General features: G+C 38.9%; 1 protein-coding gene and 1 long non-coding RNA gene across 7 annotated transcripts; both read right to left on the bottom strand.

Annotated features, from left to right (window-relative positions):
* Window positions 1-46892: 46892 nt before the first annotated feature.
* On the bottom strand, window positions 46893-52081 carry LOC148125779 (uncharacterized). The gene is made up of 2 exons (XR_015743436.1): window positions 52001-52081; window positions 46893-47796 (listed from the first exon to the last, which is right to left on the bottom strand). It is a non-coding gene; the product is annotated as an uncharacterized LOC148125779 (long non-coding RNA).
* An 8154-nt stretch (window positions 52082-60235) lies between these two features.
* Window positions 60236-101272, bottom strand: PCGF5 (polycomb group ring finger 5). 6 transcript variants are annotated; one of them, XM_026710614.2, is made up of 10 exons: window positions 101157-101272; window positions 75001-75306; window positions 73907-74003; window positions 71104-71159; window positions 70941-71000; window positions 70330-70478; window positions 69105-69203; window positions 67960-68049; window positions 64070-64129; window positions 60236-61646 (listed from the first exon to the last, which is right to left on the bottom strand). In XM_026710614.2, exons 2-10 carry the CDS (start codon window positions 75110-75112, stop codon window positions 61599-61601), a joined length of 771 nt encoding a protein of 256 aa, XP_026566399.1. In that variant the 5' UTR covers window positions 75113-75306; window positions 101157-101272; the 3' UTR covers window positions 60236-61598. The 6 variants fall into 6 exon arrangements, with proteins under 6 accessions (XP_026566399.1, XP_026566398.1, XP_026566397.1 ...); XM_026710613.2 differs by lacking the exon at window positions 101157-101272 and adding an exon at window positions 100903-101037; XM_026710612.2 differs by lacking the exon at window positions 101157-101272 and adding an exon at window positions 100232-100347.
* Window positions 101273-124203: the final 22931 nt, after the last annotated feature.

Genomic DNA, 124203 nt, shown 5'->3' with positions numbered 1-124203 from the left:
CGAGACGTGGCAGCGGCGGCGAGCGCCTGCCGCCCTCCCTCATCGCTTCCCCACCGGGCTGTCAGGAAGGAGGACCCGCCAGTCGAATTGCCAGACTGCGGCGGTTCCTCTCGCCCGCGACCTCCTTCCGTCCGCGCTTCCCCCCACCCTTTCCCGCTTCACCAGGCTTCCCCATCCCAGCCCGCCATGTTGTTCTGGGAGGCAAGCCTGCCTACTGGAAGGGTCGGGTGTGTGGGAGAAAGAGTCTCTCGCCCCCGGTTACGAAAACTCCGTATTGTCGGGGAGGCTTCCCGAGTAGGAGTGAGAGAAGGGAGTTCTCATTACGTAACTGCCGCAATTCAGAGAAATTTTTTTTAAAAAATTATTATTTTGAATAGCACTGTTTGACGTCACGCATAGCGAAGGCGGACGACAGGTTGCTAGTTCGAGCGGGGAGGATGCGCGGTTCCTTAGCAGGGTGAAGCCTAAAGGTCGCCGGTTGTCCTTCTGCCTTTCTCTTCGTCTTTTTTTCTCCGCTCCCTTTAAGGTTTTAGTAGGGACCTGTTTTGGCTTTGCACGCACGAGGGCTGCGAAAATCCGGACGGCCACTAGATGACAGCAACGAATTTAGAAGAGTTTTGTGCATGGCTTTGCGGTCTCCTGGATGGATCCCCTTCGGATCTGATTCTGACCGTCCCATTGAACATGGTTTACTGGAGCGATCCCGGGTTTTTTTTAAGGCTAGCGAATGTACTTTTATTTATATATAATTTATATAAAAGATATGTACTGCATATTATTTATATTTATATATATATATATATATATATATATATATATATATATATATATATATATATATATATATATATATATATATATATATATATATATATATATATATAAATAATATGCAGTACATATCTTTGAGGCCCCTTATGAAAGTATATAAATATTTTAATTGGGTTTTATGGGGTTCACTTTTTACAAAACGGAAGATGCTTAAAATGGCAAATACTGTGTAGCACGTTTTAAATGTTAGCACATCTTTAACAGTTACCAAAGGGAATGCAAGTTGAAAACTGCAGTTTCACCTCACATCCAATAGCTGTGCTGTGCAGTTAATAGAAGTAAACTTTTATTTTCTTAATAACTTAGACTTTTTATGCTATAAAGATTTTTAAAAAATCAAGATAAGAGAAAGAAAAAAGGTTAAGGAAGAATGAAGCCAAAAATGCAGAAAGAAGTAAAAATATAAAGAAAATATTTCCAGTTTCCTGTTACAAGTTGTATGCATACATTTAAATTGACTTCTTATTCTAAGATTACAACATTGCTTTTTTTTCCAATTTACTATTTTCTAATCATCAAAGTCATTTATCAAATTCACTCAGCCTCAAAGCAACATATGTGGCTTCTGTTGAATATTAATCTTGAAGTTCTTCTGAATTAAATCCCAAAGGTGCTTTTTAAAGAGGCAACTGGACTTTATGGTTTTTTCTTTGAAGGCATTTTGCTTCTTAACTAAGAAGCTTCTTCAGCTCTGACTGAATGGGGGGTGGATGGAAAAAGTACTGTTACATTTTGTAACAGTGCTTTGTAAACCAATACAGAGTAGGTTAGATTCTTCAACATCCAATCAGAGCTGAAGAAGCTTCTTGGATAAGAAGCGAAACATCTTCAAAGTAAAACCAGAAAGTCCAGTTGCCTCTTGAAAAAGCACTTTTGAGACAACCATGACCTGGATGCCTGAGAATCTCCATAGACACTTCTGAATTAAAATATGTATTTAAATCCAAAATGTTTTAACTTTCATACATATCCACCAAACACAAAAGGTTCCCTCTTGTTCCCAGTATTCCTTCCTCTTTTACTGCTTAGGGTGTCAAAGGACTTGTTTACATTTGAAGTGATTATGATGATACAATGATGTCCAATCTATGGGCTACCTAACTATATAGTTTCAGATCTTGTATGGCTTCTTTCAGTTGTTTCATGCTGACTGGTGTCGGCTTTGAAATTCAAAGTATCTTTATGCCCTAGGCAATTTTTCCTGGGGGAAATAACAATACATAACTTTATAAAAGTTCTATTTAGGATTATAACAATGTGAATTTCATTCTTTCATCCAAATATCTCCTATTGTTCCATTTGTACATTACAATCAAAATTTCAGCCCATTTTATCATACATAAAAATTTTATACATTTTAGCAATAATGTGTACATCATTTATACATAGTTCTGTTTCAAGTCCATTTTACAATATTCAAGATAAAGTCCTTTTATCTACTTGAAATCTTTCTAATATATATAATAAAACCATTGACATGTATATGAAATATAATCTCATTTTTATTCTGAAATCAGAAAATTTCAGTGTCACCATAAATTAACCATTTATATTTAATTATCGTTTCTATAATATGTTTTTGTGAATAAGAAAACCCATAAGAAAAAGGTATTCAGTAAAAAATATTGCAGTAAAAAGCACAGTGAAAACTTATTTAAAATGCCTCTGTTATATAATGCTGGATATCTGTAAGACTTGCTCTCATTCTGCTTATATCAAGTTAGGGTGGCAAAGAACATTCCAGATTAAATGAAAACTGTCCAGATAGATAAACTGTTAGTCATTTCAACCCCAAAAAAGCATGAATAAGTTTTGGATATAATTAGAAATTACAGATTTCACATTTTTTAGTTCAGAACAAAGCATCCCATGTTCCAGACTTTTGCACTAACATGGGGACAAAATGGAATGTTTTGTTTCAGTTATTTTAAGCACTGGTGCTTCATGAAGTAGGTAGTTTTCTACCTACTTTTTCAGAGGATCTTTGGTTTTGAGATCTTGGCTAGCATTTTTGCAAGTTGTAGACATCTGTTCCATATTTACACAATAGTTCAGCTTCTGTTCTTGCCAGGACAATACACTATAATTCAAGAAGCTTGTTTTGGTTCCAGCTGTTACCATGAAACATTTAAGTTCCACAGAAACACAATTAGGGGAATCTGCAGCAATAGTCATTGGCTTCAGAATGATGATTATTACCGAACAATAGAAAATAAAAGTAAAGGAGTCCCTATGGATTTTAATTCCACTAGTCATTGACGACTATAGCAGGGGTGAGTTTCTACCGGTTCTGTCCACCTCTGTAGAACCGGTAGCTCTGAAGAGCAGCCCACCCACCCACCCACCCGGGCTCTTACCTGATCTTTATTTCCTGATTTTTCAACTTCAGCTGCCGTGCGAGGCACAGCTGCAGTTAAAAAAGCAGGAAAAAAGGGCTTTTTGAAAGGCTGCTTCTCTGCAAGCAGCATGCGGATGACAATTTACAGACGCGCGTTGGCAGCGTACAGGGAAGCACATCGTAAATCACCCAACCTCGTAAATGACCAAACTGGTAGTTAACCCTGTCGGATCCCACCCCTGGACTATAGGGTGCTCATCTCTGTTTCAAGGTCATTGAGCCACCCTCCAAAGACATTTCTACCAACCTGTGGCCAGCATGACATCATGGAGCACTGTTACCTTCCCACCAAAGTGGTACCTACTTATCTACTTGCATTTTTGTGCTTTCAAACTGCTAGGTTGGCAGGAGCTGGGCTGAGGACAGGAGCTCACCCTGTCATATGGTGCTCAGGTCTCAAACCTGGGCTGCCGGCTTTCCAGCTTAACTGCTGAGCAGACAATAGAAGCCATGCGCCTTTTTACATGCATGCACGGCATGTGACACATTAAAAAGAAGCAGGGCTTTGACTACCAACTTGTATCTGTTATTTTGAAGTCAGTGATCATCATTGCCACTGCCAGTACCAGAAGTTCTGATGGATTATATATTTACACGGTCTTAGTATGGCCACACTTGGAATACTGCGTCCAGTTTTGATCACCACAATATAGAAAAGATATTGAGACTTTGGAAAGAGTGCAGAGAAGAGCAGCGAAGATGATTAAGGAGCTGGAGGTTAAAACATGTGAAGAACTGTTGCAGGAACTGGGTATACCTAATCTAGTGAAAAGAAGATACGATAGCAGTATTTGAGGAGCTGCTACAAAGATGAGGGGGGCGAACTATTCTCCAAAGCACCAGAAGGCAAAACAAGAACCAATGAATGGAGACTAATAAAGGAGAGAAGCAACCTAGAACTAAGGAGAAACTTCCTATGATGAGAACAATCAACCAGTGCCTTGCATCAGAAATTGTGGATGCCCCATCACTGGGAGCTTTCAAGAACAGATTGGACAGTCATTTGTCTGAAATGGTATAGATCTCAGGTGTCAAACTCGCCGCATCCAATTTGCCATCACATGATGGTATCAAAATGGGTTTTTTCCCCTTTCACTGGCCTGCGTGTGATGCATCCAGCCCGTGGGCCTCCAGAGTGACCCCTGGTACAGACTTTCCTCCTTGAGCAGGGGATTCAACTAGGTGACCTCCAATCTCCCTTCCAACTCTGTTATTCTGTGTTCTATATTTTATGTTCAACCTGCCCCACCTTGACTGTTCAACATTCCTCATAAAAATCCTGACATAATTCTTTATATCATGCTTTGCCTAAATGACATTATAATATTCTAAAATGGTAGTTATATATTGTATGAGGTAATAGCTTTCGCTTTGTGGATTTGGATTGACCAATACCATCCATATAATTAATTCAAGACAGGTGGTCTTCATTGAGCTATCTTTAGTGATAGGATGACACAGCCAAATTACAGTAACTATTGTGATATAGGGTTTTTCTATGACCCTGGTTCAGTGAGTAATAAATGGTATAAGTGATCTGCCAGCACCTTCCACTCATACTTGGAATACCGTTTAACCATTAAACATAGATTGTTATGTAGATTTTTATGTTTTAGAAAAAATTGCAGGAACTATATACATATTAATAAAATGCAAGAAAAAATGCAGCAACACAAACAGAAATAGACAGAAAAGACATAATAATAGGTACCGTCATAGATGTACATGAAACAAACATCCCAGTTTTTAAACCAGGTAAAATCTTGACTGCACACTAACGTTGACTAAATTATGTCACTACAATGATAAAATAATAATTTATAAGTATACATTGAAGGCATGTTTTCAATCTAGGATGTGAAATTGTGTATGTGGCTTTCCATCATAATAAAACCATATTTCAGTCATAGACCATGCCCATCCAGAATTTTTATACTTCGACAGATTCTGATTTCTTCAGTGTATAATTTAAACATACATTGGTATTTTTAACTCATATTTCTCTTCTCTGTTTGGCCATATTGATAATATTGAAACAAAATTGTGCAGTCATAGAAAGGATGTCAAACATATGAGAGAGAAAATCAGGTTCTTCTACCTGCTGCTGATCATCCTCTTCTCTTCTCTTCTATCTATCTCAGCATTATACACTTTTCTAAAGATTTATGGTCTTCCCACAATTATCGTTTGTTTGTTTTCTTGGCCATTCATGATATTTTCAGTAGTCTTTTCCAATATCAACATTCAAAAAAACATTCATTTATCCTGCTGCTTCAAAGTTCAACTTTGGCTTCCATACGGTTTCACATAGCTTGTGGGATTGTGATGTTTGCAAGTTGAAGTCACTGGCAAAGACACATGTCACTGCATTGATGTATCTTTTCCAAAGCCTTTACTGCTATCTATTAAGTAACAGCGTTCCGTGCACCTTCGGCCTTTAGTCATGCCGGCCACATGACCACGGAGACGTCTTCGGACAGCGCTGGCTCTTCGGTTTTGTAACGGAGATGAGCACGGCCCTCTAGAGTTGGAAACAACTAGCACGTATGTGCGAGGGGAACCTTTACCTTTATTAAGTGGGAATATTTTTTAATTGTTGACTCCTTTAATATTGATAATTGATACTAAAAGGGAGAAACTGTCCCCAACTTCAATATCTTCACTGTCAGTTCTAAAGTTGGTTGCTATACCTGTTGGTCTTCTTTATATTTAATTTTAGTCCTATTTTTTTCACTGTGCTCCGTAACCATCATTACTAATGCTTGCAGATTATTTGCATTTTTAACTAACAGAGGAATGTTATCAACAAAGCATGGGACATCAATGTTTCTTTCCCAAAATTTTAAAACAATGTTGATCTTCTAATCTTGCCTTCCTAAATTTATTCAGCCTGTTGGTTGAATAAATAAAGGAGGGTCTACAGCCTTTCCCTACTTCTGTTGATGAAACTAGAGCTTCACTATATTCTCCCAGATTGTGGTTTTCTTATACATAAGTTTTGCATGAGGATAATAAGAGGTTCTGGTATTCCCATTTTCCTAAAGATATTTCATGACTTGATCTCGTCAATACAGGTAGTCCTTGACTTACAACAGTTTGCTTAATGACCGTTTGAAGTTACGACGACACTGAAAAAAGTGACTTATGACCCTTTTTTACAGTTCAGTCTTTGCAGCAACCCCATGATCATGTGATCACAATTCAGATGCTTGGCAACTGACTCATAGTTATGACCGTTGATGTGTCCCAAGGTCCTGTGATCCTCTTTTGCGACCATCTGACAAGCAAAATCAATGGGGAAGCCAGATTCACTTAACAACCAGGTTACTAAGTAATCAACTACGGTTATTCACTTAACAACTGTGGCAAACAAATGGGGGAAACTCGCTTAACAAATGTCTCACTTAACAAAGAAACGTTGCGCTCAATTGTGGTCGTAAGTCAAGGACTACCTAAACAATTGAAGGCCTTTCTATAACCAACGGAGCATATTTATTTCTTTTTGTAATTGTTTGACTTTCTCAATGATCTAGTATTAAACAGCCATAACACGACGATGATGATGACAGTGATAATTCCAGCATCTTCCTAGATTGTTACTGCCTGATGTGTGTGCCTGCTTGCTTTAACTAGGCAGTTGGAATGACATTTGTGCCTTGGGTATATGCTGTTCAGTCTCCCCTCCTTTGAGCCTCCCCGCCCCATAATGTTGAGGTTACATAGCAGGCTATGAAACCTTGCCTATCGGTTTATTATTATTTGTTCAAGTTTCTGGCTAGCTTCCTATATCTGTCTTAACAAATACCTTTCAATTGTTTATTGTAAATTTGGGAACTTTCAAATCCATCCCTAGTAATATTAATAATTTAGGAGTTCAGCTCCAAGCTGAACCAATTATTGAATCAACTAGTTTTAGGAAATCCAAATCATTTTTGCTACTCATCAGATATTTCAAAGGATTGATTGACAAGAGGCAGATCCAAAATATCAACACCAGTTTTTGCTCGGAGAGTTCAGAAGGAAAATCTCCCAACAAAGTTAAGACTGGGATGCCTGAAAGACTCATTATGAAAAGACTTAATTGAACCCTTAATTGGTTAGGATTGTCGTTATCAGAAGAAATCAAAACACCAGGTGAAACAGTTTTTAAAAAATGATCTTTAATGATGTAAATATTTCCTGGGAAGAGAGGGACATTTTCTCTCTGTCTCTCTGTCTCTGTCTCTGTCTCTGTTTCTCTCTCTCTCTCTCTCTCTCTCTCTGTGTGTGTGTGAGAGAGAGAGAGAGAGAGAGAGAGAGAGAGAGAGAATATGCAAATACTGATCCAAAACTTTTTTTACATATTACTTTGGTTTATTTTTTACATGGCAAAGATGTCTAAATCCAAATACTTTGTATGAATTTAAAAAAGAAAAGAAAATGTGAATTAATGAAACTCTGCAACTTCTTAAAAGAATCACAGATGGATATATTTAATTTTGTATGGTTTTGGAAAAAAAGGTGAAGCACAGAACTAACACTTCAGGTAACAGGATTCTATTCTTCTTCATGCCATCAAGTGGCAGTCATAGACTACAGTTTGCTGGAAGTGTGCTACAGAAACTCCACTCACGTCACTGGGTGACAGAAAATGCATTTTTCAACAAATGTGTCTAGAGGGCTACTCTTGTAAATGTGACATAAAACTGTGATCAAGGTTATAAGCAATTTTTTTTTTTGCTGAGGGTTGAGGACTGCATGCATCTAACTTGTGGATAGGACTTTCCTGAACCATATAACCATCTATTTGTGCTGTGTTTTGTTTCACATCCCTATTTCTTTAAAAACAAACAAACTTTGTCTCTTTCTTTCAAGCAACTTCTCTGCCTTCTCTGAATCTTCGCACGGGTTCAGTGGCTCTTCCACTAACATGATTGTACATAAGACTACAATCTCTGCAATTTGAGATCACAATCAGGCAATATTCAGCAGGATTCTTCCCCCCACCCCCCCGCCCCAAGTTGCTATGTGTGAAGTGGTTATGTCATTGCTATTCAATGTGAGTTTAAAAGTTCTATTTATAACAACTTTTCAAATAGCTTGTGGCTATGGTTATAAGCAACACTTACGGCCTGCAACGTTTAGAGCTGCAGAAGACACATACCCTCCTTATACATCCAAATACCATTAGTTTTTAAAATGCTTTTTTGGCACTGAAAGGTTAAGTTTAAGGTTTGCATGTCACCCAAGTGTGATTGTATAAGTGGAATATAAATTTTTTGTCACCATACAAAAGTATTTATCCCCAAACCAAATATTGGAGTTGGAAGGTACCTTGGAGGTCTTCTAGTCCAACCCCTGGCTCAGGCAGGAAACCCTATAGCATTTCAGACAAATGGTTGTCCAACATCTTTTTAAAAACTTCCAGTATTGGAGCATTCCCAGCTTCTGGAGGCAAGTTGTTCCACTGAACAATTGTTCTAGCTGTCGGGAATTTTCTCCTTAGTTCTAGGTTGCTTCTCTCCTTGATTAGTCTCCACCCATTGCTTCTTGTCCTGCCCTCAGGTTCTTTGGAGAATAGCTTGACTCCCTCTTCTTTGTGGCAGCCCCTGAGATATTGGAACACTGCTATCATGTCACCCCTAGTCCTTCTTTTCATCAAACTAGACATGTCCAATTCCTGCAACCGTTCTTCATATGTTTTAGCCTCCAGCCCCCTAATCATCTTTGTTGCTCTTCTCTGCGCAATAAACCTACAACATATGTGTAGATATTTTTTTTAATTGCAGCAGCCCTGATTATACCCTGCCCCCCCAAAAAAATCTTAAATGCTAGATCTCAGTGGTTCTCAACTTGTGGTCCATGGATTCCTGGGGGTGGGGGGTGGGGCAATGTCATTACAAGAGATCATTGAAGCTTTGAACAAATGTTATGGTTTAAATCTTGAATTAAGTCTTGGTGGTCCGTGGCCATATCTGTGACCACAAAAGGTATTTAAATGGGGTGGATGGTGAAGCAAAGGTTGAGAACCAGTGCTCTAACTCATTACTTGACAGATATTTGTTCTCATTCAGGAATATGGAGTAAACAATATGATAATAATATATTTGCTGTTCCTCTTTGCTCCTCTTTCTATTATTTCCTTTGGTCCTTTTCATTTAACTGCACTTCTCTCCACCTTCGATTCCATTCCTCAGTTTTTCTCTTCTAGGTTTCCTTAGAACGGCACCCCTTCTTCCTCTCATTTTCTGCTGTCAGTGACTCTCTTGCCTTCTCATATCCGTCATTTCCATAATTCCTTCCTCTCTTCCCACTCTCAGAGCATCTGGTTCCTCTAAAGTGGGCTGCTGCACGGTTAACATCCTGCCAAAGCTTTGCCGTTAAGCATTTCCTTCGAACTTCCTACTCACAAATCCATCCTATTAGTTCTGATGCAGTACAAGAAAAATCTGTAATCGCAGCCAATAGACCTGCAAGTTCAAGATGAGTAAAACCAGTAAAATAAATAGAAGTTATATTAGGTATTGGCCTATTTGCTTCCAGAAATAATCAAAACATTTGCAGCAAAGGGTTATATAAACAATGAAGATGGTACTTTAATGAGGAGTCTTCTGGGCTAGCTGCCACATTAGTTAGTATTTAATTAATATGAAGATCAGTAAGCATTTCGTAGATAAATTTGTAGACTTCAGTAAAGCATGAGAAATTTCCAGAAGAGAGGAATTTGTGTCCTCTAGAGATTGTTAGAATACATCTCCCGTTTGCTTTAGGCAACAAAATCAATGACATAATGAAAAGAATTCATTTTATTTATTATTTATTTTTAAGATGTATTTGCTGCCTATCTCCCCATAGGGCTACTCTAGGTAGCTTACAACAACAAACAGGAAGAAACGAAAAGAGTGTGAACAGAAGGAAAATAAAGAACAATAAAATAAACAATGAAAAAGAACACACAAAGAATATATCAATATGATATCAAAAAGAGGGGATGATTGGGGGAGGAGTGGGGAATCTGCCATCAACCCAGCAGCCACCTCCAGTTGTAACTCCCTATCTGGTCCTCAGTCCAACCAGCAGAGCCATGTCTTCAGGCTCTTGCAGAAGGATAGGAGGGTAGGGGAGAATCTTATTTTAATGGGTAGGATGCTCCAAAGAGCAAGCGCTGTAGGAGAAAGGGCTCTTCTTCTGGATCCTGAAAGTTGGAATCCTTTGACCTCCAAGATCCAAAGTAGGCCCTGCCTGCCAACATAAGTAGGACAGACTTATCCTAGTGGGATGAAATGGTTCATCAGGTAGCCTGAACCTATGGCATTGAGGGCTTTAAAAGTCATGATCCACACCTTGAACCACACTCGAAGCAAACCTGTAGCCAGTGAAGTTCATGGAGCAGAGGTGCAATATCGACCATCCTAGGGGCTTCAAAGACTGCCCTCGCCACTTTGGACTGAAGCCTCTGAATGGTGCGTTTCTGTAGCCCAGACAAGAGATGACCATGGCTTGAGCAATTGAGTGCAGGGAGTCATGATCCCAGGAAAGGTCATAGCTGTTGTACAAGCTGTGTGTCATGCCCCCGTCGGAGCCTGAATCTGCGGAGGAAGACGAGCTGGAACTGGAGCCGATGGAGATCGAGGAGGTGTGTCATTGGCTGTGGAGGAAGGTGGGGAAGAGCAGGCCCGGTCAGGCCAGGCCCTTCCAGAATTGGGACGGCTTGTGGGCAGGGAGGAAGAGGAGCAGGATGACCAAGAGATGCTAAGCAGTGAACATGAGAGACAGAGCTCAGGCGATGAGCGAGGACACATCCTCCTGATCCTCGAGCAAGGAGAGTAGAGAGAAGGCGAGAACAGCGCAGACTGACCCAACGACTTGGGAGGAGAGCGCCCTCTTCACAAGAAACTTAAGAGGACGCTGTGGGGAGAGGGATTTGTCAGGAACAAACGCTGAATTCGTGGAGTGTTGAGTGCCGTTGACGACATTTGAACGTTTCTGGATTCCTTGCATTTTTTCCTCATCTGATTGCCTTGCTTCTTTGTTTCCTGGTCTCCTTGACTTGCCCTGCTGGATTTCTTGCTTTGCAGTCATTATGCTCACAGTGGTGTGCTGGAGTTGTGTGTGTGTGTGTGTGTGTGTGTGCGTGTATGTCTATGTGTATGATCACTTTGCTCTAGGACTTGCTGAAAATGTGGGAGCGTTTGGGGAAATTTGGAGCAATAAAGGGGTGATTTGAACTGCCAGCTGCCTGGCTGCCTTGGATCAACACACTGTGAAAGAGCTCTCCTAGTCTCTCTCAGCAGGAGATGTGAGTCCAGGAGGACCCCTAGGTTGCAAACTGAGTCTGAATGGGTAATGCAACCCCGTTCACAAGTAAGGATGACAAACACTTGGATCTTGAGGCTCCATGCATCCCAAAGCTACTCAGCCTTTCCAGGATTAAAACTGAAGTCTATTGTCCCTCATCCAGATTCCTACAGCCTCCAGGCACTGCAAGATAGCAGGGTCCACTTCACTCACCTTGTGCAGAGGGGTTGAACCGAATATCATCCTTATATTGATGATTTCTCAACCCATGGTGACAGATTATTATTTATTTAGTTGAGAGAGTGATGGTATTCACCCATTCCCTTCCACAATGTTACAGCATTATTCTCGGTGCCCTGTGAAGGATGCAAAACAGTAATCAGGCTGTGAGAGCAACCACCTCTTACAATTAAGGGGGAAAAGGAGGAAAACATGAAGAGGGGAAAAAAAAAACTCCATTCTGTTGGAAAATGTCAGATAATTTCTCCCTATCTTGGAAATATTAAGAAACGTCCCCTTCTTTCAATTACTCTGCTAGACAATTAAGTAGGCTGTTTTACCAGGCTGTTTATACACTGTCCTACCTAAAGTTCTCTCTTACTTGGATTCTTGAAATTAAAATCCCCCCCCTCCCGATGTTCGTTTGTCTACCCACTTTTCCTTTCTGAAGTTTACTTCCCGATTCTGGCATGTATTACAGTCCAAATCCCTAAAATAGATGATCAGCTATTAAAAGACCATCTAGGCTTAGCTTCTATCAGATGCTCGACTACTTACCAGCAAATCAACTGAAGAAAGTGGGAGTTGTGAGCGTGGGTGTGCATCTATAAGAGCAAGTTAATGAGACATTTTCCCACTCAAGGCATTTGCCTCAACAATTGAGGAATGTGGCCCCTTTGCTCACCTTGGAAACCATCTGTAGAAAACGAAGGTTGTCATCATGGTTCGGTTTGTTCAGCTGAGTGAACTTGTTCATCAGAGTCATCAGTTGATTGTCAGTTTTGACTGGAGGTAGGCAGGTGACTTCTCTGCATCGTTTATTTCCTTTAAATTTCCATGTTGCTTTTCTCTTCAGAAAAGCCCAAAGTATTTTGCATAAGAGGTGAAGTAGAAAATGACAGAATTAAGCTAGCATTCTGAGTTTTTTAAAGCTATATTTTAATATGATAGGACAGAGATGATAAAAGCAGGCTTAATTCTCAGGGAGATGTCAGCAGGAGTAGATGTGTGCTTATTTGTTTAGACTAAATTAGATTAGAACAATGTTCTTCAAACTACTATAATACTAATAAAGGAGAATATTCGTAGGTCAGGGTTGAAACGGGGGGTCCTTGGTGCTCTCTGAGCTTGTTTGTTTCCTTGCAGACGTTTCATTACCCAAACTAGGTGACACCAAGGACTCTGTACTACAATATTGTCATCTTAGTGCAATCATTGATCATACAGGTCAGAGGTGGGTATTCAGCAGGTTCTGACCAGTTCTGGAAAACTTTTGAGTAGTTCGGAGAACCGGCAAATCCCCACCTCTGACTGGAGATTTTACAGTATCCTTCCCCTGCCAGGCCCACCAAGCCACGCCCACAGAACTGGTAGTAAAAAAAAATTGAATCTCACCACTGCTGTGACAAGTCATAAGTCAAGGACTATCCGCACTGTTTGTATATGACAAAGCTCTTATCCAATGTTCTCTAGGGCATCCAATTAAGCTAAGTCACTCAGTGAATTATCCACCTGTACAAAATACAGTTCAAGGAAGAAGAAAAATGTAAACATTAGATAAAACAATTGAATTGATGAAGAGGCTAGGACAAAAAAAAAAAAAAAAGACTTTAGCTGAAATAAGAAGGTATCACTCACGCTTGGCATTAGGTGAATCTCCTTAGGAAAAATCAAACTCATATGCTCTTAAAAACCACAAAGATGTTTTTACTTCCTTAGAGACATGCCATTGTTCCTGAGATACATTTTAATTTTCTACAATTGTATTGATAATGACGATTTAGAGATAGTATGAGTGGTGAAATGTTAGATTAGACCAGGGGTTCCCAAACGTGGCAGCTTTAAGACTTGTGGACTTCAACTCCCAGAATGCCAGCTATGGGAGTTGAAGTCCACAAGTCTTAAAGTTGCCAAGTTTGGGAACCCCTGGTTTAGACTCAGGGATACTCAGGGATACTCAGGTTCAAGTCTTCCCTCAGCCATGAAAATTCATTGAATGGGGTAGTTGCTATTTTTCAAACGTACCCACCTCTCAGAATTATTGCTTTAGGGAGAGATTAAAAAGAGAAGTACAATGTTTGCTTTGAAGAAAGGCAGACTGTACCTGCAGAACTCGAAAATCAACAGACTAATTCATTTGTCCATGTAATTAAGGCTTTCTTGATTAAAGCAAGCATCTTAGTTGGCCTCATTTAATTGAAGAGGTGTTGTCCCTCCCTGTACAGAAAATAGATCAATGTACAGTACTTGGAAAGGTTGAACAACGGGCAGAACGGCTCTCAGGGTCTTATAATTATTCTTGATTTATTATAATTAGTCTTGGCTTCCTCAGTGATGAGGGAGGAGCGGTTGGCAGGTTCAGTGACATGAGAGAGCCACAGAAGTTTATTGATACAGACAAAGCAAAATATGGCCTTTATACCAAATAGTCCAATCATAAAAATACAGAAGTTGGAGTGGTGCAGTGACCTAGAGGTGGAACTCTCACCTCACAATCAGTAGGCCGTGAGTTCGATCCTAGATCGAGACAGATATTCCTCTCTCTGGGCACAATGAGGAAATGCCGAACAAAATTCCACATTGGTGACAGGAAGGGCATCCGGTCATTAAACACTCTGCTAACTCCATTCAGTTGCCCAGACTCCACCCAGGAAAGGATTATGGGGTCATTAAAAGATGTCCAAAATTTGGCATTTTCCTAATCCTCCAATTCCTCATCAAAGTTCACTCTTTTGCTGTGAGAGATCAAAATGAGGCAGCTTGTCTATTTGGCAGTGGGGATGGTGAATGATATGGTTAGATTAGTGAATGAAAGTATAGGATGAAGTCAGAATTTCCAATCATCATTCATTCTCTTGATCCACTTATCAAACATTAGTATTCAGGCATATCTCAAAGATATTGGAATTGTTTCCAGACCACTGCAATATAGGTGAATGTCAAAATTAAGCAAGTCATATGAATGCTTTGGTTTTCCAGTGTATCTAAAAGTTATGTTTACACTATATAGTAATCTACTAAGCATGTGATAGCATTATTATTAGTTGTTAACCTAATCTTACGTAGCTTTTTCTCTGGTAATATTACACTAACTATTGCTAGACCAATACTCAAATACAGCTCATCAGTCTGGAACCCACATTATGTATCTGATATTAACACAGTTGAGAAAGTCCAGAAATATTTCACAAGAAGAGTTCTCCACTCCTCTACTCATTGCAGAATACCTTATGCCACCAGACTTGAAATTTTAGACCTAGAAAATCTAGAACTACGTCACCTTTGGTCCGATCTAAGTATAGTATATAAAATCATAAATTGCAATGTCCTACCTGTCAGTGAATACTTCAGCTTCAACCATAACAATACAAGAGCACACAATAGATACAAACTAAAGGTGAACCGTACCAAACTTGATTGCAGGAAATACGACTTCAGCAACAGAGTGGTCTGGAATACTCTACCTGACTCTGTGGTTTCTTCCCCAAATCCCAAAAACTTTAACCTTAGACTGTCTACTATTGACCTCACCCCTTTCCTAAGAGGTCTGTAGGGGGTGTGCATAAGCACACCAACGTACCTACAGTCCCTGTCCTATTGTTTCTTTTATTTTTCTTATATGTATCCATGTATTCATAACTATGTTTTTACTTATACCTATTATCTTGTAAGCAAGTGACAAACCCAATAAAATAAAATAAATAAAAATAAAATAAAACTATGTCTAAAAAAAATATCCAGTACATGCACTTTAATTTAAAAAAATACTTGATTGCTAAAAATGCTAACCATCATCTGAGCCTTCATCGAGTCATAATCTTTTTGCTGGTGGAGAGTGTTGTAAAAAAAAAAATGCAGTATTTGTGACATGTGATAAAAATGAAGCCCAATAAAATGAGATATACCAGTGTTCCATAATACTTTGTAGTAAAAAGACTTGGATTCATCTGAGTCACCGGCAAAATCTCTATTTCCCAGACTGATATCCTTTTTTTAGTTGAAGTGTCCAAGGAATTTAAGCTTATTATCTGGGCCAATATGTTTATGGATGGATTAGATTTGTATCCCCTTTTGTTCAATCTTCTCATTCCTGCTTTAACATCTTAACCGTTATGCCACATTGGCTCTCTGTTTAGCTTACCAGACAGTTTAATATGTGCAGCTGGTTTCTCAGTATTTAACACAGCAGTCATATGTTTAAAAGAGATGTGTATAATCCTGCCATATGCTCCATGCGGTTACTTAACAAGACATGTTGAGAAAACCATAAGAAGAAAGTGGTATTCCAGATGTCTTTAACAAGCAAGGGGAATCACGTGGCTTGCATTTATTTTTAATAATCAAAAAGTAGGAATATACATTTCAGAAATATGCACACACTCAGATACATATGAAATGACATAGCAGAATGGCTCAGAGATTCAGATTCAGTGAAATAGAGTCCCTGGTTTGAATCAGGTCTCAAAGCAGTGTTCTGGGGCCCATATGACAACTGCTCACAGGAATAAAAACGTCAGTGGTCAACAAAATTAAACATATATTTGCATAATATATGTATAATATACTGTATTTATATGATACAAGGTGCATTGAAGGGTTAACGGACACAGATTAGTATGGGGCCCCTATGCTCGTGGGGCCCACAGGCAAGTGCCCATCAGGCCCGTGCATTAAGGCAGCCCTGGTTAGAATATCATCTCTGCTGTAAATTCACTCATTGTCTTTAAGCATGCAATTTTTTTTCCCTCAGTATTGTTCCCAGACTCTGAGAATAAGAAAACTGACTCAGGGTCAGTCCAAGATATTTTGCTACTTAGCGCAAACATGATGCTTTCCTTTTTGTTGTTGTTGTTGAAACCACATAATCAGCTCATTGCACACACCCAAACTGAAGCTTTCTCACAATGTCTCTTTGGTCTCTGGTTAAACTGGTGGAAAATGACCTGTTCCCTTCTCTAGATAATTTATTCCACCCCTAGACTGGTATAACCAGTTTGCAAGGTTTTCCTAATATTCAACCAATGTTTGTCTTATTCTGATTTATATTATTCTATGTCTCCTTTCTGGGAAAATAGGCAACAGGCGAATGTGCTCTTTGGTGTGATGGTTGTTTAGAGTGTTGCCCTTTTCCACTTCCATCTCTTCTTCTGAAGGTGAATCCTGACTAGATCCCACATCTCACTTTGTAAAACTTGGTTTTCTAGCTCCTGATATGTTTATTACCTAACTATTCCAGTTTATTAGAAACTGGACGTGGAGCCAAACTTAGTGACCAGAGGAATGCTGTGGATATAATTTACTTGGACTTCAGTAAGGCATTTGATAAAGCAGACTACAACCTATTACTTGATAAGATAGAAAAATGTGGGTTAGACAGCATCTCCACCAGATGGATTCATAACTGGCTGACCAACTGCACTCAAGGTGTAGCCCTCAATGGAACTGCATCTACATGAAGGGAATATGCAGTGGGGTACCCCAAGGCTGTTTTAGGCTCAGTACTCTTCAACATCTTCATCAATGATTTGGATGAGGGGATAGATGGAGGATTCATCACATTTGCAGACAACACCAAGCTGCCAGGAGTAGCCAACACTCCAGAAAATAGGCTTAATATACAGAAGAAACTTGACAGACGTGAACATTGGGCGCAATCTAACAAATTGAAATTGAATGATGAAAATAGTAAGGTTCTACGTTTGGGCAAGAAAAATTAAATGCACAGGTACAGTATATAGGTGGTACCTCGCTCAATAGCAGTAAGTGTCACAGGGATCTTGGAGTCCTAGTGGACAATCACTTAAATATGAGCCACTAAGTGTGTTGCAGCTGACAAAAAAGCCAACACAGTTGTAGGCTGCATTAATAGAGGGATAGAATCAAGATCACGTGAAGTGTTAATACCACTTATAATGCCTTGGTAATGTTGGAAGAAATATCCTTCTGGGTTCAGTTCCAAGTGGGAAAAAGACACTGGAAACATGGAGGCTATTTGGAAGGTTTAATGGCGGACAGGACCACATGGCCTGGAGCTCCAGAGTGAAAAGGAAGGATGATCACATGCTTCAAGGTGAAGGAAGAGATCAAGAAAGGGCTGAGGTGCTGAGAGTGCCTGGGTTTTATAACCTTTGTTGGGATTTGAATTGGAGCTTGTATTCTGATTGGTTGTCAGACTCCCATGGGGCCATGCAGGGGCAACTCTGTAGTCTGTCATGAGTTCCAGGCCTGGTTGAGCCTCACTGGATGATGATGCACTGAAAAGGGCTTTTGGCAATTGTATAGCTTTACCTGGAGATCTTTGTTATGTAAGGTATTCTGGCCCAGGCCTTAATGGCCCACCCATTAACAAAGGTGGGGAAGAGTTTCTGCTTCTAAGGTGAGTTTCTGCTTCTGAATTTCTACTCTTTTTAGAGGAAATATTCTGCCTTTTTAATATTTCCTAGGATATTTCAATTTTCTAGGAGAGGTGTGGGTGCCAACTTCCTACAGTAAGACCACACTTGGAATACTGCATCCAGTTTTGGTCACCATGATGTAAAAAAGATGTTGAGACTCTGTAAAGAGTGCAGAGAAAAGCAACAAAGATGATTAGGGGACTGGCAGCTAAAACATATGAAGAACAGTTGCAGGAACTGGGTATGTCTAGTCTCTTGAAAAGAAGGACTAGGGGGGACACGATAGCAGTCTTCCAATATCTCAGGGGCTGCCACAAAGGAGTCAAGCGATTCTCCAAAGCACCTGAGGGCAGGAGAAGAAAAAATGGGTGGAAACTAATCAAGGAGAGAAGCAACCTAGAACTAAGGAGAAATTTCCTGACAGTTAAGAACAATTATTCGGTGGAAGAATTTGCCTCCAGAAGTTGTGAATGCTCCAACATGGGAAGTTTTAAAGAAGAGATTGGACAACCATTTGTCTGAAATAATATAGGGTTTCTTGCCCAAACAGTGGTTTGGACTAGAAGACCTTCAAGGTTTCTCCCAACTCTGTTATATTATTCTAATTTCATACAAAATCCAGACATGCTACTTGGAATAGGGCTTTGACCATTTCAAGATTAAAGTGGGCCATTTCATCCCATGCTTTAGAAACTAGGTGTCTGTTGATGTAACTGAAAGTCTCCATCCTTGTTTGGCCTTTGTATCTCACCCTGCTCCCTTTTAATGAATAAAACCCATCAGATGGTCAGCGGAATCTTTTGCATTAAAGAGAATACTTTGCTGCATTCGACAACCTGTGCTTAGCTTGAGAGATAAAGGCAATGACACACAGCATGTCAATATCTCTGCTTTCATGCCCAGCTTTTATTGACTGAGGTTTTGCCTCATCCAACCTAATGTACATAGAGACAACCTATAGCAGACTTCTCTAGTCTGGTGTCTTCCAGAGGTTCTGGGACTACATTTCCCAGAATTCTCAGGCAGGTTCTGTGTGATTGCAACATACTTGGAAATACTTTTGTAAGGATTACACAGGAGACCATGCTTTTGGAATGCCTTGAATATTTATTGTTATTCGTGATCTGAATATCTTACCAGATTTCCAGCCTTCTTGGGACTGAACAACCGCTGCAATTAATGGACTCAGTCTGGAAACTGAGACCCTGTGAATCTCGAGCTAGCTAGGCTTACTTCCAACAGTTGTGGGGGGCATCAGAAAGTTTTTAAGAAAAGATTGGCCAAACCCTTTGTCTGAAATGATATAGAGTTTCCTGCTTGAGCAGAGGATTGGACTAGAAGAAGAGTCGCCAACCTTTTGGACCTCAGAGACCATCAAACTCATAATTTTAAATCCCGCAGGCCGGAAACCCTGGGAAAATCCCCAAAAAAGTCTGCAGGAAAATTCCCCACTCCGTTTTCCTATTGATCGATCATTCTTTATTTGGGATCGCAGGATACTGTCTCCAGCTCAGTTCTTCGGAGGAGAGAGAGAAAGAAAGAAAGAAAGAGAGAGAGAGAGAGAGAGAGAGAGAGAGAGAAAGAGAGACTTTTGGCTTCATGCAAGGAAAGCAGCAGAAGCCGCAGAAGTCTTTCTTTCTCTCCCTCAAACTCTGCCAGAAATGAGTCTTACTTGTTGCACCGATGCAGCCTCTTGGAGCAGGATGCCTTGCAGGGTCCCAAAGACTCATTTCTGGTGGAGTTTGGGGGAGAGAAAGAAACTTTTGTGGCTTTCCTGGCGTGCAGCCAAAAGCAGAAGAAGAAAGAAGTGGAAAGAAGCAGCCCGGTGGCCGGGTGAGACATGTCGGGCAAGTGGGGCAAGTTCCCCCCCCCCTCTGCCCTTTCCCCCCTCCCCTCACTACCTTGGCGTTGTTCGCAATGCAAGCGACACTGGGCAGCGCAGCCTTGTGTTCCCGCGCAACCTGGATTAATAGCTTTGGGGGTGGCATTTTTTCTGTGGACCACCAAATTTTTTTTCTCGTGGACCACCAGTGGTCCCCAGCCCGCTATTTGGCTACCATTGGACTGGAAGACCTCCAAGGTCCTTTCCAACTCTGTTGTTCTGTTATTCTCATTCTGTTATTTTGATCTGCGCCACTTTTCCTATTTGGTTCAGAGAGCTCCCGAGAGCTAAATGGTGAGTAATAACATTTAATCTCTGACTCTTTTAGGGAAAAATAGACCAGGCAGTTCCCAGGACAAAAAGACCCGATGCAGTTAAAGCAAAACAATGGCTTTCTGTTGTAACCAAGGGGATAAATTTAGAAAGAAAAGAAAAGCATCCATTGGATTTTGACAGAGCTCTTGGGTAGCTTTTGTTAATCTGATAAGTGATAGGCTGATACCTGCCTGTCCAGAAAAATACAGTTGTGTGCTGAAAAGGAAAACAGTTGCGGTATACATTTTGAGCCTATTACTGTTGAATTGTGCATGATTAATCAGGCTTACTTTCACGAGCAGCATTTCTGCCTTCATATTTGTCAAAGAAAATCGAAAGGGCATAATATAAATGCAATTGGATGTGAATAGTTAGACACAATACTTCCAGAATGAGCTATTACCTACTTCTGATTCCCATCTGAGGAGTGTAAATGTGTGTGGCTAAAAATACTTCGTGTAGGGGTGTGTTGAAATAAGGAATGCTGTCCCATGCAGTGCAGAAAGACCAGGGGGCAGTGGCTGCAGGAGAAGAGTAAGCATTGACAACTTAGATTTGAAAATTTAAAGGCGAGCAAAGGGTGCCAAACCTTGGCTTAAATTCTTTGCCTTCCTTTCTCTAATGAAAAGCGATCTATATTTAGGAATGAGTCACAGGTACTATGTGTTAACATCATCACCATATAAAGGTCTATTTTTACTGCAATACATAATGCATGTTTATTTGTGAATTATAAATAGTTTAAATGTATTTAATCGAGAATGACTGCGAGCTACTGACCTGCGTTTAAGTAAATAACATCGATGAAGCAGGCAAAAATGTCAATTTGAAGAACAAATCCTACAAACTCTCTAACCGGATTTAAGATCGAGTTTACTTATTATTACAAGCTATGCTTTGGTTAAGCACAAAAAGCTGGTTTGAACGACAATTTCATATAACATCCTAAGCCATTAACCATGTAATGTTTCAAATAAATATTTGAACCAGGCCTAGGATTAGCTTCCCACAATACATTCAAACAAGGGAGGGCACATTTCTATGGTCTTATTAAAGTTGCCGCTTGGATTACCAGAGACCCCTTTTCATTGCCCTCAGGGTCCCCTCTGATTACAATTATTGAAAAGTGCAAGTTATTGGTAGGTATTGTGGGAAGCCACCCTCCCAGAAGAATGAAATATTTTGGGAAATATTAAAAAGGCAGAATATTGAATTTCCCTAAGGAGAAATGGAGAAACATGTTTTTAGAAGCAGGAAGCAGTGCCCAAGTCTTTTTTTAATAGCCAGCATTTAATAGAAAGAGGAAGACAGGTATCTAGATAGCTCTATTCATAAGCAAAGCAAATACCGCAGGCAGAAATCCATTCAAGACAGGATATTTTGAAACTCCTTGGCACAACGGTAGGATTAGAAAGCAGCCTTCATCCAAGATCCAACACAAGACGAACACAAGTCCATCCATTGCATCCCTCCCCGAATAGCTAAAACCTCAAAGTCACAGAAACCGATAAAAATCCATCACTCAACCATTTTGTTCAGCTGACCCAGAACTGTCTTTGTGGTTCTGTTCAATAAACCATCTTTCCAATCAGCCTCCATGTTGTTTCCAGTGTTTTTCCCCCAGCTTGGAATTTGAACGAGACGGATATTTCTTCCAACAGTATAAAATGAAGAAAACTTATAAACCGCACCCAAACACACAGGTGTAATTAGGTTCTATACTGTATAATAGATAAGTTGACAGTTTTCCCATCAGAAAGAGCCCTTGCATTAATGGAAATGTAACATTTCAGGCCATTCTTGCTTTCTTTGCTTTGCTTCCTTTTTTGGAAATATTTTTTTTCTTGCGCCACTAGATGGAGTTGCAAAAGAGGAAGGAGAATCACATCTTTTCCAAAAACCTGACTGAAAAGCTAACAAAATTCTATAGAACAAAAAGAATAGGATGGATAGTTTTATATATTTAGGCTTCATTATCACAGGCTGATTATTTTTGAATGGTAGATTGTTGTGGCAATTGCAGCTTGTAATAAAACTGTGCTGTTCAGAATGCTGATTTTAATAATTGTTAAGATTCCTGGGAAAGACCACAGATGTCAACATTTCTTTTGATTTAAACTGGTAAAGGAAATACTTGCTTATTTTTGTGCTTTGGGTCTTATCCATTCAGAATTATTTATTTAAGATGGGCAACCATTATGAATGTTCTAGATAAATAAAAAATAACTGGACTTCCCACACTATGAATACATACCCAGTGAGAATTTTGTGTGTGAGTGTGTAGTTTGCCATTGTCTTCTTCTTATGCTTGAGAGAGAGAGTGTGACCGCCTCAACAGTACTTGTCTGGTTTTGTGCCGAAGACAAAATTAAACATATGGTTTCTGCCCTAATGCCTCAGCCACTATGCCTTAGCCACATCTAGCCCCATTCAGGATTAAAACCTTTTAATTCCAGTTCAGTCAATCTGGTGACATCTCGCAGAGCCTCTTCTAACTATGACTGCTGAAAGCTCTTTTGAGTTGAACGAAGCTATAATATAAGACCTATAATATCACAATGGTATTAACGTGACTTTGTTCTGTTGGAAGAAATATCCTTCTGGGTTCAGTTCCAAGTGGGGAAAAAGACACTGGATTCATGGAAGTTGCTTGGAAAGAAGGTTTATTGATGAACAGGATCACATGCCTTGCAGCTCTTGGGTGAAGAAAAAGGGCAGAAATGCTGGGTTTTATGTCCTCTGTTGGGATTTGAATTTGAGCTTGTTTTCTGATTGGTTGTCAGACTCCCACAGAGCCATGCAGGGGCAACTCTGTAAGCCAGGGATCGCCAACCTTTTGGACCTCAGGGACCACCAAACACATAATTTTAAATCCTGCGGACCAGAGACCCTGGGAAAATCCCAAAAAAAGTCTGCAGGAAAATTCCCCAACCTGTTTTCCTACTGATCAATCATTCTTTATTTGGGATCGCAGGATGCAATCTCCAGCTCCGTTCTCAGGGGAAAAGAGAGAGAAAGAGAGAGACTGACTTTTGGCTTCATGCAAGGAAAGCAGCAGAAGCAGCAGAAGTCTTTCTTTCTCTCCCTCAAACTCCGGCAGAAATGAGTCCTTGTGAGACGTTGCACTGGCACAGCCTCCTGGAGCAGGATGCGTTGCAGGGTCTCAAAGACTCATTTCTGGCGGAGTTTGGGGGAGAAAAAGACAGACTTTTGCTGCTTTCCTTGTGTGCAGGCAAAAGCAGAAGAAGAAAGAAGAAGAAAGAAGCAGCCCGGTGGCCAGGCGAGTGGAGCAAGTCCCCCCCCCTGTCCTTCCCCCCCCTCCCCTCACTACTTCATATTGTTTGCAATTCAAGCAACACAAGCCTTGTGTTCCCAGGGGCCATGTGGACAGCGCAACCTTGTGTTCCGTGCAGCCTGGATTAATTGCTTTGGGAGGGGGGTTGCTTTCTCTGAGGACCACCAATTTTTTCTCACTGACCATCAGTGGTCCCTGGCCCACCAGTTGGCAACCACCGCTGTAGGCCGTCCTGGGTCCCAGGCTTGGTTGAGCCTTGCTGGATGATGATGTAATGAAAGGGCTTTGGACAATTCCTATTGTGGCTGGAGCAGATAGATCTTAAGTTAGGTAGAATAGACTGGCTCAGGCCTTAATGGCCCATTGACAAAGGTGGGTGGGGGGCTGAGTTTCTGCCTCTCTGAGTTTCTACTTCTCTTTTAGAGGAAATATCCTGCCTTTTTTAATATATCCTAAAGAATTTCATTTTCCTAGGAGAGGGGTGTGTTTTAACTTCTGTAGGAAGTATATATCCTAGGAAATATTAAAAAGGCAGAATATTTCCTCTTAAAAAAGTAGAAACTCAGAAGCAGAAACTCACCTCAGAAGCAGAAACTCATCCCCAGCTTTGTTAATGGGTGGGCCATTAAGGCCTGGGCCAAAATACCTTACATAACAAAGATCTCCAGGTAAAGCTATAGCAATTGCCAAAAGCCCTTTTCAGTGCATCATCATCCATCAAGGCTCAACCAAGCCTGGAACTCAGAACAGCCAACAGAGTTGCCCCTGCATGGCCCCATGGGAGTCTGACAACCAATCAGAATACAAGCTCCAATTCAAATCCCAACAAAGGTTATAAAACCCAGGCACTCTCAGCACCTCAGCCCTTTCTTGATCTCTTCCTTCACCTTGAAGCATGTGATCATCCTTCCTTTTCCCTCTGGAGCTTCAAGCCATGTGGTCCTCCTGTCCACCATTAAACCTTCTAAACAGCCTCCATGTTTCCAGTATCTTTTTTCCCACTTGGAACTGACCCCAGAAGGATTTTTCTTTCAACAGTTATAACTTCCAACAGTTCAAATTAATGACTCAGCCCCCATCCGTCAAAAGTCAAGCCCAAGCACATACTGTATGCATGAGATGACTCTTCCCACTTAAATTCCCCCTCCATCCATCTCCACTCTCTCCAAAGGTCACTCATTGCTCTTGGCTGTCGAAACATGGCCCATGTCCTCACTCCAGTATTTGAGGCAGCCTCTCAAATCCTGGAATACTGCTGTCATGTCACCCTTGTCCTTCTTTTCACTAGACTGGACATACCCAATAACTTTTGTTGTTCTTCACTATACTAGGACATTTTGAAAGTCTACACAGCCTACACAGTCTACACAGCAGACTTGGTCATGACAGTGTCCACTAATGTCTTCTCAAAGAACTGAAATATGAATTTATTCATTTGCTTGCAAAAAAATGTGCCATTTTCCTCACAAATGATAAGAATGCAAGAAAGCTGGGAAGCAATAAGTGCGATAGCACTTTCTGAATCCGGTGGTAGAGTTAGAAAATTAGTAGAAAGATAGGCTTCAATCCTATGGAGAACAAAGCTTGGCTCCTTCATAATCTATGTGGTTATTTTCAAGATCTAGACTCCTGTCACCTAGGAATGAAATCTGCTTATTCTGAAGTAGACAAATATAAAATTGTACTTGGTCCTTTTTCTTGTTTATGATAATGGATTGGCTAAGACTCTAATCTAAATTTTGGAAGTCTGTTTTGAAAAGAAGAGTTTAAATTAATGGAATATGCAGAAGGTTTGAGTGTCCTTGTGTTCTTCAGCCTCCTGCTGTTCTGAAATAGATAAATGCTGTTTATTTAATCTAGTAACAGAATAAGCTCTTGTGCCACCCAAGCCATATCTTGTTGAAAATGATTTCAAAGAAGGAGAAAAAAGATACAAACATATGGAAATTTAGACACACAATACAAAATATGGCATTTACTCAATTGGTATCAGCTTTTTTAAAAAAAATACAAATAGGGTTTAACAAAACCTTTTCAAAACTAAAGAAACATTTCGTTTGTTACCACACATTCAGTTCTCACCCTGAAACATGGTCCCCTTGCTTTTTTAAATTACAATTATTTGTTTGTTTTGCTATGCATGGCAATTTTTGTCCTTTGCAACACTGACTTTAAACTGACATTAATTTTTGACAAGATTGTGTTGTGTACCAATTATAAAAAAAAGTGGTTTGAAGAGACCAAAGTAAGGTAGCCTAACGTAACGCAAGATCAAGAGAGGTGCTAATACCACTCTATAAAGCCTTAGTAAGACCACACCTAGAGTACTGCATCCAGTTTTGTTCACCACATTATAAAAAAAATGTTGACACTCTAGAAAAAGTACAGAGAAGAGCAACCAGGATGATTAGGGGACTGGAGGCTAAAACATACAATGAACGGTTGCAGGAACTGGGCTTGGCTAGTCTAGTAAAGAGAAGGACCAGGGGAGACATGACAGAGGTCTTCCAATATTTGAGGGGCTGCCACAGGGAGGAAGGGGTCAAGCTATTTTCTAAAGTGCCTGTAGGCCAGACAAGGAATAATGGATGGAAACTGAACAAGGAGTGATTTAACCTGGAAACAAGGAGAAACTTTCTGACAGTGAGAACAATCAAGCAATGGAACAGCTTTGCCTTCGGAAGTTGTGGGAGCGCCATCACTTGAGACCTTCAAGAAGAGATTGGACTGCCATTTGTCAGAAATGGTGTAGGGTCTCCTGCTTGGGTGGGGGGTTGGGCTAGATGAACTATAAGGTCCCTTCCAACTCTGATTATCTGTTATCTGTTAAAGTTGATGCTGAAGGGTTTGTATAACAATTTGGGCAAAGTTGTGCAGAGACAAAGAATGGCTGGACCCTGATGCTTCAGCAAGAAATTGCCTATACTGTACGGTGTTAGATTTCAAGTCTCCCTGAATTGAATTTGAGTCTTGGTGACGTTATGCTCGTGTTCATGCCATTTACTTTGGCAAAGTGCAGAATTAGTACACTAGTGCTTTCTTCCGGAATGATCCTTTGCTTCCCAGGCCAGCCCACAACCTTGGGATTTCTTGAAGATTTGGACAACAGTGTTTTCAAAACTTTTGCTTCCTGAAAAACTTTTGCCCGTTATGACAGACCTCTTCAAACTGAGCACAAATATAATTTCAGAATGGCTGTATTATGAAGGAATACATTGAAAACATGAAATCAACTTTTACTGACTACAATATATCTAATGGCAGAATGTTTCTGAAATGCTACATGAGTGCAAGAGGGCTAAATTGTTTTGCTGCTGACTTTCAAAACCCTACTCTTACTTTACATGTGCTGTGGTACATGTAGAATAATTCTGGGGCTTTCTTAAAATTCGACGGTGGGCAGGGTCTCCGATTTATAGGATAATGATTCTTCCCACAGCAAATATGTAAAGTGTGAATGACAGGTGCATACGTTTAAACACTTGAGTGTATGCACTGGAGAATTGTAATTCTATCAGGATTTCTAGATACATCAAGATAATTGCTTAGGGAAATAGAGCTGTCACTCACTCTTTGTATGTTTCTGTAAAAGCGTTGATGAAATAAATTAAGCTCTGATTGGGAAATATAAGCCAGGTACCGGCCTGAATGCTGTTTTATTGCTATCGGGGGGGGGGGGGATCAGAAAGGCATGCAGAAAAAGAGCGGATCTTCAGTCATGCATTTACAGATACCTTCTTGAAATTTTTCGATTCCATGCTCTGTTGGCGCCTCTGTTGGTGTCTCTGGCTCCTGTACCTTGGTTGAGGGAGAACTCTGGAAAGGATGAAACCAGGCCCAGGCGAGTTATTCTGATGATATATCTACATTCTTTTCTAAAATTCATTTCATTGTAAAATCACATGGCGTGGGTTGTCCATCAGATGCTACTCATTCATGCTGGGTTCAGTGATAAAGAACACAAATATAAATGAAAATGCATGTACATTCTTATCCGTAGAAATGCATCCATATGTATTTATACAGATGTGGATATCCACTTCCATATGAAATGGAAATGGAATTTTTTATTTCATCAGTGCTTTTACAGAAACATACAATGATGAAATACATCATCTGCAATTTGATTTTATACAATAAGATTATTTTCAGATTGTAAACCTCATTTTTTCCCCTTTTGTAAAAAAATAATAAAAATATTTACAAAACTCTCTCTCCCTCTCCATTAAATACACTGGCTTCAACTGCAATCCAGATGAGTAGGCATTTTCCAATAGCGATTTATAGCATATTCATAGCATCACCTCACACTGTCCTTAATATTAATTTTTTATCCCATTTTTATCACTTTATAAAGTAAGAACATTTTACTCCTTTTTCCTATTTTTCCTGCAACAACAACCCTGTGAGGTGGATTAGGCTGAGAGAGAGTGACTGGCCCAACGCCACTCAGCCAGTATTTATACCTAAGCCAGGACTAGAACTCACAATCTGCTGGTTTTTAGATCAGCATCTTAACCACTACACTAAGCTGGTTCTCCAATTGCTATTATTTTGGCACATAATTGATTGATCTAAATGGACAAATGGCCTTTTGTAAAAAGTTTGGTTTATCTCTTGGACCACGGGCATCAAAGTCGCAGAGTCACGTTGCCGTCACATGACATTTCGCTACATTTTTCCCATTTGCGGAGCTGGGGTGGGTTTGGCCTGTGCATGATGCATCTAGCCCACGGGCCACCACTTTGACACCTCTGTCTTAGATTAAGGCTGGCTGTTACCCTAAGAGGAACTGTGATTTGCAGGGGTTGTAGGTTTGTCTAACCTGCAGGAGCCTTTCTTGATTTAAAATTCACTTTTGGACATCCTTGTTGATTTATTAGTTTTGTAACATAATCTGAAAATAATACATCACTGAAGTCTCCAGTCTAAGAACCCTGCCACGAACCTACTGATTGAAATATGAATATTTATTCCAAGACATGTAAGCTTGCTAGTTAAAAAAAAGGATTTAAAAGTGGTTTAGAAATATTCCTGCTCTTGAGAGTACACTTTAAAAGATACAATAAATAAATGAAAAAGGATGAGGCAAGAAGGACAAATCAAGTAAGAATAGATTTCCATCGTGTTACAATTAGAGTCATGATCAGCTAGCATCACAAAGTTCTTACACAGTATTAGGAAATAGTTGGAGGACAACCCAGGAAATTGTGGTGCCAAATCTGGAGTTCAAGGTATAGGACAGAGGTCCCCAAACTTGGCAACTTTAAGTCTTGTGGACTTTAATTCCCAGAATTCTTCAGTCAGCATAGTCTTAAAGTTGCCAAGTTTGGGGACCCCTGGCGTAGGACATCATGTTGGAAGCAACAAGAATTGGAAGCAACAAGGTTCTTCCAGGTTGAAGGATTAATTGGTGATATCACTGTTGCCTGAGGGACATCCAGTTGGGGGTTCCTTTCACATCCCCATTTTTGAGTCCACCAAAATGTATTTATTTATCTACTTGTATTTGCATGCTTTTGAACTGCTAGTTCAGCAGGAGCTGGAGCAAATGACGGGCGCTTACCCTGTCTCATTGCAGCACTTGGGTCTCAAACATAGGCTTGCAGATTGTGACAATCCATTCTAAACCACAGGAGCCATTGCACCCCTGGTGTATACATTATTTATATACTTTAGTTCCTCTCCATTCTCACTGTGGGTTCCATACTGTTAATTGTCTAATACTCTGGAATACCTCTTTAGGTTTCAAGTGATTAGCCAGCCTGAGCCCATCAATCATCACTTCTCTAGGGGATGTCGCCATCAAAACCACACTGACATTTCCTATGATGCTTTGGGTTTACATCTCACTTACTTATATGTTCCATTCCCTTAGGCAACCATCAAGCTTCTCCGCTTTGTTCTTTAAGTAAACCAAATGCATAAAGTTTAAGAGCACACTCGGTTAAGCACGCACACTCGGTTAAGCACGTTACTTATCTAAATAAGAGTCTATAAAACTGAGCATTTGAAGTTTGGTAAGTGATTACAATGCTCGCATCTGTATCTAAAGAAAGAGAAAGGGGGAAAAATGAGAAGGGGAGAGGGAAGTGGAGCTTGGGAAAACTTTAAATATGTTTCTTAGGTGGAAAGATATTTTTTCTGTAATCTGAGGTTAACCTTTTACCAGTATTTCTAACTGGTTTATCCAAGTTGACTGTAGCGACTTTATTGGGGATTCTGTATATGTGATTGTTGACCTCTCTTCTTTTCTTGGGAATTTTAAAAGATCTTTAGAATTGTTTTCATTAGCTTTATATGGGATTTTGAAATTAAAATCTTCCCCATGTATAAAATGGCACAGTTATATTTGATATCTCTTATGTATTGAGACTGACTCAAACCTTGTTAAGCTCTGAGGGAAGTTCTGAAGCAGCCTTTTTTCTCTTTCCTTCTATCTTCTACTTTCTTCCTGATATCTTGAAGAAGGTATGAGTGGAGGGACCAAAGATCATTTACTGGAAATTAGAAGGATTACAACTTTGTTAGAGCATTTAGCCTGACTAATAGCAGTCTAGCTTTTGCTGGTAATCCAGGGTATAGAAGGGTCAGCTAGGAAAGTTTTTCTATTGTTCTATTTTTGTTTTATGATAAAACTCTCCTTCTACTCTGAAGCACAATAGAATAGCCTCTAAAATACAGATATAAAGCTGTTCATTTTAAAACAGGGGTGTCCGAACTTGTCCGATTTTAAGACTTCCTGGATTGCTTGGCTGGGGAAATTCTGGGAGCTGAAATCCACAGGTCTTAAAGTCACTATGTTTGGACACTCCTTTTCTTAAGTTCTCAAGTGTAAATTAGACATTGATTGAAATAATTATGAGCATTTTTTTCGTTGTTATTTTGGCTTGGTGCAATTTTTTTACAAAAAAGATTGGCAGCATTTCCCAAGCACTACACAAAATATCGTTTCTAAATGTGCTTGCAATTTGGCCACAGCTTTGTCTCTAGGTTCATCCCTTCCAGAAGGTATTATGATGAATTCAGAGAAGCTTCTTGCCTCATTCAAAAGAAGAAAAAAAGAAGCATTAGCTCGATGTTCATAAATTACCATGAAAGGGCGAAGGTTTGAGGATTTATTATTAGTTCTCATGATGTGAGTTCATAAGACCCGGCACTATCCAATGTTAGGTATCTGAATCATCTTCAGACCCCTTTCCCACAAAAGGTGGCATCATATATGCATTTCATGTCCTGCAAACTGCTATTTTTAAACATGCCCTGAAGTTGTTTGCACAAGCGCTGACAACTTGGCAATCAGCTTTCAGTTCGGTGAGATCTGAAACTTTCAACAGATAAACATTGGACAAGGCTGTCACTTGGGAGATCATTAGTCATCTCTTGTGACAAGCATGCTGTTGACGGTATGCGTACACTGACCTGCCATCACTCAGGCTTTCTACCATTTTATTTAATGTATATATTTATTGGATTGGATTTGTGTGCTGCTCAACTTCGAGGCAACTCTTGTTTATTAAAAGAATAACTAGGAAGCCCATATGTGCCCCATCTGAGGGAGCCCTTTCCCTCCCCACTCTAGTTTTGTTGGCATTGTGAGCTCCAGCATTTCCAGTGGCGACAAAGGACTAGAAATTCTGGGAGTTAGTCATTCCAGCAGGTCTGGAAGGCATCAGGTTGGAGAAGAGTGATTTAAGTCCCATTCCTGGCTGTGCTGGAGATGATTCCATATATAAACATTGGGCAATACAGACAAAAATACAAACATGACTTATCAAATTGAATTAAATTGAATTCTTTATTGTCCAAGTGTGGTTGGACACACAGGGAATTTGTCTCGGTGCAAATACTCTCAGTACATAAAAGAAAAGATACATTCGTCAAGAATCATTAAGGTACAACACTTAATAATAGTCATAGGGTACAATAAGCAATCAATTCATACTAGGAAACACTCAGTCTAAATCATAAGGATACAAGCGACAAAGTTATAGTCATACAGTCACAAGTGGAAGGGGATGGGTGATAAGGAGTGATGTGAAGATTAATAGTAATAGTAGTGCAGACTTTGTAAATAGTTGGACAATGTTGAGGGAATTATTTATTTAGCAGAGTGATGGCGTTCGGGGAAAAGCTATTCTTGTGTCTAATCCAACCCAACATTTTGTTTTGTGCAGGTTCACTGTTCAGTCACTTCCCGTTTCTTTCCCCCCACTATCTCTGTTTTACGAACAGACACTCTTAGGAGATAAAATGCCTGCGGACATACTGGATAACTTTGTGGATTCAGTTAGAGAACTCGTATCTGGCCTTGGTCTTGTTAGGGTAATAAATAAAGGAAAGAAATAAAAAAATGTTATATATATAGAGAGAGTAGAGAGTTACTCTATAAGCATGTCTTATCTTGATGTTACGCAGTTGTTTTCCTATGTATATAGAAGTACTTATCTCTATAGGCATTTCTTATCTTGCTGTTGTGGAAAATATTTCTCTAACCTTTGTGTTGTAAAACTAGCCTGCAATTAGTTACATCTCTCTCATATGAAGATACATGATTATCCTATCTAAATCAATCTGAATGGTATGTACTCCCTGGGAACGTAATGCCCTACATCTGGAGCAATATACACCTTTTGAAGTATGCTGTTAATAGCCCTCTTAAATGGTCAGTTGTGATCGATTAACAGACAATAGGAGAAAGGATACTGAAAGATAAACAAGCGCCAGGAGGACATTTGTCTTTTTGCAGGAAAGATGTAAATCTAACTCAGAGTGTTTTACAATGCAATTACTCTACTTCTAAAAGAATCTTAAGGTATAAGAAGAGTTACTTTCACCTATATGCTTCGTAACTTTCCTCACATAAGAGAAGAGGTCTTACCCTTTTATTGATCAATAAAAGTTATATTTTGTTCTTCAAAGCCTCTGCTTAAGTTCATTTTTGCCACATCGTGATCTTAAGTTTATAGCTGAACCTTACAGCCTGATACCTGAGTGAGCAATCCCAGTTCAAATACTGGTAGTGTGGGGGTGAGGATGGAAAAACCCGTCAAAGTTGTGATTATTTGAGGGTGGGATTTCTGTAGGCTGTCTTCTCCTTACTCTGTTTGTAACACAGACCCTCCCTGGGGGAGGTTATTCATTGTTTTTGGATAAGCTGTCATTAGGATGCCTGGAATTATCACCCCAGGCTGTGCCAAAGATGCCGTGGAAATCCTATGTCTGGAAGCTGCCAAAGTTTGGAAGGGTAGAAAAGATCAGATTAAATCTTTCAAAGGCTGGGTTACCTGTCTTTAATAAACACCAGGGTAAATCCAGTAACATGAATTCCTGGCCCTTACTCTGAATGGCCTCTTCCAAGGATTCGGTGACTTAGCAGTCTTCTTGCACCTGTGCAAGCAGCAAATGGAAGTCGTGGTCAGGGTTGCCGAAGTCCCGTTAGCATGCAATGCCACAATGCCTTGGCAATGGTGACTGTTACAAGGCACTTCTGCTTTTGAAATTTGGAAGCTACATCTGGTCCAGAATTGTGGGCCAGACTGTTGGCTGGATCATCCCACACTTAGAGATTCTGAGATTCTGCCCTGGTCTCTTCAGGGTTTCAGGCTTAATTTGAAGTTTATTACCTTTGAAGTCCTTGAGGGTGTTGTGTAAGGACCTGCCTCCCTCAAACTCAAGAAAATAAGAACACTTGAAACTCAGTATTTCAGAAGGAACCTTTTATTGAGCAGAAGTGAAAACAGGTCAAAGGCAAAGCAGACTTAGAATTAAGACATTAGAAAGCCCTCCCTCCAGTCCGATGTGGATTCAGCCAATCCTCAGGTGTGAAGATGTTATTGCAACAGCCCGTCCTGAGAACCAGGTAAGCAGGCATTCCCAGGGTCATCTTCTTCCTGTCTTTCAGGGTAAAACAACCCACATGGCCCTCCCCCCTAATACATTCCCCCAAAGGTGAGAAAATCTCAGGGCGCTCAGGAGCTAGAATAAAGGTGATAAAATAGCAGTTGTCAGAGGTAATAAGAAAGAATAACATTCGAGGTCCCCCCTTCTCCCAATTGAATGGCAGTATCACCTTAGGGATCTGACCGGTGCAATGCATTTAAGGCACTCCTCTGGTGAGAATTGAATCTGCCCATCAGTTAAAGCATTTAGAGAAAGTATGCTGGCAAACTCTGGAGAAGTGGCTGGGCTGGGGTAGGTGGGTGGGCTAGGAGTAGCCCTTCTCCATCTTCTCCTCCATACCCTGCAAGAAAGTCCACCTGCAGGTCCATTCACCTCCTCCCTTCTTGCATTCCAGATGGTATTTAAAACCATATTATTATTCCAACATACATTCAACTTGAATCATTTGTTTGTGTGCCACCTTCTTTTGCAATAATTATTTCTATTTTGCTGGGTTTGATTCCCATTGATTGGAGTGGTGTAGCAACATGTAGATAAATACATTCTAAAAGAAGTAGGATTCCTTTGTATACATACATAGCATATAACATTCATTATATTCATAATATTTTCAGTACAATTCTAAAGTCTAAGCCTGTAAATATTGCTTCATTCCCTCTTTCCCTCTAGAAGATAGATAGAAGATAGAATTCTTTATTGGCCAAGTGTGATTGGACACACAATGAATTTGTCTTGGTGCATATGCTGTCAGTGTACATAAAAGAAAAGAATCATCAGGTACAACACTTAACGATAGTCATAGGGAACAATAAGCAATCGAATCATACTAGGAAACAGTCAATATAAATTGTAAGGATACACAAAGTTACAGTCATACAGTCACAAATGGAAGGGGATGGGTGATAAGGAGTGATGAGAAGATTAATAGTAATAGTAGTGCAGACTTTGTAATAGTTGAACAGTGTTGATGGAATTATTTGTTTAGCAGAGTGATGGCGTTTGGGGAAAAATGTCCTTATGTTTAGTTGTTCTGGTGCGCATTGCTCCATAGCATTGTTTTGAGGGTAGGAATTGAAACAGTTTATATCCAGGATGTAAAGGGTTTGTAAATATTTTCACAGCCCTCTTTTTGACTTGTGCGGTATACAGGTCCTCAATGGAAGGCAGGTTGGTAGTAATTGTTCTTTCTGCAGTCCTAATTACTCTCTGAAGTCTGTGTTTGTCTTTTTGGGTTGCAGAACCAAACCAGATAGTTATAGAAGTGCAGATAGTTATAGAAGTCATAGCATGTGTGGATGTGATTTATGGGTCAGGAACAGGGAACTCTACTTGGAAGAAGGAGAGAGAGATGCTTTCTGCATATTTGTCAGTTAAGACAAATTAATCAGCTTCTGCTTAGTGCCATAATGCAATGGATTCATTTTTTTGGTCTGCCTTTGACCATGTCTTCTTTCTGATCAAAGTAAACATGTCTTTAATTGTGTGGAACTAAATTACTGCCACCATAAATAGCAGCCTTATACACCTGGAGAGTCAAACACTTCTCCTTTTTTTCCTAATAAAAGTCGGAACAGTCATAACGGGATAGTGTCTTGAATTAGAGTCTTTTTTATATTAAATTACAGCTAGGGTGATAAGGCTGGGTCACATCAAACTAAGGCATAAACAAATGTTACTTTCGGATCCTGTGATATTTCCTTCATCTTAGAAGGTTTTGGACTTGAGGTCAACCCTGGTTGATGAATTTGAAAACTGGTTGCATGTGTTTGCCGGTGTACATACATGGACATATTTTCATTTATTCCTCTCCCTCCCACCACTGTTTTTCATCCACACAAAGATGCTGTTTCTCTGTGGAACTGAGAAGATCAAGGACCTGGGTAGATAGAAGGCAGGACTTATTATAGAGTTATGGCTGGTATCAGAGGTGTGTATTTAGCAGGTTCTGGCCAGTTCTGGAGAACCGGTAGTGGAAATTTTGAGTAGTTCAGAGAACCGGCAAATACCACCTCTGAGTGGCCCCGCCCCCATCTATTCTCTGCCTCCCGAGTCCCAGCTGACCAGCTGGATCTTCTTTTGTTGCCCTGCACAGGAGAACGGAGCTGGAAAGCAGGTTGGAGGGGTGGGGAGGGAATGGGAATTTTGCAGTAGCCTTCCCCTGCCATGCCCACCAAGCCATGCCACGCCTACCAAACCATGCCCACAGAACCAGTAGTAAAAAAAATTGAATCCCACCACTGGCCTGGTGTGTTTCTGCAACTGGATCTTTGCTTGGTGTGGAGCAGGGATGTCTGTTAGGAGGAGGTTCAAAAAAATCCAAAGGTGACCACAAACATGTGATTGATTGCAGGACCATGGCTGCCATCTTGACTTTTTTGAACACTGTCTTGTGAACAGAGTGCATGGTTGTAGCCACCATCTTAACAGCTCTGAGGAAGAGTCTTAATGGCAACAAGTAAGCAGTGACCCATTTGTTGTGGGCCAACTGATTAGTTGGCAAGCGGAAACAGTATGCAGGTTGCCCATTCATGTTCTCTTTGTTGTATCTCCTTTGCATTGTTCTGTAGAAGGAGCCATTGGCAACATAGATCTTGGGAAGAACTTCCCCACCTTTCTTTGGGACCTTCACGTGTAGCTGTCTCAGTTTAACAGTCCTGGCATGTGGATTTTTCATACCAGTAAGAATCCCAAATCCAGTGGGTCGCAACGCCTCTTATTCTAGGAGTGCTGGCTGGTGGATAGCTGGCTGAGAATGATCAACAGCTTTCCTGCCAACTTTCACGGCTTAAAGTCTAATTTATGGGGTGTTTATTCTGTTTTTTTTAAGGGCCAGAGATTTTATGTGTTTTACTGGTCATTTATGTATTTATTCATACATTTCATAGACTTTCCAACTCTCAACAACTATAGACAGCTCAAAAGTAAACAACACAAGGCATTCGTGACATTCGTGTACAGACATGTACAGACATTCGTGAACAGATCTCCAAAAACATAACCAGAGAAAACTCATCCAGCAGGGGTTCAACCTTCATCCTGCCCCAGAGTCTGGGAAAATAGCCAGGTCTTGAATAGTTACCTGAATGTCATCAGAGCAGGGAGGTAAAATAGTATACTCCTGAATATTAAGTGCTGATTATAAACAACAGAGGAACAGCAAGGATTGGTGCAGGGGAGATTTCATGAACACCAGATCGGAAAGGGATGTGTTAGGTTACTTTTAAAGATGCTACTTTCCTACAAACTATACATGAGATATTTGATGTACAACTTTATGTGCTATAGAAGTCAAGACAATATGGTTGCACAGGCTCTTTGGACTGGAAGTTCTATGACTGGTTGACCCAAATGTGTTATGCACCTAAACTGGAATTTCAGTGCTGATGCATCAGATTGGAAATGAGATTCACAAGTTGGCTGGTCATGAATAAATTCTTGTACACGACCCAACTTGATAAGAGAGTATCTTAGGAGGTGTTTTCCAGCCAGTGTGTAAGCATGCTTTGGCCAGAACACAGCTCGGGATAAAGGTTGATAGTGAGGACCACATGAGTGTGTGTAAACAGGAACATGATTTTATTTTTTAAATAATGTCCTTCAAGAGGAAAGGAAGAAGGAGAGGAAGAGAACCTGATGGCAGAATTAGGATTTTTTCAATGTTCAGCACTTTTAGATAAGTCGCTTACAGCCCAGGGCATGCCTCATGTATCTCCAAGCACTTTTTTTGTGAGTTTCTGAGGCATTTGGAAAGTATGCTGTTACAACAGTGATGTATCGGCTATGGTCATGGTGTGGTCTGTCGGCCACTGGCCCCTTCAGCAGCAGAGGAAGAGGGAATGGAGCTGGGATAGAGAGAGGGAGGAAGGAAGGGAGGGAGGGACAGAGGTGGATCCTGGGCCATCCATCAGCCCTCAGATGAAGGGCGCTCAGGTCTGGAGGTGGTTGATGAAGAAGAGGAGGAACAGTTGGGTCCAGTGCCTGACGCAGAAGGCAAAGAAGAGGAGAGCAGTGGAAAGCTCTGGACCGATCCTGAGGAAGAAAGAGCCACCGCTGCTAGCTAGGCCCCATTCTAGCTCTGGGGATAAAAGGCAGGGGGCAGAGATGAATAGATGTGGCAGACAACTATTCATCTTCCAGCGGGCCAGACTTGTTAGCCTGCAAGAGAAACTTTTTGCTGGGGCTGCTGGCCTTCCTAATAAAGGAATCTTTTGAGTTTACCTCAGACGGTTTGTCGTATTTGGGAAGCTGGGTCAGAACAGGTCATCTGAAAGTAAAATAGGTTTGCTGAGGCTTATATATAGGCTTAATATACCTAGGAATTGAAAATAGCCTCTCCCTGTGAGGAAAAAAGTCTATGTTCAAAGATGGAAAAATAATGAATTATCTATAATAAAGGTTCAATTATAAACTTTACAGAATTGGCTAAGCTGACCAGTTTGATCAGAGAGAGAGAGAAAAAAGGATTTTTTTTAAAAAAAAGGCTGGAAGCCTTATATGGACTTGTTGTTGAAAGAAGACTGAACTGACTTATGAATTTGGAGAGTAGAAAGGGTTAAAGTGGGAGATGAAAGAGTAAGATGGCAATTGCTCAATAGAAGGAAATTTGTTTCCTTGTTTATTAGATTAGCATCCTGCCTTTATCACTTTATAAGTAACTCAATGTGGTGAAGATTCAAAACACGCCTTACTCTTCCCATTTTACCCACTGCAACACCACTGTTGGGTTGGGTGAAAGAGAGTGACTGGCCCAGACACCCAGCCAACTTTCTGCCTAAGCAGGACTAGAACTCACATTCTCCTGAACCACTATACCAAATTACAATTTCTTTCTTGTTTTTTCATCTTTTTCTGTTTTATATTTTTATACTATCGTATTCAAAATAGTCCATAATTCTGCTTTTCATCACATTACTGCTATAATCACCGGTTTCAGGTACCAGAATAAATGTTGTTTTGCAGCTTCTGGATGCCAAAAATGCTGACCATCCTTTTACTGATGAATTTCATGAGCGGTAGATGCAGTTCTTTCTTACTGAATGGCTCAATATGGGAAAAAAAAAAAGAATAGATAGAAACAATTACAGCAGGGACCTAGATATGCTAAACATGCAAACTATTGCTTTCTCTTTTGCCATTGTTAGAGGAAATGATGGGTGTAACTTCTTTGCCGTGTGGTTTAAAATGCTCAATGAAGGAGAAATTGTGGCATGCCCTTCCGGAAAGAAAACTTTACAAAGTCAGAAAAGGACTGTACAGAAAGCAAATCCCAGAATCGCAACTGTTTCCTGCTTGAGTAATACATTTCCAAATTTGGTGGGAGTTTTATGGTTGATTTTTTAAAAATTCTATTTAAGGAGGATTCAGAAAAAAAAATATTCTTGCAGAAAACCTGGCTCCAAAAGAAGGATGAGCTATTATTAGTTCAAGATTAGTCCAACACTTCCCAGAAATGGGTGTGTGCTAAAAATGAAAATGTGGAGAAACGAATGCAAGTTCTGTTTTACAAACAAATGCTATTCCCTGAACATCCAAGTTCTTTTTAGATAAACTGGTCTGTGACAAAGTCATAATTTGATTTTGCATCACCAGTGGGGATCAATTCCCAATACTGATCTGACTACATATTTCAAATTAGAAATGTGTGTTATTTGCAGTTTATTGTCCTAATAAAAGAACACACAGATGAGTGTGTTGATTTTCCAAGCAATTGCTGAACTACTATTTAACAAATCCCCAACCACCATGACTGATGGTGAGAAATGCTATAATTCAGCAACATTTGGTATGGATGTTGGTTCCCCACAATAGGTACAATCACAGTGGTGAAATTTTCCCTGTAACAGAGACTAAATTCTTGTAATCAAGCTACATATAATAGAATAATAGAACAGGCTGTAGCTTTGGTATTGCAGCATAAATGGATATCGCAGATAAGCAGATAAAAATCAACTTCCAGAAAGACATCCTGATCCAGTATTACGGAGGGAGGAGATGTACAATTGAGTTTGGTGTTGAGGGACCAAGGCATACTGGACCAAGGAGCGTCCTTTCTCTCCCAGGACAAATAGCAGTAGCAATAGGATTTAGGCTTAAATACCACCCCATAGTGCTTTACAGCACTCTCTGAGTAGTTTACAATGTCAGCATATTGCCCTCGACAATCTGGATCTTCATTTCACCAATCTCCAAAGGATAGAAGGCTGAGTCAACCTTGAGTCCCATCAGGATCAAACTCCAGGCTGTGGGCAGAGTTTGCCTGCAATGCTGCCCTTTAATTATTCTGCCACCAAGGCTCCAACGGCAGGCAGCTTGCTTCAGTCTTCCCTGAAGACTGAATCGGTCAGCTCCTACTTGCCTACCCCATCTCTACCCATTGGCTAAAGGTACAAGAACTACAATTGGCCATTCAAATAAGAGCTCTGAATTGGGAAGACTGGTTCCAGTCGAACTGTAGAATCATGGGAGTGGAAATGCCAGAATGATTGGTCATCCTTAATCATTTGCCTGGTTGAATAGTCTCAATTCTCTCCCAGTATGGTAGTTCTGGAGATTGCGAACCCCAAAATAGAACCATTTCATTCGTTGGGATTGATGTGTGGCACTTTGTGAGATACTTGCCTTTAGAGAGGAAACAAATAAGCACATCAGTAAATAATGTATCATAAACATGTGGGACAAACCCATTTCTTATTAGGGAAATGTTGTTGGTAAGAATGAGAGGAGGGCAGGAGGATCATTGGCTGCAAAGATGGTTTTCAATCTTAACTCTTTCTCTGCATAAACCTTGAAGGCCATTGTAATCATATACAGGTGACACAAAGCTCCCTTACATACATGGAGGATTCCTTAACCAAGGATCAGTTTTGACATCCTCCCATCTCTCCCAGGTTCTTAATGTTGTCTTCAGCAGCTGAAAACATTAGTTTATGGCTCAGCTGCAGCTTCAGAGTGAGTGCAGCACAGATAGCCGTGGTGTTTTGTAACTGTCCCCCATTCTTTCCAGTTGTCAGCATGGAAAGGATTCCAGGAATGATCTTTATTGGTTTAGAAGGTAGATCAATAGAATCTAAAGGGTTTTTCTCTTCTCTGTTTTATGCCAAATAACATCAAGACATGTTGAGTTTGAGTTTCTTCCTCATGCTTTTCTAGGACTAATATTTCCCAAAAGGTCGTCCTTATTCATTCTTTCCCATTCTCAAGGTCAGATCCTTCACATCAATGGATCTGAGCAGTGGCAATGCCATTGCTTCCCATAATCGCTGTCCATGGTGCCATTTTTGCATTTCTGGATATTCATGGGGCACGATGAGTGATATTGTGTATGGTTTAGAGCAGAATACATTATTTGAAATTTTTTTTATTGGTTACAACTTTGAACTGGAGCAATTATTAATTCTCTATTAATTCTCTACTGAACCAAAAAGTGGCTGAGATAGCATAGCTAAAGAAAAGTCTGTTTTTGGTCTAAATGTCTATGGAGATTCTCCGTCATCCAGATCATAGTTGTCCCAAAGGTGTTTTTTTCTAGAGACAACTGGACTTTCTGGTTTTTCTTTGAAGACATTTCGCTTCTCATCCAGGAAGCTCTCGGATGAGGAGCAAAACATCTTCAAAGAAAAACCAGAAAGTCCAGTTGCCTGTTGAAAAAACACCTTTGAGTCTGTTTTGGTCTGTTTTTCAGAGAGGAAGTATGTGGCCAAGGGGAGAAAAAGGAAGCTGGGAAATCAGAGAGGATGACAAGGAAGGACTTCTGACTTCATTTTCTCTTCCCACTGCACTTACTTGATATGATTGCTTCTAGGTGCTAAACTGCTGATCTGGCAATAATTTTGATAATGGCAAGATCAAATTTGCTGGCCACATATGTCTAGGTGCATGTAGCTTCATTAGTAAAATCAACAGATAAGAATTTTGCCTGTGTCAAAGCATCTTGTTAATGTTTGTATCTTTCCACTTTGTCTCTTTAAAACATTGAGCAAATCCCAGCATGTTTCTCTCCCATCCACCCAAAGTACCCAAACTTGAGCTTATAGAGTGTTGGCCAGGAAGAGACTCTTGTACAAATGCATTGCTGGAAGAGGCAGCTCCTAATAGCAAGAATGTGATTTATAAGATGTTTAGCAATAGTGCAAAATTCAAAGTTTACATTGTCAGAAAGCAGAAGGAATTTGGGTTGGGATTTCTTTTACCTTTTTAAAAAAATATCCCAAAACATCATTTTTGTCCCTAGAAGGATAAACCATAGCGCTATGAAAAGATTTGAAAACTGTTAGTGCAAAACAAACTATTAGAGGTGCTGGAACAGATTCTTGTACATGTACAGCGATGCATAGAAGGATCTTCTGGCTCATAGGCCTGAAACAAAAGGAAATTGAACCAATATGAAATTGGGGCTGTGTTGTATAAGTCTAGAGATCACAACAGACTGGATACTTCTAGATGACGAACTCTCAACCAGCCGATTCTACTGTAAAATCCATCCAAGATTGACCTGGGCCGTTTTGACTATTTGCAGCTCTGTTCTTTTTCTTTTCTTACTTCCTGCCATGCATAGTCCAAATGAAATGATCTGGGGTGAAACTGACCTAGTTAACTAACAATAGACCCAACTGTCTGTCCAAGCTGTTTCCAGTTTCAATTTTTCATGGCTGGTCAGTTTCAAGGGAGAGCAAACAGCTTTGAAACAGAAGTTTTCCATTCATGGAAACAATGAGGATATACTGAGGTTTAGAACAAGTCTAACATTGTTTAAGAGGGCTCATCGTGTTTCAAAACATGAACAGCATCTTCATCTAGTAACCCTCTTTGTTAAGGGATGAAATTACTGCTACAAAGTTACACCAAGTATTGTATTTACTGATAGCTTAAGAACCAGCAAGGGCCTCTCTCCCTGACTTTAAGATAGCTGTTCTTGAACAAAGGAGCTACCGAAGCAGATTTAATGATGAAACAGTTGAATTACAGTAGATCAGAGGTGTCAAACTCGCAGCCCATGGGCCGGATGTGTCATGCACTGGCCATTCCCACTCCCGGTTTAGCGAAGGGGAAAAAAGTCATGATATGTCATGTGATGACGAGTTTGACACCCCTGCAGTCAGAGGTGGTATTCAGCAGGTTCTGACTAGTTTTGGAGAACCGGTAGCGGAAAGTTTGAGTAGTTCGGAGAACCTGTGAATCCCACCTCTGACTGGCCCTGCCCCCCTCTATTCTCTGCCTCCCAAGTCCCAGCTGATCGGCTGGGTCTTCTTTTGTTGCCCTGCACAGGAGAATGGAGCTGGAAAGCAAGCTAGTGGGGTGGGGAGCAGTGGTAGGATTCAAATCTTTTACTACCGGTTCTGTAGGCATGGCTTGGTGGGCATGGCGGGGGAGGATACTGTAAAATCTCCAGGGGTGGTATTTGCTGGTTCTCTGAGCTACTCAAAATTCCTGCTACCGGTTCTCCAGAACTGGTCAGAACCTGTTGAATACCACCCCTGGTGGGGAAGGAATGGGAGTAGGGAGGGAATGGAGATCCTTCCCCTGCCACACCCACCAAGCCACCCCATGCCCACAAACCACACCCACAGAATCGGTAGTAAAATATTTGAATCTCACCACTGTCTGCAGTAGTTGAATAGGTTAATTTTTGTTTGTTGTGGTTTGAATAGGAACAAAGTTTACAAAATCACACTATGGCCTTAATCTTCCGATCTATAGCACTGAGGCCAGTTCATTTTTAAGAACTGGTCCTCATGATGATTCATTCGTATGATTCATCTTCACTCGTGAAGATAACAGGAAGTTGGATTTATTCTTCTGCTGCTGAAATAGAATTTTCTTCTTTCATTAGGCAAGATTTAGATCAGGATAACAATCTACCTCAAGATTTAGATCGGGATAACAATCTACCTCAAGATTTTAATTGGGATAACAATCTTCCTCAAGATTTAGATCGGGATAACAATCTACCTCAAGATTTTAATTGGGATAACAATCTTCCTCAAGATTTAGATCGGGATAACAATCTACCTCAATGTCTGGAATACTCTACCTGACTCTGTAGTTTCTTCCCCAAACCCCAAAAACTTTAACCTTAGACTGTCTACTATTGACCTCACCCCCTTTCTAAGAAGGGGTGAGCTTTGCAGAGCTGGAGTGGACATGGCTGGTGTGTGATGCATCTGGCCCATGGGCCACCAGTTTGACACCGCTGTGGTAGGTGTATAAAGTGATAGTATGTACAGGTGAAACTCGAAAAATTAGAATATCGTGCAAAAGTTCATTTATTTTAGTAATGCAACTTAAAATGTGAAACTAATATATGGGATAGACTCATTACATGCAAAGCAAGATAGTTCAAGCCATGATGTGTCATAATTGAGATGATTATGGCTTACAGCTCATGAAAACCCCAAATCCACAATCTCAGAAAATTAGAATATTGTGAAAAGATTCAATATTCTAAGCTCAAAGTGTCCCACTTTAATCAGCTAATTAAGCCATAACACCTGCAAAGGGTTCCTGAGCCTTTAAATGGTCTCTCAGTCTGGTTCAGTAGGAATCACAATCATGGGAAAGACTGCTGACCTGACAGTTGTGCAGAAAACCATCATTGATACCCTCCATAAGGAGGGAAAGCCTCAAACAGTAATTGCAAAAGAAATTGGATGCTTCCAAAGTGCTGTATCAAAGCACATTAATAGAAAGTTATGTGGAAGGGAAAAGTGTGGAAGAAAAAGGTGCACAAGCAGCAGGGATGACCGCAGCCTGGAGAGGATTGTCAGGAAAAGGCCATTCAAAAGTGTTGGGGACTTTCACAAGGAGTGGACTGAGGCTGGAGTCAGTCAGGCATCAAGAGCCACCACACACAGATGGATCCTGGACATGGACTTCAAATGTTGTATTCCTCTTGTCAAGCTGCTCCTGAACAACAAACAACATCAGAAGCATCTTACCTGGGCCAAAGAAAAACAGAACTGGTCTGTTGCTCAGTGGTCCAAGGTCCTCTTTTCTGATGAGAGCAACTTTTGCATCTCATTTGGAAACCAAGGACCCAGAGTCTGAAGGAAGAATGGAGAGGCACACATTGCAAGATGCTTGAAGTCCAGTGTGAAGTTTCCACAGTCTGTGTTGATTTGGGGAGCCATGTCATCTGCTGGTGTTGGTCCACTGTGCTTCATTAAGTCCAGGGTCAACGCAGCCGTCTACCAGGAGATTTTGGAGCACTTCATGCTTCCTTCCGCAGACGAGCTTTATGGGAATGCTGACTTCATTTTCCACAGGACTTGGCACCTGCCCACACTGCCAAAAGCACCAAAACCTGGTTCAATGACTGTGGGATTACTGTGCTTGATTGGCCAGCAAACTCGCCTGACCTGAACCCCATAGAGAATCTATAGGGCATTGCCAAGAGAAAGGTGAGAGACATGAGACCGAACAATGCAGAAGAGCTGAAGGCCGCTATAGAAGCATCCTGGTCTTCCATAACACCTCAGCAGTGCCACAGGCTGATAGCTTCCATGCCACACCGCATTGAGGCAGTAATTGCTGCAAAAGGGGCCCAAGCCAAGTACTGAGTACATCTGCATGCTTATACTTTTCAGAGGTCCGATATTGTTCTATGGACAATCCTTGTTTTATTGATGTAATATTCTAATTTTCTGAGATTGTGGATTTGGGGTTTTCATGAGCTATAAGCCATAATCATCTCAATTATAACAAATCATGGCTTGGACTATCTTGCTTTGCATTGTAATGAGTGTATCTCATATATTAGTTTCACCTTTTAAGTTGCATTACTGAAATAAATGAACTTTTGCACGACATTCTAATTTTTTGAATTTCACCTGTATGTTTAAATGCTCAGATTCAGGAAAACATTGCATATAATTCATGGTAGCAGAGTGTGATATTTTGTTATTATTTATTAATTAAATTTATTGGCCGCCCATCTTACCACAAGGTAACTCTGGGCAGCTTACAATTATTAAAAAGATAAAACTGTATAAAAACTACAAAACTAGGGATGATCCTACTGCAGGTCACAAGAGAAAAGCCAAAAAGCGCAGTTTAGATATCGAATAAAGATGGAACCTTGTTGTATAATCTGATGCTAGAGCTTGTCAGTTTTGCATGCAAAAAGCATGAAAATGTTACATGAAAAACCAATAAACAAATGGAAAGTTATTGGTATCAATAAAAAGAAAAATGTATAGTGGTTGGTGTGGCACCATTCACATTGCGATATCACATTTTGCAGAAAAGTTATGGAATATCATTGTAATTTCGAATTATTTGGATGCAATTTTGATCTGAAGCTGCCTCTTGGAAACGGAAGCCAATTAATCCTCAGAACTTAATTTTATTACTGACCCAATTCTGGTAAAATTAAGTTTCTTTCATTTCTGAGGCTTTCTCCTAGTAGACCAGTGTAATCCCATGCTTCCTTGATTTGGTTTCTAACTTCAGGTTTAAAAAACAACAATAACCCTTCAGCCATTTCCACATAGGGAAGAGGAATGAAGAACTAATCAGCAATTGAATGTTGAAGAAGGCTGAAGAATAAATTTAGCCAGATGCAGACAGATTGTGCATCAGAGCGATGCAAAAATCCCTCACTGTCACTGTGGAGCCACTGTTCCACGACATGAAACATTTCTGGTAAACAATGAGCTATATCCATTTAATGCTATTATTCTTAGGTGTAAATCTTCCAGCTTCACAAAGCAGTTTAAAAAAAGAGGGGAGATGTGAGGCTCCCAATCTGGTTGGAAACTGGAAAACCAGAGCTGGATAAGTCTGTTTTATCCTAATAAGCCTAATATCAGTTACATAGTCTGAATAACTTCTGTATGAAGTAATGTGGATCAAGAACTGCATTAGCACAATAGGGGAACAGGATCAGCTTTCCATTTGCAATTAATCATGAAAATCTTTGGAGAATTACTCAAACCTGAATCCTTGGCAATCCTTTCCTTGAGAAGTTTCTCCCATAACAAAGAATTTGAATAAGGAACCTACCAGCTAAAGTAGGGGTGTGAAACTCAAGGCCCGTGGTGGGGTGCTGAGAACTGGCCTGCAGTGACTCTGCTAGTTAAAAGGAGCTGGGGGGGGGGGTCCGTGTGTGCTGGCAGAGGGCTGCAGAAGGCCATCCAGGCTGAAAACGGGGTTTGGGGGGCCTGCCTGTCCCCACCTGGACTCCATTTTCACTAGCAGGAGGCCGTCCACACCAAAACTGTAGCTAATTCAGAATCTAGATCTTTTCAATAGCTAGTGTACATCAGTATAAAGAAAAGTAATATTGAGTTAGACAAGCATTACATTTTTATCAAACGAATGCTGTTTATTAGGTTTTGCATTCAACATTTCAGCCACACAATAGTTTTTTTAAAAAAAAATAAAATATATTCATTATACCGGTAGAAGAATATCCTTTCAATAAAGCCTTTGTAATTTGAATAATAGGTTTGTCCTTGACCATTCATTTTACAAGGGTTGATATTAAAACACTCCAGATTTGAATAGGTGAGATTAACTATGTCAACTGTTAAGGCTGTTTCTCAGTAGATTTTGAATGAATTTTTCATTACATAATATTTTACGTAATCATACGTTTTCTGAGATTTGAGTCCAATATTTGTGTCTTGTCTTTAAGATTTCTCAAGGTTTCATAGAGAGGATGTATAGCTTTTCATCCTACACAGGTATTATTTAATAGTAATCATCCTCTCACCTTGTTAAAACTCCCTCCTTCCCTCATCCCTTCCTTCCTGGAATGCTGGAGATTATAACAAAGCAACATGTAGACATCCATAACCTCAAACCTAGAATAGAAATCTGTGTGCAAATGACCATTATATTTAAACCAGGCAGATGTCCATTGTTACTGGTCTCCAGGATTTTGGATAGAAAAACAAATCGTACCGTTCATCCATCTTTTGAAATGCTGTTGGAGGTGAGACCTGCTCCAACCTCTTGGTCTTCTCAAACCTGGGTCTTCTGATTGGCTTGGAGCCCTGATGTTCTACATTGGAGGTGGCTGGCAGACTAAGATAGAAGGTGCCATTTCTGTACTACTTGGGTTCCTAGTTTTATCCCTGTTAAGTCTTATGTTTTTGTTTTATATTCTTGCTTTCATGGTCTTATAACCCACCAGAATTCACTTTGATAGTGGGATGGGTGGCATATAAATTTAATAAAGAAATATTAGAAAATCATTATCTTAGATGGTGGCATTTGGGGGATATGAAGTTGAAGAAGCTTCATCACAACAAAGTCATCACAGTAGCTTTCTGATTGATATCTGGAGTTAAAATGGAAGACAAAAAAATAATGTTTTTTAAAAATTATTCTTTAGGATAGCCTTTCCCAAGGTGGAACTTTTCCAGTGTAGTGTATTAAATTTTAAATAAGAAGTTTAAGAATTTTAAATAAGAAAATGCACTGATGTGGAATGGTTCAAATGAATGATCAATGGCTGATTTTGGCCAGTCACTCTGGGTCCCTGTACTTTACAGAGTTGTTGTTGGGATAGAGGTGAAAAGATACCTTTGCACAAGCTGCTTTGAGCTTTTGGAGAAAAGTGTGTGTGTGTGTGGGGGGTATATAAAATAATAACTCCATATCTTATGGGATTGCTGGCTGGAACTTATGGGAATTGGTTTCAAACAACAGCAGGACCTGGGTTTGTGGAAATCTACTCTAGGATATCTGTTTGACTGATCCCAATATCATGCAGATTCATTAATTCCAAATAGGTTATTTGCATTACAAATGTTGTTTCTGTTTTAATAATTTAATGTCATAACACAGACGTTTTAAAGCATTTTCATGATGCGTTTGGATGTTTTATCTTGTTATATCAAACCTAGCCCACCTGCCCCCCAAAATCACAAAAAAGCATTTAAATAACAACCAGTCATTTCATTTCACTGTTATTTCAAATTATACAGCAAATTTATCCTCTCAAAGTGGCTAAAACTGGGGGAACTGATAGCAGCAACAAAATCAATGCTTTATTTCTTATAATCACATCTTGTAACAGACCAGTTTATTAAATGCGGGCAAATGTCATGTATCAGGGGGATGAAACTAGGACAATTATGGAGTTGCACTCTTTAGGATTAACAGAATATTAGGGCTCAGGTGTGGATCAGAGCCCTTTTGACTTTTTGCTGACAAAATTTGCTTAAAGGGACTGTGAAATGTTCAGATTTGATCCCAGGTGTTTTGAGATACACGGACACACATGAAGTATCTATGTGCAATTCTGTAAGTGGCTGTTCTAAAGAATTGCAGCTGAGTGCTAGATTTTGTGCCCCATCTGCTCCGAAGCAAATTTTGCAATCAAATCAGAAACATTATATATATAGTATAATGTAGAATAAAAAAGGACCATAGTAATGTGTGTTGATTATCAATACAGATTTCAAATGGCTTTTCAATAATTAATCACTTGCATCATTTAGTAGATAACTGCAAACAATTTTGCATTGTTTTCCTATCTCTGCCAAACGGTTCTGACACCCATCCCCCCACAGGGAGCAATGATGGACATTACTTCATGTATCAGCAGCAGAACAGAGGCCTTCAGATTTACAGCTCCCGTAATGTGCATATGCCTCTCCATATGTTCTCCACTATTCTGTGATTATGGGTGTTGGACTGAAGTGTGGAGACTGACAAGTGGAACTTCAGCAATTTTTTTCCTCTATAAATCTGCTATTCTATAATATACTGCTGCTCTTTGGAATTTATGTGTGAAATACCTCAACAATGCTTCCTTAAAGCAGCTGAGGTACGATGGGCTTCTGCTTTTTAAAATTTAGAACTTCAGTTCAGGCATTGGTTCATAGTTATTTTTATTTGCCTTTTCAATGTTCTCAAAAGAAATATTAGCCAGGTTTATGGTTTCCAAGAAGCTGTGTTTTAATCATGGCTTCCTTAGCTAGTCATAGTTCGTAAGTAATCATAAGACATAACCATGGTTCAGAAACCACAATGGTAGAATTCATGATTTAGCTAAACCAGGAATTATTTTAACCATGGCTTGAAAAATAAATTACAATAATTTGGTTCTCACATCCCAAGCCGAATCCAAATGAATTGCTTTATGGATTAGTATGACATACAGCTCCTGCCATGGAATGAGTGGGACTTTTCTGAAGGAAATAATTCCATGCGCTTTCCTGGAAACCATCCTATTTAATAAAAAGCCGCATTTCTTCATATACTGGTTAATTTAGAAGAAGCAACAAGCAACACTACCTCTACTTGCTGGAAGACCTGGCAACCTGAGAACACAGAAGCTAAGCATCGATTTGTTAATTCCTGTTGGAATTTGGAGAATAGAGGTCCAACCTTGGCAACTTTAAAACTTGTGGGCTTCAGCTCTCAGAATCCCCTAGACAGCAGGGGCCTCAGCAAGTATCGGACAACGGGAGTTATAGTCCAAAAATATCAGGGTATCTGACTATAGGTCCCAGAGCAATTGATAGGACTGTAAACCTTGTATTCCAAATTGAAGATCCAAGATTTATTTCTTGCATATTCAGTTAAGAGATGATAGCAGTTGATGAGAAAGCTCCCAAAAGATGTAATTGTTTTTACTATTTCCCCAAATATTCTCTTTTTAAAAAGCACAAACTTTTTATGCAGTCTTTTATTTATTTTCTCTTTTCTGTTATGAATAAATGGTAATATTGGTCTGAGCAGTAGCTGTATACTTTCTGTTCTGGCACGGAATGTTCCTTTTTATGGAAAAAAAATATGATTTCATAATTTCACTTTGACTTATACATGTGCTGGCATGCTGTGTTATGAATGCCTCATTGTAATGGCAAGCTTTCAGTGATGTCATTTGGAAAGGATCCTTCTGCACTCATAATTCATAAAAAGGTTGGTACCAGTCCCATTAAAATAACAGAGGAAATAGCCTAATATACAAAAATGTTTGTCCTCAGCTTTTCAGATTTATACAAGAGGGCTCTTATTCTCTCAATTAAAACATGTAATAACAATGTGTAAAGTTAGAGCTGTGGGGGGAAGAATGACCAGTAAGCTTTAAAAGAAACTACATACCCAGTGACCCATTGCATCATTATTTTAAGAGATATTTCCTTACCTAAACAGAGAAGCAGAATGACCACAGGCAAAAAATATCAGTGGAAGCAGGAGTAACTTCTGAGGTCCTTTTAGCTTCCCTATTGAGTATCCTCATGAGAAGCTGGTAGTGAATGTTAGAATCCTTCCTTCCTTTCTCCTCCTCAGTAGCAGCATAGCAGTGCTGAACCAGCAAAAAAATTGTCCAAATCTCATTTCCCTGGGAGTAATGGATCCTGGTCAGGGGTGGGATTCAATTTTTTTAACAACTGATTCTGTGGGTGTGGCTTAGTTGGTGGGCATGGCTTGCTAGTCATGTAACTGGGTGGGTGTGGCCAACTCGTTACTCACATCAAGGGGCGCTTCTCGCCTGGTCTCTCATGACAGTGGGGATTCTGCAACGGTCGTAAGTGTGAAAAATGGTCATGTCACTTTTTTCAGTGCCATTGTAACTTTGAATGGTCACCAGTTTAGACCAAAACTCAAAAAGGGTATGTAAACTCACGTTTGAATGTCAATTTTCTAGCTAGCCAAGAAGCCTTGCTGAATGTCACTCATCTTGGTTTCTTGTCATTAAAAGCTTCTTTCTGGCAGCTCTGCTTCATTATTCAATTATTTCTTCAAAGTGCTAACTCCAACGGGAGTATTTCCTCCCAACAGCAGTGTAAAAAGCTTAAAACAACCCTTCCCCTTTAAGAAAGTACCAGCAAAGGGAAAAAACCTCCTTCTGAGACAGTAAGTCTAGGCATACTGCCAAGAATGTAAGAAGCGTGGAAAAAGACAAAAGGAGATTTCTTCCAACAACCGGTTCTCCGAAATGCTTAGAAAGTTCACAACCAGTTCTAGTGAATAGGTGAGAACCTGTAGAATCCCACCCCGATCCTTGTATTTTGTAAGTTAGTCCATTTGAACTATCTCTGTTGATAGGGTTTTGCCCTATGATACAGTAGTTTGCCTAATTGAAGCTTACAAAGCACCAAATGAACAAGAGTTTTAGAAATATATAGATATGTGGGAGAACTACTTATGATTCTCATATGTTTTGTCCAATGCTGAATTATCACTAACTGGAAGCTAAGTAGAAACAGGCAAGCCCTGTTTCACATGGAAAAGAAGGGCCCTCTATATTTTCCAGACTTAACAATTGGGTGGCTTATCTAAGCAAGGTGGCAATACATTTATTTTTTCTTGAATTAATGTTAGGACAAATAAAAGGAAATATGAACCTGTTGTGGAACACAGAATTATTGTACAAATTAGACTTGTAGACACACACACATATATGCATAGCTTTATTAATAAATGCACAGGGTTCATACCAAGAAGTTTTCCAGAACATAGATTTCCAATCTTTGGCACTCAAACCATATTTAAATGAATGTGGAATTCTTCAGATCTACCCTTACCTTTCAAACTGTTATAACTTGGCAGCATTCTTCCCTCATTCCTCCTGGAATGGCTGGTTGTAAAAATGTTGGTGAATTTCCCTAGATAGGATAGTTAATGACATGCAGTAAACTTGAGGTGATATGGCTGTGAACATGCTGGAATGTAAATCTTCAATCAAAAGCTTTTCCACATGGCAGGTGTGCCCCTATTGTGGGTAAATATGCACTCAAAATCCTCCTCCAGTAGTCCCTTCATGCTGACAGGAGGGTAGGCCTACATCCTAAGCAAAATGGACGGACAAGGTGAAAACTTGTGTGCAAATGGATACATCATAAAATGGGAAATTCCAAATCCTGAATCTTGTGCATATCTATACGTGCATGTAAATTTCAGGTACTGTACAAGCCCTGCTTTCAGAATAAACTAAAACAGTGAAGCTGAGCTTGAGAATCAAAAGACAGATGTTGTCAGAAGCTATCCCCACAGGAAACAGAACAACACCATGGGCTGCAAAAGCCCTGCAGTGATTTCTTCAAGGTCCACCCTCAAAAATATTAAAGAACAAACTTTCCTTCTGTAGAGATTACATCAAGACAGAACCAAAAAATGAGTGAAACCTCAATAAATTGGCCAGTAGATGGAGCATTTTGCCTAAAAGGGCTTGGTTTCTTCATGATACATTATTTGGTAGATGTTACAGCCAAGACCAATCAACCGGGCAAATCAAGAATGTTTATGAAAATGCAGGAAAGAAAACTGATTCCACTGACTTTGTGACATGATTTGGAAAACCGTTAATGCTCATTAAGAAAATGCTGGAGAGCCAGTGTGGTGTTAAGACTGAAAGAGCAAACTTCTACTCCAGCCTCGATCACAGAAGATCCTTGGGTAGATTTTATGTCACTCACACTCTCCCAACCCATCATATCTCGCAGGGTTATTGTTGGAAAAAACAGGAAGGTACCCTGTGCTCTATTTTGGGCTCCTGAATGAAGGACATAAATCAGATAACAATAATCTGTGAATCAGAGCCAATACATGTTTGAATGTTCTTCATATAAGCATGTACTTACTGTACACTGCTACAGTGAATTGCAGTATTCTATATTTTAGGCTTAAAAGCTTCCTGGAAATGTCCATAAAATCACCAGATGTTGAGCTTAATTAACAGTAGCTTCCCTTTTTCATGAACTCTTCACTAAGTTCAGTGGTTATGAACTATATCCACTTCTGTTAGCTTAATTGGTTGTCTCATATGTTCACGTTTACAAATACATCTCTTTGCATCGCTAAATCAAAGTGTGTTTTGTCTAATGGCTCATTTCCCAATTCTTCAACATCTTCTGTTTCTCCTTTCTGTTTTTAGATTTAAGCCTCAACATCTGCATTTCTAAAATAACAGAATTCCATATCTGTACCAAAAAATTACTTACTAAGTTATTCAATGCATCACATAAAATAGACTAGGAGACTCATCAAACAATCACACATAACTCCTTGGCTTGGTGGTAGTCCTTGCATTTGTATTCTCTTGTTTGCAATGTTTCTAACCCTCAGTCGGAACATAGCCTCCAGGGCTCTGTAGTAGGAAGTTCTGAAAAGCCCATGTGGTCTTTTGCATTTAGACCTAGATATTCAACTTCAGAAAAAATAAGAATGGGCAAAGATTAAATGAAATCGAACTGAATTATAATCAGTGTTGCATGAAAAATTACAATTCTGATACTGAAGTCTTTTTGAGTTTCTACGGTTCATATGAAGATCTCTTAGTATACCTGTTCCCAACATATATATTCCTTTAAAGCCATTACAAATGAGTATTTTTTCACATGATTTAAATAATTTTTACAGCACAAAATATACAGAAAATAAAAGGGCCAGAAAAACGTTTGTCATAGGTTGCAGGTTAGGTGTCAATGCATATATTCTTTCAAAAAGTAGCACTCTGATGCTAAATAGCAAATTATGTTTACAATTTGCCTGATTTAATTTTTATAAATTTTATCCAATGAGCTAGAAGCATGTTGCCCCATATAAGATATAAGGGGTGGGGTTTCTATAGCTTATGCTATAGATATTCTTGATATTAGCAATCAGTGCAGTCTGAAGAACAGAAGGTTTACAATCAGTATATAATGAATATAATATAATTGGCAAGAACTTGACAGGTAGACAAAAATGCCAAATTCAGTCTGAATATCTGGCTGACTATGCAATCAACCATAATAGCAGACTTATGAATGAATGTATGGGCAATGGATCGACCATGCTGAGTATCTTTTTTAAAAATTCTGCTCTATCATGTCATATCAAATATCTTTATTGCAATATCTGACCAGCTTTTACAATAAAAGAGTACAGTAAAAAGAGAAATAGTTTAATACAGCAATTAGTTACGAGGGAAGGGGGGAAAGAGGGCAATAAACAGCACAACTAATTAAAATTTTTGCAAAGTGTCTGGGAATAAGGGGTCCCATGCAATCTTCTCTCCAGTAGAGCTGAAGGCATGGAATTGGGCTCTAGAAAAGGCCACCTATATTTGCTTAGTGTTCAGTTGTAAAAGTACCCCACAATAGAGGGCTTGTGATAGAATTCGGGGCACTGGTGATAACATTTTGGTGATCAATCTCCTTAATTTTCTCTTTTTGCCATGCCTGTTCTAAGTCCTTCTTCTGGACCTTCACTTCTAGTGTTTTTCATTTCAAAATCTGACAGCCCTTTTAGAGTCTGCACAACTGAAAATATCCTTTGCTGCGATTATTCTGGATTGCAGCTCTCGTAATGAACTTGTTATGTCACAATGACAAAAATAGAAATTATAAGACACCACCAAGCTAATATAGAAGATGAACACACGGCACCAATATATATTCTGCCTTCAGGTGAATTTAATGAGAAACTCTTGTGGCATGCTCAAGACATATTTGGGTTAAGTCCATATATAAAATGCATCTAGCTCAGCTGTAACTATTTAGACAGAAACAGAATGAATTTGTCATTAATAACAAAGCAATACCATTTCTAGGTAATTGCCTAAGCAGCAACATTTTTCCCCAAAACAAAACATAGGTTGATTGAATATTTACAAGTGCATTTCTTTTATAAAAATACATATATTTTAACAAGTAGGAGACACCAAGTCATTAATAATGACCCTTTTTCACCTCAATTTGAATATTCAAAATCTAACCTTTAGAACCACAAAAAGGTTTCTTAAGGTATTACTAATCTTGACCAAAAAAAACCCCTCTGTAAAATATTTCCAACTTTAAAAAAAAAGAGATAGCAATGGAATATTGTGCATTAAGATGTAAATATTGGAAGTTTTTATAGTGATAATCAAAGAAGTACAAAGATAATTATTACATGTGTCATACTTTTTGTCATTTTTTTGGAACTTATAAAGACAGTCTTAGGTATGTTTTTAACCCCACGAAGTTATGCATATCCTTTTTCCAATTTTATTTTCCAGAAGTTATCTGGATTATTTTTTTTAAAGCATAGCATCATTTCTTCATTTTTAAATGGATGATTGTTAAAAACTAAAAAGGCCTATTGATATTTTATGGTTCTCAAATCTAGCAAAGTATACTTTTTAGATACTTTTAGAAGGAAATATTAAAAGCTGTGTTCTTAAAGGTTTTCCATTAAATTACTTTGGGAAAAAATTAGTACCCAACATTGCATCAGTTTTAAGATAACACATAGTAAAAATTTGCAAAACAAATGCTAATATTTTATCACTTATGCTAAGTAGGTTATCATGAAACCATAATTATTTTAAAAGGCTAATAATTTGCTCAGTTTTGTGCTTTGTAGAGTAAGAACGTATTGGATTTTTGGTTCAGTGGCTAAATAAATTGCAACCAACAGCAATAAAAACAGAAATCTGAAATTTGTACTTCCTGTTTCCTGAGCTGAGGGGGCGGGGTGTTACTCAGAATTACTTTGAAAATGGGTTCTCTGCACCCCCCTCCCCCAAGCTAGAAAACGTCACTGAGAACCAGATTATTAATCAGCCTTCTCCAATCTGGTGTTTTCATGATATTATGGGTCATAATTCCAGTATTTATAACTAGCATGCTTTGGAGCTTAGGAAGATTCTAACAGAGCATTTACTTTCAATTCATATAAATATTTTAATAAAAATATAAGTTATTTCTATAAAGTTAGACCTTAAAAAAAATTAGCAAGATCAATTCTAAGGAAACTCAAATTTCAAACCAACAATTCAGAAAATAAAAATGTGAAAGAAAGAAAAAGAGAAAGAAAGTGAGAAAGACAGAGAGAGTAAGAGAGAACGAGAAAAAAAAGAAGGAAGGAAGGAAGGAAGGAAAGGAAGGAAGGAAAGAAGGAAGGAAGGAAAAATATTTTTGAAGCAAGTAACTTTTGGTAATTTTTTAAAAGAACATTAGACATTTTGCAAATTTTTCTTTTATATTATTACAATCTGCTTATCACACATACAAAATCAGTGGATCCCCCTGCATATTCGATCTACTTTGTTTTAGCAACTCAAAAATAATCAGAATATTTTTCTTCCCGTAAAGCCTTCATAGTACATTCCATGTAAATAATGGCAAGCATCAACTTTCTCTTGGAGAACTGAATATTTTAATACTCTATAGATTTCCATAATTTATTTAAAATAATTGCACCATGTCAGAATTTGAGATGAGCTTCCATTAAAAATGGCAGATCACTTGTAAAGGTAACTGGAAAGTGTATTACAGCTAACTAGCTAGCTAAACTATCATTAACAAAAGAAAAAAAAAGTATTACCTTTGTGTTTGTGCAGACAGATAAAACTGAACCGTAACATTTAAATAAAGCCATTTGCTTCAATATAGCAAACACATTCTCTTTCAAAGTACTGTATATTAAAATGTTTTACAGTAGTACTATCAGTACTATCTAACTCAGTACTATCTCCACATACTGTAGGGAATTATCTATACTTCCAAATACAACTCATTATTTAGCTGAAGATGCCAATTATTTTGAGACTTTTCTACCTAAAAAGATTTAGCCTCTCTCCTGAACTACAGTATTTCGTAGCAGCAGTGTACATTATGAGTCACAGTGACATCTAAACATCACTGGATAAATGATGTGGTCATACAACTTTTATCAATGGCCTCATGGCATTTGATGTTAGTAGGTAAAGTCACCTCATGATTATGTCATCATGCCACACAAGCCACTGACACCCTGTAGACCAGGGGTGTCAAACTCAAGGCCCACGGGCTAGATCTGGCCTGCAGGGTGGTTAGATCTGGCCTGTCGGGCTATCCTGGAAACAGCAAAGGACTGACTTGCAGAACCTCTGCCAGCGAAAATGGAGTTCAGGACAGCCTTCTGAGCTCCATTTTTGCTGGCAGAGACGTTGAGCTGGCTTGCTGCAGGACGTTGAGCTGGCCACGCTCACCTGTTGGGCTCTGAGTTCGCTATGGAGCCCTTCAGCTCCGAACACACCTCGCAGCAAGTCAGCTGGCAGTGGAGAATATTACCTTAGCTTTGCTGACGCCGGATCTGTATTGCTGCTTGTGTGCTAGCTGATGATGTTGAAGGTTGCTGTAGAATGAGTCAGCAGAGCTGTGAGCTGCAGGATGGATTCTGAAGCAACTGCGGGGCTGGGAATGGTTTCTTTCATGTATTGATGTGGTGTATATTGTTAGAGGGGGTTGGGGCACATATAGGTGGTAATTAAGCATTAAGTTAAGACATGGTGAAAGTGGAACCAGGTGGGGATCAGTTAGTGAGGATCAGAATAGGTTAGGGATGTAGACATGTTATAGGGTTAATAGCATTTAGATATAGTAAGTTAGGCGTGGCCAGAACTATAACTGTGTATAGGCCTGGGTGTGGTGGGGTGTGTCTCAATACTCAAGGACTGGCTCAGAGAAGGTTAGCTTTGGGTTTGAGTTGGCCACGCCCACCCAGCCCCCGAGGTCAAACACAATCTAATGTAGCCCTTAATGAAATCGAGTTTGACACCCCTGCTGTAGACCTCCTGCAGTTTCCTCTTGTTCAGAGAAAAGGACGTATTTTGAAATAAGCCTGAGTACACATGCCACATTCACAAGCATCTAAAGTGAATAGGATACTGATGAAAAGGGAACCTACTCCCCAACTAAATTTTGTTTTATTGCTTTCAATGGATAATTTCATTTCCTTTGTGTCGCTTTGTGAAAAATTACTGTAAAGTAAAAGCGTATTAGGGATTTTTGGTTCAGTGGCTAAATAAAAGCCTCTCTTCATGTTTACAAGGAAATGCTCAGATTCTCTATCACTATATTAACATGATGTGAATTTTGACAAAAAGCATCTACAGTGTAGAGGTACAATGCACCTGTATCAGAAATGCAAATTTTTAGGCCACAAGGAGGTTAGATGTGCAAGAAATATTTTAAGGCTTTTACTTTCACAGCTGAGAAGTCATATCTTGGACTTTTATATGCTTTCCCCCCCCAACTCAATTGGAAATTTTTTTACCAATCATGGCTAAATAATATTACAACAATGAAATAATGAAATAAGCTGGTTCTGAAATCTGAAAATTCATTGAATTGTTGTTGAAAGTTTTTCTTTTTACCTCAGAGCACAAACATTTGTTTTCATACGGTCTTTTTGTATAGCAAAAGGCAAAATCCCTGCTAGGTACAGCAGAAAATATTTTGGCAGATTAGGACAAAACGCTTCAGTCCTCTACAGTATAATAAGAAATAGGAGATTGGAAATGTAACACAGATCAGTTGGAATTAACCCATGGAATATTACATTTCTTCTAATGAGACAAGATAAAGCAATAATTACTCATTCTGCAGAGGAAACCTGAAACAGAGATTGTGCACATACTTAATTGTAAAATCAAGAATGCTTTTACAGTTGCATGAATGTTTAATTTTAACAATGCTCTGACTGATAGAGTGCTGACATGAGAAAAAGACTAGATGCTTCCTCTTAGTATTGGGACAGATAAGTCTCACTGCTGATGAGTTAGCTATGTTTGCTCAGCAATAGTGGAAGATCTTTCAATTAATTGCAAAAAATACCAGAAAAAAAGTGATAAAGGCATTATGTAGGACTGATCTATATTGATAAGATGTCCCAGGAGCAGGCAAATTTAGATTCCCGCAAAAACCCTGAAAATTTGAACTATGCGTCCATTTCCTAGGGTTTAGGATAAAGTAGAAAGTAATGCCCTATGTATCTTCTCCATCGGGAGACATACATACTTCTAGGTTCATAGTCATTTGTCCCAGGAATATGGGAATTGCAGCGTTGGGTGTTATTCAGAATTATGGAACAAAACCCACAAATCACACACACACACACACATATATTTACCCCCTTGCTTGAAGGGAATATTCAAAGCCATTCTTAAGACACTGAATGCATTAAGAAATCTGTTGTCATTATATACATATTAAACTGAAGACTGAAAGAGCTTTATGTACAACTTTATGTAATCAGGTCCCCAACTAGATCTGACTTCTTCGGTGTTATGGCATGATTGATTTATTGGATAAATCATAACTGGCTGGGTTAATATGTCATCAAAGCCATCAATCATAGTTTGCAAACCACATGGGTTCACAGCATAAGCTAAGCCAAAACCCAACAAACTTTGTGATGACAAAGCACAATGGGTAAACCCAATCAGAATATACAAAATTCTGACAAAGATTCACAGAATGAGTTCCATGGGCCCAAAGTTTTGTATATTTAAAAGTAGCTTCGAAAGCAATGTATCAGCTGCTTTGAAAATGGAAGGGAACAGCAAAAATATTGTTTTGGTATGCCATAGGGCACATTTAACTATTTAAAAAAGAAAAAAAATCTCCTAGGCAGGAGCTGAAACTGGCATTTGGATCCAACCTATTGCATCTAACAAAAAAAGCATGTACAAATGATACTTTTTCAATGAGCTGAGAACATTTAACAGATGATTTAACATTTATCTGAGAATTCTCTATATTTGTCAGAAAGTACTGGCCCCAGGCATAACAAGCATTGCACAGTATTTTAATCTATGTACAGCTGATTACTCTGGACTAGAGCTTTAGAACCAGGTCTATTAGTGTGGGATTTGACCTGGTGCAAATAGAATGTTTTCCCCCTAGAAATAATGATCTATTTTATATGCTTTTACTTACAAGACCGCTGTATTACAAGGAAGGCATACAGAATTCGAGCTTAGTTTCCAAAACTAGTTTTCTAGAGTGAATTACTTGTCTTATGGTATGTAATTTACTATATAAAGAATGATGTTTATTAAAAATTATACAAATAGTTAAATTTGACTGTTACCTTTGTTTTTAACTGCAAAAAAGTAATGGAAGACGAGGAAAAAACAGTATACAATACATTGTGATTTCTGCAGTAATATCCATAGCACAACATTATTGAACAAGAATTCACATATAATACCTAAGGCAACCATTTAATATTTTTGAACACTACTGTTATGAAAAAAACCAAACACCCTGAACATCCAGTAGTTTTGGTCAGATAGCTTTGTAACCATTCAAATTTACTTGAATTTCACACTTGATAACCCATTTCATAACAACAGTAAGATTCCTGGTAAACCTAGACTGGGCTGTGATGCAATTAACCGGCTCATTTTATAATGTACTGATGCATATTACTGAATATGTTTAAAGAATACCGAAGCAAATGCCATTTCAGTGGATGTAATCCAACACATTTAAGACCACCAATTTCAACCCACAACTTTCTAGTATTATTACCAAATTTCAAAGGGAAAGCAGCAATTAAAAATATAAGCCACACTTTGAGAATAAAGTTTTCACGATAGTTTTTCTTTTTAGTTAAATTACAATAAAATTTAAATATATCTCTTATTTTAAAAACTCTTATTTTACCTGCTGCACATGTAACAATGTGCTATTAGTCCAAATCAAAACTTTAAGTTTTGTGTATTATTGAAGGAGACCATTTGATATTGTACTAGTCAAGTTCAATTCAGTCTAGATGTTTTTAACTCCTTTGATACAAAATCTAACTCTTCAGATACTGCTAAATGATCACTGTATATTAATGAGTGAACTACATCAGATTCTATGAGAATCTGAACGAGTAAAATAACCACGTTTCTGAAACATGTATTATATACAAAATATTTAAAGGTATAGTTTTTAACCTTTCATACAGTACTTTTAAACAACTTTTTCTTCAGTAAAACAGTACATGTGGGGAAAAAACCAATGATACCACAAGAGAAATAGAAGACAGCTATTTTTTCTAATGTAATCGGTGTTATGGAACCATTTAAGTTTTCTATCAGGCAAAGCAAATATTCGAGAGATTCTGACTCTGGACTATACATTTAATGATTTGGCTATAATTTACAGTCTTTGATGCCACAAATATATCATGAATGTTTCAGTTGTAGAATGGCACTTGGTTTACTCTAACAGCAGGGACAAAGTAATTGATCAGCTGAAGAGAAGTCCATATTCGCAGGTTGAAATTCGAGTGGTTTCCCCCCCTCCCCCCCCAATCCAGGCACATCCATTCATTGTGCAATCTGTCGATGGGTAAACAACATAGTGCAGGTTTAATCTCAGTAGAATCTGGCCCTTTGGTTTAACTGAAGTCAATTCTGGGTCGATACTGGAGTACCATGGGATAAGACTAAAACCACAATGAAAACAGAACAGAAACAATAATAGCAGGTAGAACATAAATAAACAAGCAGTGTAATGACTTAACGATTCAACAGCAGTTAGTCAGTAAGTCCTTCCTCATCAATGTTAAGAAGAACAAAATAATACAAGGGTAAGAGCTGTATAAGTTAAACTCTCCTGTCCACCTGGCTCATCAATAAACCAATCAATATTCTCAAAATGAAAAATAAATTGGCCATGTTCTCAACAATCTGAATTCACCAGCACTTTTCTTCCTAAGTACTTCTTCATTATCCTCAGAAGAATTGCTGGACTGGATAAAGAAAGCAATCGCCATCTATAAGGGGCGGGGGGGAGTTGTCCCCAAACCTGTTGTTTTCAGTATTGAAGTGATTCTAATTCTCTCTATGGATACATAGAGTACCATCATTAAATAGGAAGAAACTAGCTATTTTAAAAATTAAACAAAAGAATATACACAAGATAGCTAAGAAGTGGTATCCAGGACTGTAATAATTTACTACTGCTAATAATTGTCCTCACAGTAACAGTATGCTGGGCACTGAGGTTAGTGTTATACTCTGTTCATAAAAAAAACAAGCAATCTTCACTAGTTGTTCTGATTGGGCCTAATCTTCATTTAAGAGTATTCTCTTTAAAATTCCCAAACAGACCATACTTCACCTGTTATACACTGTGATGATGCAAAGATAATGTCAGGAACCATCATGATAACAAACCCCAGTCTCCCATACTTGTACCTCAGCATCAGACACAAGCATGTAAAGTATGTGTGACATTTCTTTGATCTACCTTCCCTTGCAGATGCCTATGACACATCAGAACATCTTCTATGGCAGTGTTTTTCAACCTTGGGCGCTTGAAAATGTGTGGACTTCAACTCTTGCTGGCTGTGGAATTCTGGGAGTTAAAATCCACACATCTTCAAGCAGCCAAGTTTGAAAAACACTGCCATAGAAGATGTTCTGAACGGTGTTTGTTAACCGTGTACTAGGGCCTGATCTTTTTCATCCTAATTATCAAGTATGTGTAACTTGTTGCTAAAGTCCAATTCTGGTCATTTCCAGCCACTGTTCACAATGTTGAGGGATGATGAGAAATGTTCTGTAACAACATTTGCACAGTCATACCTCCCTTATGACAATCCTTAGGGATATAATCTGAAAATACAGGGACATTTCAAAGCAGCGATATGCATTTTCCCCAACGTAACTGTCCGTTTACGTGAATTATGGCTGTACTTCCTGCACCTAAGTGCAAAGAACTCTATTATTTCTTCTACTAGAAAACACTCACGTGACTAGCTCAGATGGCAATGTGTAATAGACCTTGCTCAAACAAATTTATTCTAATGCTGGATATAACACTGCATTTTACAATCTCACCATAAAGAGATCATAATGCTTTTTCAATTTCCCCCATGGAAGGGTGACTTATTATATATACACACCTGGTTATATAAAATAGAGGAGCAAAGTAAAATGGAGCTCTGTAAAGGAGGGGCAGGATAAAATTGAAGCACACTAGGAATGCTTAAGGGTGGAGACCCATTATGACAAAGGTGGCCTTGTGGACTAACTCTCCTTCTTTGAAAGTACAATTATTATACAGAACATAATATTTTGCAGTACAATTCTAATATTTCATAAAAATAACTTTAAAATCCTAAGCTTCCTATCCCTTGAAGCCCCAAACTATGAAACCAAATATTCAACTAAGATAGTGTAACCATAATGGTTACCAATTTTCTATCATATTCATTTCCCAAAATATCTATAGCACTATTCATGAATCCTAATGTCCCATGCTTGTAGACACAAAATAATTTCAGTGATTATTCTATTATTGCATTATGATGTCATGATAATATAAATGGAGTTGCAAAGAATATTGCTAAAGTTAGCAAAGTTTCAAAGAAGGAAATAATTGATAGCATTAAGCCTGATTAGTTTACAAAAAATAAGACCGTCAACTTGCAATTAACCATAATTTTACCTGAGTTAATATTCATGTACATGGTATCCTATCATACCTTACTGTAAGGCTACAATTAATCAACAGCATAGAAAATCTGAACTAAATCATTGTAATATTACAACATACCATACTTATCTTTATTTCAAACTTATTTACAAAATTGTTTTTTATAATTTGGAGCCCATAAAGAGCCTATAGTATGCTACACAAGATATAAATAAATAAATATAGCTTGCCCCATGCAATTTTTTAAAAAAAAATCTAGGTAAACATTCGGACAAAAACCCAAGGCTTCAATCTTTATAATTAAATTTAGTCTAAAGAACTTAGTCCAGCAGAAAATGAAAGACATATTCAGCTCCCACCTAAACTGAATTTGAAAGGATATTGTCTTAATGACTACAATGTGTACAGTCGGGGAGTGCCTCTTACCTGATAAAAAGAGCCATCCTGTGAGCAGACTTGTGATGAGGAGCAGTTCTGACACCGAAACTGCGAAGGAGATGATTTTCTGATCAGATAAGAGGCATCCACAACTGAACATTGATCATCAGTCAATTTAAAAATAGTTGCATATTCAAGAATGTAATTTTCTAACCAGTAAGACATGAACTATGCGGCTGCCAGAATTTTTTTAAAGAATCTATTTTTAATGACCCTGTAATTCCTTACTTTGGGGTGGACTCGGGGCAACTGAATGGAGCTTAGTGTATACTGGCCAGATGCCCTTCTTGTTGCCATATATATCCACCTCCATCTCTTCAGTGTGTAGCTTTCTTGTTCTCCCAATTCTGGCTACAAAAAAAACCCATGGATCCTCTAAAACAGTGGTTGCCAACCAATGGGCCGGGGACCACTGGTGGCCCACTAGAAAATTTTGCTGGTCCGTAGAGAAATGTCACCCCCAAATCACCCCCCAAAACAATTAATCCAGGCTGTGCTGCCCACATGGCCCATGGGAACACAAGGCTTGCATCACTTGCATTGCAAACAACATGAGGTAGTGAGGGGAGGGGGAAAAGGGCGGAGGGGGGAACTTGCCCCACTCGACCTACGTGCCTTGCCTGGCCACCGGGCTGCTTCTTTCTTCTGCTTTTGACTGCATGCAAGGAAAGCAGCAAAAGTCCTTCTTTCTCTCCCCCAAACTCCGCCAGAAATGAGTCTTTGGGACCCTGCAAGCATACTGCTCCAAGAGGCTGTACTGGTGCAACAAATCTCACAAAGACTCATTTCTGGCAGAGTTTGGGCAAGAGAAAGAAAGACTTCTCTGCTTCTGCTGCTTCCCTCGCATGAAGCCAAAAGTCTCTCTCTCTCTCTCTCTCTCTCTCTCTCTCTCTCTCTCTCTCTCTCTCTCTCTCTCCCCTCCCCTGAGAACAGAGGTGGAGACAGTATCCTGTGATCCCAAATAATGATCGAAGGAAAACAGGTAGGAAAACGGGGTGGGGAATTTTCTTGAAGACTTTTTTGGGGATTTTCCCAGGGTCTCTGATCTGTGGGATTTAAAATTATGAGTTTGGTGGTCCCTGAGGTCCAAAAGGCTGGCAACCCCTGCTCTAAATAAAATTATCTTCTAGATATAATTGGAGGTGGATGGCTGGGTGGATATTGGAAATTTTCCCCCTCATTTGAATTAAAGTATCCCTGACTTATAAGAATGACTTAAGGCAGCAAAGTATTAAAGTATTAGATTTAAGGCAGCAAAGTATTTTATTAAAGCTTAATAAAAATAAGAATAGCAGTGAGGCAAAGGGAGACAGAAAGAGGTTAACAATAAGATTTGCAAAAAAAAATCTGAATCTTTATATTGCCAGGAATTTTGTAGGAAAAACTATGTAAACAAATTTAATTAACATTAACATTAATTACACCAATTGTGAATTCAGTAAAAGAATAGGTCTCATAAAAATGGTAATTGTTTATTTCTAGCTAATTTGTAACAATTGTTAAAATGCAGAATTATGCAACTTTTAAACAGATGTATTTTTAAATGGTTTTCAGTAATAACAATATTTGGAGTTCCAAAGAGTACTCCTATTCCATGTTAGATAATGGGAATTATTATTTTGTAGACTGTCCAACTTTCTTTGATTCATTAAATATTCAAAAGCATGGATAAAATGTAAATAGTTATTAAGCATACAAAATGCATTGAAGAGAGTTAAACTATAGTTTAACTAAAAGAGAAAATAAATTAGCAGATATAGAAATATGTAACTGTCCTATATATATCCATATTATAGAACTGCTGTCATGAAACACTAAACTAGACAATAAATTTTGTATACCCGAGTATTTTATCTTTCTAGTCACAATTGTTCTGACATCTATATTTAAGATGACATTTTCAGAAATCTGAGAAGTTGTTTTTTGTGCTCCAAAGTAAATTTGATTCTTGTTATTTAATTTTTTTCAATTTATCTGGGTCATTTTCCAAAACAATATGTGGAGTTTCTTCATATTACATGCCAATGTGCTATCTACAATTCATATTTTTGAAACAGTACATTTGTAAATTTCATGCACTTGGATGCTATCTAAAGAAGTAGGTTTTTGGAAAAATAAATGTTATTTAGTAGAGATATGCCCCACATTTCAAATTCAGATTGTTTTGAGCTGAAAACAGTCATTACAACTTCACCATGAGTTTTCTTATACTGTTCTGCTTCTGTCCTTCTCTGTTCTTATCTTCAGATGACCTCATTTCAAGCTTGAAATGGCAGTTTTCCTCTCAAAAATTGAGGTTTTTCAGAATACTTCCAGTGAGGAAGGACAATGTGGTTGGAACAGCCACAAGGAATTTGAAATAGTTCCTTCTCTCTTTTAGCACATCTCCCCCTCCAATTGTTTTTCCAGTTTTTGGTTCTGTAAAAGCTTAGCATCAGACTTTTTTATTGCCTTCTTGCTATTCAAAGGAGCATCATTCCGAGGCTTCAAGGTTGAGGATTTCTTTGTAACTCTCACTGCCTTAGGAAAATTCTGGCATTTACTGACTCCTTCTGTCTATCTGAACTGGTATCAGGCAGAACAGTTACCCATCAAAGTCTTGAAAAGCAAAAATCCTCAACAGGATTTCATTTTTGTCTTCTTTTTCAGCAAGAAATAACAATTACAATATGACACCAATGGCTTCTGTGTCTATGCAAGCATGATGGTTTGAATTAACTATCACATATTATATACCATGACGGTATAGCAGGTTAGAAGTCATGCACTTTAGCTATTGGAAATCAGCAGTGCATATCAAAATATGTAACATTTCCCACTGGTCTTGGAGGAAAGATAAAATTAAAAACTAACAAAACTAAATTATCGGTCAGTTAGACTGGCATTGCCTCTTTTATCAGTTCTCCTGAGTTTCACTACTTGCTCTCTGACCTTTAACTGGAGGTATCATTAAGGTTGGTGCTCTTCCTGTAAGTCCTTTTATATTTATATTAAACCTGCTAAGAATATTATATGCTTTACCCATCTGTTTAAGGTAAAGATTTTCCTGATTTCAAATAACAGAGACACAACAAATCCTAGCCTTGTCTGACTTATAGATCTCTGAATTTGATGGAATAGTTGTTCCATTTTCTACCTAATTTTAGTTATGTATCAGCCAACTTCCCTTTATGAAAATAGACTAAGTTGTTTGACAAGAAGATTACCTCTTTCTTCTTAATTCTCACCACCCTAGGAAAATTCTGGCAATTACTAACTCCACTTCTTCTATCTATCTCAACTGTTGCCCGCTGATAATGGGAAGAACAGTTACCCATCAGTTTTGAAAAGCCAAAAAAGACAAAAAGTAAAGAAAGCTTGCCAAACACGGTGCTTTTTCGTGATCCGTTTCTGCGATCCCAGTGGTGGAAGAAGCACTCAGAGCCGTGATTCCTAAGCTTGGAGAGTGGCTCCAGCAGAACCTAGTACCATCAGAGCTCTGTGTCCAAAAGACTGTGATGCTAGAAAGACACGGGCACTTCTCCCTCCCCACCCCTCTTTCTCTCTCACACACAGCTTTTTATGAGCTTTTAGTGGCGCAGTGGTAAGAATGCAGTACTGCAGGGCTAACTCACTGCTCACTCCAGGAGTTCGATTCTGACCGGCTCAAGGTTGACTCAGCCTTCTAATCTTTCCAAGGTCAGTAAAATGAAGACCCAGATTGTTGGGGGCAATATGACTCTGTAAACCGCTTAGACAGGGCTGTAAAGCACTGTGAATCAGTATATGAGTCTGTTGCTATTGCTATTTAAAAGGAATATGATTAATAATATATAGCTAACAGCCCTATAATATAGATACCATATAAACTAAAAGCAATAAAAACTTATTTCATTTACATTTTCGCCTCGTAGTCTCCATCTTGTCATGTAGATGAATTCCATAGTATGATCCTTCCCCATGATTTCCCCATTGCATAGTACATCCAGCTTTAAAACAAAAAACAGTTACTTATAAAACATGCTTAGAGCTACGTTCATCTTTCCTAAAAGAGAATCATTAATATATAAGAGGAAAAGAAGATTAGAAGCCTACCACAGCTTGATCATTCTTATGCAAGGTAGTTACTTAATGAACAAGAAGAATGCAAACAAAATGACTTTTAGCTACTCACATAGATTTTAATTATTATTCCCAAACACCAACTGTATTTTCCATCTAAAGAAGCTTCTTAAAATAAAGGGCTTAGAAAGTAGAACATCCATTACGGCTGGTTAACTAAATTTGCCTGGTTCCCCCCTCCCCCCCATTTATTTTGGGAATTATTTGGTCTTTATATTAAATCACTGGATGTTTTAAAAGGATAGAAGAGTTATATACTTGTATTTTTTTAAATGGCAAGATGAATATGAAAATTAGGAAATTATCTTGTGCTGTTTTATATGCAGTATATCTTCTGCATGAGGAAAGGAGAAAAACTAAAGTCTTATTTGGCATAAGAAAATTTTAAAAAATGATGTTATACTATTTTAGCCATCTAGTTCAGCACTGTAGCAATAATTGTCCAGGGGTTCAAGCATGGCCTTTAACAAAACCTGCAAAATTGTTCAGGTATTTTCCCACGTCATTATAGTTGTGCTTTTAAAGTTGTAGCAATGTTTCAGCAGAATCTCATCTGCCATCATCAGGCTTCTGTATTGTGTTCGTCTGATTTGTATTGTGATCAGATGAATTTGTACTGTGATCTGATCTGGAAGCAATTTATAAAATGTTCTCCTAATAGTCTACTCCTTTTAAATTGGATTATGACATGTAAAAGTGAAACTGAATGCCAATTTATATTGGAATAAGTCTCATGAACACTTCACTAAGGAAAACGATTATTAATGAACACTTCACTAAAGAAAACGATTATTAATGTACTATATGACATTCCATATTTGCAATGCAAGGAAAAATGGTTTTGGTAGCTAAAGTTATGGTCGTTTAAATTCACTTTGTCAAAGCACAGGGTCTACTACTTTGGAATGATAGAACATCATACCTCATAAGAACTTGGAAGTTTTAATTTTAAACTTAGAAATTTCTTGATGGTTCCTACAGTTACTCGTGTAGAACACCGGATGAATTTCTTCATCAACCCCTAAAGAAAGAGACAAAAACTGTAAACTTATATATTAAAATCTGCATTGCTTGTACTCCAAATGCTACCTACATAATCTGACAACCTACCAATTTTATTTACTTATTTATATGTACCTTGTCTTTATTATTGTTTACAAATATCTCAAGACTGTGAAGTATCCAACACACCTTCTTCCACTTATTTTCCCCACAACAAAGCTGTGAGTGAGGTGGTGGGTTGGGCTGAAAGAGGATGACTGGCCTACCACCCAGCCAGTATTCGTGGCTAAAGCAGGACTAGAACTCATGATCCCCCAGTTTCTAGCCTGGTTCCTTAACCACTATACTAAACTAGTTTGAATTCTAGCCAATGCTAGAATATATAATATCTTCAGCTGACATACAAGAATTATTTTATACAGATTAAATTTATTGAATGTAATGGCTTCTTTAACACATTATTTATTATTTAATTTCTAATGAAAACTATTTAATATTTGTTATATGACAAAATATATATCCCATTAATCTTTTATGTAACATAGAAAAACCGTTTGGGAGCAAGATACTGATTCTTCCTCTGTTAATCAAATATATTTTTCTTTTAATCCAAAGGAGCAGAATTTGAGGTCCTGCAAATATTATTGTATTATAATGTTCAGCAGTACTGACTACAGTGAAAGAGAATCAGAGTTTCTTAACTTTTAATTATATTTAGAACTTTAAAATTAGCTCACTTAAACAGTGGAATAAAGACCCAGGTATGGGAACTGCAGAAAAAAAATAAGGAATTAGGTTCAGAGTTCTATTTCATTATTGAAAATCAGCATTCAAATAACAACCCTTACTTGTTTATCTATTTACTTTGCATCATTCTACTAATTGATACTGAATAAAGAGTTGTCCCAAGGGTGCCTTTTCAAGAGGCAACTGGACTTTCTGTGTTTTTTTTAAAGACATTTCGCTTCTCATCCAAGAAACTTCTTCAGTTGAAGCTGAAAAAGCTTATTGGATGAGAAGCGAAATGTCTTCAAAGAAAAAACAGGAAAAGTCCAGTTGCCTCTTGAAAAAAAGCACCTTTGGGACAACCGTGACCTGGATGACTGAGAATCTCCATAGACACGCGTAAAGAGCTCAAAACTCACTTTGACTACATTATCACCAGACTGCCCATTGTTACGTAAACAATCCAGACAAATAGCAATCTGTGGGTCACTCCTGTGATAGTCTTTATCTTCTTGGTTTTCATCTCCATTTTCACCATCTTTAGGATTTTCAGAATTTGAATTTTCTTCTGAAACAAAAAAGTGCATATATATATAGCAATGTAGAAAGTAACAAGCTAAGACTGCAATCTAGGTTAAGTTTTCTTGAAACCAATTTCAATGAATCTCATTGAAGCAGTGCCAAGAGAGTTCCATCTTGCTTGGAGCAGCTGTTTTCTATTCCTCTTGCTGTGCAGCTTCTACCAGAAACTTCTCTGAGAGATTTGGGAAAATCAATAAGCAGAGAAATTCTACTTCTGCTTTTCAAACTTAGGTGAGGCAGAAAAAGTTCTGAAGAAGTACTTGAAATCAGTAATGCAGTTTATGACACCTAATTATTTAAAGTTTAAATTATATAAAGTAGAGGCACTGATGATGGATGGCTTGTTCCTTCAGTAAGATGTACATATTGGCAAGTGAAAAATACTACAGTTTCTGACATTTAATACGTTGGAAATTAAAATGCTACATTGTGAAATAAATGTAAATACCTTCTCCATTTTCTATAGGTTTGTTTTTCTTCCAGAATTCAGCTTCACGGTGCAATTCTTCTAGTTTTCAGCAACAAAACAAAAAACAAATTTGTAACTCAAATTAATAATGCAACAGGATTTCAAAAATAAATAATCTTGTTAAGAGGAGCAAAAAACATACTCTCTCGAAGTCCTGGAACCAGCTTAAATATAATTTCTTCTAAAGTATTATCCAGCCTTGAAAAGAAAAAAAATCAACAACACAAAATACTTAATATGTATATATTCATAAGTTAACAGACATTACAAGCATACATTATAGAACTTCAATGGGAAATAATACAGCTATTCTAAATCTATTTTCAATTTCTTTTTGAGAAAATGTTCTGAAAGTGATTACAAACTCCATGGCTGTTCTGTAGGGAAGACATACACTCCATAAGATAGCAATATTTGTAATTTGATTTTTGATTCCATAAAGCTAATGGGGCTCTATTGTTTGCTCTGTAATTCTGAATGGCAACAATCTTAAATTAATTCTGAGTTAATCCTTGCTCTTTTGTGGACTATGAAATTGATCTGCAAGATATTCTTTTGGCCAAAAAAGTAGAATTGGAAAGAACTCAAATATTCTTCTGAAGAGAAGTAGTCTACCAGCTCATATACACATACATAAAAGACCCCATCCAGAAACATATCTGTCTTGTTATCTTACTAAGTTAGAACCAATAGACTTGCTTTAAAATAGTCAGAATTGGAAGCCCATGAAATTGTTTGAATTGCCATTTGTAGTGACACTAAATTGTATCCACAGTTGGGTAATGATATTAGCTATTTATAAATATGTTTACAAGTACGATGAGCAGACATCTTGGTATATGTTGTAATTGTTGATCTACAACTATTTAAATTAATGCCGAGAGTATCTATATTCTTAAAATTACTGAGGAACAAATGGGGATCAAAATGTAAAAATAGGATACAGATGTCAGCTGCGTACAGAACAAGTTTATAAATGAATTCATAAACAAGTTCTTAATGAATTAATCCCTGATTCATCAGTTTATATTCTAACACTTCTTTCCCTGCTGCTGCTACTGCCATCACCTTGGACTAGAAAAATAATAAGACACAAAAAGGTTTAAAATAATAAGATACTTAGAGATTTTGAGGAGATATTTATATAGCTGACTCCATGGCTATTTTGTATAGATAGCCATGCATAACACAAATTATTAATTTTTCTCAGACAGAGAGAAAATAGTAATAGTAGGACATGAACAAAGAAAAAGATCAAGAGGGTATGATGCTTTGATGCAGCATATAACCGCAAAGCCAAGTATTTAATTTTATATGTAATTTTTCCATTTTTAATACTTATATTTTCTGAATAAAATTATACACATGCACACACTCACTCACTCACACACACACAAAATTCCTTGTATCTTAGACTAGCATAGTTCTTCAACAAGAAAACATTCATTTGTATTTTTGGAAATCCATAAGATCTCAAAAGATACAACTACTCTTAGTCTAATTAAAAATTAGCTACAATTATTGATACTGAAAACTATATATATATATATATATATATATATATATATATATATATATATATATATATATATATAGTTTTGTAACCTTCAATTGGGTGAAATTGGAAGGTACAACAATTATTGAACCAAAATTATTCAAATGGATTAATTTACAGAATGCTATGACCCATGACTCTTGCGGGAATGAAATTTGGAAAAGTTGTGGCCACTTCAGCTCCACAACTCCTTCTGACTACCCTTCACAGAAACCTGTAGGTTACGTGTTGCAAGGGAAGATAGGAGGGCTGTATGCTCATCCTTTCCTGCTCCTTCTGGACCTTCCACTCATTCAGCTAGCAGCAGTGAGGCACAAATAGTCTAGTAAAACTTTAAAGCATTACTGTGGTGTCAACTGGTTATATACTTAGTGTTTCCTTGCATTGTATTTGTTATTTTGGGAGATTAAATTGTTTTTCTAAAAAACAAACATCACTTCTTTTTTCTTTAACCTCTTCAACCAAGGAAAAACACAGAGCAGCAGCCATTACCATGTTACTGTAGTTTCCTATCATTCCACATCACTATCTACTCTCTTCCTAGAAATTTCTTTTCCATAATGAGCATATTGCTTAGAACCTTTGTATTTGTTGTCCATGATGCTTCCTACCAAGTTTTCTTTGCTTAAAAAAAAAAGATTATATGTCTTGTTGCAAGTGGTATAGTCCCGTCAGTGAACCATAATTCTGGGGAACCCTGCAGTATAAATGTGTGTCAGTCAGTTGTTCAATAGATTGCTAGAGAGTGTAAGAAGATATTTGCTTTCCTGCTGCTCATGACATTTGGACATCTGAAGCATGATGGATGGGAAGGAAGAGAAAACCATTTATTATATGTGCTGATATCCAGTAATGTTTAAGTTCATATAAAGAAAATAAGCCATCAAAAAACTAGGGAGGTGGGAAGTAGCTTCAGGGTTGAGAAAGAAGAGAAGGTGAAAAAATTGGGTACGTATCATATTATGGAACCGTATCTTACTATAGTTGCAAAACAAATGTACAAAAATATTTAGATGGTGTAAAGAAAGGAATTTTTCCAGTATAATTGAAAATTGGTTGGCGATATTTAAACCTGGGAAATTAATGATTTGACCTGTAAAACTGAAACTGAGTTGACTGAAACAAGGCAGATCCTTTTGTAATATTTGAAACTAATTTAAAATGTGTCTTGTAAACTTTAATTATAACCGATTTAACAAGATTCAATGACTAACATTTTGTTAAAGTGACAAAACTATTCTATTATTTTCAATTATCTAAAATGTTGGTAATTTGGAATTCCAGCATAGATATATTTTTTCTTAGACCATTTCAAAACACTATTGATGAACTGTTTTCCTTTGAAATAATTTATTAAATAATTTATTACATTTATTAAATAACCCCTTACCGTAACATTTCTAATGGATTGGTCTCATGTACTTGATTGCCACACCTGGGGCAATCATTGCTGTCTTCAAAGTGTTGCACAATACAACTCTTGCAGACTGCAAAATCAGATAAGATGTGTTTTAGGAAAATATGTAAATAATAATTGCAAACTACTGATTTTTTTAAGGAGGTCTAATATTCCAAGATCTTCTAGAAATATATACTGATTTTCTACATGTTATTTGACAACCCAAATACTTGAGCTTGAAGATTCAAGACCATTCTGGCAATGAAGTTTTAAGATATTGAAGATTGTCAAATCAAGTTATGAAAGAATTATGCCTGATTTAGCACTGTACAGTTTATGTGATTATTATGTCTATTTTTATAGAGTTAAAATACTGTATCTCATGCTTTCATCTAATATCCTTGGAGGAGAAGGAGGTATTCTGAACACCTATGTGTCTTACAATGGCGGTTGTTAATATGTGAGGAAGATATATTTTTTAAATACTTGCAAATGTACCCTTTTCATTTACTGTATGTCTCCCACATTCCATTTTCTGCTGAAATTACTCTGATTCCTAGAACATCTGGATCCAGGCAGATACTCTATATCTCTTGCTATCATATGTTTGTTCTACTGGTTAAAGTACCAGGCTAAAAACCAGGTATGAAAGCCATGACAGCCAGCTGTGGTAATTTTAGGCCAAACTCTCAGCCCAATCCACCCCACTGTTATGTAGGGAAAATAAGAAGAGGAAGCAGCATTATACGTATATGTTCACTGCTTTGAGTTACTTATAAAATAATAAAGATAGGATAAAACTATAATAAACAACAAAACAAATAAATAAAGGTAGGATAAAAATAAATAAACTACAGTCCTACTATTAAAACTCCCTTCATGATTTCCAACTCCTTACTATTAATTAATAATTCAAGCATATCTTGTATGTGATAGGCAATGTATATTGAAATATGTTCTAGTAAATATTAAACATTAATGGCTTCTAAACTATGAGCCTTAATCTCATAACTGCAAAAGCATTAATTAATTTGCATTAATTAAAATAGGAGGGAAAAAAGGATGCCTCACAAATCCCTACTTACAAGTATGGAGGCACTCGGTGACGGTAGTTGGCTTGATCAAATACCCTTTACAGATGCAGCAGGTGATATATGGGTTGAAATCTTTCACAGAGTGCTTTCTCTGAGTAGCCATTTGTGGTACTAGCAGGCAGAATCAAGTGATCAGACTTCAGACGTGGATTTGGAAGGCAAAAGATTTGGGATCACGGGAGCTGAGGTGCTGCTGGCTGCAGCTGGGCGTCTCCCAGCATTGGAGCAGGATCTCACTTCTCAAGGGGTGACAATGCCAAACTCCATTTTCTTTTTAGAGTTAGACATCTTTCAGCCCTGAAAAAAACAAGCCAAGGAAACAAATAAATTCCAGGAAATGAGAGGCACATACCAGAGAGGAATTGGTTATGCTTCCCCCACCTCCTCAACCTTTTCCTGCTCATTAAAACAGGAAGAATGCTGCCTGAAAGAGTTTGTAGTGAAAGATGGAGGAGGACCAGAAAAAAGGATGTAGAGGGAAGTCCAGATTGCAGTCCTGCTTACCTCTTTCCTACCTCAGACTGCTGAAAACCACAGCAGCAAAAAGAGAGGAGTTTGCAAGAGATTCTGGAGGGGGAAGTTGTACGTTCCCTTCTTGAGCCGTCCATAGGTAGCCCCTCACCTGGAAGAGTTCCCATCTTCCACAGTCACTTATGGTCCAAGACCAGGAATGTGACCTATTGCTCCCCAGCTCCTACCTGGCAGTTATCACCAGCCTCAGCAGGGAAAGCAGAGGACATGCAACCTCTCCCCTCCTAAGCCTTCTTTGGCAGAGAGGCAGCCACTCCCCACTAAACCAAGCCTCAGAAGAACAAGCCTGTTCCCATCCCCTTAATCTCAGGGTTCTTCAACTCCATCCATCAGTCCTGAATGTACATAATGGTGATAAACAACAGCCAAGTATTTAGATTCAGACCACCAGAGGCTGAATTTCAGCTTCTATCATTTCTCACCCTGACAAGGTCACCTGGGACTGATGGGAGTAGCTCTAATGTTTGGGAAGAGCACCTAATTGGGAACCATGGGTCAATAAAATATGAAGTCCTTGGAAAGTTGACCTGGCAAGGAGTTGGTAGAGGGAGAGGTCAACAAAAATGCAAATCAAAATATAAGTAGGGTTTTAGATATGTAGAAAGTGCCACCAAGATTACTAAAACTTTTTGTAAGATTAGTTTTATTTTCATTATGCTGTCCTTAAGATGGGTGACAATAAATATGAAAGCATCTTAAGAATGGGAGCTGAATTAATTAGCAGCCCAAAACAGATTTGAGACAACAAAATTGCCTTTAGCATCTTAACTAAAATGATTATATTAACAATGGCCCTAAATGTATGCCATTATAATCCGGAGAACATAAGCTTTCACACAATGACAATTACTCAGTCCTGACCTCTTCACTTCAAATTGCCCCTTTTAGTTTAGTTTAGTTTATTGTCATTGCAACTTGAACAATTAAATGCCATCTTCAGTGTACATTATAACTATAAAACACAAACATACATCCTTTACATTTCTATACAATTGAATTGAAAACCTGATATTGCATTAATATTGCACTATACAGCAGAATTCAATATAGTTACTGCCTTGGGATAGAAGCTGCTTTTCAGCCTATTTGTCCTTGTTTTTATTGTCCTGTACCGTCTGCCAGATGGTAATAATTCAAAAAAGGGTAACCAGGATGAGATGGATCTTTGAGAATGTTTTGAACTTTCTTAAGGCAGCGGGAGCTATAAAGCTCTTCCAAAGTGGGGAGAGGGCAACCAGTGATCTTCTGGGCAATGATGTTAACCCTCTGGAGTGCTTTCCTATCTGCCACTGTACAATTGGCAAACCATACAGAGGTGCAGTATGTTAAAAAGTTCTCTAAGGTGCAGCGCTAGAAGGTCACCAGCAGTTTTTCATTCAGTTGTTGTTTTCTGAGAAGCCTCAGGTAGTATAATCTCTGCTGGGCCCTTTTGACCAGAGCTGCAATGTGGGTGCCCCAGGTCAGGTCCTCTTTTAGGGTAACACCCAGAAACTTAAAACTGGCCAGTTGCTCCACTCGGTCTCCACTGATAAGCAAGGGCTGGATGTCTGGTCTGTTCCTTCTACAGTCCACTATAAGCTCCTTGGTCTTATTGGTGTTAAGGACCAAATTATTGTCTCCACACCTTGAAAGCAACTGGTCTACCTCATCTCCCCCCGGAGATGAGTCCCACCACTGTTGTATCATCTGCAAATTTAGTACTAGTATAACTAGTGTGAGTGGGAATGTAGTTATCACATAAAGAGGATAGAGTAAGGGACTCAACATGCAACCCTGTGGTATACCAGTGTTAAGAATAAAGGCTGAAGAGGTATGATTACCTACTCTGACCCTTTGAGAACAGCCAGATGGGAAATCCATAATCCAAAGGGAGATGGAATAAGAAAGTCCAAGATCCATAAGTTTAGACACTAGTCTATGTGGAAATATTGTATTAAATACAGAGCTAAAATCTACAAAAAGCATCCTCACGTAGCCCCCTCCCCCACTTTTGCCAAAAAGGGTGTCCATTATGTGCAAAAGAGATGCAAGCAATCTCATTTGTCATTCTAGCAAAAGATCTTTCTTATCCAGAAACCACAAAAAAAGTTAAGATAATTTGGAGATAGAAAAAGAATTGAAAGATATGAGAGGCAGTTAAAGAGGGGACCAAAGAAGAGAGGATGGTTTTACAGGAAAGGAGACTGGTAGCTCTTCTGACAATCTAAGCAACCATTCCATCAATCAGCCCCAAATGCTTATTTAAAGATAATTATTTATATGATCTTTCACTGAACAAATCAACCCAGTATTCCCACTTGAGACACAAATGACCAGGCTCAAAATTATTCTACTTAGAACATATTATATAAAAAGACCCATATCTCTGGACAATGTTCTAATCCTGGGAAAGGAGATGGAAGGAAAGAGAAGAGGAGGAGGGGGGAGGGAGGAGGAGGAAGAGGAGGAGGAAGGTGGCTAGATTCACCGCAGGCATCCTTGGGAAACATGAAAGAACAGATTAGATCATAACGGAGAAAATCTATCTATGCAGCTGATAGAAATTGAAAAGGACTTGATGGCACATCAATCAATTTTTTTATTAAAACACAATTTTAATTGCTGAAAATCAACCAGTGAGTAAACTATACAGAATAATTATTCATTTGAAACAGAACTTCCCTTTTTGTCAGTATCTCAAAGTGATGCGTATAGTGCTCCCTCCTCCTATTTTCCCCCAACAACTTTGTTTGATATTGTAGGCTGGTCTGAGAACACTGCCCCTCCCTAGGTTTTCAATAATTTGCTATTAAGAAATTAAGGGAGGAGATTTTTTTTCCTTTCATTTTAAGGAAGATAAGAAGATTTTAATATATATGTTATTCATTCCCCAAATCAAAGATGAAATCATGCCACTTCTGATCAAAACATCTGGTTTTACCACAACTGTAATATGAAAAACATTTTGTTTGGTAGGAATCATAGGTACAGTCATTCAACAAAATTGCCTACTCCTTATATTTCCCTGGTTTTTATTACTAATGTTATTTTTCAGGCAATAAAAATTAAAACAACTATTAAGAGTATTTTGCAAAAGCAGTTGTGCGTAACTATAAAAACTAGACTTTTGGAGGATTACCTTTTTAGTGTTTCCAATTCTGGGCTGGAAATTGTCATTTTGTAGTAATGCATTTGATACAAATATTTGAAAGAAATGCTTCATAACAAAGACCAGAGGAAGCAGCTGTGTGAGCCTGGCAAAAGACACAGCTGCTTTAATGACTCCAAGAAAGGTGCTATGTTTGGGTTCCCTTGGATTGCAAAGGACCTTTCTTAATACTCTGCATTTTCCTAATTGGGATTTCTATATATTTACTTTCACACTTAGGTATTTAAGATAAAGACTAGAAAACAACTAGTAAGTGAAGGATTTGCTTGTGCTTGATTTAATTATTATAGAATTTTTGAAAGATTTAAACTTGATTGAAAAGTTTTGTTTTCACTGGAACTAAATTGAATTGGACATTAATTTATGTTCTGGAGATGGCCACTTGATTTCTAAAGCAAGGGTCACCAATCTTTTGAACCTCAGGGACCACCAAACTCATAATTTTAAATCCCGCAGAATATGAATTTTGACTGGTGGTGGCTTGCTGATGTTGATGGGAAAGTTGGTCCCGTATTCCAGAGCTGCAGTGGTCACAGGACTGGCCCTTTAGTCATCCCGGAGCAGCTGCTCCTCACCTTGGTGCACCAGCCTGCCATGGACTGGAGGAGCTGCTCTGGGATGACCAGTCTTGGGCCAGTCTTGTGACTACTGCAGCTCTGGAATATGGGACCAACTTTCCCACCAATGACAGCAAGCCACCCTGGGGTAGATTTCCCTCCCCCGCTGTTAATCTCATCTTCCAGTTCCAGCTCGTGTTCCAACTCAAGGTAAGATTTGCACATTTTTTTCTTTTTTCCCCTTTTGGGGGTGGCATTAGGAAGTCCAATTGTAACCCTGACCTAATAGTGCAGAGCACGCAGGCATCCGTCGTTGACTCCTCCCATTTGGAGGCAAAGAAGGCTAGGCGACCTCCGATGGGTGAGGAGAACGAGGGATTACTTAGAGCGACGGAAGGAATGACCCCCGAAAGGGCTGCTTACCAGAAGGTTGTTGGCTGCCAGATGTTTCCGCACGTTGGTCTTGGTGTTGGGAGTATGGACTCTGACACTGGGGGAAGCGGGATGAGGTCTCCGCTCAAAAGGCAGGAGGGTGATAAGGGGCTGGGAGATAGTCGGCTCTCTTCCCAGAGGAAAAGAGAATCTTACGTTTATCTCTGGTTTCGATGCGATAAGGCTCCAGAGCATCGCCAAAAAGTTTATCGCCCGCGAATGAAACTGAAGCCAGGAAGAGCAGCTGTCCAGATCCTGGAAGCTGCTGAAGCGAGGTACTGAAGATTGCTGTGCGTGCTATGTACAGAACCTCAGCTAGCTGACGCTGTTATCGGTTTGCTGATCGCTTTTTATGACCACTCAAACCGCAGGCGTGGGGGAGGTCTACAGACACTGCCCAACTTGCCTGAACAGCGCTCTGGCAACGCTGATCCCAATGTTGCAGGAGAGAGAGCCCTGCTCTCCTGGAAGAGCAGCTGCCCTGGGAGCTGCTTGAAGTGAGGAAAAAAGATACTGAAGATCACTGGTGAGTGCTAACTAACAGAACGCTTTCAGAGACACAGCTACTGACTGAAAGGAGCTGAGTCAAAAGCTGGGGTAACTTCCGGGGTCTGGCTTTTATATCTTAGTACAGACTCAGCTAAATGATGTCATAGGAAGGAGTCAACCCATCTTGGGCTCTCGATGCAGCATGGAGGAGAATTCCAAATATCTACAACAGTGTTTCTCAAGCTCAATAACTTTTAAGATATGTGGACTTCAACACCTAGAATTCCCCAGCCAGTCTTCTAGTAGTTGAAGTCTACATATTTTAAAGTTGCAGAGCTTGAGAAACACTGATTTAGAGGATATCTGATTGCTTACTACATTTCATAATAGCAATACCACTTAGACTGATATACCACTTCACAGTGCTTTTATAGCCCCTCTAAGTGGTTTAGAGAGTCAACAACTTGCCCCCAACAATTTGGGTCCTCACCTACCTCGGAAGGATGGAAGGCTGAATCAACTTAGCCTGATGAGAATCAACTGAGCCTGATGAGATTTGAACTAGCAAATTGCAGGCAGCTGGCAGGCAGCAGAAGTACCCCGCAGTACTGCACTCTAACCACTGCACCACTGTGACTCATATTGTATGATAATCATATGATCATACAACAGCTTGAAACAAACTGGGATGCTAAAGGGCTGCTCACAGAGTGGAAAGAAACAGCATTCCATATTTTAAACATATTTGTAATGGTCAACATGTAAGATTATCTGTATGTGGTACAGGTTTCAAGGTAATTTTAAAAGTTAGACAACTTCCTTATGTTTCAGCATCAACTTTTAAGCATTACAGTATTTTGAGCTGAATTGCTGAGTCCTTTCCTTGTGTGTTTGAGATGGATGAAATATTGTCGTGGCCTTTTTTTTCTTTTTTCACAGAAAAAAATAGTGCCTGAATAGATTACAATTGAATAGATAAAAGCAAAATTTACACAAGCAGTTATTTTACTACATTTACAATGGTGGCACAAACTGCAACAGCTGTGAGTTTTGCCATCTGAAAATACAAATGAAATTTTTGTTTTTGTAAAGAAACAAAAATGGAAAGTAAAACATAAAGCAAATAATTATTTTGGCTAGTGAAATGTTAAAGGATCTACTTGATTCTCAACATTGTTTTGCAGATTAAATAGAAGCTAAAGAACCACGTTAGAACTATCAATCCGGGATGTATGACCACAAAAAAAGCAGCAAAGAGCTAGTTTTCTGCCTCTCTTTGCTGTCATCTAGTAGTTATCCAAATTTTTGCCCCCTGGATCTAGTAGTACACTTTTAGATGCTCACTGTCCACTGGCTTATGATTATACTTTTCATTTGGTGTAAAACTAAACAAGTTCAATGCCAAACCTTAACTTTGATAAATCTTCCACTAGTAAGAATTTTTTTTCTCTGTGACCAGGAGGTCTATACAATGTTTCAATGGCTAAATACTGTATATTCAGTCCATTGGAATCAAGGGAAAAGAGAAACTAATTTTAGATAGCTGAAAATAGATAAACACAACTATTTCTGTATTACAACTGTGACATATTACTGTTCTACCAAGCCTGAAGCTGGCAGAGGTTTAGGAGTTGTTAAAATACTCCACCACAGCAGTAGAATTTCCCAGTACACAAGTTGACCAAAATTTAGAAATATGCTCAACATAAGATATATGGATTACAAGAAACTGCCAGAGGAGTGTTCTTCAAAACCTGGCAACTCTTAAGATGTATTGTGGCTGGGGAATTCTGGGAGTTGAAGTCCACATATTTTAAGGTTACCAGGTTTGAAAAACACTGTCCTGAGTTTGATTGTATTTGAACTGTGGTTCAGAAATACACCAAAACTAAACTGTTACTGACCATTATTATTAATCAGACATACATCCACCTTTTAGGAGATCAAGATAGCACACATAGGATTCCTCCTCTGATTTTTCCCCACGAGAAGAAACCCGAGAAATAAGTGGATTGGGACAGAATAACTGGTCCCAGTGAGTTTCCATGTCTGAATATCTTTCTTTTGGGACATTGCAGATTCAATCCCAAAATTGTAATTGTGGGAATATCAATGTACCACCGTTCTACAACTCAGCTTCTTTATTTTCTTTTCAGGTAGAGCTCCCATATTTGGGTGATAACAAAGTGAATAGCAGCCAGCAGATACAGAACATTTTTTCCTGCTATCTAATGTTCTAGATTTTTGCATCTAAGTTTAGGTTAACCCTGTCTAAATCCAGAAATTAGAAGTTGGCTCAAACACTTCAATTAAAGTGATGCCCTGCAAACTCTTGTCTTTCTCACTAGACAATCCATAGTTATTTTAGATATAGCGTGTGGCACCATAAGATACTGTGCAGCTCCGGATGAAATGCTAGTAGGCAGGAGAAGGAAGACAAATAGAAATTCTACAAACAACAATAGCTTAATGTTTAATAATGACATTCAAATACCATTTTATGTAACTATTTTAACACAATGGGATAGGTGAATCTGAATAATTTTATAAGCTACAGCGGAGTAAAATAAATACATCCTCTCATACATTCACAGTAAAGCAACTCATACACTGTTTCCAAATAGAATATAGGGTATTTCAGTTTCAGTTACATGCAAATAAATAGCAGTCCATGGATTTAGAAACAGTATCCTACTTTTCAGAGTCCTTAATAATAATTTTGATTATGTCACAGACCAGCACTATAAATAAGAGACATCAAATAATAATAAAGGTTACAATTAGATTTGTAGTAGATTGTTGGTAATAGTCAAAATCTGCCTAATTTTGTAAACAATATAACATTTAATTATGTTCAAAGAAACTTCATCGTAGTGCTCTGGATAATAGCAATTGCACATAAAAAATATCAATGTTTCTTGGGTATTTTATCAGAGTCCTTATAGAAGTTACAGTATGAGCTGTAGTTTCAATAGCCCCTTGTCCACAGGGGTGCAGGGTCAACTCATATGGAATTTTTTTATACTGGTCCTGTAAAACTGGTGTGGGAAGTGCACTGCTGCGTGCTAAAATTAGTGCCCTTCGGAGTTTGGGGACAGTTATATATAGATCAGTGGTGGGATTCAAATTTTTTACTACCGGTAATGTGGTCGTGGCATGGCTTGGTGGGCGTGGTTTGGTGAGCATGGCAAGGGGAAGGATACTGTAAAATCTCCATTTCCACCCCACTCCTGGGGGAAGGTTATTGTAAAATCTCCCCACCCCACTAACCTGCTTTCCAGCTCCATTCTCCAGTCCAGGGCAACAAAAGAAGACCCAGCCACTCAGCCGGGACTCGGGAGGCAGAGAATAGATGGGGGCAGGACCAGTCGGAAGTGATATTTGTTGGTTCTCCGAACTACTCAAAATTTCCATACCAGTTCTCCAGAACTGGTCAGAACCTGCTGAATAGCACCTCTGATGTAGATATCTCACTGCTTTGAAAAGAGGAGTTTGACTGCTCAAAGAAAATGTTCTTAGGAAAAGCAGACTTATCTTGTTGGGCTTCCAAGTCTTTATAATAGTGTTTAAATGCACCAATACACACACATACCCCATCATTAAGAACATTTCTCTAGTGCTTTATATATCAGAAGGTCTTGAAAAAATGTTGAACTCATCCATATATAACCAGTTATTATTCTGATTAGGTGTTACCTGATGTGGTTTTTTTTCCCTTCCTTTCAACCGTGTCTGATTTTCAGAGACTGCCTAGAAAAGTCCCTGCAGGTTTTTTTTGCAAAGTTTTTCCATTGGATTGCCATTCCCTCCTTTTTAGGGTTGAAAGTGACTGGCCCAAGGTCGTCCAGTGGGTTTTGTGCTTCAAGCGGGACTAGAACTCACTATTTTCCAGTTTCTAGAATGATGATTTAACCACCATACCAAACTGGTACTCTTGGGCTGCTTAGAATAACATAATATCAGTTGCATTATACAGGAAACCTGTTGAACTGTCTTCATCATCCTAGTATGATTGAGCTACATCCTGCACAATATTATTGCAAGCATGCAAATATGTTTGACTCTGAACAAACCCAGCCCAAACTGTTACTGTGCAGTAGTGATGGTTTTCCCTTGTAGTTTTATTTTTTGATGCAGCTCACTTTTCAAAAACATACTTATTCTGGAATCACATATGTACAGATACAAAATGGAATCTGAACTCTTTCTGTGAATTATTCCTGGTGTGAACTCATATTCTTGAATTACATAGGCATATTTTTTGCATACAACTGACAACATAGGTTGCACCCCATACCTAAAGCAAAAGGCTTCTTGGGAAAGTTCTGCTTGCTCCAACATGTGAAAATGTTCCACACAGTATATAAAAAGGTTCAAGGTGTGCTTCAAACAATGACGCAATCCCTTGTTTCTAATAAAGAAAGGGGATGGAATCTCCACAGTACTGTAGTTTTCACCATTAATGAATAATAGTTCCAAGTTTTCCTGTCTCAGGTATTTGAAGCTGTTGTAATTAGCACAAATAGTGTAGTGTATGAATCTTTAATCTAAGGAAACCTATTTAACCTATTTTTTTCTTTCCCACAAAAAAACAACTTCTTTGAAAACTAATAAAAATCATAAAGACAGAAACCTGTGCATCGTTTTTTATGGAGTGACTAGAACGCACACTTAAGGCAGAGACCAGAGGCTACTTTTGTTGCTGTTGTTGCTTTGCTAAACACTGATAATATTTTCTTCATACTTACTAATTATACACCTTCCACATACGCACTCGGCCAGTCTATGATATGCTATTTTTATTTCAATTTAGCCCTGATTGTGGAATTTCCCTTTTGCTGAGTGATTTTTTTCTGACCTTCACTGGTGATACAATTTTATTATCTGATATAAAAATCAACATGGAACCCAGATATGACCACTGGGAGGAATTAGCAAATCTGTGGGTAAATCAGACTAATGATTCCGGGAACATTAAAGATAACAAAATGTTTTGCAATAAATCTGACCTTCCTTTTATCATCCCCTCTCTACAAGCAAGAAACAGTAACATATTGTCCTAATCCTGGAGATTTCTGTACATGTTTATTTATTGCACTGAAAATCCATGCCATCCAAAAACTAATTAATTAAACTAAGTATGGAAATTAAAATAGATATAATGGCAAAAGAATAAAAGCTGAATGAAATAATGAAAAGTTTTATGTGTTCTTTAGCACTTTTTAAAATCTAGATGCAATTTAAGATTTTAGTAGATCTCTAGATTGCAGAATACTTTCACAATAAAATATTGAATTTCTGTCCAACTAGATTCTAGAGCAAATCCAAGCTGTATTTGTGTTTTTTATTGCATCTTGAATATTTGGTTGTCACAAATCCAGCAATGGTCAATAAGAAACTCCTCCTCACAAAACATTTTCATTCTCATCCTCTTAAGTATGAAAAAGAGATTGTGAAAAATATTTAAAAATAAAGGAACCCAATATGTAAGTAACACTGCTATGTACAGTTCCATTTAAAGACATTTTTTAGACAATACCATTTGAGGCCTGGCATCGGGTCAGTTTTACCGGAATAAAACTGAAGGAGCCTGTATGGAAGGGGCTGCTTGTCAGCAACCTGGAGTTATTAGGATAGTTAGCTCTGCCTCATCCTCCCTCATTCCATTCTCTACTGTATCCTTTCTACCTCAGTTTCATTCTTTGGTTTGTCTTAAGATGGTATTTAGACATGTTCTTACTGTATGTGCAGCTTTTGTGTGATCTTTCTTTTTTTTTTTCTCTAGAGTTATAGACTACAGCAGGAATTGAAACTAAGCCTTTAAAAGGTAATGGTAGAATGTTTTAAGAGGAATGTGATACAGAAATAGATACTCAAGTCCTTTGCAATTTTAAGAAATCGGTTCATATGTATTAATGATCAACAGTTGTAATGGGAAAGAGAAACACTTTTTTCCTGAAAAATTTATTTCTTTCAGTCAACTTTTGGGGTGACGGGGGGGGGGGATTTGTGCTGACCTATTTATTATAGTAAAAGTGATAATAGTATACAAAGATGTAAGTCAACAAGACTAACACACTGATTTTCAACATTTTTCTTCTTCTAAAATGGGAGTCATTTATAATTCAAACTTGTTTTGTTCAGCATAGAAATTTTTATAAAAGCTGTTACATCCCATGCATTTTAAATGCTCATATATTTAAGATTTGTATTTTCTCCTATATAATCCAGTATGCTCTGGGGCACATTGAAATAACTATATTCTCTTGTTTTGTAGTATGATGTATCCAAGGATGTAAAGACACAGTAGAATAATGTCTTGGAGACAAGACAATACATTTTATGGGAGTGATTAGAGCTGTATTTAAAACTGTGAACAGTTCTGATAATTATATCTCAAAACATACCGAAGAGCCAAAAAAAGGCAGAAAAATTCATTCAAAATGATCAAACAGCTTCAGCAACTCTTATTATTATAGTGAAGGCTACAATGATTAGACAGCTTTAACGCTGAAGAAGAAAAGACAAACAAGGGTTGTATTATTAAGATATGCACAGTACATATATGTATCATATAGAAAAAATAATTAAGAATCTCAGATCATCCACTGAATTGAAATTATAGAAATTCAAATTTAAAAAGCTCTTCTTCACATAGCATATTTTTTGTTATTTCCAGAATATACTAAACCACCAATTTAAACTGCTCAGAAGAGGAGGTTAAGGTTACTTGTGGATAATAGTATTGGAGGCAACAGGTCTCTTGATGTCAATTACAGAAGATGCTACTTTTGTGACCTGCTTATGAGATTTCTGTAGGATCTGGATGATCATTGTGAGAATAAAAGACAGAATGTGATTTATTTGGAATAATTAATTACATTTCTTCTTATAACTTTTTCCTTGCCACTTTTGACTAACCTTTGTGATAAAAGCACTTCATTGCTTTTATAAAAAAACTTAAGGTGCCATTCGTAAGAAAAAATCTGCCTTTACATTTTTAAAACAAACAGATAAAGAACATAAAATGTGCATGTGCACATGCTGGGCATTGCCTTCATTTACTTCTGAAAATTACTTATTGATAAAAATTACTGCAACACAGTTTAAGGAACGTATAGGAAAACAAGCTTTTGGACAATTCCTTATTTTGGGCTAATATGCAATATAAATTGGATATTGTTGATTGGGAGCCACCCAGAGAATACAGGTAGTCCTTGAGTTTTAACAGTTCATTTAGTGACTGTTTGAAGTTAACGAAGTTTTTAACGGAATAACAGAGTTGCAAGGGACCTTGGAGATCTTCTAGTCCAATCCCCTGCTCAAACAGGAAATCACTGCAGCATCCCCAGGGTCATGTGATCAAAATTCAAACACTTGGCAACTGTCTCCTATTTATGACCGTTGCAGTGTCCCAGGTCATGGGAGCTCCGTTTGCGACCTTCTGACAAAGTTAACAACCATGTTATTAACTTAACAACTGTAGCAATTCACAACTCTTGTCAAAAATGGTTGTGAAATGGGGCAAAATTCACTTAAGAACTGTTTCATAGCATCAGAAATTTTGGGATGAATTGTGGTCATAAGTCAAGGACTACCTATAAATAAAATCCACATTCAGATGCCTAACCTAAATATTGGCACAATATAAAGCATGTGATCACTTTTAAGTTAGACCTCACTTACTGACTACCTCATTTAGCAACCATTCAAAGACACAATTGTGTAATAATAATATCTGATAAAGAAATATCATGAAGTTGTAAACAAAGCGTATTCTAGATTAAACACTTCAACTGTATTTGTATCCCTAGCATCTTGAAAACTGATGAAAAAATAACATTCTGTCACTATCATTATTTATTTGTTAAATTTATTTGCAGCCCACACATATACATATATACATATATACATATATACATATATACATATATACATATATACATACATACATATATATATATATATATATATATATATATATATATATAATGTTTTCTGAGGTTCTCGCGGGTATTTGTATGTGGATCTTTGGTTGTTCAGGTTTTCTCCCGCGTAAGATTCGAAGTATCTAGGCAACGTCTCCTACCAGCAGACAAGGGCAACGCGACAGTGGTTATGAACACATCTGACTACCAAACCAAGCTAACCAACCTACTCCAAGACCCCACATACAAACCCCTAAAGACAGACCCCACCACCTACCTAGAAAAAACTACCAAATCCAAAATAAAAGCCTCCCCCATCAGTGAAGAAATCCAGCAAGGAATCATACCCAGAGAAAAATCATCCAGATGCCCCAAGCTTTATGGTCTCCCCAAAATACACAAAGAAGGAACCCCACTCAGACCTATAGTCAGCTCCATAGGCTCACCTCTACAAAACCTGGCCAAATTCCTCGCCAAACAACTACAACCCTATGCAGAATCCATCAACTCATACGTAAGAAACTCATTCCAGTTCATCGAGATCATAAAGAAACAAAACTTACAACCTAGCGACCTACTAGTAAGCTTCGATGTCATATCCCTCTTCACCCAAGTGCCAATAAAAGAAGCCTTGACAGCCATCCAAAACAAATACAACCCCCCCAAGCACATCCTAGATCTAACCAACCACTGCCTATCCAATACATACTTTACCTACAATGGACAAAAATACAAACAAATAGAAGGAGCATCCATGGGATCACCCCTCTCACCTGTCATCGCAAACCTCTACATGGAACACTTTGAAACACAAGCTCTAGAAAAATACGACCACAAACCCAAATTCTGGCTCAGATACGTAGATGACACCTTCATAATCTGGCCACACGGGAAAGAAAAACTGAACAACTTCCTCACATACCTCAACAGCCTACACCCCAAAATACAATTCACCATGGAACAGAAGCCAACAATCAACTTCCCTTCCTAGATGTCTTGGTATACAAAAGATCCAATGGCTCCCTAGGACACACCATCTACCAGAAGAAAACACATACTAACCGCTATCTACATGCACTCTCACACCACCACCCAGCACAGATCAATTCCGTAGCCAAGACACTCATCTCTCAGAACAAAATGCTTAGCCGATGAACAACACCAAAAACCGAACTACACACTCTCACCAACGTACTTACAGCCAATGGATTCCAAAGAAAGAAGATTACCCACCTAATCCAAAAGAAACCCCAACCAAAATCCAAGACAGAGAACAAGAAAACGGCAAAGCCCTCCTCCCATATATAAAAGGCACTACAGACAAAATTAGCAAGATCCTCCAAAAACACAACATCAAAACAGCATTCTGCACAAACAGAAAAATATCCACCATCCTAAGAAACCCCAAAGACAAAATCGAATTAGAAAACCAAGGAGTATACTGAAATCCCTGCACTGCCTGCCCTACCACATACATTGGACAAACTAACAGAAGAATAAGTGCACGCATTGAAGAACATAAGAACTCAATCAAAAAGAAGAAATGACCTCTTCCTGGTCCAACACCTCAAAGCCACAGGACATGAAATTGATTTTAAAAATACCAGAACTATCGCCAAAACCGAACACTTCAACAGCAGAATAATCAGAGAAGCCATAGAGATAGAAAACGCCACACAGCATGAACAAACGAGATGACACCTCCCGCCTTCCAGCCATTTGGAAACCCGCCCTCATGAACAGACGAGTACCTAACATGAAGAAGGACACCGGACCCACACCCATGAGAGCCACACAAGATGCCACCACCACACTTCCATATAGAAAACAGACTCCCACCCATTCAGAAAATGAGACACGACCATGGACCAGAAGCTGCACTGCAGCTGCATCACTACCCACTTCAAACCCCTCTGAGCCATACATGAAGCAAACCGACACCCACTATGAAGATGCAGCAGGACCACGTATTAGAAGCCAAACAGCAAGATCACAACTCACCAGCTCAAATCCCCCAGCAACTAAGACTAACCTGAGCACAACCAAGCCCCCACCTGAACAGAACATGCCTCCAACCAATCAGAACACGGCTAACCCCCAACCAATCAGAACACAGCCAAACCCCCTACCAATGAGAACACACCCCACCCAATCAGAACACAGCCAAGCCCCCACCCAATCAAGTCCCACCCCACTGGCAGTTAAAAGGAGGAAGCAGCTGCAATCTCACATTACTCTGAGAAGCACAGAGCCGGAGACAGAAGCCTGAAGATGATGAATGAGACTTCATCGAACGTTGCCTAGATACTTGAATCTTACGCGGGAGAAAACCGAACAACCAAAGATCCATATATATATATATATATATATATATATATATATATATATATACACACAAAATAAATTTATATTTTATTTTTCATAGTATATGAATACCATAACAATTTAGTGCTCTCATAAGCACTAGATTGTGGCATATAATAATTCAAAATTGCACAAAATATAAAACATAACTTTAGGGTTGGAATTTTGATGATCTAGGAACAGAAGCTTCCAGAGACCATTCATAGTCAATGGCTTGCATTTTGTTAAGGTGGTGTCAAACTCAAGGCCATGGGGCTGCCCTGAAAACAGTGAAGGACTTGCCCGCAGTATCTCTGAGAGTGAAGCTCGGGAGAGCCGTGCATGGCCGTCCCAGGCTCCAATTTCAGCCGCGACAGCCTCCTGCAGCCCTCTGCCAGCAAAAATGGAGCTTGGAGGAGCTGCGCGCAGCTGGCCCCAGCTCCGTTTTTGGCCATGAGAGCTGTCAGAGAAAATGAAGCCCAGGGAGGCCGTCGCAGCTGAAAATGGAGCCCGGACAGGTCACAAGCGGCCTTCCAGGGCTCAGTTTTCACTGGCAGAGGGCTGGAGTCTGTCAGCCAAAAACAGAGCCTCAATGAATGACTTCAAGTTGGTCATACCCACCCTGGCCATGCCCATCCCAGCCATGCCCATCCTGGCTACCACCCTCCCAAGTTCAAACACAACCCTGATGTGGCCCTCACTGAAATCAAGTCTTACACCGCGATTTATAGGAATGAACTTTTGCAATACTTGTCTTGCCTACCAAGGGATAAGGACTTGTCTACCTTGTCTCCCTGGTCTACCAAGGGATAAGGACTTTTCCTGAGGCTTTCTTATCTCTATGTTTTAATACATTCCAGTTTCCCACCAATTTTGTCATATTTCTCTGAACATTGTATCTTTATCTCAGTTTCCTTTTGTCTTTGCCATACAGTAGTATAACTAGAAAAATATTCTGTATACCCTTTTTGTTCTGTTCACAGCTCATGGGTGAACATTCTTTTCTTCTCAATTCTCTCCCCAACTCTTTTTACAGCTTCCTCTTTTCCTGCATGTAATGATTCTTTATATGCAGCAGCCACAGATTTCACCCAACATCTATCCTCTTGCCTGGCTAATGCTTTCCTGGTTCCTATGAGCAAATACTTTGAGTCATATTCCTGTTTCTTTTCATAAAACCTTTTTTCCCTGACAAGAGTAGCCCTCCAGGCATTCTCACTCTTATGGGATAATGAAAAATCCCACCAATTGCTAGTATTCAGGAAAGCCTCTTGAGGATTGATAAATATGCTATTGTTGTCTTCTTCTGGTAGGCAAACTGTTGTCATGACTATTTTCCTTGGTGCCTTAGTGGACAGGAAGATTTAATGCTGTTATTGGTTGGGAGGTTTGTGAATTTTTATCTGTCCATTTTATTTTGTATTATTTGTATTAATTATAAGCCATTTAGAGCCTTTTCAAAATTGAATATAAATTGCAGCAATAAATATATTTAATTAGAAGGACAAAAAAGAATAGAATAGGATAGAATAGAATAGAATAGAATAGAATAGAATAGAATAGAATAGAATAGAATAAATTTTATTGGCCGAGTGTGATGGAAAGTCAAGGAATTGGTGCATAAGCTCTCAGTGTACACGCATACAACAACAAAGTGATAGGTCATAAATCATAGTTTAAATTATGATACAAACTACAAGTGATAAATCATAAGATACCAATAGGAGAAGATAGTAGGAAAGATGAGAAGATGAGAAAAGATAAGAAATGAGAAGATGGGAAAGATAATAGCCAATATGAAAGTCAGGTAGAAGTCTTCAAAGTTTTATATTTAGTAATATTTTCATATGATGAATTTGTATCTAAGCCTGTAAGAACCAGATACTGCTACTTATATTTCTGTATTCTATATTTTGCGCTACAAGTTCCCCTGCAAATGGCAGAAACAAATATCCTGATCAGAAGCCAAGAAAGCTATGAATATGCAAATTAGTTATTCAAAGTTAATTCAAAGTTACAGTAACAATGAGTCTTTAAACATGTACCCACACTTTAGCCTATAATGAGAATAAGCATGGATAAAAAAGCATTATTGTTGTGTGTGTGTGTGTGTGTGTGTGTGTATATATATATATATATACACACACACATATACATATACATACACACACACACACACACACATATATATATATTCGTAGATTTTCATGGGTACAGGTATGTAGGTCTAGGTGTGATCAGGTCTTTTCCCGTGTACTCTTAATCTTACACGGGAAAAGACCCAAACACACCTAGACCTACATATATAGACCTACATATACAGAACACACCTAGACCTACATATACAGATTCTGCCGAAACATCACCAAGATACTCTTAATCTTACACGGGAAAAGACCCAAACACACTTAGACCTACATACCTGTACCCGTGAAAACCTACGAAAACACACACACACACACACACAAATATATACATACACACACACACACACGAAATATTAGAATATTGTGCAAAAGTTCAAAAGTTCAGTTATTTCAGTAATGCAACTTAAAATGTGAAACTAATATATGAGATAGACTCATTACATGCAAAGCAAGATAGGTCAAGCAGTGATTTGTCATAATTTGAGATGATTATGGTTTGCAGCTCATGAAAACCCCAAATCCACAATCTCAGAAAATTAGAATATTGTGAAAAGGTTCAATATTCTAGGCTCAAAGTATCCCTCTCTAATCAACCAATTAAGCCATAAACCTGCAAAGGGTTCCTGAGCCTTTAAATGGTCTCTCAGTCTGGTTCAGTAGGAAGCCCAATCATGGGAAAGATTGCTGACCTGACAGTTGTGCAGAAAACCATCACTGACACCCTCCGTAAGGAGGGAAAGCCTCAAAAGGTAATTGCAAAAGATGTTGGATGTTCCAAAGTGCTATTATTAAAGCACATTAATAGAAAGTTATGTGGAAAGGAAAAGTGTGGAAGAAAAAGGTGCACAAACAGCAGGGATGACCGCAGCCTGGAGAGGATGGTCAGGAAAAGGCCATTCAAAAGTGTTGGGGACTTTCACAAGGAGTGGACTGAGGTTGGAGTCAGTGCATCAAGGTGCACACTGCACGATGCTTGAAGTCCAGTGTGAAGTTTTGACAGTCTGTGTTGATTTGGGGAGCCATGTCATCTGCTGGTGTAGGTCCACTGTGCTTCATGAAGTCCAGGGTCAACGCAGCTGTCTACCAGATTTTGGTGCACTTCATGCTTCCTTCCGCAGACGAGCTATATGGGGATGCTGACTTCATTTTCCAGCAGGACTTGGCACCGGCCCACACTGCCAAAAGCACCAAAACCTGGTTCACTGATTACTATGCTTGATTGGCCAGCAAACTCGCCTGACCTGAACCCCATAGAGAATCTATAGGGCATTGCCAAGAGAAAGATGAGAGACATGAGACCGAACAATGCAGAAGAGCTGAAGGCCGTTATTGAAGCATCCTGGTCTTCCATAACACCTCAGCAGTGCCACAGGCTGATAGCTTCCATGCCACGCCGCATTGAGACAGTCATTGCTGCAAAAGGGGCCCAAACCAAGTACTGAGTACATCTGCATGCTTATACTTTTCAGAGGTCCAATATTGTTTTATGGACAATCCTTGTTTTATTGATGTAATATTCTAATTTTCTGAGATTGTGGATTTGGGGTTTTCATGAGCTGTTAGCCATAATCATCACAATTATGACAAATCATGGCTGGAACTATCTTGCTTTCCATGCAATGAGTCTATCTCATATATTAGTTTCACCTTTTAAGTTGCATTACTGAAATAAATGAACTCTTGCACAATATTCTAATTATTCAAGTTTCACCTGTATATATCGGTATTTATGCTGCATAAATGCTTTCTAAATCACAAAATTCATTAGTTACTGTATCTCAGGAGTTCTTATAGGATCTGAATAAGATCTGAATATATTAGACAGAGCTGATAGTTTAACCAGCTTGTATAAGGATGGAGTTTTTGAAGTCCTCATAAAGATAGGTAAGAAATTTAATGAGAATAGGCAACCTATGATAGAGTATATGAATATGGTTGAAGCAAGGATGATTTGTAAGATTAGAAAGTCATGGTAAAGTTTAATAAAATGTACCAGTAGAAATTACATTCAAGTTAAATTTCCTCTGATCTCTTGCCTTCAATTTATTTTGCCTACTATTCCTTATTCTTGCTTTGTTAATGAATGCTGCATGCTGGATATTTATTCTTGTTCTTCTTTTTAGCCATTCTGCAGCTCCTGGATCTTTGCTGAAACACAGTTTTCTGCTATTTTGAAGTGGGAAACATTCTATCATGATTTAAAAATAAAGAATGTACCCAAAAATCCACACTCAAAATGTTGCTATACCTATAGGCATACTTTGCAGTTCTCAGCCCTATACCTGTGATTTGGCCATCAAATGTTTATCAAAAATTGTATTACATCACAGCAGACCTACAACACTGTGAAAAAATATTTGGAAGTTGTGCAAAAATATTGTAAATTAAGAATGCTTCCAGAAATAGAAGTGTTGATTTTTTATTTTTATCAATTAATAAAATGGAAAGTAAATAAACAGAAGATCAATATTCAAATCAATATTTGGGATGATCACCCTTTGCCTTTAAAACAGTATCAATTCTTTTAGGTACACTTGCAACAGTTTTTGAAAGAACTTGGCAAGGTTCCTTCAAGGTTGTTCCAAACATGTTGGAGAACCACAGATCTTCTGTGGATGTAGGCTGCCTCAAATCCTTCTGTCTCTTCAGGTAATCCTGAACAGATTTTGTGATGTTATCAGGGTCTGTGGAGGCCAAAACATCATTTCCAGGACCTTCTTGTTATTGTTTACACTGAAGGTAGTTCTTAATGTTGAATGAAGGCAAATATAGGTGTTTCATGATAATATTGCAGGATCCAATCAGGGTTGGTCACCAAGACCAGACCAGTCTTCTGAGTTTTTGGATTCATGATGGAGCCCATGTTCGAGAAAAGTTCAAGGAACTTCTCTTTAGCAGAGTGTGTCTTAATAACATTGGTATGTTTGGTGCCATTGTCCTGCTGCAGAATATATTTCGGGCCAATCACATGCCTCCCTGAAGGTATGGAATGATGGATAAGTATCTGCCTGTATTTCTCAGCATTGAGGACATGACTGATCCTGATCAAATCTCCAACTCCATTTGCAGAAATGCAGCCCCAAACTTACAAGGAATCTCCATGCTTCATTGTTGCCTGCAGACACTCATTATTGTACTGCTCTCCAGACCTTGGATGAACAAACTGCTTCCTGCTACCAGTATAGCCAAATATTTCAGATTTTGACCCATCAAATCCAGATCACCTGCTGTCATTTTTCTGCACATCAGTTCCTATGTTTTCATACATAGTTGAATCACTTAGCCTTGTTTCCACATCAAGAGGTATGGCTTTTTTGTTGCAATTCTTCCATGAAACCACTTCTGGGCAGACTTCTCCAGATAGTAGACGGGAATACTTGGGTCTTACTGGTTTCTGCCAGTTCTATGCTGATGGAACTGCTGGACATCTTCCAATGTCAAAGAGACGTATTTTTCATCATTAGATTTCCTTGACTGATCCCTGCATCTACAGTCCTCAATGTTGCCTGTTTTTTTGTGCTTCTTCAAAGGAACTTGAACAGCACACCTTGAAATCCCAGTCTTTGAAATCTTTGCCTGGGAGAGACCTTGCTGATGCTGTATGATTGACTACCTTGTGTCTTGTTCCAGTTTTGCCACGGTGTGTGACCTGTGATATGAAACAGTCTTCCACAACCTCACCCTAATAGCAAAGTTTGGATGTTCCTCAATCAGTTTTAAGTCTCCTAGGCAGCTGTTTCTGTTTATGATTGGTTTCAACTTACATATGAAACTAATTATCACTAGCACTTGCTTGGTATAATTGGCTAATCATACACCTGACTCTAATTCTACAAAATCCCTGACTTTGGACAAGTGTAAGAATTGATGCTGTTTTGAAGGAAAAGGGTGGCCAGACCAAATATTGATCTGATTTGGATTTCTCTTCATTTACTTTCCATTTTGTTAATTGATAAAAATAAACTATTAACACTTCTATTTCTGAAAGCATTTTAATTTGCAGCAATTTTGCACAACTGCCTAACACTTTTGCACAGTTAACACTTTGCAAAGGCATGCCAGACACCTCATTAGAGAGTCCTTTCAGAGATAAAATAACAGACAGAAACATACAACAAAAGTTCCAGGAGAAAGATCCCTGCAGGATTTATTCATACTGATTAGTGCTTTATTGTGCCCTGAAGAAAGTTCAGAGAACATAAAAGTTAATTTTCCTATTTTCATTAGAAACAAAATGTACCAACACCAGAAATATAAATTTATATTGTACTTGCAATATATTCTTGGGACAAAGTAACTTTTATTTGATTAAGTTGGCTTATCTCATCTACACTTCATTTTCTTTCATAATGAAACAGGGGATTCCCAAATAATCTTCTGTCCACATAATTTACAAGATCCAGACTTATTTGGTTCAAGCAAGCTATGATGTTATTCTCATATATCATAACAAATTCTTTCTGAAATATTCAATACAAATTCCTAAATTGTTGAACTTCACCAATATTTAGTGAAGTTATAAAATTATAAATTCATTATATAACTCCATATTAACTCAAAAAACCAAACCCCACCAAGTTTTGTAGCTCATATTTTCTAGGAACTATGGCATACCAAAATGCAATCTATAGCAAATTAAACTTACTACTTTACTAACATTAGTGCTGACTTATCTATTTGTGACTAACTTTCCCCAGAAATCTCAGTGGGTCTTAACATGTGCATGTTTTTTAGACTATTTCCACACCAATGATTTATGCTGTTTTATAGTGGGCATCCAGCCAATGATTAGATAATGGTATAAAATGCTATAAATCAATAGTGTGAAAATGGCTATACAGCTAAATTTAATTGAATTCAGGATGACTTCCTCCAATAGCACAATATTTAGGATTGTAATTATAACTTAAATTTAATTGGGATGAGTCCATCAACACAGCTGATGAGCTTTCTTCAGTCCATTAAACCATTCTTGTTTATTGCCAATGATTTCAACATTAAGGCTCCAAACAAAACAATAAATGAATAAAATGTACAGTGAAGTACACTGCAGTCATGCATATCAAGAAAACATGTTTTAATACAACCTTAAATGATTGCATATCCTCTTACTATGAATGTTTCAAACCCTGAATATCTAAGCATAAAAACTGGCTATTCCATTATGTTCTGCTGCGGCCCATACTACTACTATTGTTTAGTATGGTGGTATCTCATACTAAAATTGTTATTGTGAATCTCTTCTAAAAGAGCAGGACAACAGAACTTGATGAAGGGGCATTGGTGGCTGTTGCTTTGTATTTAAATTAAATGTACATTATATAACTTCAACAAGCTCAAATGCCACGTCTTAAAATCCACAACAAAGTTAACTTCTGTAAAGGAAACCAAAGGGAACGCCGTAGTATGTTAGAGAAATAAATGTACATTTCATCATTTTATATCTCTCTCCTTTTCCCTAAGGCACAAAAAAACAGCTGATGTTCCTGAATAAAGATTAGCTTTTACTAATTGCAAACTACCCGAATGTCATCTTGACACAAGATACACCTCATTTAGTCATAAGATAATTTGACCAAACTCCTCTCTAGAACACTAAAAATCTTCACAGACCGTTCTCATCCTTGACATTCGTATTTTGAACTGTTACCATTCAGGGAGGCATTACAGGTGTCTTAAAATGAGAATAGATTGAGAAACAGTTTCTTTTCCAAGGCAGTGATTATCTTGAATCAAACAGTGCATTTGTGATTTAGTTCTATTATTATTATTATTTTAATTTTTAAATACTCTGTAGTATGATTGTGATGTGGTGTTTGGGGCACTGTGCTGGAGTAGCTTTCAAATTTCATTGTATTCATGGAATGCAATGACAATAAATGTATTCTATTCTTTCCTTATTCTATTCTATTCTATTCTATTCTATTCTATTCTACTCTATTCTTTCTCTATTCTATTCTATTCTATTCTTTCCCTATTCTTTCCCTATTCTATTCTATTCTATTCTATTCTATTCTTTCCCTATTCTACTCTATTCTATTCTTTCCCTATTCTATTCTATTCTTTCTCTATTCTATTCTGTTCTGTTCTGATCTATTCTAAACATGCCAAGACAAAATCCAAAAAACCAAAAGGACAGTTTGGCTCCCAATGAAATGTGTTGGAATGGACACCAAAAAAAGTAGTTTTTTTTTTTAAAGTTTGTTTCTCTTCTGCACTACGATGCTAACCCTCTCCTACTTCGATCCGAGATGGGAAAAGCTCATCTCTAAACTAAAGCATGCCTGCTCGCGGGCGCGGGAATCAGAAGTGAGTCACTCTTCCAGGGAACTGATGATTCATCCATTCAAGTCATCCTTTTGAGGCCGAATTAACAAGCAAAACACACGTGGGTTCTAATCCACAAATCCTTTTACCCACAATCGGCAGGATTCGATACGGCCCCTGAGTTCTTTTAACTCCACCCACGGCTCCCCGATATCGATTTGCCTCTTATTTTCCTCCATGACGAAAGCACCGGGTTTGTTGGGGGGGGGGGGGAAGGGGAAAGGGGGAGAAAACTCACGTTCCCCCCAAAGACAGGTGGTAATACACCTGAGTCCGTAGGTGACGTTTGCACCCCGAACCTGTTTTTTTTTTTTTAAATCCTCCCTTTGGACTCGGGCTGCACCTGCCAAGTCAGGTGCACGCACGATCGGCTGGTCAGTTTCACTTTTGGGGATTTCTGACTGCGCGTGTGCAGAGGTTTCCTCCTCCGGCTGAGCAGGGCCAGAAACATCGCACCCGAGGAAGAGAGAGAGAGGGATCCGGGCTCTCTCCTCTCTCTCTCCGCCCCAGTCCCAACTTGCGCCGCTCCTCCTCTTGTTGACCACCTTACATAATGTAACCCCGCGGGCTCCCAAGCAAACCAAAAAGTCAAGGAAAGCCGCCTTCGGGACGGAGAGAGGAGCAGACGCTTCCCTCAGAGACCAGCCGCCCTTCGCTCTCTTTTTTTTGGCGGGGAGAATGTGGGGGGAGAGGAAAAAAACACCACACACAAAAAACCCCGACTGACGCCGACCGACGGGTGGCTGCTGGGCTAGAAAAATCCGGAATGGAAGAAGCGACGCAACAACGCCAGGCCGCCCTCGGCCCCCACGGGGGTGTGTGTGTGTGTGTGTGTTTGGGGGGGAGGTGTTTGCTTGGTCGCCCTCGGTTCCCCTTTACAGCCAACCTCGCCGAAGGGTCTCTTCGGGTCTCCTAACCCCCCCTCCCCTCCCCTCCCCTCGGGAAATGTCAGCCCGGCTGAGCCTATTTGGGAGTCACTCCGAATTAAGCGCGGGGAGGGGGGGCGGTTGTGAGGAGAAGGAGGTGTGTGTGTGTGTGTGTGTGTGTGTGTAGGGGGCCAAATAAGGAAGACGTTATTAACTCTCTTCGCCGGTCCTTGGGAAAGGCGGCTGACGAGCGGCAGTTCCCGGGTCAACAAGGCGCGAAGTGGCCGGAGCGGAGAGACGCTGCCTTCCCGCAACTTGTTCTGACGGGGTGGGGTGAGAGGAGTGAGTCGCTCCCCCTTCCCCTCTGCCCTTCGCCGGGCGCCCTTCTCTCTCTCTCTCTCTCCCTTCCCTCAACTTTCCTCCGGGAAGAGCCGGGGCAAGAAGGTTCCCTTACCTTGGATTTTCCCCTCCCCTCCCCGAAACGCCCCGAGAGCAGCCGCCGGACTCCTGTGGATGGTGCCGGGGGAGCGAAGAGGTGCTGCCGTTCAGCTGACAGGAGTTCCTGCCGGGGAGGGGATGGGGGGGGAAGAAGGAGCGGAGCGAAGGAGGGAGGGAGGAGGAGGAGGAGGACGTCGCGAGCCTGAGGAGGAGGAAGGCTCGCGCCGCGGAGTGGAGGGAGCGGTGCGCGAGGAGGAGAGCGGAGGGAGGGAGGGAGAGAAAGCAAGCGGAGGACTTTCCCAGAGCTTCTTGTTTACGCATTGCTGCCCTGCTCGGTGCAACGCACAATTCCATTCTCTGATTGGACACAAAACTGGGGCACAGCCTTTCGCTGCCCGCCCTCTCGTCTCGCACGGCCATGGTGCGGCCGTCGCTCGGAGCCCTCCCACCTCCCCCACTTTAGGGAAAGGGGGCTGCGGGCAACTTTGCCCCGCTGATGGGACTTCGGCTCCCCGAAGCTCCTTCTGCGCACCAGCCGAGGAGCCAATGGCATCCAGCGGGCCCGCGAGCGAACGCAGCCCCGCGCAGGCGCGTCACCGCTGGTCCAAGCTCAACTCTCCCTCCCCCACCCACCACCACCACCACCACTCCGCCCGCGAGACATTCACAACCCCCCCTTTTTTTTACCCTTCCTGGTCCAGCCGCGCACACGCTACCAGGACGCTGGAGCAAGGAGCATGTGCGTAGCCCCCGACGCATGCTCCCTAAAGCTCGATGAAGGCGCGGTGACGCTGCTTGATGCCCTCAGATGTCCTGTTTCCCCCCCCCCCTCCGGTGCCTTTAATAGCGGCGGAAGTTCTTCGATTCGGCGGCTCCATAGAAAGGTGTTGGGTTCCTAAGAAGAGAAAAACTAGGATGGGACTCTATCGTTGTAGTCTTACCCATGGGAAAATAGAGCTTTAAGGTCTCCGCAGAGCATCAAAGTAGGAGTGTGTTGGAGTTTAGGGAGGTAATGTCTGTTTTCGCGTCAGTGCTGGCTCTGGAGACTGCCCGGACTGGTCCCTGCAATTTTCTTGGCAAGATTTTGGAAGTGGCTTGCATTGCCTGCTGCTTCCTAGGGCTGAGAAGAACGTGACCACTTCAAGGTCACCCAGCTGCTTTTGTGCCTAACTTGGGATCTCCTGTTTTTTTAGCCGGGACTAAAGTGGGACTAGAACTTGGGATCGCCTGGTTTCTTAGCCGGCTGCCTTAACCAGTACACCAAGGGTCTTCAAACTTGGCGAGTTTAAGACCTGTGGACTTCAACTCCCAGAATTCCTGAGCCAACATGACTGGAGGAGGAATTCTGGGAGTTGAAGTTCACAAGTCTTTAAAGCTGTCAAGTTTGAAGACCCCTGCACTACACAAACTGCCTCTTCCACCAGCAATAGGCAGGAAGCTTATTGTGGAGAATTTTGTCACCGAGGATTATCTGGAGAAATGCAGCCAGGGGCCAAAATTTGAGAGGTGGCATCTGTGTCTCTGTGTGTCCCTGAGATAGATCTTGCCCATCTCGGGGCATTTGATGCAAAATGGATCAGGAATTGGAAATTCATCCTTTATATAACTTGGTGCAATGGCTTGTGCTACCGTAGGTGCTAGGTTTGGGGTGGATGGGGAGGGGGGAGTATGGTTAAAGACTGGTCCTAAACCTGCCGGTATCTGGTGATCTGCAGGAGAGATTCACTCCAGGCTATGAAAGTCCTTTGAGACTGTTTAGCTCAATGCTGGCTGGAGAATTCTGGGAGTTGAAGTCCACAAGTCTTAAAGTTGCCCGATAGACCCAAATACATATATTGTCCCCACGATTCCCTCCCCCAAATGCTTCAGGGTAATCCTATTGATATAATGGATGGAGCCTTTAACTACTATTATGGTAGTAAAGAAGGTGGATTTGGCCACAAGATAATATGTGATTGGCAGACTAGACCTAAGGATTTCAAGTGATAGAGAACCTCCCTGACTGGGAAAATTACCTTCCCCAAAGGGCTTTTTAATTACACAGCATATTCTATAAAACTGTGAAAGAAAATGGAATTTTTCACTACCTAAATATGAGCCCAAGATAAGCCAAGAGCCTATTCAAAGTGGTGGTAAGATTTGACGTAAAGGTTTTTAACAAGAGCATTTCCCAGTAAAAATGCCTCCTTGTACAAAGCTCCTTAATGGCTTAGCCGGTCCTTATATTCCTGGATTGGTGCAAGATTTAAATCTGTATTTTCAGTCATACAGTTTTGTGAATTCTTTCCCTTAATTTTTTTAAATAAAAGCAAATCCAGATTGAAACAACTGTCAGGGCACATTTTCTCTCTCTCTGTAACTTGCCTATCATTTCCCCCACCCCACCTTTTCCCTTCCTTCAGTTGCTATTGCTCGGGTTGGAAAAGCATTTCTATTAAAAGACAAAGAATGGCATTCCTGCCTCCCCGTTTCTCCTTTGTTTTCCATTGCTGCTTGGAAATGTACAATTATTTGTTTACCAAATACTGCTCTTTATCTTTTGATAAATAATACTTTTATCCCACGGACTGCCATCAAGCAATCAATCAACAGTCTGTTCAAAGACATTTCAACCATCAACAGTCTGTTTCATCATTCAATACAACTACCTACCGAACAGACATTATACACTTCTGGCTAATCCTGATTTTTAGCAAACTTATTTTCATCTGTTTTTTTTTTCTACGTTGCTGGTCTCAACTCAACTTTCTCCAACCATTTGCCATTCAGATGGCTTGGGAATACAACTCTTTTTGGATCTGACATACTATCCAGGGGTGGGATTCAATTTTTTTGACACCTGATTCTGTGGGCGTGGCTAGGCATGACTAGGTGGGTGTGTCCATGTGATTGGGTGGGCGTGGCTTCTTTTTTCTTTCCTTTTTTTTTTTGCAGCATACCACCCCCCATTTATTTTGAGTCCTGGGCTTCAGGAAATCCTCCGGGGGCGTTTTTGCTCCCAGAAAGCTTCCCTGGGACCCAGGAAGGAAAAAAAATGGAGCCGGGGTGGCCTGCGCAATATCCCCTGCTCCTCTTTTATCCTCCTGGGCCTCAGGGAAGCTGCCTGGGCAAAGCAACTAGACAGCGAGGGGGATCCTGGCACAGGTGATCATTGGAACAGCTAATCATCAGGAGGGGAAAAAAAGAAATGCAGTCAAAATCCAGTCAGCGATGTCACGCATGCGCAATAAGGACTGACTGGGCAGGGAAGGGCAGGCGGGGAGGGGTGAGGCTAGCCAGGGGCAAATTTGCCGGTTCTCCAAACTGCTCAGAATTATAACAACCGGTTCTGCAGAACGGGTCCAAACTGGTAGAATCCCACCCCTGCTCCAAACCCATAACGCGAGACACCATGCTCCTTAGCAACCTATAATATAATGAATAATAACACCAGCAGCAGGAGCAACAAAGAACTGAGCCCTATGCAAAGTTATTAAAGCTCATCCCTATAAGAAATCCTTTGCTCTTCAAATTCCTGAGCCACTTATTAGTAAAAAGGTTTCGGCTTACTACTGCAAAAGTTTTGGCTGGAAAAACGAACAAACGGAATTGAAAGAAAGAACGGCATTGCAACACTTTAAAGACTAGACCACAACCCACCAATTTCTTCATAAATGGCAGATGTCACAGGTCTTTGAAGCCAATATGAAATAATGAGGATATTCATTATTTCTCAACTTCCTCTCACAGACTTTGTGAATGGTCATTTAAAAAAAAAAACAATCTGGCAGCATCAATTAAAAACCACATCTTGTGCTTTGTTTTTGTTTTAAATTGGGGTATTTTCATTGCTGCAGTAATTTAATAAAACTCTGTGGCTGCCTTGATTTTTGACAGATTTTGTTAATAACTGATATCTAGGCAATTAATTCTATTTATGCATAAATCAATTGCACTAAAATTCATGAATTATTTATTACAATATTTTCTAATGAATTCCATGTATTTGTCTTGTGTTATACATGTACTGTAATTCTGTTTCCTCTTTGTGTTGTTATATTTCCAGATCTGATTGTATGAATTTGTTAATGTGTTTCTATGTTGTAATTTTTAGTAAAGCACTTCAATGCTTTTGCGCATTAAAAAAAACACACACACATCTCCAAATGGAATAACTTTAGTAAGTCACAGAGATATCTTCATCTTCCTTCTTCTTTCTACATTCTTGCATGCTGCTTCCTGTTCTTATCTTTATCTCATGCTCCTGCATTCTACTTCCTGGTTCCCCGACCCCCACCCTGCCAAATGTTATTTTATTTTATCTGCACGATCGAAACTGCATCTACCTATTTTTCAAAGTCTCAAAGTCATGGGATTTTTGGAATACATTTAAGACAAAATGATAAAAACATTTCACCATATTACGTAGGTCAGAACTTTGGCAGAACTCACAGGAAAACAAATGTAACATTGATTGGGTTACGTCCTATTCTTTTCCACCAATCCAAGGACATATGCTTAAAAAACTACCCTCCACTGCAAAAATAGAAGAATTTGACTGAGCTGAAAGCTAGTTGTTTGGCTCAGCGTCAACTTCTCAGCTTTCATGGCTGGTTCTGACTTGGGTTAAATTCTATTAATAGCAAATGTTGCTGTTCAACCAGCAATTGAATTCTATTAGTAGCAAACAAAGGTACAGGTAGTCCTTCACCAATGACTACAATTGAGCCCAACATTTCTTTTACTAAGTGAGACATCTGTTAAATGAAGTTTGCCCCCATTTTACGACTTTTCTTGTCACATTTGTGAAGTCAATCATTGCAGTTGTTAATTTAATCTAGGGGTTGGCAGCCTTAAGCATTCAAAGAGCCACAAAGGTCCTAACTCGTCCCCCCCCTTCAATTCTGGAGCCCACCGGAAGTCCAGTTCCCTTACCATAGAGTCTCCTCCTAGCATGGCATCCATTTTCCTCTACCTGTCCTAACTGAAAGCCCTATCAATTACGGAGACAGCCAGCAGAGTGATGAAAGAGCCACATGCGTCTCCAGAGCCGTGGGTTGCTGACCCCTGATTTAGTCACAGGGTTGGGAAATGAATCTGGCTTCATCCTTGACTTTGCTTGTCAGAAGGATGCAAAAAGGGATCACATGACCCTGGGACACTGCAATTTTCATAAATATGAGTTGGTTGCCATGTGCCTGAATTTTGATCACGTGACCATGGGAATGGTGCAATGGTCATCAGTGTGGTAAACAGTCGTAAGTCACTTTTTTTTAGTGCTGGTTTAACTTCAAATGGTCACTAAACAAATTGTTGTAAGTCAAGGACTACCTGTATCTGTGGCTGGGGTTGTATATCATGCTAATATTAGCCCAAGTTTGTGACTTGGCATGTTGGGTGAACCATCCAAATGAGATGTCTTTAAGAAAGAATGCTTAAATAAGCCATAGTTAATCACCAGGCATACTGTAGATCCAATCAGTGGTGGGATTGAATTTTTTTTACTACCGGTTCTTGGGTGTGGCTTGGTGGGTATGGCAGGAGAAGGATACTGTAAAATCTCCATTCCCTCCTGACTCCTGGGGGAAGGTTACTGCAAAATCTTCATTCTATTCCCACCCCACTAACCTGCTTTCCAGCTCCGTTCTCCTGTGCAGGGCATCAGAAGAAGACCCAGCCGATCAGCTGGGACTGGGGAAGGCAGAGAATAGATGGGGGCGGGGCCAGTCAGAGGTGGTATTGGCCAGTTCTCTGAACTACTCAAAATTTCCGCTACCGCTTCTCCAGAATTGGTCAGAACCTGCTGAATACCACCTCTGGATTCAATCTATTTATAATCTTGCTGTCTTGCTCTGTCAAACTCTGCAGGAGAGCTGCTCCTAAGCAGGGGTGAAGAATCAAGGGTTATATAGAGATGGTTGCATTAAGACTCTTAGGATCTCTCACCTTAGAATATCACAGGGCAGGAGGTAATTATTAAGAGGTGTTTTCCAGAAAATTGGAGTTATAATTTCCATAATTCTTTGCTAATGGCCAAGATGGCTGAAGCTGATTGTGCTGAAACCTGAACAATTTGGATAGTCCCATATTGCTTGGTCCCCTGTTAAATTATTCAACTAAACCAAGGAAGATAGATTCACAAGGTAAAATCAATATTTATGCCAAGTCATAATAGTTGTGCATGAAATTATCACCACAGAAATATAAATATAATAAATGACATGATTATATTTAATAAATGACAAATATTGATAAATGACATGCCACCACAGTAATAGTTGGATAATAACATAAATTACTGATGTGGAAATGCTCTTTGTGATTCTGGGGAAGGAACTGGACCCTGATAAAGATGTCAATCTCTCCATTGCCCTCAAAAGTCTTCAAGGATAACCCCATACACACATTTAAACACAACATGTGAAAAGTCTGAAAAACTGGAGCATGATTTTCAAAAAATGGATCATGGTTTTGCTAGAATAGGGAATTCATGATTGGGGAAGAAATCCAAGAACTTTCCAAGTAACTGTGATAAATTGGAGATGTTATTAGATACTGCATTTAGGAAGAAGCAAAATATTTAAGTAATCTGATTATTTTCCTGCATTATTCTGGTGTTCATTAAGAAATAGGGAGAAGTGAACCTAACAAAAAAGATCCCACTACCAGGAGATAACGCTATCATTGTTAATAAAAAGGAGAGAGAGAAGAAGAGGGGGAAGAAGGAAAGGAAAAGAAGTTACAAAGGACAGAAACAAGATATAGAGAAACAGGGCCTATTTAGAGATAATGGGTGAAAATTTAACTGAAAAGGGGATTCTGTAAAGGTACATAAGATTGTATTGTTATATTAGTAATAGAAATAATTTTAGACAATTGGAAACAATGTATGATTAAAATGAGGGATAAAATAGTTACTGTAATCTAGTGAAATGTTTGTTAATAAAATAAATGAAATAAAATAAACGAGAGAATTGAATTAGGAAGGGATAGGAACATTTTAATTAGTTAATGTTTTATAAAATATAAGTGAAAGGGGGGATTAATTATGGGAAGCTTATAACTGTTCACCTAGAAGTATGATATTTAATTGAAAAGTAATGGTAAAGAAGTTAAGATTTTAATGAATATGAACATTAATGATAGAATTGAATTGGAATGGAATGTGTTGTTTTAATTACATATATTTATAATCTTTTTTTTAAGAATATAGTGTGTATTTTAAGAATGTACCAAGCAGAATACGAATGGAAGTTATGTATTATATTGAATGTTATAACTTTAAGGTATATATTGAAGCTTAAATAATAGTTAAATGGATAAAATTAAAAAATATAAAGGTGTCATACTCCAATCAGCAACTATAGGAGAAACTTTGTTTAATGAGAAAAGATAATATGAAATTGAAGCAGGACAGACAAAAAGTATAAATATAATGATTTGAATTGAGGCAAGATAATTAAAATAAAATTGAGAAAATTAAAAGAGGGGAGAAGCTATGTAGAAAACGTAAAATAGTAATAAGATATGGAATAGAACATAAAAATGAGCATGAAATTGAATTTGTGTCTGTACGAAGAAATGTAACCTGGGATTACGCTACTTTCAAAAAAGACGTTTTATTTGTATTTTTTTAATGTGAAAACTCAAATAAAATTTACAAAAAAAAAGAAATAGGGAGAAGTGAACCTAACAAAAAAATCCCACTAACAGGAGATAACGCTATCATTGCTAATTTTGTAATGACAGAAAAGTTTTCCTCTACATGAAACCTGCTGAACTAACATCCCCTTATGTTCTAAATCACCTTTTTGATCTTTGAATTCAAAGCACTTTTTAGCCCAACAGTATTGTCATGAAGCTATGTAGGAAAGCCCTAAATCAGCACTTTTTCACAATAGTTTTGCCAATAAAATGTTCATCAACCATGATCAGATTTTCATTTGCTAATATTCAAATTTGCAGTAAAAATTCTAAGACTGTATAATTAAGTTATCTGCATAACTTCTGCAGCTATGTATAATGTGCCTCTAAAGTCATGGGGAGAGAAAGCCTTAGTGGTTATGTTGGCATTAAGAATAAGAAAGGGCATTACCTGTACACTTTGCCTATTCAAATGTATGACTCTGGACAAACTTGTACAATAGTCACCAGGATATTGATGAATCATTTTACATGAATTGTACTTATGAGTCACTTTACATAAAAATGGTGGCTTGTGCAACCATCAATTTTAGAGTTCCAGTAGTACAATTTGAAATGTAGGAATTATCTATCAGGTTGCACGCTGCATAGCATTGAGATAGATCAAATATCATCTTGCCTGCACAGTTTGAAATTATTGTTTCCCTTTTCCTTCCTGCATTCCACAAAGCAGTAAAAATGGCTTTATTTTGTCATTCCTTTTGACTCAACTGAATGACCATGTGTAATGTCTATGGTGATTCTCAGTCATCCAGGTCATGGTTGTTTCAAAGGTGCTTTTTCAAAAGGCAACAGAATTATGGTTTTTGTTCCCTTGAGGGAGAAGGCGACGTTTTGCTTCTCATCCAAAAAGCTTCATCAGTTCTGGCTGGCTGCTGGGGTGGAGGGTGAGGGGATGAGGGAATGGAAGGATAACTTCCCGCCATCTAGACAAAACTAATGAAGCTTCTTGGTTGAGAAACAAAATGTTGTCTTCTCCTTCAAAGAGAAAAACATAGTCCAGCCGCTTTTTTGAAAAAGCACCTTTGAGACAACCATATATAATGGTTAATGTGAATAACCTCGGGAGACCAAGTGAAGAGATGCTTCTTCTGGAATGGTCAGATAAGAGAGATGGCCAGATAAGAGACAGCATAGCCCCCAGCTTCATAGTGGGCATAGCAAGAGGCCCAGGAGGGACTCTCTCTTAGTTTTATCAGGCTGTAAAGGAGACGGCAGGAAGTTCGTATTTTCAGACTTGCAAGATTCTACTAATCCAAATCTAAAGTAGAATTAGCTTATGTGATCATGTTTCCTGTCTGGTCTACCTGGTAAAGCTGACACCATGCTCACTCCAATGAGGCATGTCTGATTAGTTCATTGTTGTTTTTATGTTTGTTCTCACTTTGCTGCACACCAGCGAGAATAATTGTTTGAAGCAGTTTGAAAAATCAATGCTTCCTAATAATTTACATACACACACACACACACACAAACATTTTGTTTTGCAGAAGGATAGCTGTCAAAGAAGCCTTTTACTAAACTGTCTCACATTTACCCAACATATTGGTCATAAAGGGAACATATGACTAGGATTGTGGGCAATGAGTGAACATCGTCTTCATCTGTTTGTGAAAGAAAAGAAAAGAATATACAGGTTGAAGTAGATTTGAAAAGGACAACAAAAAAGACCACTAATGCAAAAGTATTCTAAAGGCTATGTGCATGTTAGAAATCATTGCATATTGTGTATGTATATTGATGAAGATACTTCAGGAACCCACATCAGAATAGTTAGACAGCTCAACTTTAGAAGAAAAGGCAGTCATTGAATTTAAGCTAAAAAGAAAAATATCGCTCCAAATCCCAAACTGTAAAAAACGTTGAATCAGAAATCATTGTTAAATAATGTATTTTATATTCAATTTGAAAGTAACTCTTAAATGGAGAGAGGCAGAAGGAGAGAGGGGGTAGAGAGACAGAGAGGTGTCACTACTATAGGCCGTTGTGTTAAAGGATTGTTGTATTTTCTTCAATTAATCTTATTCCAATCCAGTATTTCTCAATACTTTCTCAATCTCTTTTTAAAGATGGGTAGACATCGTCCCTGAATTCTCTAGCCAGCAAGCTAATTCTCCTTATGAGACAACACATAATGTTGTGACTTCTGTTTATTTTCTGTTCTTCACAGAGACCAGATACGTCTGTATGCTAGTCTTCAGTTATTAGCTCATAGCAGTGAAAACAAGGCATGTTTTGCTTTCTAAAATGTTTTTTTTAGAAAGGTAGAAGTTTCTTTTCCTCCTCATCTGCAAATAAAACTTTCAGCATGAAAATTCGCCCATGTCTGTTGTGCCTTTTTTGATCTTATAATTGTATCACGACATTTAGACAGGTGTGTAAACCAAAGAATAAATGGATTCCAGTTTGGGATTTTAATTTGGGATTTGGTGTGAAATTGCTTTCTATAAAAATACAAAGCAATACCTTTTCCCCTCCACCACATCCTTAGTCAAAAGATGATTTGAAAAAGCTTCCATGCAATCCAATTTGAATAAAAATACAAAGCAGAAAAAAAAGAGGAACAGTGACAGGTTTATTTTGAGAGAGACAATGGGTTCTGCTGATTTCGTGCTGCTTTCTTAAATACTCACTAGCATAGGAAAAAAAAACATATTTAAGTTTCTAATGCTGCTGTGTTGTTTAACATGCATGCTCCACGTTTTGTATTTTATGTCTGACAGGGAAGATAAAAATATATTGATTCAGTTTGATATTTTAACAAAACAAATATTAATAAAAAGCTAAGGACAGCTTATCAAAGCTTTTTTTTCACCTTGTTTGAACAGGACCTGTGCATATGTTGATCATTGAAGACAAAATTCAATTAAGACTGGATACATGATATCTAATCTAGTGACAGTAAGACACTGCGCTATGACAGTTAGGGTTGCTATAAGAACTGACATATTCTGAAGCCAGTCAGGAAGAAAGAAATTTGAATTTATATACATCTGGGTTACACAGGGCTTCAAAAAGCAATTCTCCCCAGTAGAGATTTAAACGACACACCTCTATCAAAGGAAACCCACTTCATTTCTGTCTGCAACAATGGTTTCTGTACATAAGCCATGCAGATGAGCAGTTCCTATCATATCCTTAGCCACAAGTCAACAATTAATTTCATGTTTATTTATTTTTCAAATTTACATTGCCATCTACCTCACAAAACAAGTGACTATTTATGTTTTTAATTAATTTATTTTTCTAGCACCAATGGCAATGTTATCTGTTATATTGCAGATTTGCAGCATGTTGACCTGGAATTCTTCTCTGAAGAAAAATCTAAAGGGCTTGAAATTTAAGGCTGTTCTGATGAACAAGACTTCTAGGTTATCTACAGGTAGTCCTTGATTTAAGACCACAATTGAGCCCATAATTTACATTGCTAAGTAAAGAAATGTGTTAAGTGAGTTTTGCTCCATTTTACAATTTTTCTTTCCATGTTTGTTAAGAGAATCACTGCAGTTGTTAAATTAGTAACACGGTTACTAATGTTTAAGTGAATCTGTCTCCTCCATTGACTTTGACGGTCAGAAGATTGCAAAATATGATCACATGACCCCCTGGGACAATGCTTCATAACTACGAACCAGTTGTCAAGTATCTGAATGTAAATCATGTGACCACGGGGACACTGCAATGGTCGTAAGGGTGAAAAACGGTCATAAGTCACTTTTTCAGTGCCGTTGTAACTTCAAATTAAATTACTAAAGGGATCTTGGAGGTCTTCTAGCCCTTGCTCAAGCAGGAAACCACTGCAGCATCCCACAATCACAGGATCAAAATTCAGATCCTTGACAACTGACTCATAGTTATGATGTGTCATGCCCTTGTTAGAGTTGGACTCTGAGGTAAAGGAGGAACAGCCGACAGGGAGTGAAGGTGTGGCTCCGGAGGTTGTGGAAGAGGCTGGAGAGGGGCAGAGGCCGGCTGGGCAGTCAGAGGAAGAACCAGGCCCATCCCTTCTTCATCCTAGGACACGCAGGGATGAACGGAGAAGGAAACAACTTGGCTTAAGAGGAAGGAAGCAGCCATGATCTCCCTCACTGGTTGCAGCTGGGGAGAATAGTATATAAGAGAGACAGTTAAAACAGCGTTGCCAGAAGCAAAGCATGTGTTATCTTGGTTGGCATCCTTTCAACAGACTGTGCCTTGTTACCTCCTTGAAGTTGGTAATTACTTAATCTGGTCCGTTGTGGAAATTCCTTCATTGTAGTTTGTTTTAGTTTTTCATTTCACGTCTGTCTGCTCATTAAGTTCAGACTGTATTGCTTTCTTTTGAAGACTACTTTTGAATACGTTTTATCTCCAACTGAGAATTATTGAATAGTGGGGCCAAGCTGGAGGCATTAAAGGACATTTATTTACATTTTGGATTTTGTTATGTTTGTGTTACACTCTGGGTCATCACATGATGGTTGCAGTGTTCCAGGCTCACGTTATTACCTTTTGTGACTCTGACCAAAAAATCAAGGGGGGAAGCCAGATTTACTTAACAACCGTGTGACTAACTTAACAACTGCAGTGATTCACTTAGCAACTGTGGCAAGAAAAGTCGTACATTGGGGCAAAAGTTATTTAATTGTGCTTGCAACTAGAGGACATCCTGTATGCCTAAAATTACTGTCTTTAAATAAATGTGTGTGAGGGGGAATCAGAATTCATTAAAGATATTGCAATCTGAAAGAAAAGAAAGGGATGGGAAGGACAGGAGTGAAAAGTTAGATAAATGAACTGAAGGAAGATTAAGCAACAATGGACCGAGTAAGAACGAAAGAGGAAGATGTTTGACGAACCTACTTGAGTGTAAGAGAGCAATGACACACACACAATCATTTTTTAAAAAAATCTGGAGAAAAAGGAGAGATGGCAGCAGATCCAAAAGTTTGCAAATAGGCTAGTTCAGTTGCAAGAGTTAATTTGATTACTCCTCACTAGATTAAACTGGTTTTCTGGAAAAGGCAATTTTTTTAAAAAAATCACAACTTTCTGCTTGAGTTTGCACTTGAATTACATTTTGTAGTAGATAGTTCCCCAAGGAGGTGAAGGCAGCATATCAACCCTTTTCAACTTTTCACTTTTTTGAGCAAATCTCTTCATTTTGAGGCTTCTTTTGAACTCAAAATAGCTTGACTGTGTATAATAGATATATATGTGTATATATGTAACATACATATTTGATGATATACTGTTGTTCCCCAGAGTTTGGAAAAAAAAAACTAAGTTACATGTTACACCAAAATAATATCATGTAAATCTCAGAATTTGTGCCCTATATTGCTAGTTCTTTAACCATGTTCTCTGTTTGGCACCTGGGTCTGTTTCCAACTCAGCCACAGTTCAGCAGGATTTGCATTAGAGCCAGCTTTCAAACATGCATCTTCAATGGAGAATTGTTTTTTTTTTCTTTTGCAGTTCCAAAGGCCAAATACAGTATCCATTAAGAATGTGGATAAAGAATGGGTGCTGGCTTTTGTGTCCATTGGTTAATTGAAGACTACTAAAGGATACATTCATGACCTCATTGGGTGTTCTGTACACTTTTGAGGTTCATGTCAATTAAGACAGTTGTGAGTCAGTCTCAAACTATTTCCGAAGTCATGAGAAACTAGAATAGTGGGAGCCCTGCAAATGAGTGGTTTCTTTGATTTTGGCTTAGCATGTGCATGAACCTATCCATTGTGGTTTGTAAACCATTGTTTATGGTTTAGCTGTTGTATTTCTTCCTTAGGAATTCTGCAGAGGATTTTGTTTCTCTCAAGTTGCCTAGTTCATCCATTGTACTTGATTGCTCAGTAAATATTCTGAATATTCCCTTCTCCCAATAATATTGTAACATACGGTATACTTAGCATTAAACTAGACAGTTGCCAAATAGATTAGCCTTGTACTTTACGCTCTATGTTGGCAGTCATAAATTCCATGGCTGCAAAATCAAGTTAGCTTTGCCGTGGATGACTCTTAGTTCTCTATTACAGAAGAAGTGTATGAGAACAGTAATCTGTCTAGAGAGATTTTAAATAAATTCTGTTTTTTAAAAAGATACAAAAGGAAAATTGAAGCTTTGAAATTGAATATCAGTACTTAGTGTTCCACGGGTGTCAAACTCGACCATATCGCAACATTTTTTGCCTATGCAGAGCCAGGGTGGGTGTGGCTTGCGCGTGCTGCATCTGGCCTGCGGGCTGCCAATTTGACAAACTTCGGATAGCAGATGAACAGACAAACAGATCCTGGCTGTAATTTTTCCTCAAATTGCTGATATATAGCAGTGGTGGGATTCAAAATTTGTTACTTCCAGTTCTGTGGGCGTGGCTTGGTGAGCGTCGCAGGGGAAGGATACTGTAAAATCCACAGTCAGAGGTGGGATTTTCCGGTTCTCCGAACTACTCAAAATGTCCACCATCGGTTCTCCAGAACTGGTCAGAACCTGCTGAATACCACCTCTGCAGTGGTGGTATTCTACCGGTTCGGCCCGGTTCAGACGAACTGGTAGCACCAATGAGCAGCGGAGATTGAACCGGTTCTCTCTACCATTCTGCTGTTGGGCCCACCCACGCTCCCATATTCACCTTTATTCCCTGCTTTTGAAGCGCAGCTTCTTTGTGCGGCACAGTAGAGTGCCGCGCGGCAGTTGCTAAAGCAACAAGGAGAGTGCAGGCTTGCAAGAGGTAAGTTGGAACGCCTCTGCGCCTGCGTAAAGTGTGCATTTGGCACATCCGTGTTCACTAAGCCACACCCACCGAACCAGTGATAAAAATCTTTGAATCCCACCATTGCACCTCTGATATATAGAACTTGGCTTGTTTCTAGCCAATTTAACGCATTTTTCTACCCCACTGCAATCAAAATGACTTTTGGCAATTTATGTACGTTTAATTTAAAACATACATGGTCAAACAAACAGAAAGTATAAACAGAAAGTAACAAACAACAGTAAAATCAAGAATCAGCCACAAAACAAGATGATGTAATAAAAATAAAAGTGAAAAGTTCCCGTGCATATAAATTAAAGGGGAAAACCATTTGATTTAGATGATACAGTAATTCTTACTTTAAAATGTACATTGATATTTACACATTATCATAGGAACATTTTACACATCCTTGTTAATTGGTGGTATATAAATGGCTGTTCTGGATTCACCTTCATCATCTCAGGATTAGCTAATGCACGAGAGGTTAGCTGTCATTTCATAGGATTACAAATATGTGGAAATAGTGATAAAAGGGAAGGGGGATTTACAGCTGTGAATCAGACACAGCCCCAAAATGTTTTCCGCCAAGCCCATGCATAATTTGAGAAAATGCCTTCCCCTTTCCTTCGTCTGGCTCTGTTTGGAGTCATCTCAGTCTTGGTTCTGAAATAAGATTAAGATTCTCAGATTAAGAGAAACTACGAAAGTTGCAGCAGAATTGCAATGAGTGGTCAAAAAGTCCACCAGAAGAATGGAGAACTTCAGATGCTGTGGAGTATATAGTTATAAAGGCAGGTGGCTAGATTTAGGATACAGCCATCATGCAGAAGACTATTGGGCAGAAATATTCAATGCTGAATATAGTGATTGTCCAAGACAATCCCATATGCCCAATTAAAGGATGAAAACAAAGTAATGTTGCAAATATAATGTTTAATCCATATCAGTGTTTCTCAACCTTGGAAACTTTAAGATATATGGAATTTCCAGAGTTCCCCAGCGACCAAGCTAGACAAGGAATTCTGGGAATTGAAGTTCACTTGTATTAAAGTTATTAAAGCTGAGAAACACTGATTTATATGTTCTTCATCTATCTACTACTAGAACGCAACAAGAAACTGAAATAAAATTAAGGATTTAGCAACTATACTCCACCAAGTCCAAGTCTTATCTAAGAATTACGATACTTGAGCAAACAAATCAGTATTATTTGACAAAATAGCAATTTTATTTATTGTATTATTTATTATTGGTAAAATCTCTATCATACAATATTTGTATATCAGTGAAAGTCTAATAAATATTTACTTGCAATATAACGGATTAAGGTAGTTCTTTCCACCTGAAATAATTATAGATTCTTTTTACATTTAATTTTAAAAAAAACCCAGTAAACCACCCGTGAAGGAAATGAAACTGTTATAATTATAAAAATAATAATCTAGCCAATTGAATTCTTCTATGCTTTGTGCACCATGGAAATCTATATGGAGCCACAATGAATCAACATTTTAGAGTCCGGGATTCATAGGAAAGTATTATCTGAGAATAAATGACAGAGTCTAGGAATGGGAGGTTTATCTGGTTAAATAAATGAAGTGAGATCATAAATATAACTTCTCCTTGGTCCCTTACAAAAAAAATTTTCTTGATTTAAAAATGCTACAATAAACATTACTTTTCATAAAAACATCACAAGTTCTGTCTGTATTTAGAAGTATCTCACACAAAAGAAGATGGATACTAAACAGCAAAGTACTTTAAAATATTTTGGACTTCACAATGGAACTTCATTTTCATTTCAACCTTTACGGGAGAATTTGGATGCTGAAAAGAGAAAGAAAGCAGTATTTTCATCGTAAAGGAAATATATAATTAATGAAAGGAGCAAAGTCCCTTAAAAGTTTAAAAGTTAAGTGCGTGCATAATTTTTCCATTTAGTTAATGGGATTTAAAGGTGTTAATTCTGGCTAGTGTATCTGTAGCTTAACACAAGGTAAACAAACTGCTTAAACGTCTCCCCTTGGAGTATTTATCCAAAAGCTCAAACTTCCTAGGAATGTTTCAGAAGCTGTTGATTTAAGAGTTTTTGTGAATTAACAGCACTGTTTATAAAGGACATGAATTCCATGCTGTTTCAACCATGTACTCTTAGACCCTTCCCAGATGTTTTGAAAACAAACCTGGCTTTTTCCTTTAAGAGCTATTTGGCTTGGCATCCTCTGTTGGCCTGGCTCATATGGTTTTTAGAAGCTGCAGTGCAGAAATTAAACAAGTTCTGGTTTCTCAGCTGCTTTTTTTTCCCAGGAAAAGCTTCTCTCACTTAATTCTTGCATGCCAAGTTACCTTGAAAAGCACTGGATAAACAGCCAATTTAATAGCAATAGCCCTTAAGACTTATATACCGCTTCATGGTGCTTTTACAGCCCCCTGTAGGAGGTTTACAGAGCCGGCATATTGCCCCAACACAATGCATCCTCACAAAGTTTCTTTTTTTTAAAAAAAAAGAAAACAATTTTAATCAATCACATGGGTATTAAGAAGGTAAGATAGTGTAATAGTATGCTTTGATTGCAACATGGGAAGGAATGCTTTATTATGAAATACATCATTTTTTAAGAAATAACAGGGGAAGTGCATTCTTATTCATAAAAGATCTACTCAGAAATCTAATTGAGCTCAATAGGAGTTACCACTAAATAGACATTTTTCAGTAGAGAATAATGGACCTCTAGATAACATGAACCGCAACTTTCACCATACCTTATACCAAATATAGATAGATAGATAGATAGATAGATAGATAGATAGATAGATAGATAGATAGATAGATAGATAGATCTTAGATTTATATACCTTTACAGCACTCTCTGGTAACTTTATAATATCAGAATATTGCCCCCAACAATCTAGGTCAGGGGTGTCAAACTGGCAGCCCACGGGCCAGATGTGTCATGAGCAAGCCACGCCCATCCCAGCTCCATGAAGCGGGAAAATGTCACAATACACCACGTGACAGCAATGTGACACGGCGAGTTTTGACACCCTGATCTCGGTCATCATTTTACCAACCTCAGAAGGATGGAAGGCCGAGTCAACCTTGAGCTCTGCCAGGATCGACCTCTAGGCTGGGGGCAGTCAGCCTGCAATACTGCATTTTAATCACTGCATCACCAGGGCTCCTAATATACAGCTTTATAGGGCTGGAGACCAACATGAGTACCACATTGTCCTTCAAGCCATAGAAAGATGGAGAAGAACAGCTAACCCCCAAAAGCCAGCAAACCCAAATAAATGCTAAAACAGAATATTCAATCCTACATTTAAAACAGGGTAATGCAAGATAAAAGCAGAATGGTGAACTATGTAATGTTAACTATTGATAGTGATATCCACAGCAATGGCATTAAGATTCCATTCCGGGACAAAAATTATATGCCAACCATAAACATTGATGCTTTTCTTGCAATAATACGTCTCTGTTATTGGGAGTTATTCCTCTTTCTTGGTTATGTGGGGTAGATATAAAAATAGAGGAAGCAATTCCAAAAGTGGCACCCTCCAAATATGATAGCATCAGAGGTGGGATTCTACCAGTTCGCACCTATTCGCTAGAACCGGTTGTTAACATTCTAAACAGTTTGGAAAACCGGTTGTTAGAAGAAATTACTGGCCTAATCCTGTAAGGAAGGCAGGAAGGAAACATTCTGGTGTTGCTTACAGAAACTGCCTCTTCATTAACCCTTATGACATTCTTGGCAGGACTAGACTTCCTGTCTCGGGAACTTCTCTGGAGTTTTTCCCCCCTCCTTTGCTGGTACCTTGCTTGTGTGAAGTGACCATTCAAAGTTACAATGGCACTGAAAAAAGTGACTTATGACCCTTTTTCACACTTACGACTGTTGCAGCATCCCCCCAGTCATGAGAGGCCAGGCGAGGAGCTGCGTGCCTTGATGTGAGTGATATTGAGATGGCCACACCCAGCCAATAACATGAGCACCAAGCCCTGTCCACCCAGTCACATGACCACCAAGGCATGCGGACAACCTAAGCCACGCCCACAGAACCGGTTGTTAAAAAATTTGAATCCCACCCCTGGTGCCAGCCCCTCCAACAGTCGAATCAGAGGAGGAGGAGGAGTGGGAGTCAGGCTCAGCATCAAGAGAACCTGAGAACTCCCAGGGGGAAGAGGGAACGGAGTTGGCAGAGAGAGAGAGAGAGAGGTGGATCCTGGGCCATCCGTCAGCCCTCAGATGGAGAGACAACAACCCCCAGGTCTGGAGGTGGCTCATGAGGAAGAGCAGGAACAGCTGGGTCCAGGGCCTCATGCACAGATGTGCAAAAGGCAGAGGAGAGGAGAGCAGTGGAAATCCTTGGGCCGATCCTTGGGAAGGAAGAACCACCACTGCTAGCAAAGCTCCCGTAGCTCTGGTTATAATTTACCTCTGCAGGGGGCAGAGATAAATAGGTGTGGCAGACAACTATTCCAGCCAGGTGTACTTGTTAGCCTGTGGGGAGAGAGAAACTTTTTTACCAGGGCTGCTGGCATTCCTAATAAAGGAATGTTTGAGTTAACTTCAGAGAATTTGCCGTGTTTGGGGAGCTGTGTCGGAACATAGACATTCTAGGGCTCAAACTTATTTTTGTGGCTCCCGCCTCCCGCATTATATCAGATGGTGGTAAAATGGTTGATTTTTAGCAACCTTATTTCTTGGTTTGTTTACTTATTAAATTTAAAGTCATTGATCAAATGAAGCAGCCCTTAGAGGCAAGGCACTGAAACACCCCACTCCCCAACCACAAAAATCTGGATCTGGACATTTAAATCTTACCTAAACCAGAGATGTCCCTGCAGAGTCTGTCGTTCAGACTCTACTATAAGACCATTGTGATTGGGGTTAAAATAAAGTAAAAGTCGCACCTTTGTCTGGCTAAAAATTGCAATCCTCTGTTCTACAATAGGCCAACCCACAAGCATGTGTTGTTTCTCCGCTTTGGTAATTTGTGGCAGTGATGGGATTCAATTTTTTTTACTACTGGTTCTGTGGGCATGGCTTGGTGGCCGTGGCAGGGGAAGGATATTGCAAAATCCCCACTCCCTCCCACTCCTGGTGGAAGGTTACTGAAAAATCCCATTCCCTCCTCATCTCACTAACCTGCTTTCCAGCTCCATTTTCCTACGCAGGGCAACAAAAGAAGACCCAGCCAATCAGCTGGGACTCAGGAGGCAGAGAATAGATGGGGGCGGGGCCAGTCAGAGGTGGTATTTGCTGTTCTCTGAACTATTCAAAATTTCTGCTACTATTCTCCAGAACCTGTCAGAACCTGCTGAACACCACCTCTGATTTGTGGGCGTCTCATTTTTAAGTGATCATAACAGCATTTTAGACTTTTCCCTGCCATTGTCAGAGTAACAAATGGATGCTTGCAGTGCTAATTCCCTAAAATGCAAATAGAAATATTATGCAATTTGGCATTCTGATAATTCTAAAACTAGTTAGGCTCATTTAGATACTGTAGGAGGTGAACTGGGTTAGTCTATGAGAGCCAAAAATCCACTTCTACAACAGCCATTCTGTTGAGGGAAATATTCTGGTCCTCGAAGCAGGTTGTCCTAACCTCTGTTTAAGGATCAGCACTTTCTGTTTTGAGATTGAAACACCTCTGGTAGCATAGGAACCAGATGCTGCAAGTTAACCCATTTTGATGTTTTGCATACAGGGAGTCCTCGATTTATGACCATTCATTAAGTGACCATTTGAAGTTACCGTGGCACTGAAAACCACGATGAACAACTGGTGCTTGCACATAACAATTGTTGCAGCATTTCCACAGACAAATGGTCAAAAATTGGCAACTGATATGCATTTACAGCCATTGGAGAATCCCAGGATCACAATATTTTCATCCAACCTCCAACAGCAAAGTCAATGAGGCAAACTGGATTTGCTTAACAACCATTTGTATCAGTTTTAGAAGACATATTGATACCAGATGCTCCCACGCTGCCACATTTTGAATCTGGGAAAAAGGGAGGAGGGAATTTCTTGGAGTATATGTAGTTAGACATAATAACATTCTTTTTCTAATTCAAGGTCATGTCATTTTGCACATAAGTGAGGGGAAGTCTCAAGTTGGTGATTGGGGCATGTGATGTGATGATGGGTGCAGGGGATGGATTGGTAGTTTTTACTTATTGCAAGGAAGCCCAAAACTTTTAGATTCGGTATTCCCCAGTTGTGCCAGTTTACTATCCAAAATAAAAGAACTTTTGAGAAGATGTCTTAAAGTTGCCAAGATTGGAGATCCCTGCTCTAAAAAAGAGTCCTTCCCTCCTAAAATTCTGGATTACAATGTACTACAATTAGTTTATTAAATTGAGGGATTACAGTATATGGTTTTGATTTCTCCTTTGTACAATAAATCTGACTTTCATCCTTTCAAATGGTTTCTTTGGGGCATAAAAGAACCAGCAAAAAGCTTTATAAGCTTCTGACCAAATTCAAGTCCTAATACGGTGTTAATATTCCAAAAATATTAAATAAGGACAGTTCTTTTGAAGTTCGGTTGCCCTTTACTCATATAGAGTTAAATCTATATTGTCAAATATGATAATGCTTTGTAAATGAATAAGGAAAGTATATCAATACCGATGCAATAGACAGAAAATTGCATGCTTTGAACCAACAAATGAATATGTATTTTTATTTCATAAGAATGAAGTTTTAAAAAGGCAAAAAATTAAGAAAAGATCCAATTGGCTTGATGTTTCCTTTTGAAATAAAGTACAAAGCTCCTGAGTTTATGAAACACTTCATAGTATAGCGAATTATCTGTGTAAGAGTAGAAAATGTTGATTTGAAGGTAACTGCCTTGCAAATAGTACTTTACATGAATAGTATTCCCAAGGCATATTTTCAGTTGAGAGCCCATTTGGTATAGTAATTAAAGTACCAGGCTAGAAACTGGGAGACTGTGAGTTCTGATTCCACCTTAGCAACAAAGCCAGTTGAGCAACCTTATGCCACCGCCAGTCATTCTCTCTTAACCCTAAAAAGAAAACAATGAAAAACATTCTGAAATCTTGACAAGAAAACTTCAGGAACTGATCCAGGCAGTCACCATGATCAATATTGATTTGAAGGTACATGCACGCACACATAAATATTTTGGTTGAGACATTTCAGGAAATAGTCTTTGATTCTTTTATCCAATGGAATATGCTGATGCTCATGTAAGAGTTAGGGCCGAGAAGGTTAATAAGCTAAAGTTTATTTTCTGTCTATCAGAGGGGTCTTTGTGACTTCATAGTTTTGATATATTCTAATTCTCCCCCAGAGGTGGTATTCAGCAGGTTCTGACCAGTTCTGGAGAACCGGTAGTGGAAATTTTGAGTAGTTCGGAGAACCAGCAAATCCCATCTCTGACTGGAGATTTTATAGCATCCTTCCCCTGCCACGCCCACCAAGCCACGCCCACAGAACCGGTAGTAAAAGAATTGAATCCCACCACTGATCTTTTTTTCTCCATGAGTAGCCCAAAGTAACTCTTGATGCTCTACAATTATACCATCAAACCTGTGGTGTTTACAATGTCCTCGATCCTCAGTTATAGTTCTCTTTTTGTTTCTGTGTGAACTTGCCAAGATAAGTTCCTGATTTCCACTTTGGGAAGATATTTTTTTTGGCTGAAATCATACAGGATCCTGTCACACAGTCTGTTATTAATATTAAACGGAATGCTAAAGGAAATCTGTCTTACTCATGAAACAAATTACAAATTAATCTGATTAAGATAGAGAGCAATGCTGATGATTTTCAACATTGCGTTAAGCTCAGAATATGCATCAGTGCCCTCTGCAGGATTTTCAAGGAATTACTCATTCAACAAATGGCAAAGGGTTCCAACTATGAACCCAACACACTTCATATTACAGGATCCAATGTGGGTCGGTCACTGGGAACAGAGGTTTGGTCTTCCAAGCTTTCAGATTCGTGCTGGAGTCCATCGCCAGGGAATTTCTCTCTGGCAGAGTGTGTGCTGTTCTCTGTGTGGTATTTACTTGGTGCCTGTTGTATATGGCTTCTTAGATGTTGATTGGAGTGTGTTGTTGATGGCTATTAAGTTATTGGCTGTTGTTTGCTTGTGCTGCCACACACAGAACATCACCCACTCTGCTGGAGAGGAGTTCCCTGGAGATTACCTCCAGCACAACTCCAAAAGCTTGCAAGACACAACCTCTGGTCCAAGGGCGAAATTCAAAATTTTTCCCTACTGGCTCTGTAGGCATGGCTTGGTATGCTTGGTATCAGAGTAAATAGCAACCAGGGGTGATTTTTTTTTACTGATTCAAGTCATTCCCTACCCGAGGTGGGCTGAGATGGTTGAAGTTCACCCCTGCTCTGGTCCCAGTAACCAACCCAGATTGAAACCTGCAATATTATCCTCGGACATGTATATTAGACTTCATATTGTTCATATTGAACTGAATCATTTCAATACTGATGCATAGATAGGCTCAGGTAATATATACATGATTTAGGAATATAAACCTGTCACTTCATCACTAAAAGCTTGATGAGCAATAGAAAAAGATGGGGGACACCATAACAGATCCTCTTATCTTCAGAGATTACTATATATTTGAGTTTTTTTCCAAGCATAAAGTTCAAAAACACCACTACTTTTTCTATCCTGCTTCTTCTAAGTCCAATTTTAATGACCATGGGTATAACAATTGCCTGCACAGTTCTGATCTTTTTAAGTACGGATGCCCTACAACATCGTAATATCTTTTCCAAAACTTTTATTGCTACCCTATCAAGTGTTCGTGGTATGTTTATTGCCTGCTAGTTCTTTCACTGTGGATACTGGTCTTAAAAGGCAGAGCATATCTACCACTTCAATATCTACTGCATATTGTAAATTCTAAGGCTGGTTGATTTGCCTCTTGTCATCAGTTTGCTCTGGGTATTTAATCTTAGTTTCACTTTCTCACTGGGTTCCTCAACTTTCATTATTAGAGCTTGCAGTTCATTTGCATTTTTATCTATCAGAGTATGCCATCAGCGTGGTGTAAGCTATTGATGTTTCTTACTTTAATTTTAAAACCGTGCTCAACATTTTCCAATTTAGTCCCTATCCATATATAGTTAGAGCAGGGGTAGGATTCATTTTTTTTAACAACCGGTTCTGTGGGCATGGCTTAGTTGGTGGGTGTGGCTTACTGGTCATGTGATTGGGTGGGCGTGGCCAACTGTATGTCACTCACATCAAGAGCGCTTCTCCTCGCCTGGCCTCTCATGACAGTGGGGATGCTGCAATGGTTGTAAGTGTGAAAAATGGTCATGTCACTTTTTTCAGTGCCATTGTAACTTTGAATGGTCACCAGTTTTAGACCAAAACTCAAGAAGGGTATGTAAATTCACATTTTAATGTCAATTTTCTAGCTATCCAAGAAGCCTTGCTGAATGTCACTCATCTTGGTTCCTTGTCATTAAAAGCTTCTTTCTAGCAGCTCTGCTTCATTATTCAATTATTTCTTCAAAGTGCTAACTCCAACGAG

The sequence above is a fragment of the Pseudonaja textilis genome, chromosome 4, assembly GCF_049901715.1.
Source record: "Pseudonaja textilis isolate UNSWEBS1 chromosome 4, rPseTex1.2, whole genome shotgun sequence".
In the NCBI taxonomy this organism is placed as follows: domain Eukaryota; kingdom Metazoa; phylum Chordata; class Lepidosauria; order Squamata; family Elapidae; genus Pseudonaja; species Pseudonaja textilis.
Note: the sequence above shows the minus strand (reverse complement) of the source record. Positions and strands in the feature narration are given on the sequence as shown.

What these genes read in the sequence shown, in the direction of transcription:
- PCGF5 (XM_026710614.2), bottom strand. Translation starts at nt 75,112, where the DNA reads ATGGCTACTCAGAGAAAGCACTCTGTGAAAGATTTCAACCCATATATC. An exon ending in CACCGAGTGCCTCCATACTT is followed by an intron (nt 74,004 to 75,000) that starts GTAAGTAGGGAT and finishes CTGATTTTGCAG; the next exon opens with TCTGCAAGAGTTGTATTGTG. An exon ending in CTGGTGATAATGTAGTCAAA is followed by an intron (nt 69,204 to 70,329) that starts GTGAGTTTTGAG and finishes CTCTTTCTTTAG; the next exon opens with GGGTTGATGAAGAAATTCAT.